This window comes from Neoarius graeffei, chromosome 28 (assembly GCF_027579695.1).
Source record: "Neoarius graeffei isolate fNeoGra1 chromosome 28, fNeoGra1.pri, whole genome shotgun sequence".
In the NCBI taxonomy this organism is placed as follows: domain Eukaryota; kingdom Metazoa; phylum Chordata; class Actinopteri; order Siluriformes; family Ariidae; genus Neoarius; species Neoarius graeffei.
Window position 1 is genome coordinate 48941097 of NC_083596.1, and position 144179 is coordinate 49085275.

The following is a 144179-nucleotide window of genomic DNA, read 5'->3' on the forward strand; positions in this document are numbered from 1 at the left end:
ACCGTAGGCGGGGGGGAGGGGTTAATGACCAGGCGTACACTTTTAAAAAATGAAAATATGATGATCCATCAATGTGCGAATCGGCGGCCGCCATGTTAAAAATTTGGCGCCACATCGGTGTTGCCAGCTAGCTCTACATGCTTTCTTTCTTCAATACAACAATGGCTGACCCAGATTTTGACCGCATTTACAAATTTGTGAATAGCAGAAATACCGCTATTCACAAGACTCCTTCAAACGAGTACGAGCAGTTTTTAAACATTTATTGTTTCCTGCATTCATCTGAGAGGAGGCAGTTAGGGCAGGACAGGCTGCTTGGAAAGAATCAAAAACGAACGTTGCAAAGCCAAAAGGCAACAGCTCCCCTTAAAAAGACAGTCCCTAATTTTAAAAAATGAATCGCCTGCTTTCTATGAAAACCCGTCTTGTCTTCTTTTCTTCTCTTGTGAATCTTTGTATTGTCCTGTCATCCGATTTTAATAAAAAGTAATACAAGACATGGTTTTATTTTGAATTCCTATTCCACGTAGATCCATCATCATTTTTTTGTCCGCTAATGTACACTTTTTTTTTTTGGGGGGGGGGGGGGGGGTGCTCAAAAGTCTACTCTTTGTAGACTCATGATAATGATGAAAATTACGGATGACCCCTTAACATGGTGTTCAAAAAAGAGGTTGCTGTCAAAAATGAGCAGTGAGTGATTTCGGACACAGGGGCCATTTTGGATTTGGATATCATCCAACATGGCGGCGGATGCATACGTCATACGATTTTGTCACGTGCTTGCACACGAAGGAAAAAGGACAGAGAGACAAGAAGCTCTGAATCATCCATTTTGAATTCAGGGTCTTTGTGTGGAACCTGGCAACCCAGAAAAGGGGCGGATATAACCGGTTTCGGTGATCAAAACCCCTTGTGCGTGATTTTTCCAAACCTATCCGCTGAACAGAAACGGTTTTGTGACGCATTAACAGCGCATCGTGTTTCCTTTATAATAAAGAAAAGAAAAACAAAACGTGCGCGTGACCGAGAGACTGAGCGCAGCATCAGCACCAAAGCGCAGCATCCTCTGCGGTCAGTCATCTTTCTGCGTCCTGCTTTAGTGAAATCATCTGATTAGCAGGTGAGACTGTGTGTGTGTGTGTGTGTGTGCGCGCAGACATATGAATGTCACATCCTTGGAAATGTTATTGTTGCAGCCTGTTTGGGCCTTTAGTCAAGTCATGAGAAGCCTCGAACGCAGGATGGAGCTGTAATTTCCGGTTTTCGGGCCCCATATCATCATCATCATCATCATCATCCAAAAAGAGCTTATAGCACTTTGTTTAGATTCAGGGTCGAATTCTAGTGTTTCCTGCTTTGTTTTCATGCATAGTGTCTGAAACGGTTCTTGATTCAGTTGTGATTTCTCCTTATTCCCTACAAACAGCAGGGCACCATGGGTATTCTGCACCCTTTTGGGGCTCCGGACTTTATTACCCCGTATCCTGTTGCAGGTGATCTTCTAGATATTCTTCATCATGGTGACGGAATATGAAAAGACCGTGTCGGTTGTTGTATCTCGCCTAGTTAGTTCATAAATCTCACAGTCAGGTTTCACTTGAAGGTGGCACGGTGGTGTAGTGGTTAGCGCTGTCGCCTCACAGCAAGAAGGTCCGGGTTCGAGCCCCGTGGCCGGCGAGGGCCTTTCTGTGCGGAGTTTGCATGTTCTCCCCGTGTCCGTGTGGGTTTCCTCCGGGTGCTCCGGTTTCCCCCACAGTCCAAAGACATGCAGGTTAGGTTAACTGGTGACTCTAAATTGACCGTAGGTGTGAATGTGAGTGTGAATGGTTGTCTGTGTCTATGTGTCAGCCCTGTGATGATCTGGCAACTTCTCCAGGGTGTACCCCGCCTTTCGCCCATAGTCAGCTGGGATAGGCTCCAGCTTGCCTGCGACCCTGTAGAGCAGGATAAAGTGGCTAGAGATAATGAGATGAGGTGTAGCGGAGGCGTTAAGGCAAATCCCGGACGAGTCCCACAATGCAGCCCGGCTAGTTAGCGACGTAGGAGATGACGAGAAGTTTCGAGTTCAAGTTTTGTCAACTGATCTGTTTGAGATGAGGAGGTGACCAAGCTGGAGGACTAAAGCGCCACTGTATCGCGCAGTCTAGGTAGAATCGATGGCATTGTGGGTGAAAATGGCGACATATCACGGGAAGCACTGGACAATTTCATTCTGAATAAATCTTATTGAGAGGCTGTTAAAGATCATGTGTTGTGTGCTGTCATGATGTGAGAAGTACTTGTTCGTGTTTAGAGAATGAGTGAAGAGGAGAACCCTGCTGCTGAACCCGTACAGGTCCTGGACGTCCAGGGTGACGGACGCTGGATGTCACAGGTGTGTGCGTGTTTGATATTGTGTTGGTCATGATAAGTAGGAAAGGTTTCATGACAAAAATTTAAAGTGTGTGTGTGTGTTGCAGCACAACCGCTTCGTGCAGGAGTGTAAGGATGCAGAACCTGACGTGCTGTTTGTTGGGGACTCCATGGTTCAGCTGATGCAGCAATATGAGGTGTGTGGGTGTGTTGGGGTTAAAAATCACGTTGCGTTGATAAAACCCCAACGTCGACGACATCTTCATCGTGTATCCGTATAGATTTTCAATAATCGCCTGGGTATTTAAGCAGGAAGCTGAGAGTGAAGTGTCATCCCCAGGTCAGTGCCACGCTGCACAATGCCGTATTGTGTTCTGGATGTAAATAAGCTGCTGTGCTGTCAGATTGAGGAGAAAGCGTTTCCTGATTTGTCATTTCAAGTTCCCACAAACCTCACAGGTTCAGTCAGGAATAAAAACTGTAGGGATCAAATGACACCACAGCGTTGCTGAATTCTCAAACCTGATTGGTCGGATTTTACTGGAACAGTGGTGCAGCTTTTCTGCGCACATTCTAATACTTTATCATTTCTGTAGTAACTGTAGCTGGATATGAAACATTTTACTACAGTGTCTTGCAAAAGTATTCATCCCCCTTGGTGTTTGTCCTGTTTTGTTGCATTACAAGCTGGAATTAAAATGGATTTTTGGAGGGTTAGCACCATTTGATTTACACAACGTGCCTACTACTTTAAAGGCACAAATTATTTTTTCTTTTATTATGACACAAACAATAATTAAGATGAAAAAAACAACCACCCAGAAATCTGGAGTGTCACCCCCCCAAAGTCAGTACTTTTGTAGAGCCACCTTTTGCTGCAAGTCTCTTGGGGTATGTCTGTATTAGCTTAGCACATCTAGCCACTGGGATTTTTGCCCATTCCTCAAGGCAAAACTGCTCCAACTCCTTCAAGTTAGTTGGGTTGCGTTGGTGTACAGCAATCGTCAAGGTATGCCACAGATTCTCAATTGGATTGAGGTCTGGGCTTTGACTAGGCCGTTCCAAGACATTTAAATGTTTCCCTTTAAACCACTCCGGTGTAGCTTTAGCAGTATGTTTAGGGTCATTGTCCTGCTGGACCGTGAACCTTCATCCCAGTCTCAAACCTCTGGCCGACTCAAACAGGTTTTCCTCCGGAATTGCCCTGTATTTAGTGCCATCCATCTTTCCTTCAGTCCTGACCAGCTTTCCTGTCCCTGCAGATGAAAAACATCCCCACAGCATGATGTTGCCACCACCATGCTTTACTGTAGGAATGGTGTTCTCGGGGTGTTGGGTTTGCACCACACGTGGTGTTTCCCATGATGGCCAAAAAGATCAGTTTTAGTCTCATCTGACCAGAGAATCTTCTTCCATGTGTTTAGGGAGTCTGTCATATGCTGTTGGGCAAAACCTATGCATATTCCAGATTTCTGTTTTTTCATCTTAATTATTGTTTGTGTCACAGTTTAAAAAAAAAATTGCACCTTTAAAGTGGTAGGCATGTTGTGTAAATCAAATGGTGCTAACCCCCCCAAAACTTATTTTAATTCCATCTTGTAATGCAACAAAACAGGACAAACACCAAGGGGGATGAATACTTTTGCAAGATACTGTAGATACCAACATCACAGAGGTGGACATCAGGATAAACATGTACCAATCAGACACTGTTAATTTTAGGTCGAATGTTAAGATTAGGGTTTTGCGATGCGATTGTGATTGGTGGTTGTGTCCAGGTGTGGCGGGAGCTCTTTTCTCCACTCCACGCGCTCAATTTCGGGATCGGAGGAGACACGACGTGCAACGTTCTGTGGAGGCTGCAGAACAGAGAACTGGAGAACATCAGGCCAAGGGTGAGAGAGCGAGAGACTGATTGTCTTTATCCTGTAGGCGTCTTTCTAGTTAACAGTGTGTTGTGTTTGGGTCCCACCAGGTAGTGGTGCTGTGGGTAGGAACCAATAATCACGAGCACACAGCAGAGCAGGTTGCAGGGGGAATTGTGACCATCGTCCAGCTGCTCATCTCGCGCCTCCCCAAGGCCAAGATCGTTGTCCTGGTGAGGACAGTGTGTGTCTGTGTGAGATGGAACGAAATTGTGTTTATGTAGCTACTTGGTGTTCAGATACTTGTTTATTACTCGCATTTGTCCACTTCCGTTCATATCAGGGAAGCGCATATCATAGAGATATAATGATAACTCGTGATACAAACTTATGATGATTTGAATAGATGAAATAAAAAATAAATCGTGATTATTATCAGGCTGTGTAATCTTACTTTTTCCAAGCTGTAATTGCATTGTTTAGACAGCAGGGGGTGCAAGAACAAACAATAGCGTGGGAATGCAAGTGACTTCACCCAAAGCAGAAGTAACACAGCTCTAATCTAATGCTTCGCAAACAGACCGACAAAAAAACGGATCTAAAATGTGCGAGTTATGTGACTGACTGTACAATTAGATTTAACAAGAAATCAGAGCTCTCTTTTTACCGACTCTTGAAAGGTTAAAAAAAGAAGTAAATTAATGTAGTATAAAAGTTCATAAAAGTCTCATCTCATTATCTCTAGCCACTTTATCCTGTTCTACAGGGTCGCAGGCAAGCTGGAGCCTATCCCAGCTGACTACGGGCGAAAGGCGGGGTACACCCTGGACAAGTCGCCAGGTCATCACAGGGCTGACACATAGACACAGACAACCATTCACACTCACATTCACACCTACGGTCAATTTAGAGTCACCAGTTAACCTAACCTGCATGTCTTTGGACTGTGGGGGAAACCGGAGCACCCGGAGGAAACCCACGCGGACACAGGGAGAACATGCAAACTCCGCACAGAAAGGCCCTCGCCGGCCCCGGGGCTCGAACCCAGGACCTTCTTGCTGTGAGGCGACAGCGCTAACCACTACACCACCGTGCCGCCCGTTCATAAAAGTTAATTAAGAAAATAAATATTTATTGACTTTTTCATTTTTAATAAAAGGAATATTTTCCTTAATAGACTATTAGATTTTACTCCAACCTTTAGAAATGTGGGGAAATAAGTTATTCCATGAAATGGAGTCGTACATGAGCTGATAGCCGACGAGGCGCATTGCACCGAGTTTCTATAAGCCATGTACGACGAGATTGAGTGGAATAACTGTTTTATTCTATCCACAGTCACTGGATTTTGAGAAACAGAGCATTTTTATTTTTTGCAAATTCAAGAAATAAAAACTTTTATACAAAACGTCCGACAAAATCATTTCTGCTTAGAATGTCAACAAACCGACTAAATGACAGCAGCAATTTGTGAAAAATATGATGCTGATAATTCTTGAAAAAGTAAAAAAAAAAAAAAAAGACATGTTCTTACCATCAAATACTTTCATACCATATTTTGTTGCTTTTCTTTTCAAGGAGAGTTTTTAGTTTGTCCTCGGTTGGTTCAAAAACACGCTCCACCATTATTTTGTTGTTCTTCTTTTGGGTTTTTTGGCAGTTGGCAAACCATCTTTAATGTGCATTACTGCCACCAGCTGGGCTGGAGTGTGGAACAGGCCATATTTGGGGGAGGGACTATATTCTTTTAGCTATTTCCGTTTCTTTTAAATACTTGATAACAAAGCCACCTTTTTTTTCCCCTCTACTCATGGTATGTGAGCTGATATCCTAGTAGTAGAGTAGCCAATCAGAACGCACGATTGCTCATATCCCGTGAATGTGGATTGCTGTTCTATTTACATTCACTGGATATGAGAAATTGCGTGCTTAATAATTAATTTCAAGAAAGAGAGAAGAGATTCATGGATGTTCTACAGCATGAAACTGTGACCACTTAACTGCTTAAACCTGATTGGTTGTGTCACTCAGGGTCTGTTACCCAGGGGCGAGTTCCCGAACCCTCTGAGGGAGAAAAACGCCGCGGTAAACACTTTCCTGCGATGCGCCCTGCCTCGTCTCGGACCCGTGCAGTTCCTGGATGTGGGTGGTGGATTTGTGCACTCTGACGGCACCATCTCCTGCCGAGACATGTTCGACTTCCTGCACCTGACGGCCGGTGGGTACAGCGCCATCGCCACACCTCTGCACGAGCTGCTGCTCCAGCTGTTGGAGGAGACGCCACAGGAGAGGCGGGCCTCGCTCGTGTGAAGGGAGACGATTGGACGGCAGCGATGTTCACAGACGCAGGGTTCAGGAATCCGTCTCGTTCTTTAAGTGGAACACGTACATCATTACATAATATATGGGGAAGTGTGTGTGTGTGTGAGAGAGAGAGAGAGAGAGAGAGAGTCATAAATGTGAAAAAATGAGCGTTCTTTGTCTCAGAAATGTGTTTTAATCATTTCTTTATTTCTAATGTGCTTTAATTTATTTAAGTATTTCGAGTCGATGGTAAAGTTCTCACAAATATATATTCACAACACTGAGCATTGTGTGTGTGTGTGTGTGTGTGTGTTAGCCGCCTGAGCAAACTGGACAATAAACAATGGCCCCCTGTGCTGCTTTAATGCTTTCATGTAGCACTGATACTGCCAGTGTCTTACACACATTTCCAGAAGGATCTATTCAATTTATAATGAAGATGAATGCTATATTTCAAATCTCTCACACACACACACACACCATACCTACAAAAAAACCATCTCATTTTTTGTTTATCATCTCGTGCTACAAGGCTAATATTGCTAACAATTAGCGTACACCCAGCTCACTCAAACTCTTTTATCGAAAAAATTTAAATCTTTATGCACTCACTTTACAGAACAGCTTCAAGCGCTGCGATTTCTAAAACTTGAGTTCAAAAAATGAAAAGAGGAGAATTAGTAAAGGTTCAGAGTGGAGGTATGTCAGCATCCAGTACCTTTTTGTTTAGATTTTTGATACTTTTGTGCAAATTGCGCTGGCGCCAAAGTGAAAGAAGTGATTCTGGTTGTCCAAGATGGCCGCCTTGATACTGTTACAGCATTCAGCTACGCGGTCAATTATTTAATCCATGAGAGTAAGCGCCATAGAGTGTGCTAAATCCTGTCAGGAAGAGCTAGGGGCAGAAATACACCCTAAAATTGGGTATTTTTTGAGATCTACATTTATAAAATACACACACACACGATATAAGCTAGTACTTGTTTGCTACATTAGCCCTGTAGCTAATCATAGCTTGACCTCCAAATTTTTTTGTTTTACAGAGTAGTGTAGCATGAAGGAATTTCTCCTGCTGTTTAATGTCATCAGGAAGTATGTCCACGCTCTGTGTGAGTGAGAGAGATACATATCAATACATACAGTTCTATACAGAGACAGAATCCATCTATCTTAAAATATTTTAAAATTCATAAGACTGGACGTGTGAAATGTGCGTGAACTCTACCTGTATATACACCATCAATAAACACCTGCATAGCTGTTTGTGTCTGTGAAAATGTGCCAACGTTTCTTGAGTGTTAGCTTCGCTGCACTGCCACACGCCGAAGATTGTCTGAAACTTTCCATTAAAGAAGGAACCATGTCACCAATTTGAGACTGGAATCGTTCTTTTCTTTTTGGATTTAAAGCTCATTGCACAGCATTGAATAACATCTCGTCAGTGACTGTCCCTGAGATGCGAACCTCTTTCCAGGGACTAAACTCGCTATAAAGATGGCGGCACAGTGTCGTTCAAGACGAGGTTAAAAATGAAAAACGATTGTTTTTTTTCCTTCTCACAAAACAGTTTATACCTAACTGGAAACCCCCCCAAAAAAACAGATCCCCAAAAAATGGACCAGGATTTCAAGCTCTGTTTCAATTTGCGTAGTTTTTCTATCAGTAACACAAAGCCACCAGAAGATGGCGATATTTCTGATTCAGAAAGCAACCAAAATGGTTACCGTTCTTTCTCATCTCATTATCTCTAGCCGCTTTATCCTTCTACAGGGTCGCAGGCAAGCTGGAGCCTATCCCAGCTGACTACGGGCGAAAGGCGGGGTACACCCTGGACAAGTCGCCAGGTCATCACAGGGCTGATACATAGACACAGACAACCATTCACATTCACACCTACGGTTCACACTGCAGGCTGAAGTGACTCAAATCTGATCTTTTCGCCCATATGTGACCTGTATCCGATCTTTTATTGACAATATGAACGACACAGATCCGATTTTTTGAAATCCGACCCAGGCCGTTTGGATATGTGGTCCTAATTCCGATTCCTATCCGATCTTTTCATATGCGACTTCAGTTTGAACCTCCAGGTCACATTCATCCGACTTACACGTCATCAACAAGCCACAAACGTCACTATTCTGCGCTGAAGTAGGCGGCGGGTCTCTCAAAAAAAGTTACAACAACATGGCGCATGACCACGGGCGCAGATAGAGGGTGGGACTCGTCCCACCCAGATTTAAATTCACCTCGTTCGGTACCCCCCACTTATAGGGAGGAAAAAACGTCTATGCTGTCTTTCTTTGCATAAGGCAAACCTCACGGAAAAATCAAAAGACTAATTACCATTCGGTTTATTGAGGTGCACAGCAGTGTATACATAGTTGCAACAACTCACATAAAACAAAACAAAGACTGATATTCGGTTGGTTGAGCTGCGCAGACTGCACAGGTTGCGAGCTCGAGCTTGGTTGCTATGGTTACTAACAACAAGTTTGACAGGCATATCGGGGTTGGGGTTGGTTTGCTGGCAGCTTCGTCCCCCCCAGTTTTTTGTCCCCCCCAGTTCAAAAAACGTATCTGCGCCCCTGCGCATGACATCAATGCGAGGGACACTTCGGGCTGTGAAGGTTCTGAATCTTCTCAATGGAAGGACGCAGAGGTTAGGGAGCTGATTTCCATTTGGGGGGATGCAGCTATTCAAGCTAGATTGGATGGGTCATACCGCAACTGGGCGGTTTTACTTCCGTAAACACTGGCCATGCTCACTGCGTGTGACGTCGTCGTATCCTGCAATGCGCATGCGGAACACTTTTAGGTCGCTTTTCGTTCGTACTGAGGATCACATACAAGTCGCATATATTTGTTAATGTGAACGACCTCACAAAAAAATCGGATTTCACAAAAAAATCGGAATTGAGCATTAAGCCTTGCAGTGTGAACGTAGCGTTAGAGTCACCAGTTAACCTAACCTGCATGTCTTTGGACTGTGGAGGAAACCGGAGCACCCAGAGGAAACACACGTGGACACGGGGAGAACATGCAAACTCCACACAGAAAGGCCCTCGCCGGCCACGGGGCTCGAACCCGGACCTTCTTGCTTTGAGGCAACAGCGCTAACCACTACACCACCGTGCCGCCCGTTCTTTCTCCATATATTGAATTATCTAGAGGATGACACAGTGCTGATGTCCAAATGAAGTATGAAGCTTACAGCGCCCCCTAAGGGTGGGGTTTGGGAGGTTTTTTTGGAGCAACTTTTACGTTTCCTCGAAATACTTTTGTGTGACTTCATAACAAAGGGTTAAAGGTACTGACGGCAAGGTCATCTGAAATAAAAAAAAAAAAGAATTATTGTGCATGGCATTTTCCTCTGTCCCGCAAGAAGAATATCATGCGACGTTTGAGACTTGATCATTTTGATGTCCTGAGGGTCGCTTTTCTCTGTTTTAGGACCATTTCCCTCCCTCTTGAGGTAAACAGTACGGCCCTACGGAAACAGGAAATGGCCAAACACGAGGGGCTTTAACTAATTAGCATAACTTGGTGCATCACACCAAGGTGGTGACATGCGGAAAACATCGTGACTCTGCATCGACCTCGGAGAGTTTTGAGTCGCAGGGATGTAATTTGTGGTCAGCAGTCATGAAAAGATCCATGCAACATTAGGTGTGTAATTCCATACTCGCTACCGTGGAGTCGAACCCATGCATTCTAAGGCTAAGATAGCTAAGCACTAACTAGAATGATTTGGTTATCTGTCCAGAAAAATGACACATCATCTAACCTTGCTCTATCTTACAGTTGCACTCACTAGGCAGGCCTTCGTTTTCTTTTCCGTTGGCTTTTAGCTGGCGAGAGAGCTGAGTCTGCTATGTTTGCCCACGCCAACTTGTTTTGGTTAAAAATAGTTTGGTTCAAACACGCCCCACTGTGGTCATGTGATACTGTTACTCACTTGCTTCAGCGATCTCCGGAATCATAAAATGCAGGACGCTTTTTATCTCGGCTAAACATTTACACACAGGATACACGGCGTGTGTGTGTGGCAGCGTAACATCTCGAAACTCCAACAGCAATAGAGAGAGCATTCATTCATCTCATTATCTCTAGCCGCTTTATCCTGTTCTACAGGGTCACAGGCAAGCTGGAGCCTATCCCAGCTGACTACGGGCGAAAGGCGGGGTACACCCTGGACAGGTCGCCAGGTCATCACAGGGCTGACACATAGACACAGACAACCATTCACACTCACACCTACGGTCAATTTAGAGTCACCAGTTAACCTAACCTGCATGTCTTTGGACTGTGGGGGAAACCGGAGCACCCGGAGGAAACCCACGCGGACACGGGGAGAACATGCAAACTCCGCACAGAAAGGCCCTCGCCGGCCACAGGGCTCGAACCCGGACCTTCTTGCTGTGAGGCGACAGCGCTAACCACTACACCACCGTGGCGCCCTAGAGAGAGCATTTTACCCATAATTAAACTTTGCAGTTAGAATCTTTAAGGTTAATGCTAAAGTATTGCAAAGGAACACAAAAGTAGCTAAAAAACAATTCTGACTACCACCCTTAGGGGGCTCTGTAGAAATCAGCTGGTACATTTATCCAGGCTGGGGGGGGAGGGGGGGAAGGAGTACAGAATTTGCTGCGTTTTGAACGATTGTGTGCTGGATTTTTGTTAGTCACCAGAAAAAAAAAAAGAGAGAGAGAGAGACTGATGACGGAATGGCTGTTTATAGCTGCTATAACACAAATGATAACAGGAACTAACTTGTTTCACCAATGTTCCATCACAATAAATGGATAAAAAAGTATGATGTTTATGAATATAAATAAAAAAAATTAAAAAAAAGGTAACATCATAATCATTTAGAGACAGTGTCTAGCGGAGGGTGAAGAGCTATGAGCTGCTTGTCAATGCAAATATGGAGCACCTTGTTGTTGCTTCTACATGTATTTAATCAGATTTTGTGTCGGGGAATTAAACGAGCACGATTGTAAAACACTGCCATAAGGCACTGCAGATCACACCATGTACTGAAAATTTTTTTTTTTTTTTGCTCTGATCACTTTGAGATAACCGTATCAGCACTGAAAACCAGCCATAATGTACAAGACATTAATGTACCTACTGTATCTAATAATGAAATTCACTGAGCAGAATATAATGTATATAGTAACAGAATGAATGAAGCTGATTTGTGTGTGTGAGGTGTTATAACCTGACGTGGTCAAGATCGCTGATTAATTGCAGAACAACAACTCAAGGCATGTACACATCTGTTAAAAGAGAACTGAAGGCAATTTTTTTATTATCAAAATTCTATTTATCTCATTTTATTAAATATAGGAATGCATTTTTGATCGCTATTTTGTCGCTGCTATAGCAAGTTCTGAGTGTTTGAAATATGCTCTGTAATATATCAGTCCATATGTCAAAGCGATGGCTGTAAACGAGATCCGTTGAGACCTGTGCGTGACATCATAGGACAGAAGTAAAATGTACAGCGGAAATAAAAGTGACCAACATCTGCCAACGTCGTCAAAAAACGCACGCATCTTCCTTCGAATGCTGACGTAATCAAGCCGGAAGTTTTCCCTGTGTCCGAAATCGCTCCCTACTCACTATATAGGGCACGATATAGTAGAGACGCCATTTTGTAGTGCTGTCCGAAACCTTAGTGAGGGTAATGTGGGAAATCTGCTCAGTATAATATGTATTTATTATTTTGAAAACCCACCAGTCGCCTGATCTGGCACGTTTTAATTGTGCGACAGTAATGACGTGCATACTAGCTCGATGGACAAGTACTTATCCTGTCGTCTTTCCAACTCTTCTCTACTCCACGTTGGTTCGAAGTCGTATGGAATAACCTCCATCACTGATGAAGCCGGCGCATCTCGAAATTAATCTAAATTGGAATGATATGCCGATCTGGCCGCTGTGTACCGTATTTTCCGGACTATACGTCGCTCCGGAGTTTAAGTCGCATCAGCCAAAAAATGCATTATGAAGACGAAAAAAACATATATACGTCGCACCGGACTATAAGTCGCACTTTTTTGAAGGGTTATTCTATCCATGGAATCTGTGATTCTGTCTGATAAGCGGCACGTGGTTACTGCGCAACTGCATTGTTTATTTAATAAACGAACAGCTGAGCAGTGATAACGCGCCCTTTGCCCTGTAAGTAGCCTAGTCTGATTATTTTAAATATCTACTACTATCTTTAATACTATCACTATCGTTATTACTAATAGCCTATATTATTATTATTATTATAATAACTAATATTAGTAGCCTATTACTGATGCATTAATCAGTTTGCTTTTAGAATATTTTTACCGGTAGGGCTTATTATCGCCCCATGGCTCTTTCATCTGTGTTATTAAAGCTGTAGTCATCATCGAGGAGTGTCATTCTTCATTTTTGTCGAATTTTATTTCATCAAATCAGAGGCCAAGTAGGCTATAGGTATATCATCTCCAAAGACAGGTACGGTAGTAAAAACAACCGTCTAGTGAAAAAAAAACAACAACAACCGCTTTTAAATCCCCTACTTAAATCCTTAAAATGAGTCATTTAACTCATGTCTTGTGTGATCTGATCTCCAATGGTGAAATAAACCGGTTGTGATGAGTACAGTCTGTTATTTTAGAAGATAAATGTAATATAGAATTTAATCTATAGACTAATAAAAATTAATATTTTATAATATAATATCACGACATATTACTGTCTGTAACTGTTTGTCACTAAAGCGTTTTCTAAGATCATAATGTCTGATATTATTATTATTTTACACACACAATAAGCGCATGTGCGTAAAGTTATAGTAAACCATCCCCCGCCTTATTTTTTTTTTTTGAGTCGCCGGACCCACCCACCTCCTGCGTTCCGGGACCTCCCACTTCACAAATTAAGCACTGCCTAAAATCACTACATAACTTATTTAAATAACTATAGCCCTATCATTAATAATAAAACACAGGTCAATCAAGTTTATCAAGCTGATGATTTCACTCCAAATCAGCAAATCCATTGAATTCCTCATCCTCGGTGTCGCTTCTGAACAACTCTGCCTCCAGCGGCAGATGAAGCGCCGTTTCCTCTTCTTCTGCGTGGCTGTCGTCAGACTCAGCATCAGCTCCAGTTATTCCGCGGTGAAAAAAAAAAAAACATATATACGTCGCACCGGAGTATAAGTCGCATTGCCAGCCGAACCATGAAAAAAAGTGTGACTTATAGTCCGAAAAATACGGTAAATAGTTTTCAAAATGGCGGCGCTGACACTTCATGTTTGAAGTCTCGCACAAGTCTCATGAAGATCGCGTGGATAAGCGACGCCTGCCGTGGACCAAACGAACTACGGTCAACATGGCTAAAAACCGAAAAGGCCGATAAGTGTAATATAATTCGAGTCACGATATAAGGTTAATAAAACCGAAAACGTAATTGAATAACACGTTAATTAAGAAATAAAGCAAGTTTAAAAATGACTTCAGTTCCCCTTTAACTGTACATGCACACCTGTGCATCTGGATATCTTATCTCAGCTAAACTGCTGACTCTCAGTGCACTTTGGCATACGTGTCCATGTGGATGAATCTGCCGGAATTATCCAGCTTTACAATCTGAGAGGACATGCGTGGAAGTGAGAGATGAGATGAGAGGAGATAACGGTGTAGACAGATTTGCATTCACACGAGAATTGTCATGTTCAATAAATGAGGAAGTGATTTTGAAAAGATGATGGAAGTCAGAAATCTAATGATGTGGACAAAATGTTTCTTCGTCAGTAGCCAGTTCTGTTTTAGTGCATTATTATTATCCATCCATCCATTATCTGTAACCGCTTATCCTGTACAGGTTCGCAAGCGAGCTGGATCCTATCCCAGCTGACTACGGGTGAAAGGCGGGGTACACCCTGGACAAGTCGCCAGGTCATCACAGGGCTGACACATAGACACAGACAACCATTCACACTCACATTCACACCTACGGTCAATTTAGAGTCACCAGTTAACCTAACCTGCATGTCTTTGGACTGTGGGGGAAACCGGAGCACCCAGAGGAAACCCACGCGGACACGGGGAGAACATGCAAACTCCACACAGAAAGGCCCTCGTCGGCCACTGGGCTCGAACCTGGACCTTCTTGCTGTGAGGCGACAGCGCTAACCACTACACCACCGTGCTGCCTTATTATTATTATTAATTCCTAAAAAGAGTCACCCTTTAAACCTCATTACAAATCTAATTAGACTGTAATTAAAGTAAATGTAGGAAAATAATGCACAACTAAAATCTCATCTCATTATCTCTAGCCGCTTTATCCTGTTCTACAGGGTCGCAGGCGAGCTGGAGCCTATCCCAGCTGACTACGGGCGAAAGGCGGGGTACACCCTGGACAAGTCGCCAGGTCATCACAGGGCTGACACATACAGTGGTGCTTGAAAGTTTGTGAACCCTTTAGAATTTTCTATATTTATGCAGAAATATGACCTAAAACATCATCAGATTTTCACACAAGTCCTAAAAGTAGATAAAGAGAACCCAGTTAAACAAATGAGACAAAAATATTATACTTGGTCATTTATTTATTGAGGAAAATGATCCAAAATTACATATCTGTGAGTGGCAAAAGTATGTGAACCTCTAGGATTAGCAGTTAATTTGAAGGTGAAATTAGTGTCAGGTGTTTTCAATCAATGGGATGACAATCAGGTGTGAGTGGGCACCCTGTTTTATTTAAAGAACAGGGATCTATCAAAGTCTGATCTTCACAACACATGTTTGTGGAAGTGTATCATGGCACGAACAAAGGAGATTTCTGAGGACCTCAGAAAAAGCATTGTTGATGCTCATCAGGCTGGAAAAGGTTACAAAACCATCTCTAAAGAGTTTGGACTCCACCAATCCACAGTCAGACAACAAATGGAGGAAATTCAAGACCATTGTTACCCTCCCCAGTCGGTGAGGTCATAAAGGACCCCAGGGTAACTTCTAAGCAACTGAAGGCCTCTCTCACATTGGCTAATGTTAATGTTCATGAGTCCACCATCAGGAGAACACTGAACAACAATGGTGTGCATGGCAGGGTTGCAAGGAGAAAGCCACTGCTCTCCAAAAAGAACATTGCTGCTCGTCTGCAGTTTGCTAAAGATCACATGGACAAGCCAGAAGGCTATTGGAAAAATGTTTTGTGGACAGATGAGCCCAAAATAGAACTTTTCAGTTTAAATGAGAAGCATTAAGTTTGGAGAAAGGAAACCACTGCATTCCAGCATAAGAATCTTATCCCATCTGTGAAACATGGTGGTGGTAGTATCATGGTTTGGGCCTGTTTTGCTGCATCTGGGCCAGGACGGCTTGCCATCATTGATGGAACAATGAATTCTGAATTATACCAGTGAATTCTAAAGGAAAATGTCAGGACATCTGTCCATGAACTGAATCTCAAGAGAAGGTGGGTCATGCAGCAAAACAACGACCCTAAGCACACAAGTTGTTCTACCAAAGAATGGTTAAAGAAGAATAAAGTTAATGTTTTGGAATGGCCAAGTCAAAGTCCTGACCTTAATCCAGTCAAAATGTTGTGGAAGGACCTGAAGCGAGCAGTTCATGTGAGGAAACCCACCAACATCCCAGAGTTGAAGCTGTTCTGTACGGAGGAACGGGCTAAAATTCCTCCAAGCCGGTGTGCAGGACTGATCAACAGTTACCGGAAACGTTTAGTTGCAGTTATTGCTGCACAAGGGGGTCACACCAGATACTGAAAGCAAAGGTTCACATACTTTTGCCACTCACGGATATGTGATATTGGATCATTTTCCTCAATAAATAAATGACAAAGTATAAAATTTTTGTCTCATTTGTTTAACTGGGTTCTCTTTATCTACTTTTAGGACTTGTGTGAAAATCTGATGTTGTTTTAGGTCATATTTATGCAGAAATATAGAAAATTCTAAAGGGTTCACAAACTTTCAAGCACCACTGTAGACACAGACAACCATTGTACAGGTTCGCAGGCGAGCTGGAGCCTATCCCAGCTGACTACGGGCGAAAGGCGGGGTACACCCTGGACAAGTCGCCAGGTCATCACAGGGCTGACACATAGACACAGACAACCATTCACACTCACATTCACACTCACGGTCAATTTAGAGTCACCAGTTAACCTAACCTGCATGTCTTTGGACTGTGGGGGAAACCGGAGCACCCGGAGGAAACCCACGCGGACACGGGGAGAACATGCAAACTCCACACAGAAAGGCCCTCGCCGGCCACGGGGCTCGAACCCAGGATCTTCTTGCTGTGAGGCGACAGCGCTAACCACTACACCACCGTGCCGCCACAACTAAAATATTTTTATAAATTAAAAATAAAGTTTTGTAGTATTACTCATTTTGTATGGATTCTGAAAATGTTAATTTTTTAAATTCATGAATAATTGATATATTTATTTAAATATCATAATACAAAGTGTAAAAATCTTTTTGTGAACAAAAACTCCTTGCAGACTTCAGAAATTAAATAAAATGCTTTTAAAATTAAATGAAGTCTTTAAAAGAAAAAAAAAAAGTTACTTGTGCCAAATTCAAGTCGTTGACTCATAGTGAACTTTGAAGCATTGTGCATGTTTTGCGTGTGCGTGTTGGGTGGGATTGATTATTCATCCATACCTTCGCATCTGACGTCTTGCGAGTGTCTACTGAGCTGATTAACTCCCGGCAGATACTATTCAATCAAATGCATGTGACCTTTGAACTTCCCCCTTCCATGCAGGAGGTCTGGAGTCCAACTGCATTCGCACATGTTCAGTTTCAGGTGCAGTCGTATAAAAACCCTCCATCCATGCAGTCGTGGTTCCATCACCAGAGCACCACCTCTAAGGTAAGATCTCATGTCCAGAAATGGAAGGAAGAATTTCAACAAGTTTGATCAATTGTAATACTTTCAGAGAGCAACCTGTATTTTTAAATGTTTAAAATATGGCATAAATCCGACTTCTATCACACCATTATAATGAAACTTTGAAAGATTTTTGCTTGCTTTAAAGAAGTGATTTTGGTGGGAATCCCTACTGGATGGCATGATGTCTTAATATTTATGTAGCTATATCATTAAGAACAAATTAAAATCAGTTCAACATCATCTCAAAAGGTTTTAGTTTGTTTTTATGTTAAGGCTGACCTGTCCCAATCGTCTGGGCAGCGTTCAGGTTTATCACGTCGGCTTTTGACTTATGTTTTTATCTTTTCCGAGGCTTCAACATGAAAGTCGTGGTTCTCGCACTGACCGTCCTCTTGGCTTTGGGTGAGTTGTTTGTCTTCTTTTCTCCATCTTTCCCACTTTGCCTGCCTTTCTTCCTTTGTGTGTTGACGCTGTACCAGTTCACTGGACGTTTACCTCAAATTTTGATTCTCTGTTGAATCCTCTCGGTTCTTGTGGTGCTTATCACACATTCATCCCAACCAATCAACATTTTAATGTCTTCCTTCCATTTTAATGTTTTTAAATAAATACTTAGTGTTTTCCACCCAACATTGGCCAAATGAATCAGCTTAGTGACAAACAGCTAGTTAAAAAAAACCCCACACATCCAGAGCAACACCAGTGCAGGATGTACCTTTGATCTTAATCATTATACGACCAGTTTTAGTTGACTTGCAGACTTTCCTGAGGCTGCTAAGGTCAACAAAATTATTTGTTTATCCCCAGGCTGCAATGGCCAACACGTGCTGCCTGACTATCCCACCCAGAACTATGCCTTGATCTACCTGAACAAAGTGAAGGACCATGCCAACAAGGCCCTGGAGCACCTTGAGGGAACTGACTATGAGCAGTACAAGTAAGCCAAATGTGGTCACACCTACGGTATTTTTCAACCCTACTTGTTTTGCTCAGCTTCCCTGAACATTTGAAGCAACCAAATGCACAATGGAAAAGTTCTTGAACAAGTAATTGGGGCTAGATTTACTTGATGCAGCTAACCTCCATTCTTCTCTTTTTCTTCACTTCCAAAGGCTGAAGGTGACCGAGAGCCTTGACAACCTGCAGACGTATGCTGAATCTACCGCCATCTCCCTGAAACCCTATGCCACCCAGCTGGTTGAGGGAACCCAGACAGTGCGAGAGTACATCCTGAAAGAACTGGATGACCTACACACCAAAGTGGAGCCACACCGTGCTGAGTTGCGCCACACTATCCAGAAGCACCTGAAAGAGTATAGCGAGCGTTTCATCCCCATCTTCCAGGACTACATAGCCAAAAACCAGAAGGAGCTGGACGCTCTTCACCAGAAGCTTCAGCCTGCCCTTGAGAACCTCAAGGCCAAGGTGGAGACCAACTTTGAGGAGACCAAGACCAAGCTGGCCCCCATCGTTGAGACTGTGCGTGGAAAGCTCACCGAGAGGCTGCAGAACCTGAAGGACCTAGCCAGCCCTGTGGCTGAGGAGTACAAGGACCACATACTGAAGGCTGTTGAGGACGTCAAGGAGAAGCTGGCACCCCACACCACCCAGCTACAAGGTCAAATCGAACCCTACGTGGAGACCCTGAGGGCCAAGTTCTTGTCCATCTATGAGTCCATCGCCCAGGCCATTCACACCTAAATACGGCTCCTGCCAGGACTTGCGTTTTCACAAAACACGCACATTCATGTATTTACACGATCGTGTGATTAATGTCATGTGACAATGCAAAATAAAAATATATATACAGAAAAAAAACCCTCAACGTTTCTGTGCAGATCTGGGACCCATTTTGCCACTTCAAAGTGACTTTTAAAAAAAGACTGCTTGTGGCAATGTTTTGTTTTTAAATGAATAATATTTCACCTTTTAGGCATTTCCTGGAAATTGTCACAAATGTCTTTTTTTTTTTTTTCAAATCTCAATTTTCACTCTGCCTTGTGTTCACACATCTTCCTGATTAATTCCCAGGTAATAGTGCATATGTGAACAGGGTTTTTACGGCTACGCTGACAAATCTGCGTGTTTCACCTGAACAGTCACTTGCTAGTGAATCTGGACGCCTTAGTCCCAGACTGCGGAGCTTCTTCTGAACATGATTCGAAAAGTCTGAAACCAGAGCATTAATCAAGACAAGACAATCCAGGCTTATTATCCTGAAAAGCCAGGTCTGTTCAGCTTACTGAAAAAATGACAACAGACGTGTTAAATGATCTTTTATTTAAAAATAGACATAATTTAATTACAGACAGCTCTGCAATGTTTTTCTTGCTTAAAAAGATTTCTAAAAGGAAGAAAAGAATCCCAGCAGGCCTCAGTGTCGATGATGAACCGTATTCTGTAAAATCACCTGATCTTGTACGCATCATGTGACATGGAAGAAAGCACCACATGGGTTTATTTGCTGGGACAGAAAGGACAGGAGTTGTTCTTGCTGGACTGCAGCCACACACTGATGCACTAAAGCATGAAGGGGGGGAACAAAAAAAACAACACAGTACCGCGATTACATTTCTCACACTTTTTGTTTCGAACAATCCGACAGTGAATGGAGCGCTGTACAGGAGTTATACACTCACCTCTTTGTGTAGCACATGCAGGCAGTTTGTGTTGTACTGGGTTCCAGGTTCTACGTGGTACTGACACATTAAACAGAGTTTACGCGCAGATGGAGCTGCCTAAGGGGGAGGGAAAGCGTCAGGGAATCAAACTTAACTCATCATAACTTTATAACGATGAGACTTAGGCAAGTATTTATCAACTGGGATCACAGAGTTGTTACTAAATTCAAAATGTACAGTACATACAATTAACCTTTACAATCTCACGATACAATCTGTGAAATCGCACCATATGTCCAAAATACTGCATTGAGCAAGTCTGGAGAACATACAGTGGTGCTTGAAAGTTTGTGAACCCTTTAGAAGTTTCTATATTCCTGCATAAATAGGACCTAAAACATCATCAGATTTTCACACAAGTCCTAAAAGTGGATAAAGAGAACCCAAGTAAACAAATTAACCAAAAATATTATACTTGGCCATTTATTTATTGAGGAAAATGATCCAATATTACATATCTGTGAGTGACAAAAGTATGTGAACCTCTAGGATTAGCAATTAATCTGAAGGTGAAATTAGAGTCAGGTGTTTTCAATCAATGGGATGACAATCAGATGTGAGTGGGCACCCTGTTTTATTTAAAGAACAGGGATCTATCAAAGTCTGATCTTCACAACACATGTTTGTGGAAGTGTATCATGGCACGAACAAAGGAGATTTCTGAGGACCTCAGAAAAAGCGTTGTTGATGCTCATCAGGCTGGAAAAGGTTACAAAACCCACAGTCAGACAGATTGTGCACCTATAGAGGAAATTCAAGACCATTGTTACCCTCCCCAGGAGTGGTCAACCAGCAGAGATCACTCCAAGAGCAAGGCGTGTAATAGTCGGCGAGGTCACAAAGGGCCCCAGGGTAACTTCTAAGCAACTGAAGGCCTCTCTCACATTGGCTAATGTTAATGCTCATGAGTCCACCATCAGGAGAACACTGAACAACAATGGTGTGCATGGCAGGGCTGCAAGGAGAAAGCCACTGCTCTCAAAAAAAAAAACAAAAAAAAAAAAAAAACACATTGCTGCTCTTCTGCAGTTTGCTAAAGATCACGTGGACAAGCCAGAAGGCTATTGGAAAAATGTTTTGTGGACAGATGAGCCCAAAATAGAACTTTTCAGTTTAAATGAGAAGCATTAAGTTTGGAGAAAGGAAACCACTGCATTCCAGCATAAGAATCTTATCCCATCTGTGAAACACGGTGGTGGTAATATCATGGTTTGGGCCTGTTTTGCTGCATCTGGGCCAGGACAGCTTGCCATCATTGATGGAACAATGAATTCTGAATTATACCAGCGAATTCTAAAGGAAAATGTCAGGACATCTGTCCATGAACTGAATCTCAAGAGAAGGTGGGTCATGCAGCAAGACAACGGCCCTAAGCACACAAGTCGTTCTACCAAAGAATGGCTAATGAGGAATAAAGTGAATGTTTTGGAATGGCCAAGTCAAAGTCCTGACCTTAATCCAATCGAAATGTTGAGGAAGGACCTGAAGCGAGCAGTTCATGTGAGGAAACCCACCAACATCCCAGAGCTGAAGCTGTTCTGTACGGAGGAACGGGCTAAAATTCCTCCAAGCCGGTGTGCAGGACTGATCAACACTTACTGCAAATGTTTAGTTGCAGTTATTGCTGCACAAGGGGGTCACACCAGATACTGAACGCAAAGGTTCACATACTTTTGCCACTCACAGATATGTAACATTGGATCATTTTCCTCAATAAATAAATGACCGAGTATAATATTTTTGTCTCATTTGTTTAACTGGGTTCTCTTTATCTACTTTTAGGACTCGTGTGAAAATCTGATGTTTTAGGTCATATTTATGCAGAAATATAGAACATTCTAAACTTTCAAGCACCACTGTATTACAGTGTGGGAAAATAAGTAATTTTAAGCAGACTGTCACAGAACAGACAAGTCTGAAATGTTGTCTGTCCATCCAAATTTCAGCCTCTCCGAATGATGAGCCAAAGGCCCGGAACAATGCGGCCAGGGAAGGCGGGCCCTGGAAGCCAAAGGGCTTTAGATGCCTAGAGATGGCTTCTCGGCTCTTTCCAGGCTCATTTTTGTGATCTTCAGAGGCCAAATTATACAAGACATTAGTTGCTCATTACTGTACAAATTGAATATAATTTCCAAGAAAAATGGCAGAAGACTCAAGAAAAACATGCTTAAAGTTCTACCCGAGAAAACAGTAGCACACACAGTTCAGTTCCGTGTCTAGAAAAAAGTCTGGGGGGCCAAGGATGTTCCAGTCAGTTACAACTTACTGGTGCTCATATACAGGTACTATAATAACACTCATGAAATGTTATGTCAACAATGATTTTTTATACTAGGTTTATAATAAGTCTATAAGAAATTTAATAATTCACAATACAACTATTCTTACATAGAGTTAAAATTTAAAATAAAAGTACAGGATTCCAAAGGGGTGTTCACACGGCACATCGATGCTGCACCGATGTATTTTGTTGCGATATATCTTACACCGGTGTAAATTTTGTGGAGCGTTCACACGTCACAAACCTGCTTACTAGAGAGAAGCGTGTTAGCACTGGTACAGCCCCACTTGCGGTCACACGGCAGTTTTTGCGACCGTGCTAGACAATAGTAATAATGCGGAAATGAAATATGCGCATGCGTGAAAATGTACTTCCTTTTCCCGGTTGTCATGGCATCACCAAGCGCCGGGAAAACAACGTGGATGAAGACACCAGTGTTGCCAGATACTGCTGACGTTTTCCAGCCCAAAATATGTTCAAATCCGCCAAAATGCACTTGAAACCGCCCAATCTGGCAACACTGGAAGACACGCAGTTCTGTTATTGTTGATATTCGCCATTTTGGAAGCGCAAAATACCAGGATGCAAATTATGCAATGCCTGTATGTAATCAACTCTCCTCACGCGTAGCGAGTCTACCCCTGTAGCGTTCAGACGTCCCATTTTATATCGGTGCTGCCCCGCAAACTAGCATTTACTCTGGAGTAAATTTCTTAAACCACCTCCCGAGCAGGGTTAGATTTGCACCGGTTTAAGCAGCTTTCAGGGGCTACACCGGTATAACTTTGTACTGTGTGAACGCTCTACTGGGGCAGCCCCGGTGCTACACCGGAGTAAAAGTTGCTGTGTGAACACCCCTCAAGTAACTTTCTAACAAATTGACTTAAAATGATTCAAAACTAGACATGGTCATATCATTTGGCATTCAGACTCAAATCTACTGGACTAGAACTTAGAAAATATACACTCCATTCTTATTTTGAAATTAAAAAAAAAAAATTACATACTACTACTACTACTAATAATAATAATAATAATAGTATCATTGATTGTCAGTTTGGTAATTAACATAATACTGTACTGCAAACTGAACTCAATCAACTGACTGGATCAATCAGATCCTGTCAACCCTAAAACACGAGTTCAACTACACCATGCAATAAAAAGTGATATTGAGTGTATTATTTTTATTGTGCCACTCAGGGAGACGGAGGTGCCTATACATTTTGGTGGAGCTAAAACCTTTGGTGGCCGAGTTATGAATTTTTAAATCCCTGCATGCACGAGCAGCTGGAGCCAGGGCTCGTATTAAAAGATGTCGGCGAGCAGCGTTCGCCCGGGGCGTTCGGGGGCGAATAACGGGCTGATGCAAGGTCGTAGCAGGCCCTGGCTGGGCTGGTTTGAAAGGGCTTGGAGAGAGGGAGGTGCCTAAATTTTGGTGGGGCTAGGACCTTTGGTGGCTGAGTTATGAATTTTTAAAGTCGGGCCCACGGGGGCCTCGTTATAACAATGTATTCGCCCAGTGTAACATTTAGAAGAAAATTAGAAGTAGATTAGACCCATATTTTTACAATTTTTTTAAATCGGTCATCTGGTCCGATGCTTTTGAAATACAGATGAACGAATGAGAAAATTACCGGTAAACGTCCACTGGTCCGGCCTTATTTCCCATGCTGTATTAGCGAACCATGAGATGACCAAAAGGGCTGTATACACAGTTTAACGTTATATGATTGAAGGATATAAGGTTTATACCCATTTTGATAAATGACGAACAAGACTTAAAAAATAGATAGATTGATCAATAGATAGATAGATAGAAAGATTAACAGATGCAAATTCAGAAGAGGTTGGCTAGCATGCTTGTTACCCACAGAGAATTAGTTTTTAAATCAACTAATGAGTGCAAACGTGATCGAGGGCTCATAGCTAGCGTACATCAGCTGTTTTGCTACCTAGCAAGGGAAATAAAATAATAAAAGCATCATACAAATAAAAGAATACCAAAAACCATGACCTTAAAATGAAGGAATGCCTTGGCAAGCTCAGCGACACCAAAAGGTCTTAGAAGACCACAGAAAACAACTAAAGCAGATAATCGTAGATTTCTTTCCTTGTCAGATATCCATCATTGTCCAAGTCTACAATCATGAGACACCTTCATGAATGATGCAAGATGCAAACCACTGATAACGTTCAAGAAGAGAAAGATCAGATTAGACTTTGTGAGAAAGCCTGTCCAGTTCTGGAACAAGAGTTTGGACAGATGAAACCCACATTAACTTGTACCAGAGTGATGGGAAGAGAAGAGAAGAGTATGGAGAAGGAAAGGAAGAGCTCATGATCCAAAGCAAACCGCATCATCATCAGTTAAACATGGTGGACGTGTGAACGTGTGGCTGCCAGTGGAACTGGGTCACTGGTGTTGATTGATTGATTCATGTGACTGCTGATAGGAGGAGAAGGATGAACACTGAAGTGTATAGAGATAAATATACTTTCTGCTCAGATTCAGTCAACTGCTGCAAAACAGAAAGGACGGCACTTCGCAGTACAGATGGATAACGACCCAAAACGTACCACGAAAGCAAAACATGAGCTTCTTAAGGCATGCTAGTTAGCCACACAGAGATGGTTTTTAAATGATTTTAAATCAACTAGCTACAGTGCTAACTAGCTAGAGGGCTAACTAGCTAGCGCATATCAGCTGTTTTTCTACCTAGCAATGTAAATAAAAATAATAAACACTATATCAATGAATACCAAAACACAATAAGTTAGTCATAAAATTTTTAAAAAAGCGTTCAATTTAGTAACATTAGTTTTATTCTGCAATGCTCATACTGAATTTCCATCAGCGGTCATTCGAGAGAAGTTTAATTTATTGAGTGCGTTGATCCTTCATGGCTCTAACGGCTCGTCGAGCAAACTTCACTCGACCTCTAACATTATTACACAAGTTTAGCAAACAGGTAAACAGTAAGGAAGGAGGCGACACAGGCAGTACAGTATTGGGACACAACCCGATGCGCATTACATATACACGCGCGCACACACACGGGTCCTCTTTTACTCATATAATTTGAATGCTTTTAGGGAAAAGCAACATACATTCGGTTAAAAAAAAAAAAGATTTTTTTGGAGGAAATGTGTGTTTCGTGGATGTAGCATGGTGTATTTGTGCAAGCAGCTACCTGTGGACCTCGAGACTGAAAGATGTGAGCGCTGGGAGCATGGACAGTGGGACGTGTGGACAGTGCAGGCCGGTGAGGACTTCTGTGTGAGTGTCTGGAACCTGCAGGGGGCGCTATGGGGCCTGGAGGCTGAGACAGCAAGGGGTGTGTTTATAAATGATGGTTATTAATGAATAACATTACTGTACACAAATACAGTTAATAATAAAAACAATTAGGAGTACAAGGAGGTTTAAAAATATGTCTTCATATTAATTTAAAGTGAGACGGCCTTTCGAGTTCAGTGAAATTTAGTTCCCTCTGAAATTTGGTCATTGTGATACAAGTTTCTGTAATAATAAAAAAAAAAAAAATTGTATTTATATATATATATATATATATATATATATATATATATATATATATATATATATATATATATATATATATATATATATATATATGAGAGTGATTCCACACTTATGGGTACTGAAATGGGGACATGAACTTATTTTTAAAAATTCACCTAAAACCATTTCTTTTTTTACCATCAGGTCACAAAACATGTAATCTTTAATGAATGATATGTTAAAAGATAACTTTAATTTTCTGAGATGTAAAAACATATTTATATGCCAAAGTCAAGCCTATGAGTTCCAAAATGATGTCTGTTACATTACTTCTGTTACGACTGTCCATCTCGCGTCTGTTACAAATTAATTACAATCTAGCTATATACCATGTTAATCTTATTGAAAGAATGTGTATGTTTATTCTACTACACATGTTTATTAATTATATTTGCTAAAACATCACCTTCCTATGTTTCAAAAAGTAATTCTACATTGTTAAAATTGAGAATATATATGTCCACAACACTTCTGTTACGTTCTGACTTTGGCATATAAATATGTTTTTATTACATCTCAGAAAATTAAAGTTATCTTTTAACATATCATTCATTAAAGATTACATGTTTTGTGACCTGATGGTAAAAAAAGAAATGGTTTTAGGTGAATTTTTAAAAATAAGTTCATGTCCCCATTTCAGTACCCATAAGCGTGGAATATATTAATTAGTGCTGTCAAGCAATTCAAATATTTAATCGCGATTAATGTCGTGACTGTCATAGTTAACTCGCGATTAATCGCAATTTAATCGCACATTTTTGTCACATGAAAAACCATTGTAATTCTCTTATCAGCATAAAAAAGTGAATGGGTTGCTTTGTACCAATGTTTTTTTTTTATTGCAAAGCATAACACGTCTTAACACAGCCACTGCAAAGTGAAACCTAAGCCGAGCACCGGGGCTAGCAAAAGAACCATGAGTGAAGTGATCTACTTGAGTTAGTCTACAACTCTATTCAGAAAGACAGGTTACACAGTGACGGTAGGCTTGACATGCTTGATTATAATATAAAGTACACTATTTTATTAACTTTAAGTTGTTTGTTGATAAATATTGCATTGAATCTGATCTTTACTGTTTCAGCTCACTTAACACATTTTGTACTTTTACACTTTCTGCCTGTTGATGCGTCGCGCTGTCCAATCAGAGGCAGCCAAATTTGCATATTACAGGAAGGATTTCTGGGATAGCATTGAGTTTACAGTTCAGAGGGATCTGGCTTCTTTAGACGCTGTCTTCTTAAAACTGAATAAATATTTAAAAAGAGCCAAATGAGCCAGTCTTTTGAACGGCTCTTTTCAAAGAACGGATCACAAAGATGCGGATCCCATCAAAGAGCCATAAATCCCATCTCTACTAGCGCGCCCTGCCCGCGCTGGTTCTTTGGGGGAGGAGGGTAGAGGACTCTGGCTGTGCAGGGCGCGGCATTACAGTCTAGCTGCTATCGGTTTTCTAAGCAAAGTCTCTGTTCCAAGTTCCTGGCAGTTTCAAAAGCTTGTGAAAAACCTACATCATGTCACAGAGCGTTAATCTCGCGATAAAAAAATTATCGCTGTTAAAATTGAGTCAAGTTAACGCGTTAATAACGCGACATTTTTGACAGCACTAATATATATATATATATATATATATATATATATATATATATATATATATATATATATATATATATATATATCTCAGGCCATTCTATGGTTGGGAAGTTATTTAATTTGAGGGGATTAAAGCAAATAATGTGCGTGAAATCGATCACTTCGCGCAGTCAAGCAGACAGAGGAAGTCCGTGTGCGCATGCGCAGGTTTCCCTTTGAGCGTGCACTGACAGTTCCATCATTCTGTCGCTAAACGAACAGCTGATCACACCGAGGTGCTCGCTGAGCGCCCATATTTATTAGTTTGGTCCTGCGTTTCCTTTCCTTCGTATATAACATAACGTCTTTTCTTCTCGCTTTCTTTCCGTTACTGTAGTCACTCTTTCACGTTTCATTCGCACACTTGCGTCCGCTGTTTTTCTCTCCTGTTTCAAATCCCACAATGCCTTGCGCGAACGGGGAAAGCCCACCACATGATGCATGACGTAGTATCTTGTATTGAGTCATGGTGAAGCAGGAAAAAAATAGCGGAGAATTTAGGGCCACGTGGCTCTAAATTCATTAATTGTTCTATTTTAAAAAAGCTAATAAAATTGGAAGTCTGTTATTCGAATTCAGCAGCTTTCGGTCCACTAAACGAAAATAATTGGGTGTCGGGAAAATTCTTTTTATGACCTACGCTTGAAAAATCTGACAGGCAGTCTAGCGTTAATATTATCGAATTTCTGCATTTAGTATATATATGATCTTAAATCCAAAAATAAACTAGAAAAGCACTCAGAGAGCACAGACCTTCGCCAAGAACCCTTTAAAAAAATCCGGGATCCAGAAGGTGATCCGGATCACCGCTAAAATTTAATGGATTGTTACTTGTGCCCAGTCACACCTCTAGAAAAAATTTCAGAGCAATCCGTTCATAACTTTTTCCGTAATGTTGCTAACAGACAAACCAACCAACAAACAAACCAACGCTACCGAAAACATAACCTCCTTGGCGGAGGTAATTAATGATCTGTCTGATTTCAGCTCATTTTGCGAGCTTTTAACAAGCAGGACTGAAGTGTGTGTGTTTTGTTTTTAAATAGCAAAAAATGACTTAAGATCACAAAAAAAAAAAAAATCCACTTTTATAGCTAATATTATAACATTTATAAAGGGATTGTGTTCAGTATTTATGCTACATTCAGACACGGTCTATGGACAAATCTAATATATGTTAATGTTTGTTTACCGGACGTTCGTTTTGTGCGAGTCTTTGTTCCACTTGTTGTCTGATGTCCTCTATGGACATTCCAGCCATAGTGCCACGCTCACTCTTCACCTGCTGCAGCACAGCCATTATTTGAGTTCTAACACACACACACAGAGAGAGAAACATAAAGCAATGGGTTAGTGCAGGGTTAAATAAGCGATTCAATCTTTTGAACCTGGAACACAATCATCAGCACCTTGTGCATTGTGGGAACTGTGCGCCCAGGATCTCCAACAGCTTGTCCAGCTTGCCTGCAGGTTGTGGGTTGTGTGGAAGGGCCTGGGAGGCAGGGTTTCGTACTGACGGCATTGGCCCCGCCCCTTGAGACGGACCTCCTACTGCGAGACTAACCGGGATGCTCACCTGGGCTGGAGGGACAGCAGCGTACGGTAATGTGTATGTAGGGTGAGTGTAGGGCAGACCAGGGGCATGGATGGCGGTGGGTACCGCCAGCCTCGGGACGGGCACATTCTGCTCGAGCACGTGTGGCTTGAAGGCTGCTGGGTTTTGTGCAGGAGGCAGAGGGGGAGTGGCTCTATGGGCTGAGTGAAACTGAGGCTGGGTCACTGGAGGGCGAATCGCAGCATACGACGCAAAATTCAGCAAATCGATCTCGAGATACAGAGAGAAAGGAAAGGGATTTATTTTAATATTTTAAATGCCACTGGATTTAAAAAAAGTAGCAACATGCAGAAGACAAGATACAGTCAGGTCCATAAGTATTTGGACAACAACGTAATTTTCCCTTTGTACACCACCACAAGGGATTTGAAACAAAGCCATCAAGATGTGATTCAAGTTTAGAGTTTCAGCTTTAACAAAAATGTTGCATTAACCATTTAGGAATTACAGCCTCTTTTTTCATAGTCCCTCCATTTTCACAAGCTCAAAAGTAATCGGACAGTTCGCTCATAAGCCGTTTCATGGCTAGAAGTGGCCCGCTTCCTCGTTATTTCATAACGAACTAGTAGTGACTGCCCTTGATGATCGAAGCTCTCAGGCGAGTCGGGGGGGAATTCCCCGCCAAGGCTGTACCCACCGTGTTAGCGTGAGCATGTAGCCTATGGGAAACGAATAGTGTGTTGGATTAGCACGAATCTCATGTTTTGGAAAATCAAAAAAAAAGTTGCCTTGGGGCCCTCTGGGGTTTCACCAGTCCATGTGCAAAGTATAGACTATGTGCGTCCAGCTGTGTCGATTTGCATAGGTGAAGAGGCAGAGAGACAGACAGCCTTCCTTCAGCAGTATAGGTTAAAGAGATAAAAGGTCTGGAGATGATCCCAAGTGTTGAATTTGCATTTAGTAGCTGTTCATGAGAAGTTTCACTATGAGCACTGATGCAAGTGAAAGAAGCCATCAACAATTTGTTACACTTTTAAAAAGAGCACTGGAAAACTCAGCAAACACCAAAAGGTCCTGGAAGACCACAGAAGACAATGAAAGTGAATGATTGCAGAATTCTTTCACTGTCAAAGTCTACAATCATGAGGTACCGTCATGAATACCAAGGGTTTCCCCTTCAAGCTGCAAACCACTGATAACGTTCAAGAAGAGAAAGATCAGATTAGACTTTGCGAGAAAGCCTATCCAGTTCTGGAACAAGATTTTGGACAGATGAAACCCACATTAACTTGTACCAGAGTGATGGGAAGAGAAGAGTATGGAGAAGGAAAGGAAGAGCTCATGATCCAAAGCAAACCACATCATCAGTTAAACATGGTGGACGTGTGCATGTGTGGCTGCCAGTGGAACTGGGTCACTATGGAATCAATTTTGTGCCAAAATGTTCATACAATACTTTTGAAATATCAAACAAAAACGACAAATCAAAATACAAAAAAAGTCAATTTTTTAGACTGGCAAATTATTCGTGTAATTGTGCAAAATATCAGTCTATTACTCTTCAGAAACCTTTTATTTTTGTTCCGCGTCTTTCTCGGTTTTGTTTGACGTAATTTATTTTGGTTGCGATTCCAGCTTTCTCGTTTGCGCTCCCTGACTTTTTGCTTGCAGTTTTGGCACAAACTTCACGTGGGGGTGGGCTGTCCAGGAATGCATTCCCATTGGCTAACTTGTGTTTGACTGACAGCTACACTCAGCGATTCCCCCGGAGGCTGTTGCGGCCATTTCCTACTCGGATCCTGGCGGACTGTTTGACGAGTGAGCGATCCATTGATGGTAAACAAGGATCGAGTGGACTTCAGTAGCGACTATGATATTGAATTTACACTTTGTTGAATTAATTCAATATCATAGTCGCCACTGAAGTCCTTGTTTACCGTCAATGGATCGGTCACTCGTCAAACAGTCCGCCAGAATCCGAGTAGGGAATGGCTGAGCGTAGCTGTCAGTCAAACACAAGTTAGCCAGTGGGAATGCGTTCCTGGACAGCCCACCCACATGTGAAGTTTGTGCCAAAACTGCAAGCAAAAAGTCAGGGAGCGCAAACGAGAAAGCTGGAATCGCAACCAAAAAAAAATTACGTCAAACAAAACTGAGAAAGACGCGGAACAAAAATAAAAGGTTTCTGAAGAGTAATAGACTGATATTTTGCACAATTACACGAATAATTTGTTTGCCAGTCTAAAAAAATTGACTTTTTTTTGTTTTTTTTGTATTTTGATTTGTCGTTTTTGTTTGATATTTCAAAAGTATTGTATGAACATTTTGGCACAAAATTGATTCCATAGGTCACTGGTGTTGACTGATGATGTGACTGCTGGTAGAAGGAGAAGGATGAACATTGGGGTGTATAGAGATAAAGATACTTTCTGCTCAGATTCAGTCAAGTGCTGTAAAACTGATAGGACGGCATTTCATGGTACATATGGATAACGACTCAAAACGTACCGTGAAAGCAACACTAGAGCCTCTTAATGCAAAGAAATGGAATGCTACGAAGTGGCCGAGTCAGCCAACCCAACTGAGCTGCTCTTCTCTTACTGAAAAAGAATTGAAACTTCAATCAGATTCATTTCAAATCCATTGTGGTGGTGTACATTTCCAAAAATTGTGTTACCATCCAAATACTTATGGACCCAGCTGTACACACAAAACCTTACCATGGGTATGTGAGGGAGAGGAGGAAGGGGGATTTTCGGCAAACTGTCCAGCTGCTGCCCCTTGTGAAGCTGCTTTAGGTTTTCATTATACAACAACTGAAAGATAAAAATAATAATAAAACTTAAAAATACATAAATAAAAGTTACAGACAAAAAGATGAGCACGTTTAAAAAAATTTTGAAAAAAAATCATTAAAATACTTGATAAAAATAAGCCAAAGCACTGCCTCAAGTCTGCAGTCCAGGTGCATTACCCCCCACCCCTCACCGACAATCCAGGTGCACTAGCCCCGCCCTCACCTGTAGACCAGGTACATTAGCCCCGCCCTCACCTGTATTTTGCTCAAGCTGTTCTGAACCATTACCACATTTCTCTCCCATTCGATTCGATGGCGGCTGCTCTGAGGTGAAGTGTCCGACCTGACCACACAACACATTTTACATGAAAACACACACACACACAGAGCAAGTAATCAATTAAGAACTTTGTCACTCTTGCCTGAGTGTGTTCAGATATCTTTCAGCTTCTGCAATCCAGTCTTCTCTCTGAGAAATTGCCAGCTCTCTCTCAGACTCCAGAGCAGCAATCTACACACACACACACACACACACGATATAACGCATCCTCTAATCATCCAAAGTAGCTAATGCATTACATGACATTGTTTTTATATATCACATGTCGTTCTCATCATTTCTGTTTCATGTTAAAAAAGAAACATCATTTAAAGCAAGTGGGGTTTGTTTTTACTTTTTTTTTTTCTTACCTCATCTTTCCGAGCTGCCCAATTGGATTCTTCAACTTGCTGAGAGAGTCTCTCCAGCTCCTGCTGCAAAGCAGCAATCTCTTGTTCACAAGTAAGCCTGTGGCAGCGCACGCACGCGCGCACACACACACACACACACACACACACTTAGTAAAGCTGCTTTGTTTCACTTTTGAAAACATTTTGTGAAAACCAGTCTTCGTTAAATTACTGCCCATAATTAAAGAAGATTTTAAAAAATAAAGAAAGTGAGGCAATACAAACCTACACTACTGTTCAAAAGTTTGGGGTCACCCAGACAATTTTGTTTTCCATGAAAAGTCACACTTTTATTTACCACCATAAGTTGTAAAATGAATAGAAAATATAGTCAAGACATTTTTCTGGCCATTTTGAGCATTTAATCGACCCCACAAATGTGATGCTCCAGAAACTCAATCTGCTCAAAGGAAGGTCAGTTTTATAGCTTCTCTAAAGAGCTCAACTGTTTTCAGCTGTGCTAACATGATTGTACAAGGGTTTTCTAATCATCCATTAGCCTTCTGAGGCAATGAGCAAACACATTGTACCATTAGAACACTGGAGTGAGAGTTGCTGGAAATGGGCCTCTATACACCTATGGAGATATTGCACCAAAAACCAGACATTTGCAGCTAGAATAGTCATTTACCACATTAGCAATGTATAGAGTGGATTTCTGATTAGTTTAAAGTCATCTTCATTGAAAAGAACAGTGCTTTTCTTTCAAAAATAAGGACATTTCAAAGTGACCCCAAACTTTTGAACGGTAGTGTATAAATTAAAGCAAAGAAAACAAATTCAATTCCGACAAAAGAAATTGTGAGATTTTGACCCTTTTAAGTCCTTTTTTGGCAAAGAAGTGAGTCAAAATAACTTCCACTTCTTCCTTTCTACCTTTATCCTGATTATCCTTCTTATATTCCCTTTTTTTTTTTTTAAATCCTGATACTGAAATTTTTTCATTGTAGTAATAAGTCCCTTTATATTTGCTCACTAACATGATCTTTTGTCTTGTTGGTAACCATCAACTTTTCGCTAATTTCAACTCACAGCCTTCCTAAAAGTCTTACTTTTCAATTCTCTTCTCTTCTCGAAGTATCTTCAGCTTTCCGTCGACCTCCTCCAACTCTTGGGTCAATCTAAAGCACACACACACACTTTCACTGGGGGGACAAAAAACCACAACCACCACAAGATCGACACATTCATCCCCCCCCCCCCCCAAAATCTTCTCACCTTTTTTTCACCTCTAGCTTTTGATCCCTCTCGCTGGTGAGCTCCTCAACTTTGGCGGTGAAGTTTTTCCGCGTCGTCTTGCTGCTGTTGAGATCCAATTTCACCCGCACTGAGTCGATCTTGTCGAGGAGAGCCTGGACAAATCCAAAAAAATATATACTATATAATAATAATAATAATAATAATAATAGGCAGCACGGTGGTGTGGTGGTTAGCGCTGTCGCCTCACAGTAAGAAGGTCCAGGTTCGAGCCCCGTGGCCGGCAAGGGCCTTTCTGTGCGGAGTTTGCATGTTCTCCCCGTGTCCGCGTGGGTTTCCTCCGGGTGCTCCGGTTTCCCCACAGTCCAAAGACATGCAGGTTAGGTTAACTGGTGACTCTAAATTGAGCGTAGGTGTGAATGTGAATGGTTGTCTGTATCTGTGTGTCAGCCCTGTGATGACCTGGCGACTTGTCCAGGGTGTACCCCGCCTTTCGCCCGTAGTCAGCTGGGATAGGCTCCAGCTTGCCTGCGACCCTGTAGAAGGATAAAGCGGCTAAAGAGATAATGAATAATAATAATAATAATAATTTAAAAAAAAAAATCAAATCTTAAAGCCAAACTTAAATAAATTGAGCATGTCAGAAAACAAATGATGATACTTATTTAATAAGATATTCTTTAAAACTGAGACAAAGGCTATTTTTGTATTTTGAATCGTGGAGATTGGAAACCAGACCCGATGTTGCCGCTGCTTGTCATCTTTCATCTTCTCCAAACCTTTGATTTGGCTCTTGGACTCGGTGTCTTCGGCAACAAGCTGTTTCTCCAGAGACTCGTGCTCCGCTGCCAGCTCGGCACTCTGTTCCACCAGGCCGCGCTACAGAGAGAGAGAGAGAGAGAGAGAGAATGAAAGACATTAAAACAATGACACTTACTATTCAAATAATGTGCACTGGAATTAAATAGGAACTATAGAAAGAGAGAGAAATTAATTTTACCATTAAGTGTTCCCAACTTTCATTAGTGTTGACACATTTTTCTTGCGTCCAGTCATCAGTCTGTGTTGGACAGAACAACACGCATAAGACACACCACATCAGTTAACGGTCATCGAGTCCCTGGAGAATTTACAGTGCAGGGTTTGATTCGGTTTGTGTGGAACCGTGTGGTGTGTTCTCCTTCTCGGTGCGGTTCTTTATACAGGTGAGAACCAAAATAAATCGGTCTGAGACCATCTGAGCAAAAAATTTTTTTTTAAATCTGTACTGATGTGAACTCTCACACACTGAGAAAGCAATTCAACTCTGAATCGAATCGAATCCTGGAACACAATCGAACAGGCTGTGTGTTTTGGGTTGCAGGATTTGTTTTGTAAATGTCAGAAGCTAAACTGAGCCAAGAGACAGAGCTATAGTACTATAGAAACGCAGTATGTTCTAAAGATTTGGAGGAAAAAAAAAAAAAAAAAAACATATGGGACATGATACACCATTTACATCATTACCTAATCATTTATTCAACACTGGATCCTTGTTCTCCAAACTCAAACGATTTCTGCGATTTCACTACACACTGTTTACTTTCCATCATCTTTCTGACCAATGAAATGGAGGAGGGGGAAAAAAAAACCCAAAACAAACTGCTTTTCCCCTTTCTGGTTTGTTTAATTATGTGGTGTGTGTCTTTTTTTTAAATTCAAACTTGACAGACAGACTAAAAACGCTGTGATAATCATCATATTTCTGCATCAGCTCCGTGTGCTCTATGTTTTGTTGATTTTGAAGGTGGGTCAAAACTCTGAACAGAGGAATGCTTAGGCAAGAAAAAAATCGTAAGAAATTAAAAAAAAAAAAAAAAAAAAAAAAAAAAAAACACTCCCTGGTGTCGTTCCAGGAAAATAATCAACGACAGGGTCGTGTGATGAAGCAGCGTTTCGGTTAACATTTCGGAATTTATGATTATTTTCCTATAACAGCATGTTCCAAAGTGTTTTCGTCTTCTTATATGGCAGCATAAGGACGTGTACTTTTTATCCATTGATTGTTATGTTTAATCCGTTTATGTTGTGCATCTCTGTTTGAATGTAAATATGCTGAAAGAAATGACAACTTATTTGAACGAGCGCATTAATATTGTAATATGAACCTGTGATCTGCCTTGGAGCTGGAACGACTTTCAGAACTGCTGTTACACAGTGGTGCTTGAAAGTTTAGAATTTTCTATATTTCTGCATAAATATGACCTAAAACATCATCGGATTTTCACACAAGTCCTAAAAGTAGATAAAGACAACCCAGTTAAACAAATGAGAAAAATTTTATACTTTGTCATTTATTTATTGAGGAAAATGATCCAATAGTACATATCTGTGAGTGGCAAAAGTATGTGAACCTTTGCTTTCAGTATCTGGTGTGACCCCCTTGTGCAGCAATAACTGCAGCTAAACGTTTGCGGTAACTGTTGATCAGTCCTGCACACTGGCTTGGAGGAATTTTAGCCCATTCCTCCGTACAGAACAGCTTCAGCTCTGGGATGTTGGTGGGTTTCCTCACATGAACTGCTCGCTTCAGGTCCTTCCACAACATTTCGATTGGATTAAGGTCAGAACTTTGACTTGGCCATTCCCAAACATTCACTTTATTCTTCTTTAACCATTCTTTGGTAGAACGACTTGTGTGCTTAGGGTCGTTGTCTTGCTGCATGACCCACCTTCTCTTGAGATTCAGTTCATGGACAGATGTCCTGACATTTTCCTTTAGAATTTGCTGGTATAATTCAGAATTCATTGTTCCACCAATGATAGCAAGCCATCCTGGCCCAGATGCAGCAAAACAGACCCAAGCCATGATACTACCACCACCATGTTTCACAGATGGGATAAGGTTCTTATGCTGGAATGCAGTGTTTTCCTTTCTCCAAACATAACGCTTCCCATTTAAGCCAAAAAGTTCTATTTTGGTCTCATCCGTCCACAAAACATTTTTCCAATAGCCTTCTGGCTTGTCCACGTGATCTTTAGCAAACTGCAGACAAACAGCAATGTTCTTTTTGGAGAGCAGCGGCTTTCTCCTTGCAACCCTGCCATGCACACCATTGTTGTTCAGTGTTCTCCTGATGGTGGACTCATGAACATTAGTCAATGTGAGAGAGGCCTTCAGTTGCTTAGAAGTTACCCTGGGGTCCTTTGTGACCTCGCCGACTATTACACACCTTGCTCTCAGAGTGATCTTTGTTGGTCGACCACTCCTGGGGAGGGTAACAATGGTCTTGAATTTCCTCTATTTGTACACAATCTGTCTGACTGTGGATTGGTGGAGTCCAAACTCTTTAGAGATGGTTTTGTAACCTTTTCCAGCCTGATGAGCATCAACAACGCTTTTTCTGAGGTCCTCAGAAATCTCCTTTGATACACTTCCACAAACATGTGTTGTGAAGATCGGACTTTGATAGATCCCTGTTCTTTAAATAAAACAGGGTGCCCACTCACACCTGATTGTCATCCCATTGATTGAAAACACCTGATTCTAATTTCACCTTCAAATTAACTGCTAATCCTAGAGGTTCACATACTTTTGCCACTCACAAATGTAATATTGGATCATTTTCCTCAATAAATAAATGACCGAGTATAATATTTTTGTCTCATTTGTTTAACTGGGTTCTACTTTTAGGACTTGTGTGAAAATCTGATGATGTTTTAGGTCATATTTATGCAGAAATATAGAAAATTCTAAAGGGTTCACAAACTTTCAAGCAACACTGTAGAAAACTAATCAACACCTTCTGACCAATCAGAATCGAGAATTCATCAGCATTGTGGCATAACACACATGAAGTGGACATATTGTGTAAAAACTTTGCCAGGTTTCTGTGTACAGCTCTGAGTTGTTGTTTTCCTACCTGAACATCCTGCTCTTTGCTCTCTGTACTGCTCGGCATTGTACTCAATACTTCGTGGTGATCAAACACCACTTCCGGTTCCACTAGATACGGAATGTACGGTCCGTACCAAAACCCAACCACCGGCTCCCAGACTGGTACAACACTGAAAAAAAAAGAAGCAGCTTCCTATTAGCGCTTTATAATTACTTGTATATTTAGTTTGAACAGTTTGCTTACGTCTCCCTCCTTGTAGCGAGAGCCTTTTAGTTTCAAATCTCGCGAGATTCAAGTGTTGCTTGGCATAACAAAAAAAATGACACTAATAATTATTTCACGTATTATTATGTATCGTTTAAACATTGTTTCTGTCTAGTCTGAATTTATAGATTGAAAATTTCAAATGTTAAATCAGAAACTGAATTTCTTGCGTCCAGAATAAAATATCCAATCAGAAAGCGAGACTAGCCAAGTGTGACTGCGCATGCGCGAGATGTTGTTTTCCGACGACACTGACGTGTTTCACGTAGAATGTTGCCAGATCCCGGGATTTTCCTCCTCTGACCTTGTGTCTGAAATCACTCACTATTCACTATGTAGCGGACTGTATAGTCTCATCTCATCTCATTATCTCTAGCCGCTTTATCCTTCTACAGCAGGGGTGTCAAACCTGATCCATAAAGGGCCTTGTGGCTGCAGGTTTTCATTCCAGCCATGCAGCAGCACACCTCATTCAATCAACTGAACTGTCTTCACACAGTCAAATACTTGCAGCCACACCCACCCTTGATTAAAGGGTGGGTGTGTCAGTTGATTGAATAAGCCAAATCAGGGTGCTGCTGCATGGCTGGAATGAAAACCTGCAGCCACACGGCCCTTTATGGATCAGGTTTGACACCCCTGTTCTACAGGGTCGCAGGCAAGCTGGAGCCTATCCCAGCTGACTACGGGCGAAAGGCGGGGTACACCCTGGACAAGTCGCCAGGTCATCACAGGGCTGACACATAGACACAGACAACCATTCACACTCACATTCACACCTACGCTCAATTTAGAGTCACCAGTTAACCTAACCTGCATGTCTTTGGACTGTGGGGGAAACCGGAGCACCCGGAGGAAACCCACGCGGACACGGGGAGAACATGCAAACTCTGCACAGAAAGGCCCTCGCCGGCCACGGGGCTCGAATCCGGACCTTCTTGATGTGAGGCGACAGCGCTAACCACTACATCACCATGCCGCCCCTGTCCGAATGTATAGTGAGAATTATTACACCCTATATAGTGCACTGGTGGTGTAGTGGTTAGCATTGTCACCTCACAGCAAGAAAGTCCTGGGTTTGAGCCCAGGCCTTTCTGTGCGGAGTTTGCATGTTCTCCCCGTGTCTGCATGGGTTTCCCCCACAGTCCAAAGACATGCAGGTTAGGTTAACTGGTGACTCTAAATTGACCGTAAGTGTGAATGGTTGTATGTGTCATCCCTGCGATGACCTGGCGATTTGTCCAGGGTGTACCCGCCTCTCACCCATAGTCTGCTGGGATAGGCTCCAGCTTGCCTGCGACCCTGTAGGACAGGATAAGTGGCTACAGATAATGGATATAGTGCACTCAAAGTATCCCACAATGCATCACGAAAAGTAGTGTACAATTGATGGTCACTAACCAAGCAATTCAAGCCACTGAATCCCCTGGTCCTTTATTACTTGCTTGAGCACCCAGTCAATGGCCAGAGCAAAGAGGATCGGTGACAGCACACATCGCCGGTGGACCCCAGTTACCACCTCGAACCAACTACTATACCCATCTTCAGTCCTAACACAGCACTTAGAATTAGCGTAGATTTGTTCAATGGCTGAGATGACTTTGGGTCAGGGGCGCAGATAGGATTTTTGAACTGGGGGGGACTGAGCTGTCAGCAAATGATTCCATTTTGTATATATGTGTGTGTGTGTATATATATATATATATATACAAACACTACCGTTCAAAAGTTTGGGGTCACTTTGAAATGTCCTTATTTTTGAAAGAAAAGCACTGTTCTTTTCAATGAAGATCACTTTAAACTAATCAGAAATCCACTCTATACATTGCTAATGTGGTAAATGACTATTCTAGCGGCAAATGTCTGGTTTTTGGTGCAATATCTCCATAGGTGTATAGAGGCCCATTTCCAGCAACTCTCACTCCAGTGTTCTAATGGTACAATGTGTTTGCTCATTGCCTCAGAAGGCTAATGGATGATTAGAAAACCCTTGTACAATCATGTTAGCACAGCTGAAAACAGTTGAGCTCTTTAGAGAAGCTATAAAACTGACCTTCCTTTGAGCAGATTGAGTTTCTGGAGCATCACATTTGTGGGGTCGATTAAATGCTCAAAATGGCCAGAAAAATGTCTTTATATTTTCTATTCATTTTACAACTTATGGTGGTAAATAAAAGTGTGACTTTTCATGGAAAACACAAAATTGTCTGGGTGACCCCAAACTTTTGAACGGTAGTGTATATACATGTTATTTCACCTCCCTCACTGCCATCACCAGGAACTACCTGCAGGCCAGGACAATGATAACATTTTAACATAGCCTATGGAAATCCAAAGTTTACACATTATCATCACGCACAGAAATTGCAAAACTAGTTTTAAAACCGCTAAGTTCCAACTGTTAAACATAGTGAGAGGCTGGGCTACGTGTGTGTGTGTAAAGTGTAAACCAGTGCATCCTGACTTTCTAACTATGCCTGTGTGTTGCGTGAGCGGCAGTCAGTCAACAACTCTTCGCAAAGTTTCCTTATGAAACAATATGCTCGCTGAAATTATGGCAGGGAACGCCAGATTAAACATTAAAACTGCCTTCTGAGCACTGTATCTACAGGCTACCACCGAAAGAAGGAGGCTACCAGAAAGGCATCACTAGTCCGTACGATTTTACTTTCACTACGACATTACTTTGAACAGACTATCAAAAAATTGCAAGGTGATATGATAAAGTAATGCACAGTTTACTTACAGTCTTTTTTTTTTTTTGAAAAAACAATGCAATCGTTTTCTGCCTTTTGGCACCCTTCATCATGCCGTGTTGGGGTCCTGAACTAGGAGGAGCTGTCCCCGATATACCTGTCAAACTTGTAACCATAGCAACCAAGCTCGAGCTCGCAACCTGTGCAGTCTGCGCAGTTGCAACTATGTATGTACTGCTGTGCACCTCAATAAACCGAATGGTAATTAGTCTTTTGATTTTTCCGTGAGGTTTGCCTTATGCAAAGAAAAACAGCATAGACGTTTTTTCCTCCCTATAAGTGGGGGAGACCGAACGAGGTGAATTTAAATCTGGGTGGGACGAATCCCCCCCGTCCCCCCCTCTATCTGCACCCGTGCTTTGGGTGGCATGCCAAACATCCACATAATGTTCCATAGTGAGGGTCTGTGAATGCTATCGAAGGCCTTGGTGAAGTCAATGAAACTGATTGCTAGTGGGGTTTGGAATTCATTGCATTTCTCTATGATGCAGTGCAGAGTAAATATCTGCTCAGCACAGGAGCGTTTAGGCTGAAAACCTGCCTGCTGTTCCCGCAGTTCTTGGACCACTGCATCTCGCATGCAGTTTAGGAATACCTGGCAGTACACTTTTCCGGGTATGGAAAGGAGTGTCACTCCCCTCCAGTTGTCACATTCTGCAAGGTTGCCCTTTTTGGAGACACATACCACTACCCCATTACTCCAGTCCTCTAGAACATCCCCTGAGTTCCAGACTTAGTTGCAGAGCTGACACATCCACTTGACAGCACATTTACCTCCGGTCTTGAGCATTTCCACAGTGATGCCATCCATACCAGGTGACTTGTTGCTCTTCAGGTTTTTTATTGCCTTTCTAACTTCCTCTTCTTTAAAGTCACTGGTGTTGATTTGTAAGAGGTGTGCTGGTTCATCTGTGACTGCTGGTGAGATAGGGTCAGGTTGATTGAGGACTTCTTTGCAGTGTTCTACCCATCTGGCAAGCTTGTCCTCTCCTTTGGATAGCAGGGTGCCATCTTTTGCCCTGACAGAGCCTGTGCTAGCTTTAGAACTGCCAAATGTACCAAATGTACCTTTCCGTTTCCGGTTGAGAGTACGCTGTGCGCATTCTGGCTGCTGCTTCTCACCGGAGCTTTTTATTTTATTTTATTTTCCCTTTTGTTTTCTTTTTTGTGTTTGTGTAGTTTGATGTTTGTTTTTTGTTTTTGTTTGAGTGTTTTGTCCACTGGTTGTGGTGTGGCTCTGGACCCAGTTTTCGGTGTCGGTTCCCTCCAAGCCTTGGTTCGCTGTGGGTGATGCCTGTACTCCTTGCTATGGACTGCAGTGAGCTCATTGCTCTTTTAACATCAGGGTTGTCCAACGCTCTGTGCTGCAGTGCTTTTACGCTTGGCGTGGTGTTCCAAGCGATGTTGCCCAGTGGCGTTGCGGTGGCTGCGCAGGTAGTTTGGGACATAACAGCGCTCTGCATGGCAGTGCTTCTGTGCCGGATTTGTGGATCCATGGTGTGGTGTTCTGGGCAGTGTTGCCCAGCAGTGTCACTGCCTGCTGTGCAGGCAGTGTGGGACTTATTTTCATGCGCCTCTTGGTGGGACTGGGGACTGTGGCTGCTACACCATTGGAATGACATCCTGACCTTTATTTGGTGGACTTTTTTTTTTCTTTCTTCCCCTTTCCTTATAATTGTAAAGCGACCTTGGGTATAAGAAAGGCGCTATATAAATTTAAATTATTATTATTATTATTATTATTACTACCAAATGTCCAGCACCATCCCAAATGGACCAAATGTCCAACATATTGATACACTTCCCAAATGTCCAGTACCATCCCAAATGGACCAAATGTCCAACATATTGATATACTTCCCAAATGTCCAACACACATCTCAACATTCCACACATCTAAACTGAACCTTACACATCACAAACATTCCCCCAGCCCTCATCTTTCCAAATGTCCAAAACATCATTTAACTTCATTAAATCATCAAACTCATCATTACACTTTCAAAATGACAATAAATCTCCAAATGGGCCAAATGTTTAACAAATCATTAAACTGCACAAATATCCAACATGGGGGTGGCACGGTGGTGTAGTGGTTAGCGCTGTCGCCTCACAGCAAGAGGGTCCGGATTCGATCCCTGTGGCCAGTAAGGGCCTTTCTGTGTGGAGTTTACATGTTCTCCCCCTGTCCGCGTGGGTTTCCTCCAGGTGCTCCGGTTTCCCCCACAGTCCAAAGACATGCAGGTTAGGTTAACTGGTGACTCTAAATTGACCGTAGGTGTGAATGTAACTGGTGCTGGTAGGCCTGTCAATGTGACAACCGTGAATAACATGGACCTTTTGTTTGATTATGGGTTTGTTTTTGTTGTCTGTATTATTAATTGGTTTTGTTTTTGACTAAGTATATTTTTCTTTTGGGTTGCTTTTTGTTTAACTTTTGTATTGGTTGAATCATGTATGTCACGTGAGTTGAACATGAACTTATGACCTGGAAGCGCTAAGGCCAGGTAAAGGATTTCAATGAGTTGGCGTGCATAGCGGTGGCTACTTGCCACGCTTTATGGACACTTTATGAACTTCTGCCGCTGGTACAAGGCGTACACGGTAATTTATCCTATTTTTATATTGTATTTTTCTTTACTTATGTTTCTGTATGTTTTGGTTAAATATTAATGTGTGGTATGTGTTGTCTGTTTTGTTGGTTGCCAGTTTTCACGGTGCTCATGACGAGCAAGGAAAATAAAGAGACTAGTCATGACATCAGTTTGAAGCGTGGACCCGGGTTTATTAGTACCAGCAGTAGCTACAGTGAATGTGAGTGTGAATGGTTGTCTGTGTCTATGTGTCAGCCCTGTGATGACCTGGCGACTTGTCCAGGGTGTACCCCGCCTTTCGCCTGTAGTCAGCTGGGATAGGCTCCAGCTTGCCTGCGACCCTGTAGAACAGGATAAAGCAGCTAGAGATAATAAGATGAGATATATTTACAATATTTTGCACAAAGCATTAGCTGATATTGCAGCTCATCTCCTTTCCCCCCCAACATAAAATCTGTACATTTAATGTTAAGTAACATGAGGCTGCAGCTACACATTCATACACCAACATTCATCCAGATCTAAACTACAACCCTGATTCCAAAAAAGTTGGGACAAAGTACAAATTGTAAATAAAAACGGAGTGCAATAATTTACAAATCTCAAAAACTGATATTGTATTCACAATAGAACATAGACAACATATCAAATATCGAAAGTGAGGCATTTTGAAATTTCATGCCAAATATTGGCTCATTTGGAATTTCATGACAGCAACACATCTCAAAAAAGTTGGGACGGGGCAATAAGAGGCTGGAAAAGTTAAAGGTACAAAAAAGGAACAGCTGGAGGACCAAATTGCAACTCATTAGGTCAATTGGCAATAGGTCATTAACATGACTGGGTATAAAAAGAGCATCTTGGAGTGGCAGCGGCTCTCAGAAGTAAAGATGGGAAGAGGATCACCAATCCCCCTAATTCTGCACCGACAAATAGTGGAGCAATATCAGAAAGGAGTTCAACAGTGTAAAATTGCAAAGAGTTTGAACATATCATCATCTACAGTGCATAATATCATCAAAAGATTCAGAGAATCTGGAAGAATCTCTGTGCGTAAGGGTCAAGGCCGGAAAACTATACTGGGTGCCCGTGATCTTCGGGCCCTTAGACGGCACTACATCACATACAGGCATGCTTCTGTATTGGAAATCACAAAATGGGCTCAGGAATATTTCCAGAGAACATTATCTGTGAACACAATTCACCGTGCCATCCGCCGTTGCCAGCTAAAACTCTATAGTTCAAAGAAGAAGCCATATCTAAACATGATCCAGAAGCGCAGACGTCTTCTCTGGGCCAAGGCTCATTTAAAATGGGCTGTGGCAAAGTGGAAAACTGTTCTGTGGTCAGACGAATCAAAATTTGCAGTTCTTTATGGAAATCAGGGACGCCGTGTCATTCGGACTAAAGAGGAGAAGAACGACCCAAGTTGTTATCAGCGCTCAGTTCAGAAGCCTGCATCTCTGATGGTATGGGGTTGCATTAGTGCGTGTGGCACGGGCAGCTTACACATCTGGAAAGACACCATCAATGCTGAAAGGTATATCCAGGTTCTAGAGCAACATATGCTCCCATCCAGACGACGTCTCTTTCAGGGAAGACCTTGCATTTTCCAACATGACAATGCCAAACCACATACTGCATCAATTACAGCATTATGGCTGTGTAGAAGAAGGGTCCGGGTACTGAACTGGCCAGCCTGCAGTCCAGATCTTTCACCCATAGAAAACATTTGGCGCATCATAAAACGGAAGATACGACAAAAAAGACCTAAGACAATTGAGCAACTAGAATCCTACATTAGACAAGAATGGGTTAACATTCCTATCCCTAAACTTGAGCAACTTGTCTCCTCAGTCCCCAGACGTTTACAGACTGTTGTAAAGAGAAAAGGGGATGTCTCACAGTGGTAAACATGGCCTTGTCCCAACTTTTTTGAGATGTGTTGTTGTCATGAAATTTAAAATCACCTAATTTTTCTCTTTAAATGATACATTTTCTCAGTTTAAACATTTGATGTGTTATCTATGTTCTATTCTGAATAAAATATGGAATTTTGAAATTTCCACATCATTGCATTCCGTTTTTATTTACAATTTGTACTTTGTCCCAACTTTTTTGGAATCGGGGTTGTATATTTCCTGAAACGTATTTGTACTAAAAGGATTGTCGTCATGGTGAATCACTGGATGAAGCCATTGCTAGCTTTTAAAGTATATATCTCATCTCATTATCTCTAGCCGCTTTATCCTGTTCTACAGGGTCGCAGGCAAGCTGGAGCCTATCCCAGCTGACTACGGGCGAAAGGCGGGGTACACCCTGGACAAGCCACCAGGTCATCACAGGGCTGACACATAGACACAGACAACCATTCACACTCACATTCACACCTACGCTCAATTTAGAGTCACCAGTTAACCTAACCTGCATGTCTTTGGACTGTGGGGGAAACCGGAGCACCCGGAGGAAACCCACGCGGACACGGGGAGAACATGCAAACTCCGCACAGAAAGGCCCTCGCCGGCCACGGGGCTCGAACCTGGACCTTCTTGCTGTGAGGCGACAGCGCTAACCACTACACCACCGTGCCGCCCCCAACACATTCTTAAACTTTCTAAATGTCCAACAATAAAGTTCCCAAATGTGACTTATGTCTCAAAATATTCCAGATGTTTAACACATCCCAAAAGATCCCAAATGTCCAAAGCTGTTGTCTGCACAAATGAGCAGATTTTAGATTTTGGTATTTGATCCTTTATTGACCAGCTGTTAGCACGAAATCTGGCAATCCTGACACAGATTAAAGAATAATCTGAAATTACAGTCTAAATATATACTTAGTAAGGTTTTATTCATTTATTTATCTGTGTATTTTTTCCCTTTGAACTTACCCAGTTAGGTCCTCTTCATAGCTGAGATCAACTCTATCAGCCTCCATGTCTAAAGAATACAGTGATTATATAAATTGATTCATGTAAGCTCTTCTGGTAGTTTATGGTCTTAAATCTAATTACCACTTCAGTTGTTTACATCACAGAAATAGCCATCCTCTAATTTATTAACTTGGCTAGAAAACGAGATAAAACTTTCCTTTCAGTGTGTCAGAAACAAAAGTGAAAGTTAAACTGAAACAAGAAGTAAATGCATAAAAAGATGTTCACCTGTAGAACTGGATAATGTCCCAGGAGCAGTCAAAGTGCCTTCAGGTTAAATGTCTGGTCTGATTTAAAAAAAAAAAAAAAGCCAAAACCTCAGAGAACTGAGAGCTGTTGATGAAGATATGGGCATCAATCCATCACCTGAGGAGAGGCTGACGTTTGTATGTTAATATTAAATTTGCATACCAGGTTAAACGCCTACCTTCTAAAACACGATAAAAGTATCTGTGATATACTGCAGTTCGAAAATCTGAGTGCACAACTACAATAAAAGAATGAAGGGTTTGTCCTCAGAAAGACATAAACAAGGAAATCAGTTTGCAAATAGGAACCAAACCCAAATGTAAAACAGGTTCAGTGACACAATTCAACATAAACAACACCGTGCACTATCACGGTGGATGTTGTTGTAGTATTTTATATTCTAGATATTATAGATTATATAACAAGTGTTGCTGTATCTGGTTATGTTTTTGATGAAATTGTAAATCTCATCTCATCTCATTATCTCTAGCCGCTTTATCCTTCTACAGGGTCGCAGGCAAGCTGGAGCCTATCCCAGCTGACTACGGGCGAAAGGCGGGGTTCACCCTGGACAAGTTGCCAGGTCATCACAGGGCTGACACATAGACACAGACAACCATTCACACTCACATTCACACCTACGGTCAATTTAGAGTCACCAGTTAACCTAACCTGCATGTCTTTGGACTGTGGGGGAAACCGGAGCACCCGGAGGAAACCCACGCGGACACGGGGAGAACATGCAAACTCCACACAGAGGCCCTCGCCGGCCCCGGGGCTCGAACCCAGGACCTTCTTGTTGTGAGGCGACAGTGCTAACCACTACACCACCGTGCCGCCCGAAATTGTAAATGTTAAATTTAAAAAAAAAGAATAAAAAATGTATGTTTAATGTGGAAATGTTCTCAAGCCTTAAGACAGTCCTGTAGTTTTCAGCATGTGGTCCAGGTCCCTGAAACACAGCCAGGGGTCCACAAGAACAATTTGGTCCCACCTACTTAGATGTTGACCTGAACCTCAACTGAATCCCAACAATTATCCAAAAACATTTTTAGATTTATGAGTAAAATGGCCACCATGTGCCAATCAGTTCTTGAGGGGCGGAGCTTGGTTTACACAACCAGCTGTAATGCAGGACTGTTTGCAAGGACATGCTCAAAGTTTGCATGAAAGCCACGAAAGGTGTGGTTATTAATAGTGGGTGGAGTTATGTCCAAAAACCTGATTTTTCTCCTTGGTTGAATTACATATGTGTACATAATTGAAATGATTTCAGCTCAGAAGTTGTGGAGATGTTTAGTGGTTCAGTCGAGTGACTTAAATTTTTATAATATATACATGTTATTTACCAGCTGGGAGGTCCGTATGGTGAAATACCGTGACCGAGGTCTTGAAAGTACTCTGGGCCGAGGTCAGTATTCAAGGCCGAGGTCACGGTATTTCACCATACAGACCAACCTTAAGCTGGTAAATAATATTTTTTTCTTTACCAAATTCTAACAGAAAACGAGAGCGCCCGAAAGGGAAAACCGAGGCGAGCCACCATTTTGAATCCTCATTCACGGCTGTAATGCAAATGGCTTCCTCCTCGGTATACAAGTACACTTCCATGGCAGGAAAACAAACTACATTTTGCTGCCTATATAGTCCCCTATTTATGCAAATGGGTCATTCCATGTCAATTCAACCGGGGCCCGCGCACTTAGGTCTCAAAAAATTCTGAAAAAATCACCAGATGTACCCATGTTACCTAGGAGAAACACGGTAAATTTATTTGAATGTAAGATGTATACTTTCCATGTTACAGCCAGTTTTACTGGGGGAGGGGGGGGTCAATTTTGTTCAGACTCTTTTTTTTTTTTTGTCAAAGTTCACAAGCCCACAGCTCAAGAACTAAACCATGTAGGAGGCTCAAATTTTGCATGCTGGTACATAAATAGGAATAGTATGTAGCAAAACTGTCATTTTGGGTCTGGATGATCCTGCATGGTCATAGCACTCCCTCAAAGATGATCAAAATTTTATTGGAGTTTTTGGCTGTGCTCTGTTTAGGCCTTCAGAAGACGTATTTTTACCCAACCACAGGCGCCCCTAAAATCACTGAATCATTGAAATTGAAAAGGATGCCTCCACCCCTGCACAGGCACTCTCAGGTGATCATGTCAGGGCAAAATTGGCCTTTGGTTATTTACTCTTTACATTAATGTTATAGAAAACATACTGCTCTCAATGGTGCATTTTGCCCATGTTCTCTAACCGCTTTATCCTGTCCTACAGGGTCGCAGGCAAGCTGGAGCCTATCCCAGCTGACTACGGGCGAAAGGCGGGGTTCACCCTGGACAAGTCGCCAGGTCATCACAGGGCTGACACATAGACACAGACAACCATTCACATTCACACCTACGCTCAATTTAGAGTCACCAGTTAACCTAACCTGCATGTCTTTGGACTGTGGGGGAAACCGAAGCACCCGGAGGAAACCCACACGGACATGGGGAGAACATGCAAACTCCACACAGAAAGGCCCTCACCGGCCACGGGGCTTGAACCCGGACCTTCTTGCTGTGAGGCGACAGCGCTAACCACTACACCACCGTGCTGCCCTAGAGTGTTTCTACTTATCTCAATAAGGGGAAAAAAAATCAAGAGCCTATGTTGGGTAAAAATATGTCTTCTGAAGGCCTAAACAGAGCACAGCCAAAAACTCCAATAAAATTTTGATCATCTTTGAGGGAGTGCTATGACCGTGCAGGATCATCCAGACCCAAAATGACAGTTTTGCTACATACTATTCCTATTTATGTACCAGCATGCAAAATTTGAGCCTCCTACATGGTTTAGTTCTTGAGCTATGGACTTGTGAACTTTGACAAAAAAAAAAAAGAGTCTGAACAAAATTGACGCCCCCCTCCCCGAGTAAAACTGGCTGTAACATGGAAAGTATACATCTTACATTCAAATAAATTTAAGCCTAGGTCACAACCGGACGTACGATTTTTTGGCCGTGCGATTTTTGGCATTTCCCAAATTGCTGCGTTTTTTTTTTTATGGAGAAAGACGCACATTGGCTGTAAGTTTGTCTTGCAACCTGAAAAAAACGTAAGTGCCCGTAGAGTTTGTTTGACATGACAAAGAACCTCTGCGGCTGGTCTGCGGCCAGTCTATGGCTCGAAAATCAGCACGTCACACGCGCGCCCTCCGTGCGTTTCTTGTGTTTTTTGCACGTAGACCGGCCGTAGGAGCACGTACAGCCTGTTGTTACCGAGGCTTTACAGTCACTACGTTTACATGCACATAGAGAGAATCGAATTTCTGCCGTTGCTCGACTGAAATCGAAGTTCAAAATGCCATGTATACACCTTAATTCGGCTGAAATTGAACCGAACTTGATTTCTCGGAATCGAGCTACACGACCTAGTTTATGCGATTTCTGCCGAGCTACTTTGCGCATGTAAACCCTATCGAGCTAGTTGTCGAGCTACTTCCGGAAGTGACGAGTGACGAGACCACAAGCGGGAAACAACAGCCTCGGTCGGCATGACAACGAATCATGACAACGGCATGAATCTTTTCTTTTTGTGGCATTGTTTGCACTGTTAAAATTTAGCTCACTTACTGTATCACCAAATACATCTGTACAGCTGTTGCATAGCTGTGAATTGTGTACATAAACAAGTCATTGTATTTGTGTGTGTCCAACATCTGAAGAATGTCAATAAAAACAAAACAATTGAACTTTTTGTGTGTTTATTAAGACATAATTAAATTGTAAGCAAAAAAAAATTTTTGTAAGCAAAAAATGGACTTTAGAAAAATATTATTGTGCAAAATAAGTTGTCTTACAAAACAGTGGTCTGCGCAGGACAGTTTGTAGCCATACAGTCTGTTAGAGCAAGCCTAACAGCTTGAACACGGAACTGCTAGTGTTGCCAGATTGGGGGTTTTAAGTGCATTTTAGCGGATTTGAACATGTTTTGGGCTGGAAAACGTCAGCAGTATCTGGCAACACTATAGCTCTTCTTCATGTCAACAACCGGAAGTGTACCAACACGATGGGGCGTGTAGCGCCACGTGTGGCTCGGGTACACAATGCACCTTGCACAATAGCCCGATTTCACTTGTGCATGTAGGATTGGATTTCTCTGGCACCCCTGCTGGGACCCTTTGCTCGATTACCAACAGCAGCTCGATTTGGACGTGCATGTAAACGTAGTCAGTGTTTCTCCTAGGTAACATGGGTACATCTGGTGATTTTTTCAGAATTTTTTGAGACCTAAGTGTGTGGGCCCCGGTTGAATTGATGTGGAATGACCCAAATAGGAGTCATTCAGGATTCAGCCATGTTTTTGCTCGGCGTTAGCAAGTTACAGGTTTTTAGCTTTCTCCTGAAATGTTTTCTTTTATTTCTTCTTCCTCAGGGTAGTAAAACTCGCTTTCGCTGTGAACACTGTCATTATCGCTATCCATGATGTAAAATTAATGCTCTTCTCCTGAGAAATGCTGGTAAAAATTTATAAGATTTTTGATAATATTATAAAAAAAGATAAATGTTGACAAAAAAAATGCTACTATGTTTGCTGTTGTTGTGAATGAGCGAGTCGCCAGAGGTCCATAACCGGGGTCCGTAACTGGGGTCTGTACCGTAGGATACGGACTCGCTCGCCAGCCAATCAGAGCGCAGGATTTGGACTGCGAAAAAAATAAACAGTATTATTCTATCCACATTCCCTGGATATGAGCAATCGTGCGCTCTGATTGGTTACTCTACTACTAGGCTATCAGCTCATATACCGTGAGTAGACAAAAACAAAGTGGCGGAGCTTGTTGCTGAACCAACCGAGGATGAAAAAAAAAACTCTACTCAAAAACAAAACCCCAAAAATACAAAAAGCAACAAAATATGGAATTAAAGTATTTGATGGTAAGAACATATCTTCTTTTTTGTTTTATTTATTTTTCAAGAATTATTATTAAAGCATTTTTCATAAATTGCTACTGTCATTTCGCCTGTTTGTTTACATTCTAATCAGAAATTATTTTGTCGGATGTTTTTTATCCAGTTTTTATTTATCGAATTTGCAAAAAATAAAAATGCTCTGTTTATCAAAATCCAGTGAACGTGGATAGAACAAAACAGTTATTCCACTCAATCTCGTTGTAAATGGCTTATCGACAACTCAGTGCTACGTGCCTCATCAGCTACCAGCTCATGTATGACTTGATTTTGTAGAATAACTGTTAAATATATTTAAAAGAATCTTTATTCTGGTTTCACAGACTGAACACCAGATGGCAGTCTAACACTGACATTTTTCTTTTTCATTGGCACAGGGGATTCATTCAAATCCATCTTTGCAATTGTTATTATTATTATTACTCCACAGCTTCTTCAAGGCATCAAGGCATCACGATCAAAAATTTATATTCTTTACACTGAAATACAAATGCAGTCGATATTGCGTTCCATTTGTGATAAAATGAGGACAATGCTTCAGGCTGCCATAGGAATGAGGGAACTCTCAAATGTGTTCCTTTATATGGACGGAAATGTGTTCTGGAAAATGATGCTTCTTTTCGACCCTTCTCCAATTACAGCCACACCCCTGAGTACGGCTTAGCACTATGTTTGGACAGTGATTGCATTTCAGCGTGGCACTACTGCAACGCACCAGGGAATTACTGTACATTCAGTTCTGATGCAAAGGCTTGGTGTATTGTTCAAAGAGAAATCACCTGCTGAATGCTGTTGTTTTTTTATACTGAGGAGATAAAACGATATCAGATCAATGCAGTGAAGGTTTTGCTTTTCAGTGTGGCATGTCGTCTTCATGTCACAAATGAAAAGTAATACCAAAACCATCTGTGTGTTTTATTTCACTTTCAGTCTGGCATGGAATCTTCGACAAAGTGTAAGAAGGATTTGGTGAACAAGAAGGTAGTGCTGTGAGACCAACCAATCTGTTGGATAAACATGAATTCCATACCATCTTAAGCTTCAAGCTCAACCATGGTTTAGCAAGACATTACTGGCAAAGCTCTGAGCTGGGTTCTCAGGAGGAATGTCCTGCAAGCAGCCTGTTGGAACACCTGGAAAAAGCTGTGCAAAGGTTCGAGCTACTAAGAATGCCTTGACGAGCATAGTTTTATTGTTTCTTTTTTCAAGCTGTTGAAGGAAGCATATGTGAAGAAGGAAGGAAGATTAATCAGGCTGGAGGAATTCCTGAGGAATCCAAGCATGGTCAAAGATAAGAAAAGTTGATGAGGATGGAAAAGGAAGGCTGGAGTAAAGAAAGGCAGAGCGATGATGTAAACAGATGGAGTTTAATGGAGAAGATGAGGAATCCAGAAGAGCCAACTTCAGCAGTTTTATGACACAGATATCTGTTCTTGTAACATACTGGGACTCCATTAATGCAGATACACTCAAGAACTTATTTACACTAAATACAATGGAAACTTGTTGAGCTGTAACAATGAGCCAGTGTTGTGGTAGAGTCACTAAACCTGGAGTTCAAGTCCAATCTCGAGTCCCCGGTGTTCAAGTCCGAGTCGAGTCCAAGTCACTAAAGAAAATTTCGAGTCGAGTCCACTATTGATCCGAGTCGAGTCCGAGAACAAGACTCCAACGGCACCATTTGGCGGTGGCTGTTGCTGCCTTTATGTGAAACCGTCTCTGCTACAGGCATCTTAGTGCCATTAACGTTAGTTTGAACAGGTGAATGTGCATTCTCTTGCAAGAAATTAGTGTAAAAATTAATGTAGATATAAATATCTTTTATGCCAAATTATTGTGGCATATTACAAAAAAATCAAGAAAAATTCGAGTCCTCATCTCCAATTTATGAGTCTGGATGCAGTTCATGCACGAGTCCAAGTCATCAGTGCTCAAGTCCAAGTCAAGTCACGAGCCCTTAAAATTAGGGCATGAGTCGGACTCGAGTACTACGAGCCTGCAACGAGCACAGATAAGACCGGATTACAGTGATATACACTAGGTGACTTTATTGCTGTTTAGGTTCTCTTTGACTTAACTCAGATCTTCACTGTGGTAAGATTAATTTGTGGATTTGCAATTGAGTGTCATTGGTGTAGTTTGTCTTGTTTATTTTATCGTGCTATACAGCTACAGTTCGCTTGAGGTTAATGTCTGACATGCTAGCAATATGTTATTTGCACGATTTCTAATTAATATGTTGCTGTAAAACGTGTTCGGCCAGTACTGTAGTATTTAGCGGCTAATCTGTAACCTGCTGTTTTCCTGGTTTCCATGTTTATGTCAGTCTTACGGTAGTGTTCAGGTAAAACGTGTCCAAATCCCATAGTGCTATCCGAAGGAAATGATCAGTCAACCATGCTTTAACCTTGAAAATATGTGCTTCTGGTTGGCCAGTGTTTGTTTGTATGTGTCTTAGAACAGCGCTAGCACTTCCTTCCACACCCTGTTGCTATGAGATACAGCTGGGGAAAGATAAGAAAGCAACAAACAAACAGACCATGCAAATATATGCTATGTGCAATATTCTTCCTCTTTGGGTGTTTATTTATAGAAGCTTTCAGCTCTCAGTTGCAAATAAGCTGCGTTACTACTGTAATTCAACGTAGCATTTTTAACATATAAACATATCGAGGCCAAAGTATATATATGTGTAGCAGTAGGTTTCATATTTAAATGTTCAAAAGGAAGTCAAGAAGTATCACGAAAAATGGTTCTTCTGAGAGCCAACATCAATGTGGATCAATATTTAGGTCTATAAATCTCATACCCAAGGGTTCTATTTCTAGAATCTCAGTAGTTATGGAACACACATCAGTCACATTCATACTCCTCAAATCACCCCAAAATCTATTAAAAGCAATCTGTCATATAATACATTGTACCCTATGTTTTAATGTCCAATAAGCTTCTGAAGAAACCTAAAAACTTTTACAACAATTAAAAAAGCCAGCATCAATGAATATGCACGAATATGCAGATTAACCCCTCCTACTTGGCCTTCCTTGTTTGTTGAAACTGTTCACTGCCACTGGACTTTACTGTAGGTATTGTTAGCACATAGCTAATAAGTGACGGTAGGTCACTGGTAAACATCGGTCACCATGCCATCCTGGAGTAATTTGCATATCAGTCTGTGATCAGTTAAGCCCATTTTATGACATCATAAAATGAGCTCTTATGTTGCCAGACCCCCAAGTTATCTATCCATCCATTATCCGTAACCGCTTATCCTGTGCAGGGTTGCAGGCAAGCTGGAGCCTGTCCCAGCTGACTATGGGTGAGAGGCAGGGTTCACCCTGGACAAGTCACCAGATTATCGCAGGGCCGACACATAGAGACAAACAACCATTCGCACCTACGGTCAATTTAGAGCCACCAATTATCCTAACCTGCATGCCTTTGGACTGTGGGGGAAACCGGAGCACCCGGAGGAAACCCACGCAGAAACGGGAAGAACATACAAACTCCACACAGAAAGGCCCTCGCTGGCCACTGGGCTCGAACCCAGAACCTTCTTGCTGTGAGGCAACAGTGCTAACCACTACACCACCGTGCCACTCTCCCCGAAGTTATATTGATACAAAATGTTTCAAATGTTTGTTTTTTAACAAATATGACTTGGGCACCATTAATATATCCACTAACCGGAAACTTTAACAGGAACTTGTTGTTGATTCTAAGATTCCTGTTCTTCACAGGAGTGGAACCCAATGTGCTCTTCTGCTGTTGCCTGCTGAGATGCTTTTCTGCTCACCACAGTTGTAAAGAGTATGAGTTACTATATCCTTCCTCACAAAAAAGCTCGAACCACAAATCTGGCCATTTTCCTCTGACCTCTCTTACCAACAAGGCGTTTGTTTCCACCCACAGAACTGTCGCTCACTCGCTTGAAGATTGTTTCTTGTTTTTGACATTATTCTGTGTAAACTCTAGAGACTGTTGTGTGTGAAAACCCCAGGAGATCAGCAGTTTCTGAAATACTCAAACCACCAACCACCATCTGGCTCAAACCAACACCCAGAAAGAAAGTCACACTTCACTGTGAGATCACAATTTTTCCCATTCTGATGTTTGAACATTGTGAACATTAACTGAAGCTCTTGATTTGTATCTGCGTGATTTGATGCACTGTGCTGCCGTCAAGGGATCGGCTGATTAGAGTACTGTATAAAATAAAAGAGCAGGTGGGTGTATGGATGTTCCTAATAAAGTGGCCGGTTAGCGTATACACACACACACACACACACACATACTTATAAATCCAAATAAAAACAGAATTAGAATAATTATTGCCCTGGAAATAGCAAGATTTATTGATGGTATTAGTCTTGCATGTTGGGTCTAATGGGTTTTCACAGTGGTTTTCTCTGGAAAGCTAAATAAAAGACAAACCCTCTCGCCTCGGTTCTCTTATCCTCTGTCATCATCTATGCAGGTATGTGAAGGGGAGCCAGCAAAAAAACAAAGCAAGATGAAGTGATCGCAGAGGTTCCGCAAGACGGGAGGAAGGAGAGTTTCTTATCTCATCTCTCTCATCCTGGAAATTCCTCATTTCATACGTAACTCTAAACACTACACTCATCCTCATCTGAAAAGAAGAATGTCCAGTGATGCGCAAGACTTCAAATGACTTTAAAGCACAGATTTAAAACAGCAAGGAGATCTGTTCAGTTGAGGTGTACAACGTTTATTTGCAAAATCATCTATTGAAAATCAATATACACTGCACAAAGATGCTGAGATTACGGCTGCATATTAACATGAGGCTAATTTGAGATGAGTTTCTGTTTGCATGGAATGTATCACATGTTCACGTCTTCATGACTGCATTACTGTACGTTTAATATGACGTAAAGTGATAATGCGTGTTTGTCTTTTGGTCCCTGCGACTGTCCACTTTGTTTTCCAATGACTGAGTAGTTATAACTGAGTGCGTGGTAGGTCAGAAATCACGGACTTCAGTTGTTGATGATCTGCCGGGGTCGTCCGTAGCCAGTCATTCCTGCCTGAGATGCTCCTCTGTTGGAGCCCATCTGCAGGCCGATGACGCTCTGACCCTCCTTCATCTGCTCATCCGTGAACTCCCGCTTGTTCTCCTGCGCTTTCCTAAGAAACACACAAACACACGTTCAAACAATCACAAGAGTTCCCAATGAGTCTGTGTCCCGCTACGGACTTTGGTTACCTACTGGGATTACAAAGTGAAAGTTAACCTGCAAGGAAAAGTACATGAAGTGAACATGCTTGTTCTTAGCTTGCTAACAAATGGCACAATTAGTTAGCAAGTTAGCAATCATTATGAATGTAGTGTTTTCCAGACATTAACTGAACAACCAGCGAGCTACAAACACAATTCAAACTCTTATCGTAAGTGATAGTCTACGCAGAACACAATGGCACCATCTTTCTTAAAAAGGAAGACGTGGATGTTGAAATCAAATATCAGAATGTTATCATGGATTTCCAAACATTACAAATTTCCTTCATATTATGCTTTAACTGCAAAAAGTTTTTGAGATGCTTCCACGCTAATAACACTTTTCTTTCTTTAGTTAAACAAACAAACAAACAAACAAACAAAAAAACTTGTTTGCTGACCTCTGATTGGCAGTGTACACACACAAACATCATTACGCATTTATTAATAGGTAAATGCTTTTATCCAAAGCTGTCCAGGTAAACAGTTTAGCATTTAAAGGTTAAAAGTCCTGCTAAATGTGGCAATGTTGAGATTTAAATCAAGGCCTTTGCTTTGCAAAACTTTAACCACTGAGCTTGAGTTTGTATAAATGTGACCTCATGTCATTTACAATCTGTTTTTACCTACGTGATTAATTTGGTTCACGATTCTCTCTCTCTCTCTCTCTCTCTAATGTCTTATTTTTTTTTGAGGACCAGGTGATTGTAAGGACACTTGACACTTCCTGATCATTATGAGGATTTAGACCTTTCGGGTCCTCACAAAAAGCTAAAACACACATACGAGATTAATGTTGCAATTCAGTATAAACTTAAAAAGAGGTCTTAATCTGTGAATCTGTGGTACTGTTCCTTAATTTTGCACAGTGCTGTCCTCTAAAACCGACACAAACGTCTCACACAGCACTGTGTCGCATTCAGGAACTCAAGGACTGATAAGGCTCTGTTTTTCAGGTTTCTATGGAGTTAAAACTTTACCCTTGTGTGAGTGTGTAGGTGTCGATATGTTGTTAAGTTGCCATAGTGATCTCCTTTTTCTGAGTTAAAGTGAAATCAGGAAGAGGAAGTGGTATTACTCACTTATGAAACCACTGAGGGTCACCATGGTAACAGCCGTCGCACTTGGTAACTGCCAAACTTCCCAGTGACATCAGGGTCATTTGAACTGCTGCCAAGTCTTTACCTATAGACACACACACACACACACACACACACACACACACACACACACACAGAGTCACACTCTGTATATGGTAAGTCTCAACATCGTCAACATGTTGTGGGCGTGTTCCAAACCACACCATGTATTCCATCTCGGCCAAATGTGTTCCAAGTACTCACTGTGACAGCAGTGCATTGTGGGACACTGTAGTGGAGTGAATTTGGTGTGTATTGTGACAAAAAAGATAAAAAGCCGATAAATTTGAAGTATTCATTTTATCGAAAACAAATTCGCAAAATTGGAGCAATCTTGATTTCAACTTAGTTTTCTATTCTTCATGATTGATTGAATGAATGAATGATGTGGGTGGGGCTAGGGAGATAAGTAAGCCTCATGATGCTTGCCTCTAACAAGCTAATGATAATCATTTGAGTTCCTTTGCAGATTTCTGGTTTATGCTGTGAGTCCACTGTAACATTTCAAGAAATTCATCAAGGATGAAGTAGAGGAAGGCTCATCGTCCCAGAATATCCCTGGCTCTATGTATATTGGAAGTTTTAAAAAAAATAAAGAAATGGGGAAATGATGGAGGACTCACCCTCCCAGAGGTCCACCGTCTGGAACATGTCGCTTTTGGTGATTCCGTATTTCTCAGCAGCTCCAAGGAACTGTGCGATCAGCTCCATCTGCTTGAAGGCCATGGGGGACTTCTGCACCTTCTTCACTGGTTTTGAGTCCGGACAGAGGCTGTTAATGAGCTCACACAAGACCTGGAGACACGACGGAGGAGGGAGGAAGAATGATGGATGGAGAGAGTGGAGGCAGGAGAGAATTGTTATTATTATTATCTCATCTCATTATCTCTAGCCGCTTTATCCTGTTCTACAGGGTCGCAGGCAAGCTGGAGCCTATCCCAGCTGACTACGGGCGAAAGGCGGGGTACACCCTGGACAAGTCGCCAGGTCATCACAGGGCTGACACATAGACACAGACAACCATTCACACTCACATTCACACCTACGCTCAATTTAGAGTCACCAGTTAACCTAACCTGCATGTCTTTGAACTGTGGGGGAAACCGGAGCACCCGGAGGAAACCCACGCGGACAACATGCAAACTCCGCACAGAAAGGCCCTTGCCAGCCACAGGCCTCGAACCCGGACCTTCTTGCTGTGAGGCGACAGTGCTAACCACTACACCACTGTGCCGCCCTATTATTATTATTATTATTATTAGTGTTTTACTACTGCAAAAAAAGTAGCGATGAAAAAATAGGTGATAAGAAATACTTAAAAAAACATTAAAAATTTTGGATGTTACATTTAAAATACAAATAATCATTAATAAAAAATTTATGATATAATTAATTTTGATGAGGTACATGTCGAAGTGTGTTTTGAATTTGACAACAAAAAATCAACAATAAAATATCAACAAAATAATTTTATTTAAAAAATTATGAAAGTAATATTTTATATCGCATTTAAAAAGTAGGTAAATCAGAAAAAAACATTTTAAACGAATTTAGGTTCATAACTAAAATAGAATGTCATCTCACACACACACACACTTACACATCCATCTTTGAGCCATGTCTGGAAGCCCTGTTTGCCGGGTTCTGGTCTTCCCACCGATGGGCCACACTGAGCCACGATCCACTCAACAAGCCGCTCCTCCAGCTCGGGGTCGTATTTCTTGTCAATCTTACTCTGAACCTCACGGGATAAACCATATGAAGGACCCTTGTTTGCCATCACGCCTGTGAAACACACACACATTCAGGTTGTACTGGTGTTATAAGGACTTAATTCAGGTTATAAAATCAACCCAAATTTAAACTTTGGCAATGAAGTTTGACTTTCATTATTTCTTTAAACATAACCCAGTTGTATAATCAGCAAAATAAATCACATCCACACACAAGTTTGTCTTATTATCCTTATGAGGACCTCCTGCTGATAAACACGCACATTCTGGTTGTATTGTACTTTTGGGGACTTAGTATTTCAGTAGTTCTGTAACAAAAATAACTCTGACCTTCGCCATAACTGTTTATGGAAAGAGCCATTGTTTTGGAACTTTTGGTAATTGTTTAGTTTAACTGTACGTTAACCTTGCTTAGGGAAAACATTGAAAAATTGTTTATTTAAAATAAATCAACACAAGGCTGTGAAAACGAGTCAAAAGGGAGCCTGAGAGACTGTCCTTTACGTGTAGCTGCCTCAGTAATGGCATGTATTCCCCTGTGAGAATGTCACAAGTGCTTGAACACACACACACACACACACACACACACTTGTAGTTCTGTCATTGTGGGGACACTCATTGACATAATACATTCCCTAGACCCTGACTCTAAAGTTAACCATCAGAACTAAATACCAAACTTCACCCCTTACCTTAACCCCACCCTTTACCCAAACCGTAACCTAAACCTCATTCTAACCTGCACCCTAAAACTAAGTTAACCCTCAAACAGCCCTTTGAAGAAGTGAGGACCAGGAAAAATGTCCTCACTTCCCAAAAATTTCCTAATTCAGTTGCTAAAATTTTTTTTCCGGTCCTCAATATGTAGCAAGTACAAGTACACACACACACACACACAAAGAAAGATCAGTTTGTGATTACAGAGTGTGGGCCAATTCTGTGGGTGTGTCCTGTTTGCTTGGTCAAGCGCGAGGCCTCAACTGGGACAGCACACACACACGCAGTCACAAAACTTCTTGTTGTCACAGTTCATTTATTCTCGAATACCTCTCTAAAATGTTACGCAACCTCAGCTGAATATTTTATAACTTCAGTACAACACACAACTCGAGCAGGACTTCCAGCTCAAGCTTCTAAACAAAAACACACAAAGAGCAAAATGCAATGTTCTCACCTTTTTGCATGTCATTTCATTTCCTTTTTTTTTTTAGTTTTTTTGTTGGTTTTACAGTCCATAGTTTGATAGTTGCAGTAGCAGTGATGTGACACAATTCATATATAAATGAAGGCGACATGTACAGCATTCCCGGGTCCCCAGAAGGCACTACCTGAAAGTAAGTGCATGTGTGTGTGTGTGTGCGTGCTTGATGGATATTACTATAAATGCCCCACAATCATCGGAATATGGGAACGTCAGTACTTATAATAATAATAATAATATGTTCAATTTATATAGTGCCTTTACTTGTATGGTATTAGGTTGGGCCTCATAAGGAAAATTGGTTTAATTAAATGGATGGTCCTCATAAGGATAAGGATATATATATATATATATATATATATATATATATATATATATATATATATATATATACTACTGAGGACTCAGTGTCCCCACAAGGTCAAAATGGTCAGATTTTACTATCCTTGTGGGGACATTTGAATGGTGCCCATAAGGAAAGTGGTGTTGTTGTTGTTTTAACAAACATAAAAAAAAAAATAAAAGGGCCAAAAAGTTTCCTTTTCAGTATGGAGGTTAAGGGTAGGGTTAGGTTCAGGTGCACACATGGCATTAATTAACTGCATTAATAATTATGTCAGTGGAAGGTCCTCAGAAGGATAGTAATTGTGTGTGTGTGTGTGTGTGTGTGTGTGTGTGTACTTTCACAGAATTTAGGCCATGACTTCATCAGCTTTCATACCTCGTGTTTAATAATTAAATGCGATCAAGTAACTACATATCATTTGGGATGAAATATGGGTGTGGCTTCTCACACAACACTTCTGTATGCATAGTCGAACGTTCAGCTGACACTGTCATCTCAAGAACGTTGTAAATAAACACTTATAGACTAAAAATTCACAAGACAGTCAACTCCACAAACCAGACAACAACAAGACACACCTTTAAATCAACAGGAGGACACACCAATAACCACTTCCTGCCTCCAGCTAACAATGTGAGAACTGTGATTCTGAAACACGGCCACATCCTTGAGCGAATAGTCACACCTCTTTTCTCAAACATGCAGCTCTGAGACACGTGTGGAAAACGTCTTCACATCTGGTCCGCGTTAGGTTTGCATTCGAGTGAGTCGTGAGCGTGATGAATCAATCGCTGCAGAATTAAAATTGCTGAAGTGAGTCATCACGAGAAAACGATTTGTTCAAATGAAATTTGTCGGCCATGTTTCTTCAGAATTGTGATTAGCAAGGGGGTTATTGCTTCAATCTGACAAAGTGCACTGTTCTAGGAGGTCAAAAAAATAATGGAGGACCCTTGTTCGCTATCACATCCACCACACCCACACACACATATTCAGGTTGTACTGCATTATAAGGACCTCAGGCATGTCATAAAATCGACCCAAAATATGACTAAATTCACCTGTTTGGGTAAATTTGTATAATTTCTTTCAAGATAATTTCTCTCTCTCTCTCTCTCTCTCTCTCACACACACACACACACACACATCTTTACGATATCTTTATGAGGACCTTCCATTGACATCACGATGGTCCAGTGGATGGTGTGACAAAGTGTTGTCACCACTACAAAGTTGATTGTTTTCATATAACAGCACACCCTGAAGTTCATCTTCGACCTCGACAATTTGCCAACAATTACGCTAATGAATGTAAAGTTATGATTGCATCTAATGTTGTGACATTGTTACGTTATAGCAGCGACAAACAACCGTTTCCTCATCATCTCATTTTTTTCTTTCGAGTTAATAAGACAAAAAAGTGCCATTACTGAGAATGTAGCTACAAGGTAAAAACCACTAACAAAGTCATCAATTGTTCAGGCTAATGTTAAGTTTGTGATTTTGACATGTAGTTTGTACAATGCTAAACTTATGACTTGTTATTCACATTAGTATCGCATCTCTAACGGATATCGAAAGGAGCAAACTTCACAAATCAATCATGATGAATGTCTGATTGTCGCTGGTGTGACTTGACATGACATCATTCTACCTGAGAACATTTGTTGTTGCAACGGTATATTCCAGCTGGTCCTGCCTGTGCTTGTGGAAGAAATGTGGTGTGTGTGTGTGTGTGTGTGTGTGTGTGTGTGTGTTAGAAAAAAGGAAAGGGAATGAGAGAATGATGTTGCAATATCCTTTTGCTGGGTCGGTCCCATCCTGTAATAGAGCCAGTGTGTGTGTGTGTGTGTGTGTGTGCAGTCATTTCACATCATGCATTTATTTTATTATTTGTGCAGCCTCATTAGGTGTTCTCACACACACACACACACACACACACACACACACACACACACACAGAACTGTTACACAGTTTTCAGATAAGCCTCTGCTTGTTATTGAGGATGTTGAAATAAAAAGTATCTGTGAATGTTTTGGTGGGTCAGACATATCTCACACACACACACACACACACACACACACACACACACACACACACACACACCAAACGCTTTAGTGCATCTCATTTTAAATCATAAAACTGTCACCGAAGAGACAGACAAAGAGATAGATAGATAGATAGATAGATAGATAGATAGATAGATAGATAGATAGATAGATAGATAGATAGATAGATAGATAGACTACCGTTCAAAAGTTTGGGGTCACCCAGACAATTTTGTGTTTTCCATGAAAAGTCACACTTTTATTTACCACCATAAGTTGTAAAATGAATAGAAAATATAGTCAAGACATTTTTCTGGCCATTTTGAGCATTTAATCGACCCCACAAATGTGATGCTCCAGAAACTCAATCTGCTCAAAGGAAGGTCAGTTTTATAGCTTCTCTAAAGAGCTCAACTGTTTTCAGCTGTGCTAACATGATTGTACAAGGGTTTTCTAATCATCCATTAGCCTTCTGAGGCAATGAGCAAACACATTGTACCATTAGAACACTGGAGTGAGAGTTGCTGGAAATGGGCCTCTATACACCTATGGAGATATTGCACCAAAAACCAGACATTTGCAGCTAGAATAGTCATTTACCACATTAGCAATGTATAGAGTGGATTTCTGATTAGTTTAAAGTGATCTTCATTGAAAAGAACAGTGCTTTTCTTTCAAAAATAAGGACATTTCAAAGTGACCCCAAACTTTTGAATGGAAGTGTAGATAGATAGATAGATAGATAGATAGATAGATAGATAGATAGATAGATAGATAGATAGATAGATAGATAGATAGATAGAAAAAGAGTGCAAAAGAAAGAAAGAGTGAAGGAGATATGTGATATAGGAGAAATCGAGAATGAGAAATTGAAAGATTGAGAAAGAAATTGATAGAATGGTAGTAACACAGAGAGCGAGACTGAGTGTGTGCGAGAGAGAGAGAGAGAGAGAGGAATCTTGTTCTCGTGACATGTCAACTCCCAATAAAACTCTATGCATGAAGCCCCACACACACACACACACACACACACGGTGCATTCTTTTGCTTGTTAGCACGTGTGTGTGTGTGTGTGAGAGAGAGAGAGAGAGAGAGAGAGAGAAACTGCAAGAGTCTATTCAGTCTAACGGTGTCTCTTGTTCATCCCTCTTTCACTGAAGCGTAATTTGAGATTCGAGCTTTAATCCTGATCCTGAACTTAATCCTGAGATCAGGTTTAATCCTCACACACACTTCTTCATCAGTCCAAACTTCAGACAGGGAATAACAACACACACACACACACACACACACACACACACACACACACACATACACAAGGTAACAACATGAACATTATACTCACTGTGTAAGTGGAAAAAAGTTCCTGATGCACAGGCGGGTGCCTCCTCAGCGAGTGTGTGAGTGTGTGTGTGTGTGTGTCAGAGCTGTCTACTTCCTCTTATTGAGAACTCAAAGTCCACTCAGTGAGGTGGGAGTGTTGGGAGGAATGAGTTCAACACACACACACACATACACACACAGGAGGGAGGAGAGAGAAAACAACTATATGACCTTTTATGGTTCTGGTTCCATCCCTCTCTTGCTCTTTCCCCCTCTCTCTCTCTCTCTCTCTCTCTCTCTGTACCCCTCCTTTTTCCTTTCTTTTTTTTCAGATGAAGAGGAGGGAAGGGAGTGCGCCGTCATGGGTCTGAGGCAGACAGATTCTCTGAATGCCTCCTCCACCCCTCTGCCTAGAAGAAGAGATGGAGATGAGAGAGAGAGAGAGAGAGAGGTGTGTGTGTGTGGGGGGGGTATTTTGGGTGGGGTCAGGGCTTCAGTACTGTAATTACAGAGAAAACATTAATAAGAGACCAGGAGTGAAGATGAAGAACTGAGCGAACATAAGCAAAAAAAAAAGGGGGGGGGTTATCTTTCCTGTATTCAATCAACAATGATGGGTAGAACCTTAGATTTGAGGATTGCAGTCATGTTTAAAACAGAAAATGTAGAAAAGTAATAACGGAAAATAAAGGAAAAGTAGAAAATGGACTTATATCATGAAAGACAAGTCAAGACAACAAGAACGATTCAGAAAAGGAAAAGAGGTCACACTGACGATAAACGTGTGCCTCGTTCGCTGACCTTCTCGAACCGTCAACACCTTTCTTTCTTCCTAATCTCTCATGCTAGCAAGCATGATAATCAAATAACTATACAATGCTAATCACTATCACTTCACTATTGCGTTCCAAGCTAACATGAAGAATATTAAGTGTTGAGAGACTCTCACGAGTTTAGATGAATCCTTGAAGCCGTCTGTTGTTGAAAAGTCTTTATATCATTATATGAGGGATATGATGATAGAGAAACGTAGTGATGTTTGAAAATGTTGTGAGTTGGAAGTAGATTTTTCTTTACAAATGTAGGAGCTAGAAGCGTCACGTGTTAAGTATAAAAAAATAATAGTAATTGTAGTTTGTGTGTGTGTTCGCTGAGTTAGCTGCACAACTGGCTTTGACAATAAGTGTTGAGAGAAAAAAACAAGAGGAAGGAAGGAAGGAAGAAAGAAAAACATCTCGTGTTTGAAAACTGTTCTTAAAATGATCCGTGACACAAACCTGTGCACCACCGACGTCACACAAATGGCCATTTGCTCTAAACAACAGGAATGCCCTCATACTTGATAATAAATCAAATACTGTGGGTTTTTTTATATTAAATAATAGTGAATATGAATTCACACTATTTTGTTACATGTCTTTTCAAACGTCATTGAAATGACATCATTATTTCTGAGCAATTTTGGATGAATCACTTTCTCCTCGAACTTGATCAGACAGGAAGACAGACAAAGAGAGAGAGAGAGAGATGAGGAAACTGGTTGGGAGATATAGACAGAGACGGGAGAGGAAGTGAGAGTGGAAAGATGGAGAGACAGATGAGAAAGAGACAGAAGAAGAAGAGAAATGGGGAAAGATGTCAAGAAGAGAACAGGGACAGACAGAGAGAGATAAGGACACAGACAGAGAATCAGAGCGCAAATGACGCAGAGATGTTACAGAAAGCTAAAAACAGATGTGATCGCTCACACACACACACACACACACACACACACACACACACACACACACACACACACACACACACACACACCACTCCTATCAACACCAGATGTCTTTGGGTCTCGTCCTAACATGCACTGTGATGTCATGAACTAGCTACACAAACTCATTGCCTTATTGTCTGACACACACATATTTCACCATCATCTTCATCGTCATCATCGTAAAAACCAGCATCATCAAGTCCACCACAGTGGCTCACTCTTTAACTATTTTCTGACATGCTAGTCATTTTGTCTAATCATCCCAAAGGTGCTACATCTTCTAAAGTTTATGCAAAGGGCAAAGGTACTGCAACAGAAAGGGAAAAAAACACAAGACAAACCAGCATCTCTCTCACATATGTTGTGAAATTAGTCATAAAAGCCAGAGTAGATACAACATTACACTTAGCATAGAACGCTAAGCATGGTTTCAAAGGTTCGGCCATTTTGAAAAATGACATAATATAGGATTTTGAGCTTGCTTCGAAGAGCAAGGTAGAATGGAAACAGACCATAAATGTAAAGAATATCAACATTTCCCTCAGATCTGGAGGTCAAAAAAGTCAGAGTCAGTCCCATATACGTTTTTCGTACGTACGTTGGGGAGTGCCTGTTAGAGAGTACACTCTGTCTGGGCCATCGGCATGGTGGCCAGTTCCTTTCCTCTCCAGCTTTAACTTCCCCAGTGTTTCCACCAGGTCCCCATTCACTGCTGGGTGGACAGGAGGCGAGCCCCAGATCACTGTCCGAGGCAAGGCTCAAATCGGGGACCGTTCGCTTAATGGTCTAGCGCTCTAACCACTTGGCCACTTCGCCTCGATCTGGAGGTAAAATATCAATAAAAGAGAAACTAGAAGGGCACTCGGTAGAATCCATACCTCGGCCAAGCCACATACACATAATATCAACATCACAATCAAATCACTTGAACCGAGGATAATACTAAAGCTGTCGACCAAATTTCATCCAAATCCAGCCATGACTTTTTGAGTTACATTGGGAACAGACAACAAAAATATTGGATCCACATCAGGCTTGTAGTACTCAAGTTCAGGACTCGGACTCGAGTCTGACTCGTGCCCTAATTTTAAGGGCTCATGACTTGACTTGGACTTGAGCACTGATGACTTGGACTTGGACTCGTGCATTAACTGCATTCGGACTCGAAAATTGGAGACGAGGACTCAGATTTTTCTCTTTATTTTTGTAATATGCCATAATAATTTGGTATAACATATTTATATTTATATCTACATTAATTTTTATTCTATTTTTGTGCAAGAGAATGCACATTCACCTGTTCATACGTCATGTTCAGGAACAAACTAACGTTAACGGCGCTAAAATGCCTGGAGAGACGACCCTAGGATTGTCTGCTTTGCTTATACAGACTTCTCGTGCAGTGGGAAAAAATGCACTGCTATGTGTTCCGTATGTAGAAGAACTATTGAGGAGATGACGGGGACAACCTCGAACTGCAATCGTCATTTGGCAAGACTCCACCCAGAAAAGGAAGTGACAAGCTATTTTCATTACTCTGTTGATAGTGGGGCTTGCTTGCTAAGCGATGAACTAGCTAGTATTAACCCTCTCTCATGTTATTTGCCCTGTTGGTAGTGGGGCTTGTGTCGGACTCAACTCGGATCAATAGTGGACTCAACTTGGAATTTTCTTTAATGACTTGGACTCAAGGTTTCATGACTCGACTACAACACTGATCCACATACATATCCGGATTTGCATCAAAATCTAATCAGTTGTTCCTTGGCCCATGGTTCACCTTTTCTCCAAATTTCATCAAAATCCATTCACTACTTTTTGAGTTATGTTGGGAACAGGAAAATAAACAAACAAAAACAAACAAAGGTGAAAACAGCAACAACAACAACAACAATGAAAAATGATAATCAGCCTCTTAGAGATTCCGCCATATTGAAAATGGGCAAATATGAGCAAGAAGCAATGGAAATACACCATAAATATGTTGTGAAACCAGACAAAACCATTAAAAATATAAACATTTTCCTCATATATCTTGGTAAATTACTTGAACTAAGACCCCTTGGACTAAAATCAGATCGTAATTCCACTTTGCTTAGCATATCTAACGTCCTCAGATTTATACACACTTCAGTTTTTCATCAGAGCTCAGAAAGTAAAGTGAGAGACATTGTGATGAAATTTTCTCATAAACACATTGATAGCTCTTTGTTTTAAGCTGGTGGAAAATGTCTGAAGCAAGACATAACCAGTGACATCCTGCTCCAGCTGGCAGTTTGCCTCAGAACATCCGCAATTTATAGCAATAGTTCTGCCAAAAAGTATGTTTACCCCAAGTAGGTTTTCCACTTTTACCCCAAATGTAGTCGATCAGCCAAGACGTGCTTCATGTCAAGCCAGAAACGGTTAGCAAGTCTAAATCATCATCCAGTCGCCTCAAATAGCTTTGCTCAATTTTTAGCATCTCATATAGACTTGTTTATGCGGTTTATGTAGTTTCTGAATGACACCCAGTTATCTATAAACATGGACATTACGGCACCGAGCAGAGTAGTAATAATAGTCATAGCGCCATCTTGTACGTAAGAGTGCATAGTTTCAGGTAGGAGGCATGGCCTAAAGTTTGAAGTTTGCATTCTATGTTAAAACAATTGATTTGTGAGTTTCCACTTCTGTCACCAAACACGTCTTGGCTGATCAACGAGAGTTGGAGATTTTTGGCCTGAGCCAAAGTCTCAAGTAGAAGTATTGTCCACAATGTCAAAACAAACCTCTTGTAAAGTTATTCACTGAAAAAAAATCCAGAAACATCACGGCTAAAATTACTTCGTTAATTATTTATCAAGGATGTTAATTGTTGAGGGACGGCCATTCATCATGTCTTATTTGCAATCAGAATTTAATGTGTGTTTGATCATCATTATTAATCGATAAGATGTCGAACATGTGGAAATTACACATTACATTACATTACAATACATTACACATGGGTGGAGTACATGGGTGCTGCCTCAGCTCCTTCCTCACACACACACTTATGCACAAGAAGATATCTAGCTAATGTTTGTCGTAGCGGATAATTTAATCTAATCTCAAAGGGATCTTATTTCTGTTTATTTTGGGCATCTTTGTATGTGTTTTGGTGTGTGAGGAGACAAATGTGGGTTTACTATCGTCTAAGCCAAGGGTTTTTGTTTTCTTAGTGCTTGAACAGTCTTGTGTGTGTGTGTGTGTGTGTGTGTGTGTGTGTGTGTGTGTGTGTGTGTGTGTGTGTAAAACACAGAAAAGACACTTTTAATATTTATCCATGTCTAGAAGTAACACCAAAAAGACAAAAACTAAATAAGCTTCCCAGACAAAGGAATGTGTCCAAAAAATTGACAGGAACCATCCAAAAACAGTGGTAAAATCTTTACCTGATGGATTCAGCATAAGGAAAGAAATGAAACTGCAGTTCCAAATAATCCCATGAGTTTTCCTTTGGGGAAACAGCGATTTTATTAGTAACTGGATGTTCATTTCTGCAAGGAGATGCTTCAGTTGTTCCAAAATAGATATTGCCATGGGAAATCTTAACATTAACCTTAAATATGGAATGTACTCCAAAACAAAAATAAATAGCACTCCCCTTCCTGTAACTATCGAGTTGAATGAAGTTCTCATCTCATCTCATTATCTCTAGCCGCTTTATCCTGTTCTACAGGGTCGCAGGCAAGCTGGAGCCTATCCCAGCTGACTACGGGCGAAAGGCGGGGTACACCCTGGACAAGTCGCCTAGGTCATCACAGGGCTGACACATAGACACAGACAACCATTCACACTCACACCTATGGTCAATTTAGAGTCACCAGTTAACCTAACCTGCATGTCTTTGGACTGTGGGGGAAACCGAAGCACCCGGAGGAAACCCACGCGGACACGGGGAGAACATGCAAACTCCACACAGAAAGGCCCTCGCCGGCCACGGGGCTCGAACCCGGACCTTCTTGCTGTGAGGCGACAGCGCTAACCACTACACCACTGTGCCATCCTGAATGAAGTTGTATGTATGTCAAATCAAAGTAACAGAGTTTTAGGTTAACAAGACTCAGAGAAAACAACAGAGACACAGATTTACAAACAGCAAAGCAAGAATGCAGCAATAATCCACACACGCTGAGGAGAGAATCAATGAAAATTGAGTGGAAAATCAAATCTAAGTGAACCAAAGTTGAACATTGTGCAAGATGCTCAAAACAGATCAAAGAATATCATCCCAAAAGAATGTTGTGGGGAAAGAAAGAGATCCACTGATACAGAGAACGTCCTACTTTCAGAGGGAACCCAAAGCAAGAACCCATAAGATCAAGAACCCACAAGATTCAAGAACCAGTTCCAAACAATCGACTGGACAGACTGAAGATGAACGTTAAAAAACAAACAAAAAACATTCCAGAGCCTATGCTATCCAAAATCTAAACCTGATATAATCCAGGAGTCACATCACACATTACCCAGGAACGAAAGCCCACGAGTTGACCTCATAATTTCCAAGACATATCCTGAACAACATCAATGCCTAGACCTGGCCTCGCCAACACGGTGCCCGCGGGCACCAGGTAGCCCGCCGGGAGCCTGGGAGGCGCCCGCGATGGATGTTCTAAAAATAGCCAGTGACTACTGCACTGTTCAAATCATATTTGGTAATCTTTAAAAATAAAAAAATATTTTTATTATTTTCATGTTTTAAGACGCCTTGAAGTTTAATCCAGAAATATATTCTAAAAATCCCCCTAACATTTTTTATATTAAAATAGAAGCCTAATGTAGATAATTTTCTTTGCCAGGTCAAAGTTTAGCCTACTATGCCACCACGCCAACTCCCCTTTGCGTTCAGTCCTCAGGCATTAGCCCCCCAATGGATAGTGATCAACACTGCGATAAGTTGTAAATTTTCTGTAAAAGGTAGTTTTGTAAAAAAGTGTTTAAAGGTGATGCTGTAGAGCAAGAAAAAGAAGACTTACCACTTTCAGGATGAATGGGAGAAAGAGTTCTTCTTTACTCAAGTTGGTGAACGTTGTGTGTGTCTGATCTGTGGAGCTGCCGTAGCCTTGGCTAAGAGACACAATGTGGAGAGACAGTTTTCTACATGCCACAGAATGTTTGATGCCAGCTACCCTCCAGGCAGCGCATTACGTGCTCAAAAGACTCATGACCTCGAGGCAGCTTTGGGCAGACAACAGTCTTTTTTCACCAAGCCGGCAAAGCAGTCAAAAGCGGCTACGGAAGCTTCCTTCAGAGCAGCACACTATCTGGCTAAGCACAAAAAGGCATTTTCGGACAGAGAGGTGGTCAAAGGGGTGATGTCAATAGTTGCAGACAATTTGTTTAAAGATCACAAGAATGGGAAGGAGATCCTCACTGCCATTGTGGATGTTCAGCTTAGTGCCAACACCATCGCCAGGAGAGTATCAGCAATGTCCACTAACTTGGTGGAACAGCTGAATGGTGACATGAGTACATGCAGGTACTTTAGCATCCAATGTGACAAGTCGGTGGATAAAACCAGCACGGCGCAGCTGATGGTCTTAGTCAGAATGGTGTTCAGTTATTTCACTGTGAAGGAGGAGATGCTTACTTTGCTGCCCCTGAAAACCACAACAAGGGCTGTTGACATCTACAAGGCCATAAAGCACTATTTTACAGAGAAAAACATCCCGCTTCAAAAGTTGGTATCGGTAACTACCAACGGCGATGACTGGCCATCATTCTGGTCGTATTGCACGCTGCAGAAGCGATCCAGATTTTCCCCGTTTCCTCAGTTACCACTGTATTATCCATCAGCAGGCAATTTGTGCCAAAGTGATGGGTTTTGATCACGTCATGACTCTGGTAGTGAAGATTGTCAACAGTATCCATGCAAATGCCACACAACACCAGGTATTCAAACTTCTTCTGGAGGAGCTGTCAGTTGAGTATGGTGACCTCCTGCTGCACACAGAGACACGATGGCTCAGCAGGGGTCGAGTTCTGCAGCGCTTTTTGTCACTTCTGGACGAAATCAAAGAGTTCATGGAATCCAGAGGGCAGGATGCTACTTTGCTCCAGGACACTGAGTGGGTGCTTGACCTTGCCTTTCTGACAGATATCACAGGGAAACTGAATCACTTGAACTGTGGGTGGTAAAAGAGAGCAACTGGACTTGCTTGAAGATTCTTGAAGACGTTTCACCTCTCGTCCGAAAGGCTTCTTCAGTTCTGTCTGACTGGTAGGGAGCATCAGGTATTTATCCTCTCATGGATGAAAAGCTCATCTAAGGTGTCATTGAGTCATCCTGTTGGTGTGGGTCAACTGGGGGCTGGTTGTGGATGGCCTCGAGAGTCGTTAGGATGATCAATGGATTGCCCGTTAGGATGATCAATGGAATGCTGATTCTCTCTGTCCTCCTGTGAGTCACTGAAAACAGCTGGCTTTTGGTGTGCATTCAGTTGTCTTGGAAGTGTGCCAAGGACTGCATTGTAGGTGGCTGATAAATGATGTCTTAGACCCCCACCTCTGTTCAGTGATGGACATTCCAGGTTGACAAAAATGGATTCTTTAACTCCTCGCTCATACCAACGATCCTCTCTGGCTAAAATGCGTACATTGCAATCCTGAAATGAGTGTCCTTTGTTGTTAAGATGAAGGTAGACAGCAGAGTCCTGGCCTGAGGAATGACACCTTAGATGAGCTCAATGACACCTTAGATGAGCTTTTCATCCATGAGAGGATAAATACCTGATGCTCCCTACCAGTCAGACAGAACTGAAGAAGCCTTTCGGATGAGAGGTGAAATGTCTTCAAGAATCTTCAAGCAAGTCCAGTTGCTCTCTTTTACCACCCACAGCTTACCATGACCTGGATGACTGAGAATCTTCACAGACAAATCATTTGAACTGTGAACTGCAAGGCAAAGGTAAGACTGTATTGGACATGATCAGTGCTGTGAACGCGTTCAGAGCAAAGTTGAACATTTTCTCTGTGCATTTGCAAAGTAAGAAATTCCTGCACTTTCCATCTGTGCAGTCAGTTTTGAATGGAAATGCCCCTGCATCTGTAGCCTTAGACGGGGCTGTAGAAAAGTACGCCCACCCAGTTAATATCTAGGCTTGGGCAGGAGTTTGAAGAAAGATTTCATGACTTTGATAAACTGCAGCCTTGTGTTGCATTCATTGCTAATCCTTTCATGCAATGTGACATCACATACATTTCTGAACAACTCGGTGAAGTATTCAACCTGAACGCTGATGAGAGTGAAATGGAAATCATTATGTTGCAAAATGACATTACTCTCAAAGCCCACCAGGGATCCTCAAACTTCTGGTGTCTTGTGGACTCAGAAAAATACAAAGGTGTGCATACAGTAACCTTGAAAGTTGCGTGTCTGCTTGGTTCGACATATCTCTGTGAGTCAGCTTTTTCTAACATGAATTTCATTAAGAACAAACACAGAACTTACTTAACTGATCTACGGTACACCTTGAAGATTCAATCAGAGTTGCTGTGTCCAGCTACAGCCCTGACTACAGTGCACTGGTGGACTCAATGCAGTGTCCGGCTTCCCACTAGGAACCATTCGCATGCAAAAATCAATGCATGAAATGCATTTTAAAACTTAGAAGAGAAAAGAATATTAAGAGAATGCTAAGAGAATGATTTCTTGAATGCTATGAATCTGCAATAAGGTGAAATCATTTAAGGACGCAGTTAAGAGTTTCAACTTGTATGCTGTGTTAGAAGTGCGAGTGTCATATTACTGTTGCAGCGCAGTTTTCTAACGAATGGATTTTGAATAGTTTTAACTTTCACAGAACTGTTGTTTGTTGAAAAGGGATAATTATAGCCTTTTATTATTGTGCCTTTGGCATTTCCAGACCTGTTTTTATGTAACAGCTATTAATTGCAGTGAGAATATCAGAATGTCTTTTTGTTTGAATAATTCTAAAAAGAGGGCAAATGTACTTTCCCAACATGAGAGTACAAGAAACAACAAAATACAACAGAATATGTTCATTATTATCATTATTAACTTATTAGTATTAGCTAATAAAGGTTAGCATAATTAAACTTTGGAATTTGGAAAAAAAAAAAGTTGGTAATTCCTAACAGTATTGATATGTTGAGATTGATTATTCATAATTAAAATGTTCATGTTAAAATGCCAGTTTCTAGTCCTTGATTGTTGTTAATTAAAAGCACATAATCCTACATAGTCTTTTTTTAAAGGGATGTTAAGCCTTTCGTTTATTTTAAGTAAATTATTTTGAATGACTAGCCCTCCATATAGTTTCCCATCCTTCGGGTAGCCCTCAGTCCCAGAAAAGTTGGAGACCCCTGGCCTAGACCATTCAACATCCAATTTCCAGATCTCACATTGTCCAAGATCTGGACCCCATATGATCCAAGACCCAATACCATACAAGATCCAAGATTCAGACCCCACATTATTCAAGATCTAGACCTCACAAAATCGAAGTCCCAGACCACACATGATCCAAGACCCATACCATACAAGATCCAAGAAGCCTTTATTTGTCACACGTACACTCAAGCACAAACTTCTGCACACAGTGAAATTTAACCTCTGCTTTTAACTCATCTGAAACAGTGAACACACAAGTGAGCAATGAGCACACACACATACCCAGAGCAGTGGGGAGCTATGCTACAGCGCCCAGGGAGCAGTTGTGGGTTAGGTGCCCTTGCTCAAGGGCACTTCAGCCCAACCTCAGGTCATGGCTGTCCCATGGTAACCTAACTGCGTGTCTTTGGACTGTGGGGGAAACCGCAGCACCCAGAGGAAACCCACGCAGACACAGGGAGAACATGCAAACTCCACACAGAAAGGCCCCTGTCGGCCACTGGGCTTGAACCCAGAACCTTCTTGCTGTGAGGTGACAGTGATAACCACTACACCACCATGCCGCCCCCAACATCAATGCACAGACCATTCAAGATCCATTTTCCAGATCTCACATTGTCCAAGATCTAGACCCCACATGATCCAAGACCCAAAATCATACAAGAGCCAAGATCCAGACCCCACATCATCCAAGAACCAGACTTTACAAAAGTAAACACCCAGAAGCCACAAGATCCAAGACTTAAACACAAACATGGACCAAGACCCAGACTCTACATAATGCATGACCTACATTTGATCCATGAACCAAAACCCAGATGCTCATTAACAATGATTTCTTCTGAGCCAGACTGACATGATCCATGATCCAAACCCACATATTCAAAGATTGAAACTTGACATCATCCAATAACCAGCCCCCAAGAAACTCAAAATCTAGAATTCACAACATCCAAGACGAGGTGCAATCAAAGGTCAAGACCCAACAAAGGTCAAAAACCTTTGCCCATGAAATTCATACAAGATCCTGCATGTAGAATCAGACTCCACATGACCAACGACCCAGGAACAAATAAACAAACATGTGAATGCATGTGACATTTCAATTTGACACTAGAAATTATATTGTGTATATACAGTATAGCTAAACAGCCAGATAAATAGTACCAGTCAATATTTGTACACCCCTACTCAACTCATTCATAGCGTTTTCTGTATTTTGTATTTTCTACATTGTAGAACAAGAATGAAGACATCAAAACAATAAAATAACATCTGGAACATATCTGGAATTATGAAGTAAACAAAAAAGTGTTAAAAACAAAAAATTATGTTTCATATTAAGGCTCCAGCTTGCCTGCGACCCTGTAGGACAGGATAAGCGGCTACAGATAATGGATGGATGGATGGATGGATGGATGTTTCATATTATAGATTCTTCAAAGTATCCAGTGTTTCCCTTGATGATGCTTTGCACACTATTGGCATTATCTTAACCAGCTTCATGAAGTAGTCACCTGGAATGTTTTTCAATTAACAGGTGAGCCTCATCAAAAAGTAATTAGTGGAGGAGTTTCTTGCCTTCTTAATGCGCTTGAGATCAAACAGTAGACAGTAAATAATAAAAATACAGTAGATATCCCTATTCCATCCACAACTGTAGTAATCCAGACATATTATGTCAAAAACCGCTCAACAAAGTAAAAAAGAAACAACATCCGTCATTACTTTAAGACATGAAGTAACTTTTAATTAATAAGAAAATGAAGAAAAAACACTGAATTAGAAGGTGTGTACAAACTTTTGACGGGCACTATATACACTCACCAGAAACTTTAATAAGAACTTGTTCTTGATTCTAAGATCCCTGTTCTTGGCTGCAGGAGTGGAACCCAATGTGTTCTTCTTTCTGCTGTTGCATGCTGAGGTGCTTTTACTCACCACGGTTGTAAAGAGTGATTATATGAGTTACTGGCAAAAAAGCTCGAACCAATCTGGCCATTTTCCTCTGACCCTCTCTTATCAACAAGGCGTTTGTTTCCACCCACAGAACTGTTGCTCACTCACTTGATGTTTTCTGTTTTTCGCACCATTCTGTGTAAACTCTAGAGACTGTTGTGTGTGAAAACCCCAGGAGATCAGCAGGTTCGGAAATGCTCAAACCAGTCCATCTGGCACCACCAATGATGCCACGATCAAAGTCAGACAGATCACACTTTTTCTTCATTTTGATGTTTGATGTGAATATTAACTGAAGCTCATAGTGTGTATCATCTTGAAACCTAAAAACACCACATGGTTTGATTTGCGGATGTACTTTATTTGGGAAAATTCAATGTTACGTAACAGATACAGACAGAAAGTAAAATACACAAAGCTGATACAACAGCAGAAATCTTACCAGCAGACAACAGTTATTTTCTCTTCACAGAAAGTGACATATCAGGGGAGGATCGTATCTCACTTAGTTCAGCATTCTTTACCTAAACTTTATCGATTTTCACATCAAAAAAACAACCCTTGCAAATTCTACCACTGAGATAAATACGTCTTAATGTTCTACATGGTTACAGGTTAAACAGTAAATACTGCAAAGAACGCTGCTTAACCGCTTTCTGAATCATCATTGGTTACATTACATTACATTATTAGTTTAAAAATAAACAATGTTGGTCTTACAAGAGGCCAAAAGCTACCAAAGTTTTCACAGAAAGCAAGTGTTTGTGAGCAAAGCTATAAGGCACGAATATTAGGACAGAAGCGAGAGGAAAAGCATTGCTGAAGTGTTAGCTGAGATTAAAATATGCACGAAGGTTCTGTAAAGGCTGTTCAGTTAGTTAGCTTTCAAGTTTTTCCACAGCTATGAAGCAGATATCCAGTGTCTATAATACACAATAATACATGAATCAGGATAATCAGAATCATTGTCCTTCTTTCACTTTGCTGTCGTAAGTGCCCTGGCCCTTGTATGCGCTCACGTAGCCGCTAGTATCGGGGATTTCCTGCCTTCCGGATTTGCCTTTCCCCTTTCCTGAGTCGTCAAAACGCTCCTTATGGGAGCCGGTGTATTTACTGCTGTCTGTCAAACGGTCCACAGCTCCCGCCTTCACCACTTTCTAGACACACAGACACAGAGAGGGAAAAGAGACCATATTGACTCTTGTGTGACTATATGTGTTGGTTTATAACAGAAAATGTGCTCGTGGTTGTCAAATCCTCACCGTGACGCCCAGGTTAGCAGGCTCTTTGCCTGCGATGAGGCTGTAAAGGAGCTGCTGGGCCTCTTCCTGGCTCTTCTCTTTAAAGCGCTTTGGAGCCAACTCCGCCAGTGCCTGGGAAAACTGCTCGAATGTAATCACACGTGCCGACTTAGCTCTAAAACACACACATCCCCAGATAGTTTAATTCCATTTCTATTCTAATCTTCCTCCTAATTTATTTCTTGCCAATTCCTATACGCTGAACCGGAACATCAATGAACACCTAGCAACCTCAGGGATATGAAACATCATACGGGAGCTGAACGTACTTCAGGAGAACATTATCTTCCTAAATCTGTCTACCTGACCTAAAAGATGCTTCCAGTTTGCTAACCTGGCTCTGATCAACAACAGAAACTACAGTATTCAAGTTACAGAGACTAGGACTTGTGGTGCTTCCTTCAAGTTTGGTCAAAACAGAAAAAACAAGGAACCTTTGAAGAAAAGTGTTCCTTCCAGGACAATTCTCTTGCTAAATCTCATGATACAGCAACGTATAAGGATCAACCCCAGTGGAAACACACTTGACTTTGCTGAAGACGATGTCCACATCAGTGCTGGTGACGCCCTTCCCATCGATCACTTTGCAGTCCTTGCACAGCTTGGAAAAGTTCTTCCCGGTCATCTCCTTCCCCGTGGCTTTGGTGTCTCCATGCATCGCAAATTTCTTGAATGCTGTCTCAATCTCCACCAAAGACGCCGAGCCAGAACCTTCTGCCATGCTGCTGGAAAACAGCGGAATGGTATAACGGGTATGAACAATGATGTCAAGGACTTCCACAGAGAAAGAAACAAAAACTAAAGGGTTTAACAAAGAGATTGCCTTCATTGGAAAATAATAATAATAATAATAATAATAATAATAATAATAATAATAATAATAATAGGGTAAAATAGGCCTGTATGGAAAATAATTAGGATAGAAAATGTTCATTTATAGAATATTAATTCAACATTTCCATGTTTTTCTGCTTTACTCTGTGTTATGATAAGATTGGGCGGCACGGTGGTGTAGTGGTTAGCGCTGTCGCCTCACAGCAAGAAAGTCCGGGTTCGAGCCCCATGGCCGGCGAGGGCCTTTCTGTGTGGAGTTTGCATGTTCTCCCCGTGTCTGCGTGGGTTTCCTCCGGGTGCTCCGGTTTCCCCCACAGTCCAAAGACATGCAGGTTAGGTTAACTGGTGACTCTAAATTGAGCGTAGGTGTGAATGTGAGTGTGAATGGTTGTCTGTGTCTATGTTTCAGCCCTGTGATGACCTGGTGACTTGTCCAGGGTGTACCCCGCCTTTCGCCCGTAGTCAGCTGGGATAGGCTCCAGCTTGCCTGCGACCCTGTAGAACAGGATAAAGCGGCTAGAGATAATGAGATGAGATGATAAGATTGAAAAGATTAAGACAAGATAAAGATACATGTTGTATGATTCTTGAGGGTAAAGTTTGAACTACCTCGCATGTATTGATTAAATCTTAAATATGAATAATGTAAAGGGACAATCACACTAGAAATGGCCCAAACATATTGGGAATATGAGCATTTCAGTCATGTTTTTGTAAATTACTGAGAAAAAAAATGAGGTATGACTAAAATTACACTATGACTAAACTTTGCATAGACTGCTAGCCAAACTTGTGTCCTCTACTATAATGGAAAACACTGAAATGATGAATATATGGACAATGTAAAGGTGCAATGACAGTGAAAAAGACACAAACGTATAGAAAATATCAACATTTCTCTCAGATGTGTTGTCAAATTCCCGAAAAAATGCACTGTATTGTGGAAATTACACTGTAAATAGACTTAGCATAGAGCACTGACTGAATTTCTATGACATTGAGAAACACTGATGTTTGTGTCATACCTCATAAACTCTAAGCTAACTGTAAATCTTGACCTTTGAAGAAGTCATGAATACCAGAAGAGTGCATCTGTTCAGATGAAATGTTCTTGTAAACAAGAAGTGAACACACAATACTGTTTAAATGAAGCAAACATTAATCCCTGCCTGCACATAAACTTTTCCTCAGTTACTGCTAATGAAATTGACCAGCTAATAGATGCGCTCACTCATCTCACTCAACAGGCACTCACTCTAAAAGCATTTTAAATCAGCAAACGACTTCAGGGCACATCAGTGAAAGAGCTTTATGGCTTGATATTTGATCCTTGAATAGTGTGGCACTTAGACAAATTACTTGGAGTCTACCGAGTCTCACTCATGAGGATACAATTTAATCAAAATAAACTTGACTGTGTGACTTGATTTTCAAAAAAAGAGAGCACCTGAAAAATAAACAAATAAAGCATCACCTCCTAGCTAACTGTGATAGCTTAGTCATGGTTAGCAAAATCATAACATGTGCTAACAACGTTCCTTCTCCATAAGTAGGGTGACCAGACATCCCGGTTTTACCGGGACAGTCCCGGTTTGGGGTTGTGTGTCCCGAGTCCCGACAAAAGTCTGTCGGGACACGGATATGTCCCGGTTTTCGCCACTCGCGACGTTTGCGACTGAGCAGCGTGGGAATCATTAGCGGAGAAATGTCTGCATTTACTATTTTGATGAATTGACAGGAACCGCAAACTTTCCTGGTTACTGCCCCCTGGCCCTGTGGCATGGGTGTTTATTTAGCCACATTATTCCAGACAACAGAACGTGTTGCCATGCAACAATAAAATAAACATTAACTGGCGTGAATGTTCTTTGTCTAGCAGCTAGCAGCAGTAATGCCGCAGCAATTATGCCGAAAAGAAAATGTACCTTTTCCAAAGATTTACAGGGCACCTACCCCTTCCTCCGAGAGGTGCAGAACAATGCGCACGAAGCCGACTGCACACACTGTAAGTGTTTTGTTCTTGTACTGAGTTGGGTAGCCTATGTTGCAAATGCTGTGTGCTCCTGTGGGGGCTTTCCTCGGGCTGTCGCCCCTCTCCTCCTTTATTGCTGTTTTGTTTGAGTGTATATTTTACAGAAGCCGCGAGAGGCCCTTCATATAATCTTTTTTTATTCACCCTGTTATCCCGAGATAACGACATAATTAATTCAGGATCTCGAGAGATAACGACATAATTAATTCAGGATCTCGAGAAAACAACACAACTAATTCGAGATCTCGAGAAAACAAAACTGTTATTTCATGATCTCAGCTGGATCACTGTATCTCCGTCGGTAGAGACGAAGCCGGGCCAGTCTTCTGCGGAGGTGCCGCGGACTAATTTTGAAATTATCCCTTATTAAAAGACTTAATGCAATCTCTCCCTGTGTCAACCCCTGATCAAAATATTGCCTTATTAGGTGATCGATTATTCCAGACATTCTAATGACCAAAGTTGCATCTATACAGAATGAGAAATAGCCCCAAAGTCAGCATATCACAAGTCTCTTGGCGCACCTGAATGAACCATTTCTCAGCTGTTTACTCGAGATCACGGAATAATTGTTTTGTTTTCTCGAGATCTCGGAATAACGGCTTTGTTTTCTTGAGATCTCGAATTAGTTGTGTTGTTTTCTCAAGATCCTGAATTAATTATGTCGTTATTTCGGGATAACAAGGTGAATAAAAAAAAGGATTATATGAAGGGCTTCTCTCGGCTTCCGTAGTGTATATTCTCAAATCACTTGTCTCTTTTTTGTTTCTGTTTAACATACCATTCTGACAGTTTGGCCATATAGAGATCTTGCAGTCACGTGACCGGAAAGTACACAGCCGCCATCTTGTCGGTAAAAAACACAGCTGAATACTGCTGCACTCGTGTACAGAATGGATCAATTTCAACCGACGGACTACACGGCTCATTTTTCTAATGAACAGATAACTATATATATATGTCTAAAATAAACGACCTACAGATTAGTGACCCTTATCGATTACTGGACGTAGTTTTCACGACCGTGTCAGTGGATGTTGAACTGCCAGCAGAATACCCGGACGTGTATAATTACCTCATGAACTTTCCCTCGCTGTTCAGTGGTGAAGCACTGCATGCTTATAAATCTCTGGACAGTTATCTTTACAGTAATTCAGGATTTGTCAGCCGCGGCATCTTGTAAACAAGAAAATAATCCTCATTGGATGGGTAAGTCACTTAAGTATTGAGTATAGCACTGACCAGCCGATTATAGAATAGAATAAGGTAATTCCAGCTGTAATTCCAAATCGTCCGTCTTGTTTACCATGGATCTGGCGTTGGAGAGGTAGAGGCTTGGCAGTGGAGATTTGAGTAGCTGTTTTCTGAGCTTAGTCAAGAGGCCGGCTCTGCCTGCAGCCTCGCTTTTCCTTCCGCTCCCGACGCCGCCTCCTTCGCTTTGCTTCCGATAACAATCCACGGAGACCCCGCTGGTCTCGCTATCTCGTCCGGAATGATGTGCATGCGATGGAAATTGCTACAAACCGTCATTTTCTGCTGGAAACCAATGTCCAGTAAGTCCATACGGTTGTAGTGGATATTGAAGTCCGGTACAGACGAACAACACGCAAAAATACACACAAAAAACATAAAAAACGTGCACAGGTAGGGAGAGCTTGTAGCCGCAGCTGTTGTAGTAGAATTGTATATAGTAGGGTTTTCCAGAAGAAAAGGGAGAAGTAGAAGCAGAAGTAGAACCAGAAGTAGAAGTAGAAGGCGGAAATATGGCGTTTGACCGACAAGATGGCGTCTGTCACAATCTGGATCGGCTGTGACGTCACATGCAAGTGCTCCATTGCTGTGTTGAACAGCTTGTTGCACCTTCCATTAAAGTGTTCACGTTTGTACACATCTTCTTGCTTTATTCATTCAGTTGTGGGGAATGGTTAGTAAGGTTGATTCTGACCTAGGCTATGTTGAGGTCACATATCTACTTTTTAAGTTCATGCTATAGTGCATACAATTTTAGAGATATAGCCTACATGTGCATATGCATTCTTCTTGGTGTTCTCACAAACAGGTGAAATAAATCAGTTTAAATTTGGCCTATGGACATAGCCTGGCCTATTCTCAGCCATTACAAAATCTGTTGTCTGACCATAATTTAACGAATCTGTATACCACTATGCTACTAGATAACAAAATGACTGTTTTATTTCATGTGAGATGTTGATAAATGTGAGCTTCAACAAAATGATAAGAGCACCTCTCTGAGTGTCACGTTTCCGTAAAAAAAAGGCGTGCATGCATGAGCATGGTCGCGTGCAAAAGTGTCCCGGTTTCAGACTAGGGAAATCTGGTCACCCTATCCATAAGACAAAGTATTAGAGCAACATTTACAATAGTACACCAGGTGAAACATGCAGAGCTAGCTAGCTAACTCGTCGTGAGTCAAGTTTGCCAACCAGTGTGCACGATTAACTACTATAACCTCATGTTGACTCGTGTTAACCAGCCATTCATGAAGTCAGCAAGTTAGCTATGCACCTAGCTCACTAAGTAGGTAGGTCGAACAAAGCATGCAGTTTGTTTTGTTGTTGTCAAGCTATTTTTGCAAATGCTAGCTAGCAGGCATTCCTAGCTAGCATGGTTTTGCTCAACGTTATCAAGGGAAGCGTCATAGGATTCTGCACTTGACAATAGGCCAATTTAAATACGCAGAAGGAGTTGTATCTCACCCAAAAATGTTCTTCTGGAATTATCTGCCTCAAATGACATCCAGTTTGAATGTCACACAGAATTACTGTCATCTATAAAACTCGACAAAACATCACTGCTGCATAATGGAATGTTTTCGAGACAACCAGGATCCGTTTTACCAAAACAATTTGGGATTTCTTTGCCCCAGGACATGAATTTAGTTCTGCTTTGAATGTCTCCACATCTGTGCACGATTGCTCATTCTGCCTCAGCACTGTTACATTCACGATTCTGACTGGTCAGAAGGTGTTGATTAATTGATTAATTAAGTTCTAGCTGCAGATCACAGGTCGGTGTTTATTTCACATTGATGGAAGGAGTCTCCAATGTCAGAGTTTTGTACCAGTCAGAGGTAAAGCTGGTACTTTAAGTTTTCACTCTGGTTTTTGCAGCATCTCCGCAACATGACAAGATGTTGATGTCTTGTAATGTTTTTTAATAAATAATAAGATTGTAAGTGTTGCTGTGATATGAGAGGAGCAAAATGCTTCAGCACGCGATGTTAATTTCCTCAAACAGTATGCCCCAGGCGGCACGGTGGTGTAGTGGTTAGCGCCGTTGCCTCACGGCAAGAAGGTCCGGGTTCGAGCCCTGTGGCCGGCGAGGGCCTTTCTGTGTGGAGTTTGCATGTTCTCCCCGTATCCGCATGGGTTTCCTCCAGGTGCTCCGGTTTCCCCCACAGTCCAAAGACATGCAGGTTAGGTTAACTGGTGACTCTAAACTGACCGTAGGTGTGAATGTGAGTGTGAATGGTTGTCTGTGTCTATGTGTCAGCCCTGTGATGACCTGGCGACTTGTCCAGGGTGTACCCCGCCTTTCGCCCGTAGTCAGCTGGGATAGGCTCCAGCTTGCCTGCGACCCTGTAGAACAGGATAAAGCGGCTAGAGATAATGAGATGAGATGAGCATGCCCCATGATGTTTTATTCCTTACTTAACAAATGAGACGATTCAGCTTAATCTCCACTCACCGGCCACTTTAATGGTAACTTCTTGTTGATTCTGAGATCCCTGTTCTTGGCTGCAGGAGTGGAACCCAATGTGTTCTTCTCTCTCTGTTGCATGCTGAGATGCTTTTCTGCTCACCACAGTTGGAAAGCGTGATTATATGAGCTGCTATATCCTTCCTGGCAAAAAAGCTCGAACTAATCTGGCCATCTTCCTCTGACCTCTCTTATCAACAAGGCGTTTGTTTCCACCCACAGAACTGTCTCTCACTCACTTGATGTTTTCTGTTTTTCGCACCATTCTGTGTAAACTCCAGAGACTGTTTTTGTGAAACCCCCAGGAAATCAACAGTTTCTGAAATACTCAAACCACTCCATCTGGCTCAACTCTCATACCACAGTGAAAGAAAGTCAGACTTTTAGATCACAATTTTTCCCATTCTGATGTTTGAAGTGAACATTAACTGAAGCTCTTGATTTGTATCTGCATGATTTTTTGCTTTGTGCTGCTGTTAAGAGATTGGCTGATTAGAGAACTGCATCAAACAGCATGTGTGTGTGTGTGGGGGGGGGGGGGGAGTGTTTCGTAATAAAGTGGCCGGTGAGTGTAGATGACAGAATCATGTAAATTAAAAATTGAAAGTTATTTACAGAGGAGGTGTCAGGTTGCTTGTTTGCTATATTAGCCTTACAGCTCAAGTGTTGAACTACAGAAGCAAACATCGGACAGCAAGAATGTTTTAGAGCCATTCCACCGAATCGGTGCCATTTCCGTCCCTAGAAAATTATATGTATAAATGCACATGAAAATGTACTTTAAAATACATTTCCTTATTATGCAGAATGTCCTGCACATTGATCTGATTTCAAATTTAAGATATATAATTGTAAGGATTAATAAAAACTACCTAAAACACTGAAAAATAGCATGTGTTACCTGTCCCCGCACTCTAACTTTATACTTAACTATGAAATATTATGATTAAAATCCTTCAGAAACAGTATTTATTTTGCACTGTTGTGTGACTCCATATCCTATCCATGGTTTAAATATATTTTTTCATAAGAAATCTACAATATCTTAGTTAAAATACACATTTTAGTCGTGTCCCTGGGTTTTCACTCAGTCCTGTTACCCAAACATATTACCCCATCTGACAAATTTGGAACATTCCATAAATCACATGCTCAACAGGAAGTTACATCAGTTGTGTCTTCTGAAGGCCATGGGAAGACCAAAAGTTAGTTCTCTCATTTACTTTTCTGTATATTTGATGATTTTTTTTAACTTTGACTGATAAGGTCAATGTCAACATACTGTCCTGTTACTTAAATTATTTCTTAGATGATATTTGTTTATTTTAAAAATACAGATTTTTGGTAAATCACTAGAATGTGCTAAGTGTGGTCATGCTATTAGCGATGACGCCATGTGGCTTAATTCCATGTATTAGCTAATCCTAGGCTAAAAACTCAGTCCTGTTACTTTCAGAGTTTTGGTAACAGGACTGAAAAAAATGCAGCCGTCTTTGACTTCCAAACCTTGTAACGTGGCCTGAGGTTGACCAATACACATTTTAAATACTTAAATATGTGTGTTATTATAATCAGTGTTGAAAAGATATAACAAATTAAGTTTAATTTGGGAATGGTACAACAAGCAAATGGCACCCATTCGGTGGAATGTCCCTTTAGCTGATTGATGACATTTGGTGTTCAGGGGAAATTGTGCAAATTTCATTTGCACGCACAAAAAAGTGTCTTGCATTCTGGATCTATTTGCCAGTGTGTGTGTGTAATAAATAAGACAGCCTACCTGTGAATGAGGTGGGATGCTCCTAATCCTTATGCTTGTGCAAGGATGCTGTGTGTGTGTGTGTGTGTGTGTGTGTGTGTGTGTGTGTGTGTGTGTGTGTGTGTGTGTGTGTGTGTGTGTTTCCTCCCTCATTCCGCTGATCTCTGTGTATGTACCCATCCCATGTCTGTGTGCGCGTTTGCTATGACGTAACCCAGAGAATGAGGAGGAGGAGAGAAGGCACAGCCCAGCACAAAGCATGACATCACTATCACCGTCTCTCTTTCTCTCTCTCTCTCTTTGTCTCCATCATCTTTCTCTCCCTCTGTCTCGCTTCATCCATTATTTTGTACTCATTATCTCGATTTTCTTCTCAGTTTCTTCTTTCTTCTCCTCCTTCCGCCTACGCTATGTTTGCTTGTCTCATTCTCTCTCCATCTTTCTCTCTGCTACCACGCCCTAGTCAGCCATTAAAAACACAGACACACACACAGGGTGTGTGTGTGTGTGTGTGTGTGTGTGTGTGTGAGAGAGAGAGAGAGAGAGAGAGAGAGAGAGAGAGAGAAAACAGAGGTTAGAAGAAAATACAGTGCATGATAAAAGCATAAAGATTAGCATGAAAACATTATTTAATTGTGTGCTACTTTTTATTTCTAGCTGTTCATATTTTGTTTTCATCTCTTTTTTTCTTGCATCGTTTTATATTAAGTTCTGAATGCTCAGTGGTGACCAAGGAGAATTTGCTTCATGTAGCCTGCAATTTCACAATCCTTGGAAGCAGTACTCATCTCATCTCATTATCTGTAGCCGCTTTATCCTGTTCTACAGGGTCGCAGGCAAGCTGGAGCCTATCCCAGCTGACTACGGGCGAAAGGCAGGGTTCACCCTGGACAAGTCGCCAGGTCATCACAGGGCTGACACATAGACACAGACAACCATTCACACTCACATTCACACCTATGGTCAATTTAGAGTCACCAGTTAACCTAACCTGCATGTCTTTGGACTGTGGGGGAAACCGGAGCACCCGGAGGAAACCCACGCGGACACGGGGAGAACATGCAAACTCCGCACAGAAAGGCCCTCGCCGGCCACGGGGCTTGAACCCGGACCTTCTTGCTGTGAGGTGACAGCGCTAACCACTACACCACCGTGCCACTGGAAGCAGTACTCAATTTAAATATATATATATATATATATATATATATATATATATATATATATATATATATATATATATGGTTGCTTCAGTTTATAAAGAAGAAGAAGCTAGTTATTACATCACAATTACATCAAAGTTACTCTTTCCTTCATGTCACTTGTAAAAAACTCGACAAAGACAATCCGGTCTCCTTGCTGGTTAAATAAGAAATCAAACAACCCAATGAGTTTTCAGCAGCAGTATGTCCCAGAAGGTTTTTCAGTGAGTCACATCGTTTGACTCAGCTCTCCAATAAGATTCAACTCTTTCAACTCCTGAAAGTTTTTTAGCCTCGACTGTTATGACTGTGACTTTGCATGGAATTGTTTAATGAAATCTCACTCGACCTTTTAATTGTTGACCTTTTCACGGCACTGCAAATAACCATTGACCAAATTAGTAAGCATCCCTGCATTAACGTTACTGTGCCTTGTTGAGGCCGTGCTTCCATTTATCCTGGTAATTGATCCCAGAAGGCACTTGCCTCATAGACACAGCTGAGAGTCAAACACACACACGCATGTGTTTTACCATTCAAAGAAAACAAACAGCTCAGATTTTGGAAAGAAGCTTCCATGGAAACATTTTTGTGGTTACTGAAGATGAATAAATGGATAGCTGAGTCGAAAGAACAAAACTGGACTTGAAACTCAGACTTGTCTGTGAGCGGCTCGTCACACTTTGACGAATTGGACTTTATGTTCATTTGCCATGGATTATCTTGCTTTGGGACTTTGATTCTGATCCTGATGCTCAGTATTTCATCACATGTTTATGTGGTTGGATGGCAATAAAATGAAACTTGACTTGAAGAACAGCAGTATACACAGCAGTCCAAGAGGTTCTGCTTGCTTCTACCCATCTAGCACAGAACCTTACCCCACATCTTTACCAAGCTACCACATGAATTCAGCTTTTCTCACTGTTTTCTTGAGACTGAGTCACACTTCCTCCATCACTTCAAAAAAATTAAAACCAGATTGGGAATAATTTTATTCAACATCATCTGGCAACAATGATTTGCCCTAGTAAGTTTGCAAGAGGCAGAGCAGAGGCTCAAACTTAAACCAGGGAGGGAAATGAAGTGAAAAATCACTCTATTCTGTTCAGGGTCTGGAGCAAATCCCAACTCACACTCATTCACACCTAGTGACAATTCAGTGTTGTTAAGCCACCGATTGGCGTATTAGGATCTGGGAGGAACCTCAAGAACCTGGAGGAAACTCACACAACCCTGCCTGCTGTACCATCTGTATATTACAATCAATTTCTACATTTCTCTAGAATAAGGGTAGCTCAGTGGTTAATGTTTTTTTTATGCTAGCCCATATGGTTGTGAGTTCATATCCCAGATCCTTGGTAAGATCCTGAAATACTCCGAACTTCCTCAGCTCTTTGCTGTGGTTTGACACCACTTCAGTTGCCAGTGGTGCATTACACCAAGCACATGTTAATGATCGATTTGACTTCATTAAGTGGTTTATTAGTTGCCACTGGTTAGTCCTGGGTATGACCTTTAAACTGTAGCCAGTGGTGAGTCTCAGGTCCAGGAAGACTTGAGTACTGGGGAAAGTGGAGTTACCCAGAATAGTAGCACCTGCCTGGGTTCCAGCTATGGGTTAAATAGTACATCAATAAGGCACTGGCAGCAGGGTGCTTTTCAGTGCATTGTGGCAGATGAACCCAAAAGGGTCAATGGCACACCACCTGATGGCATGCGGAAGAGCCACTCAAATGGCCAAAGGATGTCATCACTCGGCAAGTCAGTTGTCACTGTGGGACAACTTCCATACCCGTCAGGTCTGTGGCACTTTTGTGCACCACTTAGCATCAGGTCTGGAGGTCCAGAGAGACAACACAAAGCAGGCATGACATCATTTGTCTTGCCATACTGTGCAAGGTGCTTCATTCAGAAAGGAGAATTACGCGTGCCCCATCTGCATTTCTGCACATCCTAATGAAGCAGTCATTATCGCTAGCAATGGACAGCCAATGATGACAACAACGACTGGTTACAAAAAGGAAAGAAGGCATTTGTAGACTTGTCCTGTGCCGGAGTAATGTAAGATCTGCTGAAAAACATATGACTAATTTTCTGTTCGCATGCCTCTGTTGTAGAATGCTTAGGTGCAATGTCGCTGAGAGAAATTCCTTGCAATCTGTTATTGATTTGTTTTAATTTTCTGTTCTGGTACTACTGCATCTCATGCTTAAAGATTTAGAGCAGGGTGATTTGAAAGAATAGTTGGACAAACACTGTACCTTCTGTACTTCAGGAATGGAAAAAGTCCAAGCAGAACCAAATATATTTGCAAGAATTCGCCTGTAGTCAGCTGGGATAGGCTCCAGCTTGCCTGCGACCCTGTAGAACAGGATAAAGTGGCTAGAGATGATGAGATGAGATGAGATGAGATGAGATGAGATGAGATAAACAATGGGTGAAATCACAGGATCCAACACAAAACATTGCAGATAGTTAAACTGGATGTTTGCTGGAAGAAGGTTCTGGGTTCGAGCCCAGTGGCTGACAGGGGCCTTTCTGTGTGGAGTCTTCACATTCTCCCCATGTCTGCTTGGGTTTTCTCCAGGTGTTCCGGTTTCCCCCACAGTCCAAAGACATGCAGGTTAGAATAATTGGTGGCTCTAAATTGATCGTAGGTGTGAATGTGAGTGTGAATGGTTGTTTGTCTCTATGTGTCAGCCCTGCGATAACCTGGTGACTTGTCCAGGGTGTACCCCACCTCTCGCCCATAGTCAGCTGGGATAGGCTCCAGCTTTCCTGCGACCCTGCACAAGATAAGCGGTTATGGATAATGGATGGATGGATGGATGGATGGTGTTTGCTGGTGAAATATGTTTCAGTAACATAGTAACAGCTTCAAAAGCATTTGGGCTCATTTCCTGTCAAAAGTAATGGTATGGAAAAGCAACAATGATGTAACAATTTTAATGACCCAAAACTATAATCACAGACATGAATCAAATACAGTAGTCCTGGTATTACAACATAAAATTCTAATCGACAACTTAACTACTGTCTAAATCTGGGAATGTAAGATCTGTAAATCCATATATCGAGGCATAAAGTCTCATCTCATCTCATTATCTTTAGCTGCTTTATCCTGTTCTACAGGGTCGTAGGCAAGCCGGACCCTATCCCAGCTGACTACGGGCGAAAGGCGGGGTACACCCTGGACAAGTCGCCAGGTCATCACAGGGCTGACACATAGACACAGACAACCATTCACACTCACATTCACACCTACGGTCAATTTAGAGCCACCAGTTAACCTAACCTGCATGTTTTTGGACTGTGGGGGAAACCGGAGCACCCGGAGGAAACCCATGCAGACACGGGGAGAACATGCAAACTCCACACAGAAAGGCCCTCGCCGGCCACGGGGCTCGAACCCGGACCTTCTTGCTGTGAGGCGACAGCGCTAACCACTACACCACCGTGCCGCCCTGAGGCATAAAGTACAAGCCTAAAATATAACTAATGATTCCCAATATAACATGAGTGGTGTACATGTGAAATTTGTGTCAAAGGTTCTTTAAATTAGCAGCTCTGAATTTCACCATGTCCTCTTCTGAGTATGACCTCTGTATAAACGAAGCCATATTTAGGGACCTTATGATCGAAGTTAACAAGACTTTCAAAAACATGGGTGCTCATGACAAGAGAAAGTCATTATATTACAAAACTTTTTTGTGTGCAAACTATTTCTAGTGAGAGCCAACATGAAACGTGATCTTTCAACTTCATCCTCGACAAGCTGAGTCCAAAATCCATATAGTGCCCTCTTGTGGCCATTACAGGCACTGCTGAGTAACTCGCTGCTGTCCAAACAGATCAAGAGTGCACTCAAAGTGAAGAGAATGAGGCGTCTTAAATGGTCGCAGTTTTCCTGTTGGTCGTATGTATCTGGAACCTACTGTAAAACTGTAGATTTTTATCTTGAAGTTAAGATATGGGTCTGTCTCAGAAACTGGGTACTGTGGGGGTACCCCACTAAATATACTCACAGTCAATAAACTACAGTATCTGGTTTTGAATGGTGATGTTGGTTTTAATTTGAAATAAAATGATGAAAGAAATAATACAGATAAAACTAAATCTTGGGCGGCACGGTGGTGTAGTGGTTAGCGCTGTCGCCTCACAGCAAGAAGGTCCGGGTTCGAGCCCGGTGGCCGGTGAGGGCCTTTCTGTGTGGAGTTTGCATGTTCTCCCAGTGTCCGCGTGGGTTTCCTCCAGGTGCTCCGGTTTCCCCCACAGTCCAAAGACATGCAGGTTAGGTTAACTGGTGACTCTAAATTGACCGTGAGTGTGAATGGTTGTCTGTGTCTATGTGTCAGCCCTGTGATGGCCTGGCGACTTGTCCAGGGTGTACCCCGCCTTTCGCCCATAGTCAGCTGGGATAGGCTCCAGCTTGCCTGCGACCCTGTAGAACAGGATAAAATGGCTAGAGATAATGAGATGAGATGAAACTAAATCTTTGATGTGAATACTCTATTCAGAATTTGGCAAAAATTCTGCAAATTTGTGGAAAAATGGCGGCTTGATCCGGGACATGATAAATGGTTGACTTCATCGCATTCCCTTATAAAGGTTCTAGTCCACTGAAAAGTCTACAGTTATCACTAATTGTATTTTAAGTTGTAACTTTATCCACCTAAGGATTGGTGCGCTCACAGAATAATCATAACCGTAATAAAACATCATGCAAAATATTTGATCACCGTTGTAACTCCATTTTCCGCAGACCCAAACCCAATACAATCGTGTGTTTTGATCTAAACGGAAAGCCGCAGGGTCAAGGTCACTACCTCACCAAAGGTAGTAACTTAAAATCACTACACCATATAAAAATTTAGTTATAAATCTGCGATTTTTTTTTAAACGAAAGCTGAAAGTTCGGTATAGAATATGTTTCTTGCAGAATATGTTACGATGGTAGCTGGTCTTGTATGAATTTCTGAGCTATAAAATGAGTCATGGTCTATTTTTTACCGTAGCGTGTTATTTGTGTGCGCGGAAGGACACACATTAACAATCTGCATGTGTAGAATGGAATTTTCCACTCCAACAGTTAGAAGTTGATTGTGCTTCCATTTGCGGTCTCTCTGTTACGTGGGTGATCTGTTCTGACGTTTTCACTGAAAAGGTGAGTTTTGACAGTTTTATTTTGTTTTAGTCTTGCAGTATAAGGCAATAGAATGTTTCTTTTTCATCTTACTTTCATATTTCATAGTGTTTGCGTATTTTGGGCCAATATTTTGCAACCATGGTCAATTTAGATCGAACTTTTGATAGAATCTACGGCCGGTCATTTTGCCCCGCCCCATGCTCCATCCGGTGCGGTAGTGATGTCCCATTGCTCGCGCGTCGCAGCAGAGACCCGCGCGACCTTCAGCCGGTACAGTCGCTGTTCTTTTACCGCCGCCGTTATTCTCATCTTTCCAGTGTGTTCTTGATTTTTCCATCGTGTCCTATTTCGCCGTATCAAATGCCCAAAACGTTTCATATTATTCATATTTAAGTGAATAATCAATTCAGTCATCATAACTTGGCATTTTTAACCCAAGCAATCAAAAAGAGGAAATTTATTTCATACTTTCACTCATCTGTGAAGGAGGGGCTTTAATTCTTCATGATGCAGTTATTTTATATGTAAATCAATTTTACAAAAGCATTTGAATTGTAATCAAAAAAAATTTCCCCAGTGGAGGCCAGATAAAGCAAGATGCTATCTTTATTCTTATGACAAAAGAAACATTGAGTGTTGGGTAAATGCAAAAAAAAAATAGTAAAATTAGAAAATTTATTTTTTTACCATAATGTCCCAAATGAGAGACCAGTTTCTGAGACGGACTCTTATACACTCTACAGGCATTTCATAGCTGAAATAACTGTGGACAGCACAACGCCATAATGTTGCTACCTCACAGATCCAGGGTCCAGGGATTGATCCTGAGGTCTTGTTACAGATTCTGTCTCAGATCATGTCAAAAATCTGGCCTTGGGAAGAAAGGTGTTCAGTTTCATTAAACAATGTGCAGCTCTTATTCACATTCAAGCGGTAAAAATGTGAACCAAGGATCAGTTCTTCTCTTTTTCTCCCTCAAACACTTGAACATCAGTTTGCAGACTGAGCATCAAGCTCATTAGTGAGTGGAATCATGTACAAGTCATTAAGCTGTGGCCTCAACTGACAGAGAAGCACAGACATTTTTACGTGTTAACGAAACTAGCAAAGCAGTGACCTTGACCAATATACTCACTGTCTCTCTCAAAGATGCACAACACATGTTATGCCCACGCCTACCTGCATACCTGCTTCTTGTTGACACTATGGTAATCCAGTCCACTGCAATCAAAATGAAACTCAAGCACAGAAACGCTGAAATCTGAGGCAAGGATTTATGGAAACATCTATCCATTGTGTGCAGGAGTCATAAACATGTACAAGCAACTATACTAACGAGGAGCTTGCATCTCATGGTTAATTTACTTAACTGGCTCACTCTGTAATTGAATTTGGTCTTCTGAACTCGAAACTAAAACCAATGAATCTGGATGGAAATGGGGTTGATGTTGGGAAACCATGAGACCTATCAAAAACAGAAGTGAAAGTTCCCATCAACTTTGGGAGGCTCAATCCTTTTTAATGGATACAGATGTCTGTACCTAAAAAGCACCCAAAAGAAGATGACTGCGTTTTTCAGTGGCATAAACGTTAGATGATGCATCAACTGGCAAATTACCTTCTTGTTGGTACAAGGGCTTTTCAAGGGGTTCTTTGGATAGTTAAGGGTACTTCCCTTAATTTAAAAAAATTCTAGTTTGGGAAACACTCCATTGTTGGTTTTTAATATAGAACCTTAAAAGGTTTCTCCAGAAAGACAAGTGAAGAATTGTTTTTTTTTTTCAAACAAGGGTAAATGCATGTTCCTTTGTCCCATCTTATTTCATATTTTGATGGTTTCCATGCTGGTATCTTGCAATGTCTTGGACATGTGATCCATGATTTCCTCTCTCAGCATAAACACACTTATCAAATTACTATCTCTGTTTACATACAAGCAAGGTCTTATATTTACCTCTGGAATTTGTGTTTGGCTAAGCAACCCAAGCTCTTCTCCATAAATACAGGCACTGAGCTTCAAGTCTCCTTCATGCTACCCCTCTTGTTCCTTCCTGTCCCTTCATTGGACTAATTCCTGTAAATCATGGCAGACTCCAATATGTGTTGTCTGTGTGCTGATACACTGCAGGACCCCATCACCATCCCTTGTGGAGATACATTTTGCCTGGAATGTATCAAGATGTATTGGGACCAATCAGACTACCTGGGTGTCTACAATTGCCCAGAGTGTCGGGCAACTTTTACTCCTCGTCCCATCCTGCGCCGCAACGTACCCAGCATTGGTCATCATGAACATCACTCATCTTTAACAGCTTTAACACCCTTTCCAGACCTCAAAAGGGACTCGTTGTGTGATTTCTGCACAGGCCGAAGGAACCGGGCAGTCAAATCATGCCTGGTGTGTCTGGCATACTACTGTGAGACACATGTCAAGCCTCACTATGAGTCAGCCACATTCAAGCGGCACAAGCTGGTCGATGAGATGGGGCACTTAGATCGTAAGATCTGTCCACAGCATGAGAAGAGCCTGGAGCTGTTCTGCAAATCGGATCAGATGTGTATCTGTGTTTTCTGCACGGTGAGGGAGCACCGTGGTCACAACACGGTTAGTGCTGAGGACGAGCGTACCGAAAAGCAAGTAAGACAGCTTTATAAAAACCAACATGTACTGACAGACAAATACACAGCTCTAACTTTTAAATATAGTTTGATCAAAACTTGCTGGTCAGAAGGAAATTGCAGGAACTGCTAATTGCAGAGTTTCATGTGAAAATTATGTGAGATGAAAGTGTTAAATAGAAACATTTTTTATTGCTCAGTGGCTAACTGGCATGTCAAGACATTTGAGTAATGTAGACATTACAAATGCTCTATGGTTGGCGAATTATGTAGGCTTCAAAGAGAACTTATGGGTTTTGCTGATTTGAAGAATGAAGAATGTTGTTGAAGCAGTGTGGCACTGTACAGATTTGTTTCTTTTTCTACCTCATTTGCCCAAATTAACTGACTAGACAAGATTAAAGTAGTGTAACACTTGTTTATTTATCCTTTTTTTTTAAAGTTGGTTCTTGTACGGGTTAAAGTAAGGGCATCACTGCCTATTAGCTTACAGACCCTGGTTCAGTCCTGAGCTCGGGTTACTGTCAGTGTGGAGGTTGGCATGTTTTCCTTAGGTCCACATAGGGTGACCACCTGTCCCGCATAGCGCGTGCGCGTACAGCATTTGAAGCCGAATTTATGCGTCCCGCAAATTCAGAATGTGTCCCGCATAATCGATGCTTGCTGAGGGGGATGTCGCTCTCCCCGGGCCACCCAGGCAGCCAAACGAATATTACTTGACATTTCAGCACACGACCGTCGCCACTATAGACTGTAGAACAAAACCACACACACACCCCTCACAACTGACTGGTTGTTGTCAACTTTTTGTTGTTGCCATGACACCGCACTCACGTGCACAGACAGTGACGAGGGACGCAGGTGCAACGCATGCATTGCTTTCATATTAAAAAATGGAGAAAGGTACCGGGGCGATGGCAGGTGAGGCACCGCCACCTCCAGTTAAAAAGAGAAGGTGTATGTACAGGAAAGAGTGGGAAAATGAATATTTGTGGCTGAAAGGGGTTGAGGGGGATACCGAGAGGGCTTTTTGTGACCTTTGCAAAACATCTTTCTCAATCGGACATGGCGGGGAATACGATGTGAAATGACACAGGCTCGCGGAGACTCACAAGAAACGTGTGCAACAGAAAGAAACGTCTAAATCTATGGATGCTTTCCTCCGACCTAAAAACGACTCTCTAGCTGACAAAGTGACTGCGGCAGAGGTGACGAGTGTGTATCACACTGTCCAACACGCAATATCATATCGGGCAGGACATTTTTTCTACTGTTTCTGTGGTGCTGAGCCACTACAATTCCTGTTAATCCACTGAAAACTAAATGGAGACTTGTCTCTATTCCTGCTGTACTGATGCACTGTTAGGACTAGGACTGTTTTGGCCTCTAGAGGCCGCTGTTATTTCCTTTTCATGTCGTGTTTATTTTGGCCTCTAGAGGCCGCCACTGTTCCTGTGTCTTGTGTTTGTGTTAGTCCTAATTATCTTCACCTGTGTCCTTAATTAGTTTGTGTATTTATACCCCCTTAGTTCAGTCCTCTTGTCACGGAGTCTTTGTGCTGTTATGTTTATCTCCAGTTTCCTTTGTACTGTGTTTTTTGATCTTCTTAGCTTTTGAATTTTTGCACTTTGCTTTTCTTTTGGATTATACTCTTTGGTTTTTTTTGTCTTTTGTTTTGCCCTGTATATAGTGTATATAGTTTAAATAAACCTTTTGATTCTTTTTCTACTTCCGCCTCACGCCTCTGCATTTGAGTCATCCCCCTGGTGGCCTAGTGGGGGTTTGCTGGATTATCACACCAACGAACCAGGTTCGAATCCCAGCAAAACCCTAACAGAAAGACTCCGTCATGACCGACTCAGCAGAGGCTGCTTCAACTGTCTACCCGGCCAACCTTCAGGGAATTATGGCAGCTTTGACACGCTTCGGAGCGACCATGGACGCTCATGGACGTACGCTCACCAGCCAACGTGAGGCCCTCGCTCGCCACGAGGAACTGCTTCAGCAAATTGGGAAAACCCTGGCACAGCTGACATCTCTGCCTGCATCTCCTGCTCCTGATCCAGTTCCTGCTCCTGATCCAGTTCCTGCTCCTGATCCAGCTCCCACTCCTGCTCCAGTGCCTCCTGCAATGCTGCCTTCTTCACCTCGCGAACCCAGCCTTCCTGCACCACAGAGGTATGACGGCAAGCACAGTGAGTGCCGAGAGTTCCTTACCCAGTGTCAACTCACCTTTGAGCTTCAGCCTACCACCTACACTACGGATCGCCGCAAGATTGCCTTTGTGATCACCTTATTAGCTGGTAAGGCGCAAGCCTGGGCTACTGCTATCTGGCAAAGACAGGGACCTGAGTGCTTTGATTTCCAGCTGTTTTCTGAAGAGATGCTTCGGGTCTTCGATCAGGCAGACATCAGTACCGACGCAGCCCGAAAGCTCATGTCCATCCGGCAAGGAGGAAGCGTCGCAGATTACGCCATCTCGTTCCGAACACTCGCAGCAGTAAGTGGATGGAACGAGACTGCCCTGGTGTCAGCCTTCCACCATGGTCTGTCTGACCCCATCAAGGACGGTCTGGCCTCTACTGGATGCCCAAGTGACCTCGAAACCCTCATCTCACATGCTATTCGTCTGGACAACAGGATGAGAGAACGCCACCAAGCCTTGAGCCCCCCCAGCCTCCCTACCTCTACCTGGAGACCGTCTACCTCCTTCAGTGACTGTCCAGAACCCATGCAAGTGGGTCGTACTCGCCTCTCCGCATCTGAGAGGGAGCGCAGAAGGAGGGACAAGTGCTGCATCTACTGTGGCAAGCCTGGTCACTTCCGAGCATCATGTCCCGAACTCTTGGGAAAAGGACCGCCCCGTCCAGCCGAGGGAGGGTTGTGACGGGGCCTACCCTCTCTCCCGGACTCCCTGGCCAAGGAATCTACATCCCGGTCTCCATCTCCTGGGGTGAGTCTGTCCACTCTTGTCAAGCTTTGATAGACTCAGGGGCGGCTGGGAACTTTATGGATATTCACTTCGCCCAAAGCATCAATATACCTACTGCACCTCTTGAAGTCCCTCTGTCTGTGTCTGCCCTCGATGGCCAAGCGTTAGGTGATGGAAGAGTCACTCAAGTTACTTCTCCAGTCTTCCTCCAGTCTCAAGGTCACAAGGAAGAAATATTCCTTCACCTGAGTTCCCAGTTATTCTAGGCCTTCCTTGGCTTACTCGCCACAACCCTCGCATAGACTGGGTAACAAGCCAGGTTGTGGAATGGGGCCCTGCATGCCATGCCTCTTGTCTGCTCTCTAGCTCTCCTGTGTCTCCTGCCGAGCCCCCTGATCTCACCGAGTTATCTCAAGTTCCCACAGAGTACTGGGATCTCAAGGAGGTATTCAGCAAGAGCAGGGCCGCCGTTCTTCCTCCGCACCGGGCCTACGACTGTGCCATCGACTTGCTCCCTGGGACTACCCCTCCTCGTGGCAGACTGTTTTCACTCTCTCAGCCAGAACGCAAGGCCATGGAGGAATACCTCAAAGATGCCCTGGTCTCTGGGTTTATTCGACCCTCCACTTCACCTGCTGGAGCCGGCTTCTTCTTTGTCGGCAAGAAGGATGGGGGGCTCCGACCATGTATTGATTACAGGGGCCTGAATAAGATCACTGTGCGCAACCGATATCCCCTTCCGCTGATGTCCACAGCTTTCGACCTGCTCCAAGGCGCCACCGTCTTCACCAAGTTGGACCTACGGAACGCATACCACCTCATCCGTATCCGACAGGGAGACGAGTGGAAGACTGCCTTTAACACCCCGTCTGGGCACTACGAATACCAGGTGATGCCCTTCGGACTCACCAACGCACCAGCTGTTTTTCAGGCCCTAATCAACGACGTCTTAAGGGACATGATTAACCTATACGTTTTTGTCTACCTCGACGACATCCTTATCTTTTCCAAGACCGTGCAGGAGCACCGCCACCATGTCCGCCAGGTTCTCCAGAGGCTGCTACAGAACAATCTGTTCGCCAAGGCCCAGAAATGCGAATTTCATGTTCCCGAGGTCTCCTTTCTGGGATTTATTGTACGGACAGGCCAACTCCAAATGGACCCTGCCAAGACCCTGGCCGTCCGGGATTGGCCTACTCCCAAGTCCGTTAAGGAGGTTCAGCGGTTCTTAGGATTCGCTAACTTCTACCGCAAGTTCATCAGGAACTTCAGTTCTGTGGCAGCACCCATGTCAGACCTCACCAAAGGGACAGGTGGATCTTATGGCTGGTCTCCTCAGGCAGAAAAGGCGTTCAAAGACCTCAAGGACCGCTTCTGCACGGCACCCATTCTGGTTCTCCCGGACACCTCCCAACCATTCATCGTGGAGGTGGACGCCTCGGACAGTGGTGTCGGCGCGGTGCTCTCTCAACGTTCGGAAGGAAAGCTGCACCCCTGCGCTTACTTCTCCCACCGCCTGAGTCCTGCTGAGTCCCGGTACGATGTGGGGGATCGAGAACTGCTAGCGGTCAAACTGGCCCTTGAGGAGTGGAGGCACTGGCTGGAGGGAGCACAACATCCATTCCTGGTTTGGACTGACCACAAGAACCTGGAGTACCTCCAGCAAGCCAAGAGACTGAACCCTCGACAGGCTAGGTGGGCCCTGTTTTTCAGTCGGTTTGACTTCACCCTCTCATACCGCCCCGGCTCCAAGAACACCAAACCTGACGCACTGTCCAGACTGTTCTCTGCCACTAACAGGGAGAATGAAGTCGGGCCTATTATCCCTGTGTCCCGGATTGTGGCCCCTGTCCGCTGGGGTATTGAGGAGGCTGTCCGACGAGCCCAACGCCAGGACCCCGGTCCTGGGACGGGGCCACCAGGCCTCTTGTACGTCCCACATCAAGCCCGGGCCAAGGTTCTCCAGTGGGGTCACTCTTCCCCTCTCACCGCCCACCCGGGAGCTCGGAGGACCCTGGACTTCCTGAAAAGACGCTTCTGGTGGCCTAACATGGAGAAGGAAGTAAGGTCATTTGTCCTGTCCTGTGAGGTTTGCACCAGAACCAAGAACCCACGACAGCGTCCCCAGGGTCTCCTGCATCCTCTGACCATTCCCCGGCGTCCCTGGTCCCACGTGGCAGTCGACTTTATCACGGGTCTCCCTGAGTCACAAGGTAACACGGTCATTTTGGTCTTAGTTGACAGATTCTCCAAGGCCTGCCGCTTCATACCACTGTGCAAACTCCCCTCTGCTCTTGAAACTGCGAAACTTTTGTTTAATCATGTCTTCCGAGTCTTTGGTCTTCCACAGGACATCGTCTCAGACCGAGGGCCCCAGTTCTCCTCCCGAGTGTGGCACGGGTTCTGCAAGGTCATCGGAGCCACTGCCAGCCTCTCCTCTGGGTTTCACCCACAGTCCAATGGTCAGACGGAGAGGCTCAACCAGGACCTGGAAACCACCCTGCGAGGCCTGGCTATGGATAACCCGACATCGTGGAGCACCTGGCTGCCATGGGCGGAGTACGCCCACAACACCCTGCAGTCATCGGCCACCAAGCTGTCGCCATTCCAGTGCCAATTCGGGTTCCAGCCACCTCTGTTCCCGGACCAGGAGGAGGACGCGGGGGTGCCCTCGGTCAACCAATATGTGAGACGGTGTCGCAAGACCTGGAGCAAGGTCAGGAAGACCCTCATACAGACCTCCAGAACCAACCAGACTCAGGCCAACCGCCATAGAAGACCTGCACACGCTTTCCGCCCTGGGCAGCGTGTTTGGCTGTCCACTAAGGACCTTCCACTGCGGGTGGAGAACCGCAAGCTTGCTCCTCGCTACATTGGCCCCTTCAAGGTGGTGCGCAGGGTGAACCCTGTCTCCTACCGGCTCCAGTTGCCCCGGACTCTGAGGATCAACCCCACTTTCCATGTTTCCCTGTTACGGCCCGTACTGACGTCTACGTATGCCCCTGCCCCTAGGAACCCCCCACCCCCCCGCATCTTCCAGGGGCAGACTGTGTTCACTGTGAATCGCCTGCTTGACTCCCGCCGGGTCCGCGGCGGGTTGCAATATCTGGTGGACTGGGAGGGCTATGGTCCTGAGGAGCGCTGCTGGGTTCCTGCTCGGGATGTCCTTGATAAAGAACTATGTCGGGACTTCCATTCGGCCCATCCGGATCGCCCTGGGAACGTCAGGAGACGCTCCTAGAGGGGGGGGTCCTGTTAGGACTAGGACTGTTTTGGCCTCTAGAGGCCGCTGTTATTTCCTTTTCATGTCGTGTTTATTTTGGCCTCTAGAGGCCGCCACTGTTCCTGTGTCTTGTGTTTGTGTTAGTCCTAATTATCTTCACCTGTGTCCTTAATTAGTTTGTGTATTTATACCCCCTTAGTTCAGTCCTCTTGTCACAGAGTCTTTGTGCTGTTATGTTTATCTCCAGTTTCCTTTGTACTGTGTTTTTTGATCTTCTTAGCTTTTGAATTTTTGCACTTTGCTTTTCTTTTGGATTATACTCTTTGGTTTTTTTTTGTCTTTTGTTTTGCCCTGTATATAGTGTATATAGTTTAAATAAACCTTTTGATTCTTTTTCTACTTCCGCCTCACGCCTCTGCATTTGAGTCATCCCCCTGGTGGCCTAGTGGGGGTTTGCTGGATTATCACACCAACGAACCAGGTTCAAATCCCAGCAAAACCCTAACATGCACTGCAAAGCCTCAGACTCAATATTATATTATGATTGATTTAAAGTGAATAAATTGTAATGGAAAATAAATAAAATTGAGTAGCTTCAGTAAATCATAAGTGGAAATGTGTCTGTCAAGTCATAATTGAATGGTCAAGATATTATGAATGTTTATTTTAAAAAAACACACATTTGGTGGCCTGTTCATGACCATACATCACCAATAACAGCAGAATAGGGTATTATTGATATACCATGTAAGGTAGTATGTGCTAGAAATGGGTAAACCACTATCTGTGAGTCTTCCAGCAGCCGGCGCGGCGCAGTGGGGGCGGCGTCCCACATTGTCCCTCAAAAACATAACCCTTGTCCCCCCTTGGGCTTATGAGCAGGTAGTCACCCTAGGTCCACATGGGTTTTCTTCCACATACAATAAACTACCCTTGGTGTGAATGAGTATGTGAATGTATGTATATGATCTGTGATGGACTGCCATCTCATCCAGGGTGTATTCCCATATTGGGCCAAGTGTTCCTGTAATAGGTTCCAGATTCACCATGATCCTGGCAAGGATAAATCCATATCCTTTAGAAGAGCAAAATACATTCTCACAGGTGCAAATGTTCTTTAGAAATTGCTGGTGGTGACCCAGTCCAAAGTCCAGCATATTATCCAGGAGCGCATGAAGGAACTACAGGACCTCAGACACAATGTGGATGTTCTCAAGGTGAGTTCAGTGACTACAGTACTTTCAAGTACTGATTTATCCATTGCAGCCATCTATTGGTAGGCATGCATTGTTCAGCCACTTTGCTGTCTAATGCCACCAAAAGCAATTAGGTAATCAGATTCCAGGACTATAACCAATAGAATAATCTCTTTACAGTTGTCTCTGGTTGGCAATGTATTATCTACATTTCTAGTCAGTCATGGTTCTTAAATCATGGGTTGAGACCCTAAAGTGATTTGTGGAAAGCAATTTTTCAGTTGGTGGGGTCTGAATTATATTTGAAATGCTTGAATTGCTTTTAAGCTTGGTTGCAATTTTATTCATAAACCAATGTTGGGTTGCAAATTAATAATAAACAACAAATGTGTGCTCTGTGTCCTGAGGATAGACCAGTAAAGAATTAACAGGAACTCATGCTTTCTGTTGCCTCCTGGCTATAGGGTAATGCTCACCGAGCCCAAGTGGCCAGCGATAAGCTCTTCAGCGAGATGCTGCAGTCTGTGGAGCGCTGGCATGCTGAGATTTGCCAACTCATTCAAGCTAACCTGCAGGCTGCCATGGCACAGGCAAGTCATCTGACAATAGACCTTCCCAGCTCAGTCGTCATTTTTGTTTTGTTATTTGTTCTACACCTAAACACACTGAATTATTGTTCCGGTCTTGCCTGATGGAACAGACCTCTTGAAAAGCTTTAAATGCTAACACACTAGGTAGAATGAGAGTCTTATCAAACTGTCTGACTGATTTTACTCTTGCACTCTTATAAAAAAAAATTCCTGGAAGAAACCAATTTGGGTGGGTTTCCTCCAGGTGCTATGGTTTCCGCCACAGTTCAAAGACATGCAGATTTGGTAAAATACCCAGCCACTGGGGTTGTACAAGCAAGTGCATACTTGGTGCCGGTCCCAAGGCCGGATAGATTGGGGAGGGCTGCGTCAAGAAGGGTATCCACCTGGATACCCTTCTTGACGCAGCCCTCCCCAATCTATCCGGCCTTGGGACCGGCACCAAGTATGCACTTGCTTGTACACCTAAATTTCTGGAAACTCCCCAGGTCACCCTCTCAGATTTTGCTGAAAAAATTCTTACATGTAGATCTATATGTTTCTGCAACCCCTGCAAATTATTAGCTTTCAATTCCTTATAGTTTCCGAAAAACAGGCCTTTGAAATTTGACCCCCAAAAAGCTAAATTTGCAAAACGTGCTTTCTTCCAACTTCAGGAGCTTATAATTTTAAAATGGATTAAACCTGGAAGCCAATATTGCAGATATTTACTAAATGGCATCCAAATTTTTCAATTATGCCATCAGTTAGCCTCTGGGATGCTTATTTATCACTCTATAGGAAGCCAAAAATGGCTTTTCGGCCAAAATGAGCTAAAATAGGGTGTAACTATAGGAGCCATTCTGGAAAAATGGATCAACTCAGACTTTTCTCCTTATAACACAGTAATTATATGGTCATTATCTGTTCATAGGTACGTTTTTTCCAGGATAACACTGTTAGGTGATGAATTACAAAAGTTTTAACATAAGCCCATCTCTCTGAGGGCCCAAAAATAGCCCATTTTTGCCCCCCCAGTTTGACCATGTGGCTAGGGGTTCAGGATCTTCTAATTTTTTCTTGATATTGTCTCCTATGAGATGTATCAACTGACCAAGTTATTTTAGCGAACACCTATGGCTTCACATTTAAATAAATTTTTATGTAAATGAACGTTTTTTTCATAAATCACTGTTTTGTCATATTCAGGACCTTATGAATCTGAAACATAACTATATAGAAAAGTGATACTGCACAAATCTATAAACTGGCATACACATTTTCATATTCTGGAATGAGAATGCCTGAAGAATGCTTAGTTTTCTATCTATGGGAAACTGAAAATGGTAATTTGGCCCAAACTGGTCATTATTTATGAAGAGGTCCTTAAGTGAGGTTATGTGACAATATTGATTATTCTACTCATAAAGTACTGGTAATAATGTTAGGTACTTTTGCCATTCATAAATATATTGTTTCAATCATGATCCATACATGTTTGGAGTTTTATTTAAAAACCTGTCTAACAGTACTTTAACAGTTTACTGAAGTCATGTTAGTTATGGCATACACCACCAGATGGAGTGACAGTCTAGGGACAGCAGAGTCAGCCTGTCTGTCTGCACATTCTTTGTGTGGTTGAGGCCCCCGACATAAAATCTGGAGGACGTCAGTATCAACTGTCACAGCATGACTTTAAGCATGTTCAAGATCTGTTTTCTAAGATGTAACATTATGCACCTTTTAATACTACATATTAAGTGTCATGACAGATGAAAATGGCATTAAGGAGTTTTCTAAAAGTGGTAAAAATGACTCTTTGTCTTTGTATACATGCATATTATATAGAGTGTACATGTGTGTATCTGTATGTAGTAAAGAAATGAGATGCTACTCAAATAAACATTTTCTAGAGGTATTCTGATACAACAATCTAAACTGTTTTATGGCAGCTTATAAAACTCTGTAGTACCTCTGTCCAGGATAGTTCCATTTCAGGCCTACAGGTATAAGCTGATAAATATGAGAAAAATGGAATAATCATAAAAAAAAAAGTTTGTGTACATAAAAATTGATTTAAATATGAAGCCATGGGTGTTCGTTAAAATAATTTGGTCAGTAGATACATCCTATAAGAGACAATATTTAGAAAAAAAAAATGAATATCCTGAACCCCTAGCCACATGGTCAAACTGGGGGGCAAAAAATGGGCTATTTTGGGGCCCTCAGAGAGATGGGGTTATGTTAAAACTTTTGTAATTCATCACCTAACAGTGTTATCCTGGAAAAAATGTACCTATGAACAGATAATGACCATATAATTACTGTGTTATAAGGAGAAAAGTCTGAGTTGATCCATTTTTCCAGAATGGCTCCTACACTGTAAAAAAAAACCTTGTCAAATTTACAGTGAAAAACTGGCAGCTGTGGTTGCCATTTTTTCACCATAAAAAATACAGTGACAGTGTATATGGCTTTACGGTAAGGTATATCAACACTTGTAAAAACAACAGTTTGAAAATGTTCAATTTTACAGGTATTCAATGTACAATAATCAGTACATAACTGTTAATTTTACGGATATTCATTGTACAATAAACAATGATTCAAAATGATGGTTACAAGCAATGATCTACTAGACAGATATATATATATTTTTGGGCTTTTTTCACCTTTATTGAATAGGACAGTGCAGAGACAGGAAATGAGCTGGAAAGAGAGACGGGGAGGGATCGGGAAATGACCTCAGGTCAGAATTGAACCCAGGTCCCCAGATTCATTGTATGACACCTTAGTTGACTGAGCCACAATGGTGGGCATGTTTTTGTTTTTTTAACAGGGCAATGATGTAATTTTAACCATCACATTCTGTTTTAGTCTTACAGTTTGTCTGTGTTTAAACTACAACAATTTGTAAATTATACAAAAAAATATGATCAATTCAACATATTCTTACTGTTAAATTAACAGTGGCATTTGGTTAGGAGTTTTACAGTATATTGATGTAAATTACACACTGCTTCATTGTTTTTGTATTTACAGTTTTTTTATGTCATGATTTTACATAAATTCACTGTTAATTCTACGGACATTTTTTACAGTGTATAGTTACACCCTATTTTAGCTCATTTTGGCCAAAAAGCCATTTTTGGCTTCCTATAGAGTGATAAATAAGCATCCCAGAGGCTAACTGATGGCATAATTGAAAGATTTGGATGCCATTTAGTAAATATCTGCAATATTGGCTTCCAGGTTTAATCCATTTTAAAATTATAAGCTCCTGAAGTTGGAAGAAAGCACGTTTTGCAAATTTAGCTTTTTGGGGGTCAAATTTCAAAGGCCTGTTTTTCAGAAACTATGAGGAATTGAAAGCTAATACTTTGCAGAGAGTGTAGAAACATATAGATCTACATTTAGGAATTTTTCCAGCAAAATCTGAGAGGGTGACCTGGGGACCCCTAGGTGAGTTGGCACGGAATGACCCCAGGGTAAAACCTATGCCAAATCAAGTATTCGGAACAGGTCCGCTGTGACAACCCCTACCAGGCACAGCCGAAAGAAGTCGATAACTCTTACAAGAAGAGGTCATCTGTTTATTTCCCAAAATGCATTTATCTATATAAATCTAAATGTATAAATTAAGTCTGATCGTATCGGCAGGCTGATAACTATGTGGAGCAGCTGGAGCAGGAGATCATGGAGCTACAGCGGCGAAATGCAGAGTTGCGGCATATACTTGAAACTGAGGACAACATACATTTTCTCCAGGTACACCACCACGTTTCGTAACTATCTAAAGGTATCTCTTCAAATTCAGAAGCTCATGCATAAGAACTGGAACTCACTCTTGGATACGTTTAGAGACACACCACAGAAATGCATGAGATTAAAAGCATCTCCTCATAGCAAAAGAAGGCTTGGGTACTGTTAGTAAAAATGTCTTTATGTACATTGCAGTTGCTCAGATTTATAGCTCTTGCCTTAACTGCACATGGTAGCAATTGGTAACAACTAATTTCCACTGGATTGAGACATGGACACCAATTGGTAATTAATTATAACAAATTCATTATTGGCACAATCAACACTTTTGCAGAATTTTCCAGTGCTGTGTATTGCCCCAGAGCCAATGGTACCCAAAGTCCTGATCAACCAAGAGTTCTCCTTTAGTGAGGTTACCAAAACTGTGACTGATATGAAGGAACACCTGGATGACATCTGCAAAAAAGAGCTGGACAACTTGTCCAAAAAAGGTGACTGATGATCCATCATACAACACACTAACACTGATTAATGTCAGGGTTTTCTAACCCCCCAAACATTTTGCTGTCTTTCTGCTCGCAAATGCAACAACTGCTCCTCTACTATTCAAGGTTTGTGATTTTTTTTTTGTTGGAGGACAGGAAATATATGTCTAATCAAGGGTTCCTAGAGGACTGATTTGGGAAACACTGGTTTATGTGACCTAGCTTTAGCAAGTATTCTTGGCCAGTGATCAAAAATAAATGACATTTTTATCCTCCACCTATAGTGAGTGACATCCCAGTCTATGTGTTAATCCCCAGGACTGGTGGTCGGTTTAAAGGTAAGAGGACACCAATGTCCCTTTTTAAACATTCCCTTTAGAAGTCTTACAAATATTAGTCTACAAAGATGAACCTTTTATGGGAAGAATTCCTTTAATTTCAACTTTTAATAAATATTTTTAGATAGTGTTTCCTCCACACCAACAAAAACTGATCTTCATGAGCCCAAAACTCGAGCAGACTTCCTCAGATGTAAGTTGTGATGATGTGATTCATCATGTTAGAATTAAGGTTGTAAATGGTAGTTATAAGTGTTGGATTGGATGCATCAAATCTAACAAAACAAGATGGTTCATGATAGATTTAAATTTTTTTTAATTGCCCCAATAAGACCATGATGCAGTTTATGAAGACCTGATCTTAGAACCTGTATAAATGAATACTCCTTGATCTCTGAAATGTTCTCTTGGCGAACAGATACAGTGAGACTTACATTTGACCCCAATACAGCCTACAAGGAGTTGGTCGTGTCTGACGGGAAGCGCAGGGTGGTTCGAAAGCGCATGGCCCAGTTTTACCCAGAGCATCCAGACCGCTTTGATGGTTTTTGCCAGGTATTTCTTGTGGATTTTGGCGATAATCATCTTCTTTTTTCTGTATGTAGTCAACTGTGGTTGGTGGTCTGATGTTTACTTTTTTGGTTTTACACTGGAGCTACGTAATGGAAGTCTCCCTCACCAATCATCTTGTCGCCCCAAACCAGTTTTGTTCTTTGTCTCTGGTGATTAGGATATGGTGGGAATACGGTCTTCTGTAAACACGAATGAAACTTCACAGCGTGTAAATACTGGATCAGGATCGTTTCCAGGCAGCCATCTTAAATGATAGGAATCATGTTTTATTACATACAGATTAAAGGATAGTTAAAGTGACACAAATACAAAGTCTAAGTTCGAACTTTTGTTCTGTTTCTCAAGCTTAAGTTTGAACGTTTTGATTAAATTAGGTTTGAATATCCTGCTTTGTAACTCTGGAACGTGTCCGGTTTGTCCCAGGTCTTGTGCTCTGAGCCCTTTAGTGGCTTCCGTCATTACTGGGAGGTGGAGTGGAGTGGCGAGTTCTCCGTTGGTGTCACCTACAAAAGCATCAGCCGCAAAGGCAAGAACTCGCACAGCCTCCTTGGCTACAACGACCAATCCTGGAGCCTCCTGTGTTCCGAATCTGGATACTCGGCCTGGCACAACAAGATGGACAAAGAAATCCCAAGTATGCCTACAGCCTCACGGATTGGCGTGTATCTCGATTATGCTGGTAATTCTTTGTCCTTCTATGCAGTCTCAGAAAACATGGAGCTCATCCACAGGTTCCAAGCCAAGTTCTCCGAGCCGCTATATGCCGGGTTTGGAGTCGGAGCCTCTGTATGGCTGTGCTCACCGGAGATCACCACGCAGCTGTACACTTGAGGACAACATCAAGCTGAAACATAATATTTCCTGGGCCAATACTAGGACAAGTCAATGTAATTTGAATATTTATGAGTTCTTACCGTAGCTGTCCAGTTGGGTCTTACTTGGAACCTTTTCAAAAATGGCTGCCCTGTTACAAGGTCCTTAAAACCAAGAAGCCTTAACAAATTGTTTCATTGTCTTTTTACCAATTCATATTAGCATGCTAATGAACTAGCATGCCAACAAGTCAGCTGTCATGTATAAGGAGGGGTGGAAAAGTACTGAAAATTTTTACTTTAGACAGAATCTTCCTTGAAAACACATTCTACAGGAGTGTTAAAAAGTAAAACATCAATCACATTGTTTGCTCATGAACTAATTGGAAGCAAAATACTTTGTAAATATCAAACATCTACCATTAGCTAGAATTTGACTTGCTGCCTATCCAGTGACTGGAATTGATGATGGAATTGAAGATAACAGGCTCATGGTTAAACAGAAGCAGTTAACATTAGGAAATTAGCAAAACTTACCTTGTTAAATTTATCTCGACTTCATGCCTGTGAGGGATGTAAAGGAGATGCCTCATTTTATACGAGTCTTTGTTGACTCCAGCAGATTGAAACATTTTACTGAAGTAGGGACAGGGGCACTTGTACTCAAGTTTAATGCTGCAGTCCAGCGAAGCATTCACTACCAGACACATGGATAACTATCGAGCTAACGACGCTGTGTAGTAGTGTTGTAGAACTCTCAAGACCACTTTTTGACAGTCTTTGTCTTGTCTCGATCTCAGACATAGAGGATTCTGGATTTTATTTCAAGACCCGTCAAGACCACAACTGTGGGGATCTCATGAAACTCCCTGTGCATTGTTCGATTTATTTGTTAACATCGCTACTGTACTTGGACGTGAAATTTCCTAGTTCAAATGCAACCAATAATGTGACTCATTGCCAACTCAAATTTTACTTCTTGTTAATGGCTATCACCCCTCCCCCACCCCCTTTCACACACACTGGTCTGGTCCTGGTCTTGACTTGGTCTCACCCTGCCTTGGTCTTGACTTGATCTCAACCCCTCAAAGTCTTGGTCTTGTCTTGGTCTCAATACTCTTCGGTCCTGGTCATGACTTGTTCTCGGTTTAGGTGGTCTCGACTACAACACTACTGTGTAGCCTGAAAAGATTACAGCAGATTTTGATAATACAATAATACTTCAGTGAAATATGAACGCAACAGAAGTAGTTTCCATCCCATGTATAAACAGTGTAATCTAGTTATTCATATATTTGTGCTGTTTTGTAACTTTTTTGTATTTTGAACAAATATGTTCAGTCTAGGGTGGCATGGTGGTGTAGTGGTTAGCGCTGTCGCCTCACAGCAAGAAGGTCCGGGTTCGAGCCCCGTGGCCGGTGAGGGCCTTTCTGTGCGGAGTTTGCATGTTCTCCCCGTGTCCGCGTGGGTTTCCTCCGGGTGCTCCGGTTTCCCCCACAGTCCAAAGACATGCAGGTTAGGTTAACTGGTGACTCTAAATTGACCGTAGGTGTGAATGTGAGTGTGAATGGTTGTCTGTGTCTATGTGTCAGCCCTGTGATGACCTGGCGACTTGTCCAGGGTGTACCCCGCCTTTCGCCCGTAGTCAGCTGGGATAGGATCCAGCTTGCCTGCGACCCTGTAGAACAGGATAAAGTGGCTACAGATAATGAGATGAGTATGTTCAGTCTGGAACAATTAAATAACATCTCCAACCAATATACAGTTGATATTTCAAATGACAAAGCACTCATGTCATCTGTCCTAATGTTATACATTAAACAAACATTTCCCCGAACCTTTGTTGAGCTTAAGTTGCTAATAGCATGAACGTAAAGCCTGCTAATGAACATCAAGTGTATGTAATGCCTTTTTGTAATGCTTTAAAATGAATATATATCATTAGTAACGACCAAAATTAATTAATAAAGCAGGGGGAAACATAATTATTATTTGTTATTTTATTATCAAGCACAAAACTATAGATAAATCGCAGCGTCCGGATCCCGGAAAAAGGCAGCCTTGCCCGGGGGCCTAATCTCTCATGACATCACACGTGGAACCCCGGTTATCCGGGTCATTTCGATTCATCTGACCCCGTGCTTGTTTACTCACTGAAATTGCATATTGTTGTTGAAATCTTGCAAAAATAATGATGTGAAAGCGCTGCGTTGTGTTTGGATGTTCAAATCTATATACAACAGGACATTCAGTTCACAAATTTCCAAGAAAACACACAAATCTAAAGCGACAGTGGGTGAAGTTTGTGCAAACGAAGCAGGCAGATTTCGTGTCACCTACTAATAATAAATCTGCAGGGGTGAAAGTAACTTTTATTTCTTGCCAGTACTATTATTTTGAGTCATAGTGCGCGCATAGTGCATGCCGAAAAATACACCTGATTATTTATTATTGTCTACTTATCAAGCATTCACTAGGACTTCTTATCACTCAGTAGTACTAGTATAGTACTTTTTTTATCACACTAGGAATAATGAAACACTTCCACGGTGCTCCCCAGCCAGCAGCTCCAATCCTGGATCCAGCTTAATGAAGTCATCAGGAGCAACCATGGCAGCCAGTTTCGGCCCCTACTCCTCAACTGCCTTCTGCCATGGCGGGGCCCCTCCCTAAGGAGGCTTCAGAAGAGCTGGTGCTGACTGGGACATCATGAGCTAAACATATTACAGATAATACTAGCCTAGCCACACTTTGTCATCACGCTTCAGCCAGATGAAATACAAAGCTTTCTCCGCTGCCTGTTGCAACGCAGCTACCAACGTTCTCAATTCCCTAGTAGTAAATCCTAACCGACCACGCATTACCTTTACCAGTTCTCTGCTAACATAACCATGGCAACCAACAGCAAGGTGATAATACTCTGGATTCCAGCCAGCCTCTCTACAAGCCTCAATCAATTCCTCATACCGCCTGTACTTCCGGTCTTCTGCATCTCCAAAGTTCTCTTCCCACGGCACTGTTAATTCAAGCAGGATCACTTGCTTGGCATCGACACTCCACACCACTAAGTCTGGACGCTGACTAGTTGTTACAACCGGAAAGACAAGGGAACTGCCCAGGTCTGCCTCCACTTTCCATGTTCCCTGCCACCTCTCGTCCACTACTTGTTTCTTTGGGGATGGTTTTGTTGCTCCCTTCTTCCCTTCTTGGTGAAACACAACTTTTCTTTGGCACCCCTTCATCGGCAACTTCCCTTGAATAATATCCACCTTCATTTCAATAGCTTCTACAATGACCCTTAATACCTGATTGTGCCGCCAGGTATACTGATCTTTCAAACCCATAGGGCAGGCGGACAAGATGTGACGCAGTGTGCCATACTGTCCACACTGGCACTTGCTGTCTTCAGACACTTTCCAACGTACAAGGTTAGCTGGAGATGGAAGCATGTCATAAGTCGACCTCACCAAGAAGCTCAGTCGCGCCGGTTCCCATGCCCACAACCCTTTCCAGGACAACTTCCTTCCAATCACAAGCTCTTCCCACCTTAGACACTGCCCTTGCTGACTACACTGCACCAGGTGTACGTACCTTCTCTCCCGTTCCATCCACTTCACCTCATTCACAACCGCATCTCTTCTCTCCTTGTCATTACTCTGGCAAAATGGTTTGAAGTTATGCGTACCTAGTCCCCTCCTATCCCTTTGAACTGCTCCTACAATGTCTAAATACCTCAAACTACTCATCGCTTTATCCACCTCTCCCTCGGCATTCCACTTCTTACCAGTGCGTACCTCTGGAGGGTCCTTTCGAAAGGCCTGGTCCTTTGAATACCTCAACATCATTACTGTTCTCACCTTACCCACCTTATACTCCTCAAAAATGGATGCAAGAGGTAATTCTAGTTGACCACCCTTCCCATACAGTGCTGTGTTATTAAGCTGTCTTGGAAGTCCGAGCCATTTCCATATATAAACACTGCATCTCTGCTCAATCCGCTCAACCCTTGAAGCTGCAACCTCATACATCATAATGGGCCACATCAGTCTCGGGTACAGTCTAAACTGAAGACACCACACCTTGAACTTTCCCGGTAGTTTAGTCTTATCAATACTCCTAAGGCCTTCCTCTGCCTGGTTCAGGATCTCTACTCCTTGGTGACGGTCACTCAGTGTGCCTTGTACCACCTGCCTAGACTCTTCACCGGTTGTTCTCTCACAGTGGGAATAATGTCTCCAGCTACTGAGAAGCGAATCTCTTTCTGTTTTACTCATCTCATCTCATCTCATTATCTCTAGCCACTTTATCCTGTTCTACAGGGTCGCAGGCAAGCTGGAGCCTATCCCAGCTGACTACGGGCGAAAGGCGGGGTACACCCTGGACAAGTCGCCAGGTCATCACAGGGCTGACACATAGACACAGACAACCATTCACACTCACATTCACACCTACACTCAATTTAGAGTCACCAGTTAACCTAACCTGCATGTCTTTGGACTGTGGGGGAAACCGGAGCACCCGGAGGAAACCCACGCGGACACGGGGAGAACATGCAAACTCCACACAGAAAGGCCCTCGCCGGCCACGGGGCTCGAACCCAGGACCTTCTTGCTGTGAGGCGACAGCGCTAACCACTACACCACCGTGCCGCCAACTGTTTTACTCAGTAGTACTAATATAGTACTTTTTTATCACACTATCACTCTTTCATCCACCTGTATCAGTTTTTGATTATAATTGGGAGACTTTGCAACAAACGTCTGTCTACTAAAACACTTTGGATACCAGCTGCGCACGTTCGCGCAAGATGGTTAAGCAGTGGGCTATGCGCACTATCTCGCACGTTGTCTGTCGAGTGAAACACAGAAGGAATTCACTTCAGACATAATTCAGAGACAGGTCAGAATGAGTTACGGTATATGCAATGTATATTGAGGAAAACGTGTTGCTTTTGGTAAATTGACGTTAGTAGGTGTGTTGTTATGCTGAAAGTGCTTTTTTTTTTCAGAGACAGTATATTTTTCTTTCCGGTACGGCCAAATCTTTTAGTGGTATGCCGAACCGGCCAGGACCGGCTTACTTTCACCCCTGTAAATCTGATTCATCAAGTCTTCATCACCACCAGAATGACCACATGGGAATTATTGGAGCAAAAAAGAACCCCATTTATTTAATAAATGACATTTGATCTGGGGGCGGCACGGTGGTGTAGTGGTTAGCGCTGTCACCTCACAGCAAGAAGGTCTGGGTTCGAGCCCCGTGGCCAGTGAGGGCCTTTCTGTGTGGAGTTTGCATGTTCTCCCCGTGTCCGCGTGGGTTTCCTCCGGGTGCTCCGGTTTCCCCCACAGTCCAAAGACATGCAGGTTAGGTTAACTGGTGACTCTAAATTGAGCGTAGGTGTGAATGTGAGTGTGAATGGTTGTCTGTGTCTATGTGTCAGCCCTGTGATGACCTGGCGACTTGTCCAGGGTGTACCCTGCCTTTCGCCCGTAGTCAGCTGGGATAGGCTCCAGCTTGCCTGCGACCCTGTAGAACAGGATAAAGCGGCTAGAGATAATGAGATGAGATGAGACATTTGATCTGGGGGCGGCACGGTGGTCTAGTGGTTAGCGCTGTCACCTCACAGCAAGAAGGTCCGGGTTCGAGCCCCGTGGCCGGCGAGGGCCTTTCTGTGTGGAGTTTGCATGTTCTCCCTGTGTCCGCGTGGGTTTCCTCTGGGTGCTCCGGTTTCCCCCACAGTCCAAAGACATGCAGGTTAGGTTAACTGGTGACTCTAAATTGAGCGTAGGTGTGAATGTGAGTGTGAATGGTTGTCTGTGTCTATGTGTCAGCCCTGTGATGACCTGGCGACTTGTCCAGGGTGTACCCTGCCTTTCGCCCGTAGTCAGTTGGGATAGGCTCCAGCTTGCCTGCGACCCTGTAGAACAGGATAAAGCGGCTAGAGATAATGAGATGAGATGAGGCATTTGATCTGACATTTGGACAGTTTGTCGATTCCCCTATTATCTCTCTCTCTCTCTCTCTCTCTCTCACACACACACAGTGCACCAGACGCAGGATTATGAGCAACATTTACATGCTTGCGACATCCGATCTTATCATATCTGATGCACTTTAACGGGAAGAAAAGTGTGCGTACACAATCATTATTAACTGAAACGTGTTAAATGCTCTCAAATTGCAATATTGCAAGACTCGATTTGTTTTTAGTTTTGTTCAGGAAAACACGATGAAAGGTAACAACCATGTTCTGCACATATCTATCTATCTATCTATCTATCTATCTATCTATCTATCTATCTCACGCTTGCTACAGAGGAAGACGGTCGTGAACTGATTGAACTGGCATGTGTTTTTCGTCTTGGGGCTCAAAACAGATAACCATTTACTCCGGAATATCCTTGATAATCATCTGCCCCTTCATCCGACATATAAGAATCCCAATCACTATCAGAATTCTCTCCAAAACGTGATTCCATATTGAGACTGGTCTAACCACTGCTACGCACAGGAATGAAATTGATACCTGGATTGTTACAGTGTGATGTCACACACCCCTTCGGGATCTTCCGGTTCAGCCTCGGCAGAGTCCATGAAAAATCGGTAGATCTTATTGATTTTCCATTAATTTATTGCTTTCTGGATCAGCTATGGTTTGAAAACACATGGTCAATCTGCGTAATGATTGTTACTTTGTACAAGGAAAAAAGTGGGGTTTGGAGGCATTACATACACTTTAACACACCCTGTGGCATTGCAATATTGAAAATAATCGCCAAATTAATATGCCAGTGCAGGAAAGCCTGATGTTGATGTATTATCCGGCTCAGATAGCCATTACTGCAAGATCATTAATAAAGAAGTAAAAATCTCATCTCATCTCATTATCTCTAGCCGCTTTATCCTTCTACAGGGTCGCAGGCAAGCTGGAGCCTATCCCAGCTGACTACGGGCGAAAGGCGGGGTACACCCTGGACAAGTCGCCAGGTCATCACAGGGCTGACACATAGACACAGACAACCATTCACACTCACATTCACACCTACGCTCAATTTAGAGTCACCAGTTAACCTAACCTGCATGTCTTTGGACTGTGGGGGAAACCGGAGCACCCGGAGGAAACCCACGCGGACACGGGGAGAACATGCAAACTCCACACAGAAAGGCCCTCGCCGGCCCCGGGGCTCGAACCCGGACCTTCTTGCTGTGAGGCGACAGCGCTAACCACTACACCACCGTGCCTAATAAATTCTTTTTTTTTTTTAAATAATATAGGACAACAATGCAAAAAAAGAGAAAAATCCAACCTTTACTTCAAGTGCATTTATTCAGTGGGGAAAAAAAATCCCACATTAAGAAATAATTATGTGTGCCACAATTATTGGCACCCCTGATGTTAATACTTTGTACAACTCCATTTTGCCAACAAGACAGCACTTAATATTCTGCTATAACATTTCACAAAATGGGAGAATACAGAGAGAGGGATATTCGACCATTCCTCTTTGCACAATCTCTCTAAATCATCCAGAGTCCTGGGTCCTCTCCTATGCACTCTCCTCTTCAGCTCACCCCACAGGTTTTCAATTGGGTTGAGGTCTGGGGACTGAGATGGCCATGGGAGGAGCTTGATTTTGTGTCTGGTGAACCATCTTTGTGTAGATTTGGCCACATGTTTAGGGTCATTATCTTGCTGAAAGACCCAGTGATGACCCATCTTCAGCTTTCGGGCAGAGCACCAGATTTTGATTTAAAACGTCCTCGTATTTCAAAAACTTCATGATGCCATGCACCCTAACAAGGTTCCTGGGGCCTTTGGAAGAGAAACAGGCCCACAGCATCACCGATCCTCCCCCATACTTCACAGTGGGTATGAGGTGCTTTTCCGCATACTCATCTTTTGTAATGTATTAGAGTGTTTGCTGCCAAAAAGCTCTATCTTGGTCTCATCTGACCAAAGCACACGGTCCCAGTTGAAGTCCCAGTACCGCTTCGCAAACTCCAGACGTTTATGCTTATGCTTGTAAGTGAGAAAAGGCTTTTTCCGTGCATGCCTCCTAAACAGCTTGTTGGTATGTAGATAGCACCTGATGGTTGTTATGGAGACTTTGTGACCCCAAGATGCTACTCTTTGATACAATTCTCTAACAGTGAGCTTTGGAGAACTTTTTACTTCTCTTACCATCCTCCTCACTGTGCCTGGTGGCAAAATAAACTTGCATCCTCATCCAGGCTTGTTTGCCACTGTTCCAGTTGTTTTAAACTTCTTGATGATTCCTCTGACTGTAGATATGGGCAGGTGTAGGCGAGCGGCTATTTTCTTGTAGCCATTGCCTGACTTATGAAGGTCAACACACATCTGCCTTACTTGAACGGTGTGTTCTCTTGTCTTTCCCATGTTGAAGAGTGGATAAGAGAAATAGGCCTCTGTGTCACATCATATTTATACCCCAGGGAAACAGGATGTGATGAATTATTAATTTAAAGTTCCTAGATACTCTGATCAACTTTATAAACTACAGTAGAAATGACAGAAATGCTTCAATTACATTTATTTTCCAGGAATTGTTATGGGTGCCAATTATTGTGGAACAGGCGATTTTTTTTTTTTATTTTAATTCACTTGAGTTAAGGGTTACATTTTTCTACAATTTTCAGTGTGAGATTACACTTCTGCAATAAAAACTGAATTTATTTTAAGGCTTTTCACACATCTTAACCAGGGATGCCAATAATTGTGGAGGGTGATATATATATATATATATATATATATATATATATATATATATATATATATACACACAACCCCGATTCCAAAAAAGTTGGGACAAAGTACAAATTGTAAATAAAAACGGAATGCAATGATGTGGAAGTTTCAAAATTCCATATTTTATTCAGAATAGAACATAGATGACATATCAAATGTTTAAACTGAGAAAATGTATCATTTAAAGAGAAAAATTAGGTGATTTTAAATTTCATGACAACAACACATCTCAAAAAAGTTGGGACAAGGCCATGTTTACCACTGTGAGACATCCCCTTTTCTCTTTACAACAGTCTGTAAACGTCTGGGGACTGAGGAGACAAGTTGCTCAGGTTTAGGGATAGGAATGTTAACCCATTCTTGTCTAATGTAGGATTCTAGTTGCTCAACTGTCTTCGGTCTTTTTTGTCGTATCTTCCATTTTATGATGCGCCAAATGTTTTCTATGGGTGAAAGATCTGGACTGCAGGCTGGCCAGTTCAGTACCCGGACCCTTCTTCTACGCAGCCATGATGCTGTAATTGATGCAGTATGTGGTTTGGCATTGTCATGTTGGAAAATGCAAGGTCTTCCCTGAAAGAGACGTCGTCTGGATGGGAGCATATGTTGCTCTAGAACCTGGATATACCTTTCAGCATTGATGGTGTCTTTCCAGATGTGTAAGCTGCCCATGCCACACGCACTAATGCAACCCCATACCATCAGAGACGCAGGCTTCTGAACTGAGCGCTGATGACAACTTGGGTCGTCCTTCTCCTCTTTAGTCCGAATGACACGGCGTCCCTGATTTCCATAAAGAAGTTCAAATTTTGATTCGTCTGACCACAGAACAGTTTTCCACTTTGCCACAGTCCATTTTAAATGAGCCTTGGCCCAGAGAAGACGTCTGCGCTTCTGGATCGTATTTAGATGCGGCTTCTTCTTTGAACTATAGAGTTTTAGCTGGCAACAGCGGATGGCACGGTGAATTGTGTTCACAGATAATGTTCTCTGGAAATATTCCTGAGCCCATTTTGTGATTTCCAATACAGAAGGATGCCTGTATGTGATGCAGTGCCATCTAAGGGCCCGAAGATCACGGGCACCCAGTATGGTTTTCCGGCCTTGACCCTTACGCACAGAGATTCTTCCAGATTCTCTGAATCTTTTGATGATATTATGCACTGTAGATGATGATATGTTCAAACTCTTTGCAATTTTACACTGTTGAACTCCTTTTTGATATTGCTCCACTATTTGTCGGTGCAGAATTAGGGGGATTGGTGATCCTCTTCCCATCTTTACTTCTGAGAGCCGCTGCCACTCCAAGATGCTCTTTTTATACCTAGTCATGTTAATGACCTATTGCCAATTGACCTAATGAGTTGCAATTTGGTCCTCCAGCTGTTCCTTTTTTGTACCTTTAACTTTTCCAGCCTCTTATTGCCCCTGTCCCAACTTTTTTGAGATGTGTTGCTGTCATGAAATTTCAAATGAGCCAATATTTGGCATGAAATTTCAAAATGCCTCACTTTCGACATTTGATATGTTGTCTATGTTCTATTGTGAATACAATATCAGTTTTTGAGATTTGTAAATTATTGCATTCCATTTTTATTTACAATTTGTACTTTGTCCCAACTTTTTTGGAATCGGGGTTGTATATTTTATAAATAAAAATATATAAAAATGAGTGAGAGAGAGAATGAATGAAACAACTCAATTTTTTGTCATCATTTTTATTTTCCATTTAAAGCATTAAACATTACAATATTCAACCTTCACCCATTTCAACCCAAGAGGAGAAAAATAAAATAACACAAAAAACCTGAACTAAAAGATGACAGAGCTGAGTTCAGAAGCCTTATGTGGAAGAGGTCATTGGATTACGCAAAATGTACCAACATTTTTGTTATATTCCAATCCCAGAATCATCTTTTTATCCCATGGTTTTTGTGCAAAAGTGCTGCCTACGTTACCAGAAACTCATGACTCACAACTAGTTTGTGTTGTTTATTCCATTTATCGTATCACTACATAATCGACTTACAGGTTCCCATCTGTTTCATACACACACACCTCATCCATCAGGCCTACTCGTGACTTTCTTGTCCCAATTCCAACACAGTATGAAAGAATCTCAGATCTTGGTTTGTAGCAAAGTGACTGAGAGTTAAACGAATAACTTGATGGAGAAAAAAAAAAAAGTGTCTTGGGTTTGTTTAAGTTTCTAACTTAAACTCTGATATCTGTGCTACAGTGAAACATGAATTTTTACTGCTACGTTTATTGATTTATGGGTGAACAACTTCTGGAAACGACCTCATGTCCTCAAGTAAACAACATAGATCTTCGGCCAAATCCTCATCGCAAACTCAACTCTCTTTTAATTATGGCATTTCCCCCACCATAAAAAGTCCAAATCTATGTGCTCACTTCAAATTACATTGTATTGACGTAGTACTTAATGAAAGAGCTTTGTGAGATTAACAGGGAAATCAGCATTGACAAAAATTCAGCTCAAAGTGAAAACCATTTCATTTTGAAGTCAAACACAGTTTCTGGTTTTCTTAAAGAGGCGGAGTTGTTTTGTGGGGGGTGGGGGAAATGTTACAATAGTAAGTTGTGCAAAGAGAAAATCTAAATGGGCAGCGTTAAAGCTTTCAGGGTCATGTGGACAGTTTTGGAGTTTGTTCTGGAACACGGTTTGGTTTTGGGAACGCTTGTGAATTAATGCAAACTACTATTGTTGGGTTTTAATTTATGGATGAACAACTGGGAGGAAAATGGACAGAAAATTCTGATGCCGGACTTTAATTTTTATTCATTCTGCTACTTTTATTCTTCTTCCCCACCAGAAAAAACAAACAAAAAACACAACTCCTATATCTATGTTGAAAAACTTGTTAGAAATCGAACACTCACCATCAAAGCTGTGACAAACACTATAAATATCGTTATATATAAATTCCACTTGCTTCATTTATTGCAAGGCATCATCTATACATCAATGAAGCTTAAGCATAAACGCTACTACTTAAATTTCCTTTTCATGGCAAAACTGCTATATCAAGTAGCTATGAGCTAAGATTAATTCGTAACTCACTCGACCTTAACTCGAGACCGACAGCCAGAAAAATTCTGTTTTCAACTCAGCAGCTAAACAACAAGTCTAAAGTAATTAATCTGTGATTAATCCGTTAAGTCACTTAAAAAGAAAAGTTATTTAAAGCTCTTACAGCTTTGAACTCAAAGTTCAACGAAAGATCAAATGCATTTATTGTTCAAAGTCCTAAAAATCTAGTGTCTTTTGTTCTGCAGCTACCAGGCTAATGAGGAGTTTATACGGCCCACACGCACACCTACCTCACCTCCTGACATACTGTTATCTGTTTTTAAAAAAAAAATTAAAAATTAAAATGATGCTGGAGAGTTCAGAGTCGTTGCTGCATCCTGAAGCTGTGTGGCCTGGAGTGAGAAGTGGTTCAGATGGTCAGAAAGCTCCAATTTCAGTTGCATAATTATTTTCTTTCCAAAGATCTTTCCAAAAACAAGTCAAACATATTCAGTGAAATAATCTGAAACATAAAAATGTTGAAAATTAAAACCCCAGTTAACGCAAGGGCTCTCTCTCTCTCTCCCCCGCCCCACTAACTGAAAGCATGATTTTCATGTATAATTATTTACTATCTGAATTTCTTTTGTTTTAGTTATCATGGTCAGTTTGGTCGATCTTCGTCCGATTAAAAAGGACAAACCTTTCGATAATAACAGTGATTCTTTTTGTCATGTTGTAGCTTTTAAAAGTGACTGAAAAATCAATCTTTTGTTTTATGCAACCATCCAAAAAAAACCAAATAAATAGTATAATTTAAATTGATTAAATCTACTGATTAACTTATTTTACAAGAATTAATATGTCAAAGATTTAACTTAAAGGGTCGATAATAAGTATTTTTCTCTCTTGTACTTTTATGAATTATTAGGGACTTTTTTTTTTAATTGCATTTCAATCAATTTTTTTTTAAATTAACATTAACTCTATAGAAAGTAATTGGTCGTTTTCATGAATGCTTTTGTTTTATGCAACAGTACAAGATTTCTATTATTATTATTATTATTAGTAGTAGTAGTAGTAGTACTGTTCCCTCCGTTTCCATAGCCCTCAGCCTCTCACCTATTACATAGCTAGGGTTACAGTGGGGGGCGGGTCCTCTGGTAACCGCGAGAGTTTGACTCCCCACTCGCATCTGTATTGCAGCGTGCCTTGCCAGACGACAGTAGGTACCATTTTTACGATGGTCTTTTGTATGACCCGACCGTGAGCAGAACTCGCTATCTCCTGATCGAGAGGCGGACACGCTAACCGCTAGGCCAACTCATGGAGGGCTACGGAAACAGAGCTCGGCGCTGCCCTATGTGCCATATGGCATGGGAAGGACTTTAGACTGAGAGTACTGTTTCGTGTTGTTCCCCCCCCCCAGTTTCTTTTTTAAATATCAAACATCCTGAATTTTAGTTTCTGGTGTTTGACGAATTCACTATTGATCCAAATGATGCTTTTAAGTGAGGCATGCAGGATGGTGCTGATCACGCTTTAAGCTTCCTGTACTCATGACTCATCAGCAGCTTCAGTGCAAATCTAAACTGTCCGTGTCCTGCTCACTAGTTCCATCCTGAACACTCCGGTTTCGGCCGCGCTGCTCCTTGAAGAACTTTTTCGAATATTCACAACACACCTGCCATACGGAACACACACCACCTCCAAGTGTTTGAGCAGAACTGAAGGCTAGGAAGTGTAAAGAACACACAGAGAGAGAGAGAGAGAGAGAGAGAGAGAGAGAATGATGAAGCTCAGAGCTGCCACTGCTTTGTCTTTAGCTTAAAAACCCCCACCTCTGATGTGTGAGGGATTGAAAAGTGTGAAACAGTAAAACAGAAACAGGCGCTGCTGATTTTGGTGGTCTGAAGTGTAAAGTACGATCCCGAGGGTGAGTGAAATGCTGAAGCGCTGCCTCATGCAGTCTTAACTGTCTGAGCTTCAGCCATTTTACTGCTTCAAAAACAACACGCATCCAACTGTACAGCACAGCGAGGTCTAACCTGTACCGCTAATCTCACACTCACACACACACACACACTTGCAGCTGATACTAGTCGCCCCGGTCACATGCATCTCAGCAGCTACAGCACTCGCTGTCCATTGATGATGACATCATCAAACTCCTCCTGTGTGAGAGAGAGAGAGAGGGGGGGGGGGGGACCCCATTGAGGCATGAGCCTGTAATGTTTCTGCAGATTATGTTCACAATCATATAATTTCTAAGACATTATCAAAAATATTTCACAGCTTTTCTGGCCCTGAAACTAGCTCTGCCCCTATCCAGAACAGAGGTGTGTTTTTCCCCCCCTCAGATTGGGAATATATACACATTGTTTTTCAACAATAATTATTTAAAAAACAAACAAATAAATAAATAAATAAAATTCCTCCTGTCAGTCATGTTCTAGACACGCCCACAAAAACTCTTAACTCCACCTGTACCTTGATAGTACAAAAAAGGAAACAGGTGAAACTGAAAGAAGAAAAAATAAATAAATAAAGTTTGGAACACAACTGGATGAGTTGGGACACCAGTTAACGAGATCTCAGGTTAACCCAGCTGTGTGAGACAGCTGAAATTTACTTCCCTCTGAAATGTGGTCATTGACACTCGTTTATTTCTGTAATATCTCAAAAATGTCAGGCCATTCTGTGGCTGGGAAGTTCTTTAATTTGAGGGGATTAAAGCAAATAATGTGCATGAAATTGCGCAGTCGAGCAGACAGAGGCAGTCCGTGTGCGCAGGTTTCCCTTTGAGCGTGCACTGACAGTTCCATCATTCTGTCGCTAAACGAACAGCTGATCACACCGAGGTGCTCGCTGAGCGCCCATATTTATTAGTTTGGTCCTGCGTTTCCTTTCCTTCATATAGAACATAACGTCTTTTCTTCTCGCTTTCTTTCCGTTACTGTAGTCGCTCTTTCACGTTTCATTCGCACACTCACGTCCTCCGTTTTTCTCTCCTGTTTCAAATTTGTATCCCACAATGCCTTGCGCGAACGGGGAAAGCCCACCACGTCATGCATGGCGCATCTTGAATTGGGTCATGATGAAGCAGGAAAATATAGCCGAGAATTTAGGGACACTAAACTCATTAATTGTTCTATTGAGGAGAAAAAAAAAACAATAAAACTGCAAGCCTGTAATTCGAATTGAGTAGCTTTCGGTCGACTAAACAAAAATAATTGGATGTCAGGGAAAATCCTTTTCATAACCTACACTTGAAAAATCTGAAAGGCAGTCTAGCTTTAAAAGAGTGAAGTTAAAGCTAGCTCACTCACCTCATCGCTCTCTCTGTCCTCTTCCTCCTCCTCCTCTTCATCTTCATCGCTGTAATCGTCAGACGCCCCGGCGCTCCGGAGCAGCTCCCTCAGACATGCGTCAGGCCTGTAGAGGGCGCAGTAGAGAGGCGTGTGTCCGGAGTAAGAGCGCTGATCCACACTCGCGCCACACTGCAGCAGCAGCTCCACAGCAGAAATGTTCTGACACTCCACAGCCCAGTGCAGCGGTGAGCGACCCGAACCCTGATCCTGCACACAGGAGGACGCAGAAACATTCATACATCATCATCATCATCAATACAGAGTTAAAGTGCTGCTTGGGTTCATTTCTCACCATCAGGTTCACATCGGCACCAGCCTCCAGCAACGTGGTGATGATGTCACAGCTCCCCTTCTGTACAGCCACATGCAGAGCGCTCACTCCTAGAGAGAGGAACATTTTTGATTGAAACTTAGTCCAGTCTACAACCCCGATTCCAAAGTTGGGACGAAGTACAAATTGTAAATAAAAACGGAATGCAATAATTTACAAATCTCAAAAACTGATATTGTATTCACAATAGAACATAGACAACATATCAAATGTCGAAAGTGAGACATTTTGAAATTTCATGCCAAATATTGGCTCATTTGAAATTTCATGACAGCAACACATCTCAAAAAAGTTGGGACAGGGGCAATAAGAGGCTGGAAAAGTTAAAGGGACAAAAAAGGAACAGCTGGAGGACCAAATTGCAACTCATTAGGTCAATTGGCAATAGGTCATTAACATGACTGGGTATAAAAAGAGCATCCTGGAGTGGCAGCGGCTCTCAGAAGTAAAGATGGGAAGAGGATCACCAATCCCCCTAATTCTACATCGACAAATAGTGGAGCAATATCAGAAAGGAGTTCGACAGTGTAAAACTGCAAAGAGTTTGAACATATCATCATCTACAGTGCATAATATCATCAAAAGATTCAGAGAATCTGGAAGAATCTCTGTGCGTAAGGGTCAAGGCTGGAAAACCATACTGGGTGCCCGTGATCTTCGGGCCCTTAGACGGCACTGCATCACATACAGGCATGCTTCTGTATTGGAAATCACAAAATGGGCTCAGGAATATTTCCAGAGAACATTATCTATGAACACAATTCACCGTGCCATCCGCCGTTGCCAGCTAAAACGCTATAGTTCAAAGAAGAAGCCATATCTAAACATGATCCAGAAGCGCAGACGTCTTCTCTGGGCCAAGGCTCATTTAAAATGGACTGTGGCAAAGTGGAAAACTGTTCTGTGGTCAGACGAATCAAAATTTGAAGTTCTTTATGGAAATCAGGGACGCCGTGTCATTCGGACTAAAGAGGAGAAGGACGACCCGAGTTGTCATCAGAGCTCAGTTCAGAAGCCTGCATCTCTGATGGTATGGGGTTGCATTAGTGCGTGTGGCATGGGCAGCTTACACATCTGGAAAGACACTATCAATGCTGAAAGGTATATCCAGGTTCTAGAGCAACATATGCTCCCATCCAGACGACGTCTCTTTCAGGGAAGACCTTGCATTTTCCAACATGACAATGCCAAACCACATACTGCATCAATTACAGCATCATGGCTGCGTAGAAGAAGGGTCCGGGTACTGAACTGGCCAGCCTGCAGTCCAGATCTTTCACCCATAGAAAACACTTGGCGCATCATAAAACGGAAGATACAACAAAAAAGACCAACTAGAATCCTACATTAGACAAGAATGGGTTAACATTCCTATCCCTAAACTTGAGCAACTTGTCTCCTCAGTCCCCAGACGTTTACAGACTGTTGTAAAGAGAAAAGGGGATGTCTCACAATGGGAAACATGGCCTTGTCCCAACTTTTTTGAGATGTGTTGTTGTCATGAAATTTAAAATCACCTAATTTTTCTCTTTAAATTATACATTTTCTCAGTTTAAACATTTGATATGTCATCTATGTTCTATTCTGAATAAAATATGGAATTTTGAAACTTGCACATCATTGCATTCCGTTTTTATTTACAATTTGTACTTTGTCCCAACTTTTTGGGAATCGGGGTTGTAATGTATGTGTACTGATAACTGTGTGTGTGTGTGTGTGTGTGTACCTGCGTAGTTGTAGATGTTGAGATGTTGGGGCAGAGTGCGTCTCGAGCTCGTCAGCTCTCTCACACACTCGGTGTGTAGCTCACACACAGCCAGGTGCAGTGCAGTGTTTCCTCCTCTCTCCTGCAGCTCCACACTCGCTCCGGCTCTCAGCAGCGCACACACACACTCGCTGTGGCCCACGATCACGGCCATATGCAGCGCCGTCTGACACACACACAGTAAAAAAATAAAGAAGAGTGAAAGAAAGAAAGAAAGAAGGCAAACGAGAGAGAGAGAGAGCAAGGAGGAAAAGATACTGACTACTAAATCTAAGCAGTCTTGTGTGACCGTGTGTGTGTGGGGTCACCTGTCCCAGGTCGTTCTGGATATCCAGGTAAGGTGTCCAGGTGGGGTTGAGGGTGATGAGCTCCAGCAGGTGATGAAAAAAATCCCACTGCTCATGGATGAGTGCCAGGTGCAGCACCCTGCGCAGTGGGAGGGGAAAAAAAAAGAACCCCCACACAGCAGGTTAGAAAGTAGAGAGAGTAATATTATATCTCTGTTAGTTTTAACCCGATAGACAGCTTTCATCTCAAATAAGTATGCATTTTATTTCCATTTATTACTGCAACGAATATTTACTTGCGACATGCAACAACAGAGCTTTTGCATTCATGTTTTTCTTCTAAGGTACATGTAGAGAGCTGCTTAATGCTGATAAAAGTAAAAAAATAAAAAAAAAACAAGAGAAACAAACTAAAAAACTAATTAAAAAAAATAAAAATACAGCCTTCAAGTAGTGTAAACAACGCTCCCCATGACCTCAGAGGAGGGAAAGGAAGAGATTGTTGCCAGGTAGAAAGAAAAGAGACAGAGAAGGAAATAAACAAATAAATAATGGATGTGTGGCCCAGGCTGGATAGAAATCAGCTCCAGCCTCACCATCCTGTGTGTTGGGAGCAAGATTGCTGGTAGTGTTGGTGTTAATGTTGGCTGTTTTGGCGGAAGTGTTGGTATTAATGATGGTCATTTTGGTAGTAGTGGTCATGCCGGTTGGAATCTTGGTGTTGGTAACGTTCGTTGGAATCTTGGTGTTGGTAATGTTGGTTGTAGTGGTGGTGTTGGCGGTAATGTTTTCTGTAAAACTGCTTTGCGACAGTGTTGTTCAAAGCACTATACAAATAAAATTGACTTAATGTTGGTTGTAGTGGTGTTAGTAGTAATGTTGGTCATGGTGTTCGCGGTGAGGCGGCATGGTGGTGTAGTGGTTAGCGCTGTCGCCTCACAGCAAGAAGGTCCGGGTTCGAGCCCCACGGCTGGCGAGGGCCTTTCTGTGCGGAGTTTGCACGTTCTCCCCGTGTCCGCGTGGGTTTCCTCCGGGTGCTCCGGTTTCCCCCACAGTCCAAAGACATGCAGGTTAGGTTAACTGGTGACTCTAAATTGACCGTAGGTGTGAATGTGAGTGTGAATGGTTGTCTGTGTCTATTGGCCCTTTTCCACTACCCTTTTTCAGCTCACTTCAGCCCGACACGGCTCGCGTTTCGACTACCAAAGAACAGCACGACTCGGCTCGCTTCAGCCCTGCTTAGCCCCTAAAACTCGCACCGTTTTGGAGTGGGGCTGAAGCGAGCCGAGTGAGGCTGGGAGCGTGAGCAGACACTCCCCTGTGCACTGATTGGTGAGGAGTGTCCTCACATGCCCACACGCCCCGCGAGCACGCTGGGATCTGTAAACACTGTAAACCTGGAAGAAGAAGAATTATGAATTACGGGAATTTCTGAAGCCTTATGCGCCTCGCCTCATCTATACGCTCTTGCCAGTATCTGTTGGCGTTGTCGGTGACAAGCCACAGCACCAAGACCAGCAACACTAACGACTACATGTTTATTGTTTACTATCCGGGTCGTGAGACTACCGCTTAAAAGATCACTGATGTCACTGTTTGCGCTGCTTAACGACATCACGTGACGTCCACCCACTTTCGCTAACTCCACCCAATGTGTCCACCCACTTCCAGCCAGCACGGTTCAGCGCGGTTGTAGTCGAAATGCAACTTCAACAGCCCCACTCAGCTCGACTCAGCCCAACTCAGCACGGCACGGCTCAGCCGCGTTTGTAGTGGAAAAGCGGCATATGTGTCAGCCCTGTGATGACCTGGCAACTTGTCCAGGGTGTACCCCGCCTTTCACCCATAGTCAGCTGGGATAGGCTCCAGCTTGCCTGCGACCCTGTAGAAGGATAAAGCGGCTACAGATAATGAGATGAGATATGAGATGAGTGTTCGTGGTAGTGATAATGTTGGTTGTAGTGGTAGTGGTGTTAGTAGTAATGTTGGTCGTAGTGTTTGCGGTAGTGATAATGTTGGTTGTAGTGGTAGTGATATGTTGGTGTTGGTGGGAACAATGGTCATATTAATGGTGTTAGAGCTAACGTTAGTTGTGTTGGGGTTGTTGGTGGTAATGTTGGTCACACTGGTGTAGGTGGTGTTGAGGGTAGTGTTCGTATGTTGGTGCTGGAGTTCTGCTCGCTTCCACAAAATCCAAAATAATCCGATTTAATCCATTTATGAGCAGCAAATAATCTGATCTTGATTACACCAAAAATGAACCTTTATACTGATGTGTGTGGATTTTTTTTAATTTCAGAAACGAAAAAAGGTACAAAACCTGGACCAGATTGTTTCTGTTAAATCTCTGAAAATAATTCCCCTGGTTCGGCTCAGGATCAGCTGAGATCCACCGGGATTTCCGGTACTCACGTGTCTCCGTCCTCGGAGATGAAGCTGAGCGTGCTGAAGATCTCCTCTCTCCGCCGATCCTGCACTTCCGGGCCGGGCTGATGGGTCAGCGTACCGCTTGGTTCGCTCAGGATCACGGTACCGATGCGCTCAGACAGGTTCCTCACTGCCTCGTCGTCGTTGATCGAGTCCCCGATGGCGGAGTCCAGCCTGTCGGTCTCGGTCCCGTCCAGAGTCACACCGCAGCGGACCGAGCTCCAGGAATCCGGGTGCTCGGCGGTGATCGGTACCGGCTCGGAGCCGTCGACGCTGATAAACTCGGCGCTGATGAGTGAATCCAGGCCGCTGTCGCACCAGTCCTCCGCCAGCTTATCCGAGCCCAACCCGGAGGAACCGTATTTCGGTCCAACGCCCAGTCCCGACCCAGAGCTCCGTTTCCCAGCATCGCTTTTGAGATTTTGGGACAGATCCTGATGGACCCACTCCATTTACAGATCAGGTTTATTAAAAGCAGCTAATCTACACAGCTCTCCTCACGTTAGCTAGCTACCATCACAAGCTAGCTAAAGTCAAGAAGTAAACTTAGCTCTCGCTGCTCATTTTAGGAGCTTCTTTCGAAACATATTCCGTCTCAAATCATCTCCAGCTGCTCCTACAACACCACCCTCCATGTCTGGGTCATTTTTCAAACCCCGAAACCCGAATTTACACCCGGAGAAACCGGACTGCTGGCGTCCACTCCAGTACTTTTCCAGAAAAGGCCACTTTAGATTTAGCTGGCTGCGCTCACTTTTTTTTCCCCAACCACATTGCGCTAAACCCCGCCTCGCTGCCTGTGATTGGCTGATACAGCCTCGCCTTTTCCGACAGACACAACACTGTCTCGCAATCCTTCTTGTTAGACAGTGAGCTGAGCCAATCGCAGGACAAGAGGGCGCGGCTTGAATGAATACGGGTGCGGAATATAATCAGACTGCTGCCAGTGTAGGGGATTTCCTGGGAAATTCCCAAAGCCACCAATAATAATGGGAGAACATCCCGAGGGCGGTGTGTGACGCGCATGCGCAGTGTGGACAGTGCCAGACTGGTTTGTTTGGGGATTTATTTTTTCAAAAGTACATCTAGATCTTCAAATAGAAAACAGGTTAATGTTAGATATATTAGGATTACTGAAGGTTTGGGGCATTCAATGAATTGTTCCTTTGTCCAAACAAACAAACAATAAATATAGAAATAAATAAATCCAAATAAAATGTACTTATTTGATTATTATTAATGTTATTCATGTAACTTGTGGGCGGCACGGTGATGTAGTGATTAGCGCTGTCGCCTCACAGCAAGAAGGTCCTGGGTTCGAGCCCCGTGGCCGGCGAGGGCCTTTCTGTGTGGAGTTTGCATGTTCTCCCCGTGTCCGCGTGGGTTTCCTCCGGGTGCTCCGGTTTCCCCCACAGTCCAAAGACATGCAGGTTAGGTTAACTGGTGACTCTAAATTGACCGTAGGTGTGAATGGTTGTCTGTGTCTATGTGTCAGCCCTGTGATGACCTGGCAACTTGTCCAGGGTGTACCCCACCTTTCGCCCATAGTCAGCTGGGATAGGCTCCAGCTTGCCTGCGACCCTGTAGAACAGGATAAAGTGGCTACAGATAATGATATGAGATGAGATAATGTTATTCATGTAACTTGCGGGCGGCATGGTGGTGTAGCGGTTCGCACTGTCGCCTCACAGCAAGAAGGTCTTGGGTTCAAGCCCAGCAGCTGGCGAGGGCCTCTCTGTGTGGAGTTTGCATGTTCTCCCCATGTCTGCGTGAGTTTCCTCCAGGTGCTCTGGTTTCCTCCACAGTCCAAAGACATCAGGTTAGGCTAATTGGTGGCTCTAAATTGACCGTAGATGTGAATGGTTATTTGTTTCTCGCCCATCGTCAGCTGGGATAGGCTCCAGCTTGCCTGCGACCGTGTAGAACAGGATAAGCGGCTACAGATGATGGATGGATGTAACTTCCAACCATTTGATTTATTTATTGTTTATTTGTTTGCTTTTCTAACTGCAGTTAACCACAGAATTATTGGCATCCTTGAATTCCAATAAGAGAGCTTTTGAGCTCAAACATTCAGTATGTGAATTGTGCATAAGTCCTCGTATTTCGAATAATAGATTGGACTGGTTTGACCAGAAGCGTTGTGCTTGCACAGGCAATAAAAGAAACATCCTGCTTCTCTGGAAAGGTGGAGTTATATTTGATATGTATTTATAGCTTTCGAGAGCAAGAGGATGCTTTCTTCATAGATAATGTTGTAATGTGAGGTGTTGTGAGACATTTTAATAGTTTCAACAACAACATCATTGGTGTTCTGCTTTAAAGTGCATATCCTGGACCAATTTAGTGTTTTTTTTTTTTTTTATATGAAAGTATGTCCCTTTACACACTCATCCAGAAGGGTAATTTTGCACAAGGCCATCTGTCTACAGCAGAAAAAATAAAATAACAAAACACGTCTGGAAAAATCCCAAGGGAGTCTGGAGCCAGATTCGTGACCTCATGTGCAGATCCGCCAGCAGGCTGCAAGAGCTTGCATGGGTTCAGTGCACAGCCTGTGTAGACCAAGTTTAGCAGCGAGCGATTTTGCATTGAAATATGGAATTGTCGCCTGAGCTTCTAACCCATGGATTCATGTATCAATGCTCATCTATCTATTGTTACATAAATCATATTTTTTCTAATTACTATTATGTATTTATATATGTCTTCATTTAGAAGAGTACTGGCTACTGTAGGAGAAAGATTTCATAAGCTACACACATGGAATCGGCTAAGCAGGGTTGTTTATACATTTAATGTGTTTGACGGGTCCCAAGATCTCAAGCCCTGACACACAGATCCCTTGATACATGTGAAGTAAGTGTATTATCACCCAGCGCTTTCGTGTTGTTTACTTTCGTGTGTGTCAATAAATAACATTATCCGTGTACCACACAAACACAGGAACACCTAATTTAGAGTATAGTCTCTCTTATTTCTTACCCTGGCAAGAGTCAACTTGTGAATCGCCGATTTTTCTTGGTCTTTTTCTCGGCTCTGCTTTGGTCCTCAGCTTCCGGGTGCCTTGCACGAAGCGCTCCCATTTCTCTTTCATTGTTCGGTCTTTTGGAAAATGATGAGTACTAACCCCATCATGATTGGTGTTGCTACACCCTCCTACAATATGTTAACCATTTTAATAATTACGCGATAACTTTGAAGAAATTTGCAGAAAACCACCAGGTCGTTTTCTCATAAACAAACCAACGCTGACATGGGATTCAGAAGGAGGCGTCCCGCACACGACTTCATGAATGTTTGCCGGGAAATCTAAATGCCAAGTTTTTTCAGAGGCGGACGAATTCGCCTCAAATGGCTTGATTTCAACTGAATTTTTCTGGTATTACGCAAGGTAAAAAAAATTGCACAAAATGCAATATGTAACAGATATTTGACCAAAGTTTAATATAAAATAAGAGAATTACATTGATCTTGCTCCTAAATATACCCAAGATGTGCACTTTAACATACAAATCCCTGAACCATGACTGTAAATCCTGGGCATGGTTCTTCAGGTCATTGACGGTCAGATAAGTCCAGTATATCTGCTCCAGATTCTACTCACAGAAGATTTAAAAGGTATCATTGTTAACCAGGAAGTGGTTAAAGCCAGCGGTTCTGACTGATGAGTCAGTGCTGAAGGGAATTGTTTTAAATGGAGGAAATAACACACAATTTAAGACTGCGGTAAGAGGAATCTGTTCAACAATGGAATTCCAGCCATGTCAACAAAGCTGTATTTGAATACAAATCTGGACCATGCCGTCTCACATTCCCCTGTAGTATAAAATTACAGTGTGTAGTGTTAGAGAGTGTGGAAGGGCGGAGGTATAGTGTCTATAGGGGTATCCTCCAGTAACACACACAGTACATAAGGAAGGATGTGAACAATTACATTCACAATGCAGCTGGTTGTCTCCATGAACGTGGTTAAAAAGCCACTATATCTCTGCCCTAAGAGTATATTGTGTAGTTTAGGAATGTAGTATGTGGTGAAAGAGTATAGTGTGCAGTGTACGAGTATGGTATGTGGCGACAGAGTATAGTGTGTGATGTAATAGTATAGCGTGCAGTGTACGAGCATGGTCCGTGGGGATAGAGTATAGTGTGTGATGTAATAATATAGTGTGCAGTGTACGGGTATGGTGTGTGGCGATGGAGTATAGCATGTGATGTAATAGTATAGTGTGCAGTGTACGAGTATGGTCTGTGGCAATAGAGTATAGCATGTGATGCAATTGTATAGTGTGCAGTGCACGAGTATGGTCTGTGGCGATAGAGTATGGTGTGTGATGCAATAGTATAGCATGCAGTGAACGAGTGTGGTGCTCATGATACTCGTATGCAGTGCACGAGTATGGTACTCGTGGTACAGTGTATGAGTGTGGTGTGTGGTGACAGAGTATAGTGTGAGATGTAATAGTATAGTGTGTGGTGTACAAGTATGGCATGGAGTGATAGAGTATAGCGTGTGATGTAACAGTATAGTGTGCAGTGTACGAGTATGGTCTGTGGCAATAGAGTATAGCATGTGATGTAATAGTATAGTGTGCAGTGTATGAGTATGGTGTGAGGCGATAGAGTATAGCATGTGATGCAATAGTATAGTGTGCAGTGCACGAGTATGGTCTGTGGCGGTAGAGTATGGTGTGTGATGCAATAGTATAGCGTGCAGTGTACGAGTGTGGCGCTCGTGGTACTCGCATGCAGTGCACGAGTATGGTACTCATGGTACAGTGTATGAGTGTGGTGTGTGGCGACAGAGTATAGTGTGAGATGTAATAGTATAGTGTGCAGTGTATGAGTAGGGTCTGTGGCTATAAAGTATAGTGTGTGATGTAATAGTATAGTGTGCAGTGAACGAGTATGGTTTGTAGTGATGTATAGTGTGCAGTGTACAAGCATGGTCTGTGGCAATAGAGTATAGTGTGCGATGTAATAGTATAGTGTGTAGCAGGGCCGTCGACAGGGGGGGGACAACCGGGTATTTTGTCCCGGGCCCAGGCATGAGGGGGGGCCCAGAACTGGTCCCTCATGAAGATGCCATTAATCATTCTGTTTCATTTCAAAATGTGTTGATTTGGGGGAGAAAAATGTGCTATATTTGCATTCAATGAATGATTTCTGGTTCTTTTGCCTTTATTGTCTTCGAAAATAGATTCAAGAACCCACCTACCACCCCTAATGCAGAAATGGTTTGGTCTTTGATTAAGGCGCCAAATAACACGGCACTATTCCATCATAACGCTTCGACAATAAGCGTGTGAGCCCGTTTGCCAACATGCACAAGTCAGGAGTAAAGAAAAGAGAAAAAGAGATGAAGAAGCCAAGAGCCTCAGGGGCTCACTGCATAGATATTTTAGAAAAGATTCAGATGATGCAGTAGGTGGTGAAGGCAGTGGGGCAGCTGAGCCAGGTAAGACACAGATAACTTTTTTCCAGCCCCGTAATGTAACCCCAGCACGCGCGACGCCTCATCTCGTCTCGTCTCGTCTTCTTCCGCTTATCCGGGACCGGGTCGCGGAGGCAGCAGTCTAAGCATGGAAGCCCAAACTTCCCTTTCCCCAGACACCTCGGCCAGCTCCTCGGGAAGAACACCGAGGCGTTCCCAGGCCAGCCGAGAGACATAGTCCCTCCAGCGTGTCCTGGGTCTTCCCCGGGGCCTCCTCCCGGGGGGACATGCCTGGAACACCTCCCCAGGGAGGCGTCCAGGAGGCATCCAAAAAAGATGCCCGAGCCACCTCAGCTGGTTCCTCTCGATTTGGAGGAGCAGCGGCTCTACTCCGAGCTCCTCCCGAGTGACTGTGCTTCTCACCCTATCTCTAAGGGAGCGCCCAGCCACCCTGCGAAGGAAACTCATTTCAGCCGCTTGTATCCGCGATCTTGTTCTTTCTGTCATTACCCAAAGCTCATGACCATAGGTGAGAGTCGGAACGTAGATCGACCGGTAAATTGAGAGCTTCGCCTTTTGGCTCAGCTCCTTCTTCACCACGACGGACCGGTAAAGTGACCGCATCACTGCGGAGGCTGCACCGATCCGCCTGTCGACCTCACACTCCATCCTTCCCTCACTCGTGAACAAGATCCCGAGATACTTAAACTCCTCCACTTGAGGCAGGACTTCTCCACCAACCTGGAGAGGGCAAGCCACCCTTTTCCGGTCGAGAACCATGGCCTCGGACTTAGAGGTGCTGATTCTCATCCCAGCCACTTCACACTCGACTGCAAACCGCCCCAGTGCATGCTGAAGGTCCTGGTTTGAAGAAGCCAACAGGACAACATCATCCGCAAAAAGCAGAGATGAAATCCTGTGGTTCCCAAACAGGATTCCTTCTGGCCCCTGGCTGCGTCTAGAAATTCTGTCCATAAAAATTATGAACAGAACCGGTGACAAAGGGCAGCCCTGCCGGAGTCCAACATGCACTGGGAACAGGTCTGACTTACTGCCGGCAATGCGAACCAGACTCCTGCTCCGTTCGTACAGGGACCGGACAGCCCTTAGCAAAGAGCCCCGAACCCCATACTCCCGAAGCACCCCCCACAGAATACCATGGGGGACATGGTCGAATGCCTTCTCCAGATCCACAAAGCACATGTGGACTGGTTGGGCAAACTCCCATGAACCCTCGAGCACCCTATGAAGGGTATAGAGCTGGTCCAGTGTTCCGCGACCAGGACGAAAACCGCATTGTTCCTCCTGGATCCGAGGTTCGACTATTGGTCGAATTCTCCTCTCCAGTACCCTGGAGTAAACTTTCCCTGGGAGGCTGAGAAGTGTGATTCCCCTATAATTGGAGCACACTCTCCGGTCCCCTTTCTTAAAAAGAGGGACCACCACCCCAGTCTGCCACTCCAGAGGCACTGTCCCCGACCACCACGCGATGTTGCAGAGGCGTGTCAACCAAGACAGCCCCACAACATCCAGAGACTTGAGATACTCAGGGCGGATCTCATCCACCCCCGGTGCCTTGCCACCGAGGAGCTTGCAAACCACCTCAGTGACTTCGGCTTGGGTAATGGACGAGTCCACCTCTGAGTCATCAGCCTCAGTCTCCTCAGTGGAAGACATGACGGTGGGATTGAGGAGATCCTCAAAGTATTCCTTCCACCGCCCGACAATGTCCCCAGTCGAGGTCAACAGCTCCCCACCCGCACTGTAAACAGTGTTGGCAGAGTACTGCTTCCCCCTCCTGAGGCGCCGGACGGTTTGCTAGAATTTCTTCGAGGCCGACCGATAGTCCTTCTCCATGGCCTCCCCGAACTCCTCCCAGTTCCGAGTTTTTGCCTCCGCAACTGCCCGAGCTGCAGCACGCCTGGCCCGCCGATACCCGTCGGCTGCCTCAGGAGTCCCGGAGGTCAACATGGCCCGATAGGACTCCTTCTTCAGCTTGACGGCATCCCTTACTTCCGGTGTCCACCACCGGGTTCGGGGATTGCCGCCACGACAGGCACCGGAGACCTTGCAGCCACAGCTCCGAACAGCTGCGTCCACAATGGAGGTAGAGAACATGGTCCACTCAGACTCAATGTCCCCCGCCTCCCTCGGAAGCTGGGAAAAGCTCTCCCGGAGGTGGGAGTTAAAGACCTCCCCAACAGAGTGCTCGGCCAGACGTTCCCAGCAGACCCTCACCATACGTTTAGGCCTGCCAGGTCTGTCCAGCTTCCTCCTCCGCCAGCGGATCCAACTCACCACCAGGTGGTGATCAGTTGACAGCTCAGCCCCTCTCTTCACCCGAGTGTCCAAGACATAGGGCCGGAGATCAGATGAAACGACTACAAAGTCGATCATCGACCTCCGACCTAAGGTGTCCTGGTGCCACGTGCACTTATGGACACCCCTATGCTCGAACATGGTGTTCGTTATGGACAAACCGTGACTAGCACAGAAGTCCAATAACAAAACACCACTCGGGTTCAGATCGGGGAGGCCGTTCCTCCCAACCACGCCCCTCCAGGTGTCACTGTCGTCGCCCACGTGAGCATTGAAGTCCCCCAGTAGCACAATGGAGTCCCCAGTCTGAGCACCCCTCAGTACCTCTCCCAGGGACTCCAAGAAGGCCGGATACTCTATACTGCTATTTGGCCCGTAGGCACAAACAACAGCAAGAGCCCTCTCCCCAATCCGAAGGCGCAGAGAGGCGACCCTCTCGTTCACTGGGGTAAACTCCAACACATGGCGGCTGAGCTGGGGAGCTATAAGCAAGCCCACACCAGCCCGCCGCCGCTCACCATGGGCGACTCCAGAGAAGTGGAAAGTCCAGCCCCTCTCGAGGAGCTGGGTTCCAGAGCCCAAGCTATGCGTGGAGGTGAGCCCGACTATCTCTAGCCGGTACCTCTCAACCTCCCGCACAAGCTCAGGCTCCTCCCCCCCCCAGCGAAGTGACATTCCATGCCCCAACAGCCAGCCGCTGTGTCCGGGGATCAGGTCGTCGAGGCCCCTGCCTTCGACTGCCACCCAATCCACATTGCACCAAACCCCTACTGCTACCTCTGTGGGTGGTGAACCCACAGGAGGTCGGGCCCACGTCACCTCTTCGGGCTGAGCCCGGCCGGGCCCCATGGGCAAAGGCCCGGCCACCAAGTGCTCGCATACGAGCCCCAACCCCGGGCCTGGCTCCAGGGTGGGGCCCCGGCTGCGTCCTACCGGGCGACGTCACGGTCCTGGATTTTTTCTCCATAGGGTTTTTTTTGGTGAACTGCTCTTGGTCTGGCCTGTCACCTAGGACCTGTCTGCCTTGGGAAACCCTACCAGGGGCATAATGCCCCCAACAACATAGCTCCTAGGATCATTCAAGCACACAAACCCCTCCACCACAATAAGGTGGCAGTTCTAGGAGGGGCACGTGCGACGCGCCATTCATAATTATAAAGTAGGGGATAGCAGGGTACACTGAGTGAACACTGAAATGCACAGGGCATTGAATTATTTCATAAACATATCGGTTTAATAACACTGTGTTGCATATATCTCAATGAAGCAAAGAATTGCACATTGGCCCGCAATCATATCCAAATGTTTTAGGCACGCTTGCTGAGCTGCGCTGAGCTGGACTCCGGTTAGCTGAAAGCCCGTGGAACGCTGCCTCTTGTTAATTAAACCTTATTTTGTTGGAACTCATCCTGTGTAGATACGACGGCATGTGAAATTGCCAGCTAGATAGAGTTTAATGTAACGAATGGGCTATAAATGGGGTGTTTTGAGGTTAGTCTGTTGCAAAACATTAAACTTTCGCTTAGACTGGATACTCTTCAAACAATTCCCTTGCTCAAGTGAAAAATGATAGGCCTGTATGAAAAGCGCAATTAATGAAAGTAGCCTAATAAGCCCTAAATGAATAAAACAACCTCTGTTTTATTGTTGTTGCTTACAAGTTCAGATTTTGAAATCTTCTCGGTCCAGTTCTATATCCAGGGAACGTTGTAATCCTTTTGGTTTATCCGTAATAAACGTGTCAGCCCCCAGGTCAGATAGGCTAATGTTACGTGGTTGGGAGGGTGTCAATTTTTTTGTAACATTCTAAATCGAGTACGGAAAGGACGTTTATGAAAAACAAGACAAAAAAATACACTGAAAAACTCACTGTACACATCACTAGTGGTGATGCTTCTATGTTCAGATTTTGGGAAAGCCATAACTCCGTTCTCATTGAGGCCCAGTTCCATCCCGTAAACAATCATTTTGGTTTATCAACTACCTGTGCTCAAACATGTCACAGGCGAGGCTCAATGGGCTGGCTATGCTCTCTATAGAGCGCGAACTTGCAAAGAAGCTGGACTTCAATGACCTTATTGACGACTTTGCCACAGCAAAAGTCCGGCGCATTGCATTTCGCACCTGAATAGTTGCAGACTAAGGAAATGTTCAAACTGTAAATATGTTGAAATGTTGAAATAAAATGGTTGACTGTTATAATGGGCTTGGAATACCTGTTATTTAAGGGTTGGAGTGAATGGAGACTGTGAAAAGAGGGGTTGGGTGTGGGTGGTTGCTGTGTGGCGATGTGTGTGCGCGCGTATGTGTGTGTGTGTGTGGTGGGGGGGGGCCCACTCAGATTATTTTGTCCCGGGCCCAGCCAAAGCTGTCAACGGCCCTGGTGTGTAGTGTACGAGTATGGCATGTGGCGATGGAGTATGATGTGTGATGTGATAGTATAGTGTGCAGTGTGCGGGTATGCTTTGCAGTGATAGAGTATAGCGTGAGATGTAATAGTATAGTGTGTAGTGTACGAGTATGGTCTGTGGCAATAGAGTATAGCGTGCAGTGTATGAGTATGGTATGTGGCGATAGAGTATGATGTGTGATGTAATAGTATAGTGTGCAGTGTACGAGTATGGTATGTTTCTCTGTTCAGTACTTCTTTAAAGTGTTCTGTCCATCTTTCCTGTATGTCTTCTCTCTTGCTGAGAAGGTTTCTATTTTTATCCATTACTGTTGCACTTTGCTTAGGTCTTTCATTGCACATGGACTTTGTGAGTCCATACAGTGTCTTCATGTGTTGACTTCGTGCAGCCTCTTCAGCTTGGCTTGCAATTTTGTCCAACCATCTCCTCTTATCCGCCTTAATGCTCCTTTTCACCTCTCTGTTCTCTTCTACATATTTTGCCCTTAGTTGCCTCTTCACTCTTTCTGAACGAGTACTTAAGATCTTCTTATTAGTAGCTTCCTGTTGGTCAACTAGCCGCCATGATGACTCGCTAATCCACGGTTTCTTCTTTCTTCGGGGCCTGCCTTGTACAGCATCTGCGACTTCTGTGTATGCTTTTCTCAAAACTTCAAAATCCCTTTCTACTTCGCATTGGTCTTCTCGCTCCTCCTCTTCTTGTTGTAAGGCTTGGTATCTGTTCTTCAAGGTAATGTTAAATTCCTTAAGTACGTCTTTATTGCTCAGTTTGGATGTATCGTACTTTACTCTGCTGATGGTCTTTTGCCTCAGAGGTCTTCTTAATCTACAGTGGTGCTTGAAAGTTTGTGAACCCTTTAGAATTTTCTATATTTCTGTATAAATATGACCTAAAACATCATCAGATTTTCACACAAGTCCTAAAAGTAGATAAAGAGAACCTAGGTAAACAAATGAGACAAAAATATTATACTTGGTCATTTATTTATTGAGGAAAATGATCCAATAGTACATATCTGTGAGTGGCAAAAGTATGTGAACCCTTGCTTTCGGTATCTGGTGTGCCTCCCTTGTGCAGCAATAACTGCAGCTAAACGTTTCCGGTAACTGTTGATCAGTCCTGCACACCGGCTTGGAGGAATTTTAGCCCATTCCTCCGTACAGAACAGCTTCAACTCTGGGATGTTGGTGGGTTTCCTCACATGAACTGCTTGCTTCAGGTCCTTCCACAACATTTTGATTGGATTAAAGTCAGGACTTTGACTTGGCCATTCCAAAACATTAACTTTATTCTTCTTTAACCATTCTTTGGTAGAACGACTTGTGTGCTTAAGGTCGTTGTCTTACTGCATGACCCACCTTCTCTTGACATTCAGTTCAAGGACAGATGTCCTGATATTTTCCTTTAGAATTTGCTGGTATAATTCAGAATTCATTGTTCCATCAATGAAGGCAAGCTGTCCTGGCCCAGATGCAGCAAAACAGGCCCAAACCATGAAACTACCACCACCATGTTTCACAGATGGGATAAGATTCTTATGCTAGAATGCAGTGTTTTTCCTTTCTCCAAACATAACACTTCTCATTTAAACCAGAAAGTTCTATTTTCGTCTCATCCATCCACAAAACATTTTTCCAATAGCCTTCTAGCTTGTCCACATGATCTTTAGCAAACTGCAGATGAGTAGCAATGTTCTTTTTGGAGAGCAGTGACTTTCTCCTTGCAACCCTGCCATGCACACCATTTGTTGTTCAGTGTTCTCCTGATGGTGGACTCATGAACATTAACATTAGCCAATGTGAGAGAAGCCTTCAGTTGCTTAGAAGTTACCCTGGGGTCCTTTGTGACCTCGCCGACTATTACATGCCTTGCTCTTTGAGTGATCTTTGTTGGTCGACCACTCCTGGGGAGGGTAACAATAGTCTTCAAATTCCTCCGTTTGTACACAATCTGTCTGACTGTGGATTGGTGGAGTCCAAACTCTTTAGAGGTGGTTTTGTAACCTTTTCCAGCCTGATGAGCATCAACAATGCTTTTTCTGAGGTCCTCAGAAATCTCCTTTGTTCATGCCATGATACACTTCCACAAACATGTGTTGTGAAGATCAGACTTTGATAGATCCCTGTTCTTTAAATAAAACAGGGTGCCCACTCACACCTGATTGTCATCCCATTGATTGAAAACACCTGACTCTAATTTCACCTTCAAATTAACTGCTAATCCTAGAGGTTCACATACTTTTGCCACTCACAGATATGTAATATTGGATCATTTTCCTCAATAAATAAATGACCAAGTATAATATTTTTGTCTCATTTGTTTACCTAGGTTCTCTTTATCTACTTTTAGGACTTGTGTGAAAATCTGATGATGTTTTTGGTCATATTTATGCAGAAATATAGAAAATTCTAAAGGGTTCACAAACTTTCAAGCACCACTGTAAGCTTGACCGTTGTACATAACAAGATAGTGATCACTTCCCAAGTCTGCAGACCTGTAAACCCTTGTATCTTTTACTGAGTTCCTAAATCGCTTACTAATTAGAACATGGTCAATTTGGTTTTTGGTCATTCTATCTGGCGAAATCCATGTTGCTTTGTGGATGGATTTATGTTGCAATAATGTTCCAGTAATAGTAAGAGTATAGCATGTGATGTAATATTGTAGTGTACGAGTATAGCGTGTGATGTAATAGTATAGTGTGCAGTGTACGAGTATGGTATGCGGTGATAGAATATAGAATGTGATGTAATATTGTAGTGTACAAGTATAGTGTGTGATGTAATAGTACAGTGTATAGTATGTTGTGAAAGAGTATATTGTGTAGTGTAATAGTGTAGTGTCCAGGTATAGTATGTTGTGAAATAGTGTATCGTGCAGTGTGTAGTGAAAGAGTATAGTGCGTAGTGCTAGAGTGTGTAGGGTATGAGTATAGTATGTGGTGAAAGAGTATATTGTGGAGTGTAACAGCACCGTGTGTACTACTAGAGTGTGTTATGTACGAGTACAGTATATAGTGTAATAGTATATAGTGTAATAGTATATCATGTAGTGTAATAGTATATTGTGTGTTGCGAGAGTGTATAGTGGACAAGTATAGTATGTAGTGATAGAGTGTGTAGTGTAGTTGTATAGTTTGTAGTGGAAGATTATATTGTGTAGTGTAAAAGTGTTGTATGTAGTGAAAGAGTATAGTGCGTAGTGTAATTCACGGGCGATTGCTCTAAGACAACGAGGGAGGCTCAGCCTCCTCTAAAAATGACGAACATCGTGTAGGATGAATTGCACTAGGCTTATGTTATAGCCGACCTTATAACATTGCTATTTCAGATCCAGAATCATAGAAATATATGTGCTCAACCCAACTACAGTGCGAAATCATTCCGTTATAACTTTCCCCAGTTCGCCTAATGTGTGCATGAGTTTTTCCCCCTCGTGACAGCGCAATGCAGCCCAGTCTCAGTGGACTTCAATGGCATTTGGGAGCTATGCGCTTTTCAATCTCAAAATGCAAGACGGTTATTGGACAAATACTGCGAAAACGCCCGCCCACCGGACTCCCAGCCTCAGTGGACTTCAATGGCATTTGGGAGCTATGCGCTTTTCAATCTCAAAATGCAAGACGGTTATTGGACAAATGCTGCGAAAACGCCTGCCCCACGGACTCCCAGCCTCACAGTGGGAGGGACATGGCAGTTTCCGCAAGGAGACTGGTGATTGGTGAAAGCGGCCAAATATTTTCTTTGATTGACAGCTCGTTTCAAATATAGACAGGCAGCGGTGAATTTCAGTTCAGTCCCATGCGGATTCGCAAGTGCTGTGGTGTATTGTAAGAGATCAGCTTACATTTCGATTTCATTCATTACATACGGTTTCTACCAGCTTTTTTAGTTTGCATATATTTTCATTGTAAATAAAGTGTAAATATAGTGTTGTCAAGTTTGCTATCTTAGTTCCAGAAATGTCGTTTATTTGAGTGACTGAACTTGAACTTGATGGGGCTAGTCAGCTAGCAAGAAAGCTGCGCACGGATGCCAAGCATTGCTGATTTAATTTTGGCGAAGCCATTTTCCAGTCTTCCTTTCGAGGAAAAAATTAAAATTAAAGAGCAGGGTAGACCAACGCCTCAAATTGACTTGGTGAAAAAGGTAGGGAATAATACTCGTTCCTTTCAGCTCTCCTGGTACGAGAAAGTGAATTGGCTAACAGCAAGTGACCCACATCAACAACAGTAAATAGGCTACTTTAGTAATATGTCATGGATGGACCAAAAATATAGAATCTATTTAAAATGTTTATGCTGAGTATATTATATTGGAATATATATTTTTCTGGATATGAATTAAACACAGCTACGATTTGGAAAACATTTTTAAACAAAAACACAGCCGAGAACATTTCACACTACAGACCTGGATTAAAAGTGAAGGGTTATCAAAATTGTCAATAAAACATTTCTCAGTCAAAATAAGTAAAATATAGGAAACGTGTCATTGAATGAAATGTGTGGCACCCAACTCTGTTTGGCTCCCCAAGGTCAGTGCTTGTGCCTATTCCAGAACACTCTGCTGTTACTGCTGAGGTTCCTGACAAAGAGCTGCTTTCAATAATGATCAATTTTTAAACAACATGCCACAATTTTAAAATATAAAATGTTAAAATATACACCCCCCCCAACACCACCATCATGTATATTGGACAGTAGGCTAATGGGCCAAAAGAACCTGTTATTGCACAGTTTGTGACCCTGCCAACAATCAGCCAGATCAGAGGCAAGAGTATGGGCAAAATTGATGTTTTTTCTTTTAAAATCTGGAAATATCGTAACCGACCAGCCTCCCCTGTTTGAAAGACTACCAGCCACCAC

The 144179-nt window shown here is 42.6% G+C and overlaps 7 protein-coding genes across 12 annotated transcripts; 3 read left to right on the forward strand and 4 right to left on the reverse strand.

The window, feature by feature from the left end:
• The first annotated feature begins 893 nt into the window (after window positions 1-893).
• Window positions 894-7801, forward strand: pafah1b2 (platelet-activating factor acetylhydrolase 1b, catalytic subunit 2). Its single transcript, XM_060913308.1, has 6 exons — window positions 894-1123; window positions 2297-2377; window positions 2463-2552; window positions 4134-4250; window positions 4331-4453; window positions 6252-7801. The coding sequence occupies exons 2-6, from the start codon at window positions 2300-2302 to the stop codon at window positions 6528-6530; spliced, it is 687 nt and encodes a 228-aa protein (XP_060769291.1). The 5' UTR covers window positions 894-1123; window positions 2297-2299; the 3' UTR covers window positions 6531-7801.
• Window positions 7802-17311: 9510 nt separating this feature from the next.
• On the forward strand, window positions 17312-19147 carry apoa1a (apolipoprotein A-Ia). Its single transcript, XM_060912633.1, has 4 exons — window positions 17312-17430; window positions 17802-17848; window positions 18254-18383; window positions 18559-19147. Exons 1-4 carry the CDS (start codon window positions 17312-17314, stop codon window positions 19145-19147), a joined length of 885 nt encoding a protein of 294 aa, XP_060768616.1.
• Window positions 19148-19709: 562 nt separating this feature from the next.
• Window positions 19710-38232, reverse strand: rnf214 (ring finger protein 214). 3 transcript variants are annotated; one of them, XM_060913364.1, is made up of 15 exons: window positions 38023-38229; window positions 37804-37948; window positions 34902-34961; window positions 34640-34780; window positions 33923-34056; window positions 33757-33825; window positions 32666-32762; window positions 32398-32486; window positions 32231-32318; window positions 31899-31994; window positions 29033-29448; window positions 28816-28933; window positions 25603-25731; window positions 20086-20184; window positions 19710-19966 (listed from the first exon to the last, which is right to left on the reverse strand). In XM_060913364.1, exons 2-15 carry the CDS (start codon window positions 37840-37842, stop codon window positions 19904-19906), a joined length of 1638 nt encoding a protein of 545 aa, XP_060769347.1. In that variant the 5' UTR covers window positions 37843-37948; window positions 38023-38229; the 3' UTR covers window positions 19710-19903. The 3 variants fall into 3 exon arrangements, with proteins under 3 accessions (XP_060769347.1, XP_060769346.1, XP_060769348.1); XM_060913363.1 differs by having other exon boundaries at window positions 37804-38229; XM_060913365.1 differs by lacking the exon at window positions 25603-25731 and having other exon boundaries at window positions 37804-38232.
• An 18010-nt stretch (window positions 38233-56242) lies between these two features.
• On the reverse strand, window positions 56243-64719 carry tagln2 (transgelin 2). The gene is made up of 5 exons (XM_060913046.1): window positions 64582-64719; window positions 59508-59692; window positions 58531-58702; window positions 57851-57953; window positions 56243-56677 (listed from the first exon to the last, which is right to left on the reverse strand). Exons 2-5 carry the CDS (start codon window positions 59685-59687, stop codon window positions 56530-56532), a joined length of 603 nt encoding a protein of 200 aa, XP_060769029.1. The 5' UTR covers window positions 59688-59692; window positions 64582-64719; the 3' UTR covers window positions 56243-56529.
• A 12866-nt stretch (window positions 64720-77585) lies between these two features.
• tppp2 (tubulin polymerization-promoting protein family member 2) lies at window positions 77586-86379 on the reverse strand. Its single transcript, XM_060913047.1, has 4 exons — window positions 86331-86379; window positions 78489-78686; window positions 77926-78079; window positions 77586-77820 (listed from the first exon to the last, which is right to left on the reverse strand). The coding sequence occupies exons 2-4, from the start codon at window positions 78683-78685 to the stop codon at window positions 77626-77628; spliced, it is 546 nt and encodes a 181-aa protein (XP_060769030.1). The 5' UTR covers window position 78686; window positions 86331-86379; the 3' UTR covers window positions 77586-77625.
• Window positions 86380-94732: 8353 nt separating this feature from the next.
• On the forward strand, window positions 94733-109352 carry ftr84 (finTRIM family, member 84). Of its 4 annotated transcripts, XM_060913042.1 has the most exons (10): window positions 94733-95295; window positions 102553-102648; window positions 103092-103217; window positions 106857-106964; window positions 107293-107449; window positions 107728-107781; window positions 107906-107974; window positions 108200-108336; window positions 108778-108988; window positions 109058-109352. In XM_060913042.1, the coding sequence occupies exons 1-10, from the start codon at window positions 94741-94743 to the stop codon at window positions 109183-109185; spliced, it is 1641 nt and encodes a 546-aa protein (XP_060769025.1). In that variant the 5' UTR covers window positions 94733-94740; the 3' UTR covers window positions 109186-109352. The 4 variants fall into 4 exon arrangements, with proteins under 4 accessions (XP_060769025.1, XP_060769023.1, XP_060769024.1 ...); XM_060913040.1 differs by having other exon boundaries at window positions 108778-109352; XM_060913041.1 differs by having other exon boundaries at window positions 108233-108336; window positions 108778-109352.
• Window positions 109353-119912: 10560 nt separating this feature from the next.
• nfkbib (nuclear factor of kappa light polypeptide gene enhancer in B-cells inhibitor, beta) lies at window positions 119913-129921 on the reverse strand. Its single transcript, XM_060913044.1, has 6 exons — window positions 129134-129921; window positions 126743-126860; window positions 126396-126600; window positions 124631-124719; window positions 124297-124545; window positions 119913-123141 (listed from the first exon to the last, which is right to left on the reverse strand). Exons 1-6 carry the CDS (start codon window positions 129598-129600, stop codon window positions 123097-123099), a joined length of 1173 nt encoding a protein of 390 aa, XP_060769027.1. The 5' UTR covers window positions 129601-129921; the 3' UTR covers window positions 119913-123096.
• Between the last annotated feature and the right edge of the window lie 14258 nt (window positions 129922-144179).

Bases quoted from the DNA above. Each gene is read 5' to 3' on its own strand.
- ftr84 (XM_060913040.1), top strand. From the start codon at position 94,741: ATGGCAGACTCCAATATGTGTTGTCTGTGTGCTGATACACTGCAGGAC. The intron at 95,296-102,552 runs GTAAGACAGCTT...AATGTTCTTTAG, and splicing joins ACGAGCGTACCGAAAAGCAA to AAATTGCTGGTGGTGACCCA. The intron at 108,337-108,777 runs GTATTTCTTGTG...GGTTTGTCCCAG, and splicing joins GCTTTGATGGTTTTTGCCAG to GTCTTGTGCTCTGAGCCCTT.
- nfkbib (XM_060913044.1), bottom strand. From the start codon at position 129,600: ATGGAGTGGGTCCATCAGGATCTGTCCCAAAATCTCAAAAGCGATGCT. The intron at 126,861-129,133 runs GTGAGTACCGGA...CCCACTGCGCAG, and splicing joins ATCTCCGAGGACGGAGACAC to GGTGCTGCACCTGGCACTCA. The intron at 126,601-126,742 runs GTGACCCCACAC...TGTGTGTGTCAG, and splicing joins TCCAGAACGACCTGGGACAG to ACGGCGCTGCATATGGCCGT.
- tppp2 (XM_060913047.1), bottom strand. From the start codon at position 78,685: ATGGCAGAAGGTTCTGGCTCGGCGTCTTTGGTGGAGATTGAGACAGCA. The intron at 78,080-78,488 runs GTGTGTTTCCAC...TGTGTGTTTTAG, and splicing joins ATCGTCTTCAGCAAAGTCAA to AGCTAAGTCGGCACGTGTGA. The intron at 77,821-77,925 runs GTGAGGATTTGA...CTGTGTGTCTAG, and splicing joins CTGCTAACCTGGGCGTCACG to AAAGTGGTGAAGGCGGGAGC.
- apoa1a (XM_060912633.1), top strand. From the start codon at position 17,312: ATGCAGGAGGTCTGGAGTCCAACTGCATTCGCACATGTTCAGTTTCAG. The intron at 17,431-17,801 runs ATCTCATGTCCA...TTTCCGAGGCTT, and splicing joins AGCACCACCTCTAAGGTAAG to CAACATGAAAGTCGTGGTTC. The intron at 17,849-18,253 runs GTGAGTTGTTTG...GTTTATCCCCAG, and splicing joins GACCGTCCTCTTGGCTTTGG to GCTGCAATGGCCAACACGTG.
- rnf214 (XM_060913364.1), bottom strand. From the start codon at position 37,842: ATGCCGAGCAGTACAGAGAGCAAAGAGCAGGATGTTCAG. The intron at 34,781-34,901 runs GTAAAATTAATT...CTCTCTCTGTAG, and splicing joins AAAGTTGGGAACACTTAATG to CGCGGCCTGGTGGAACAGAG. The intron at 32,763-33,756 runs GTAAGACTTTTA...GCGCTGCCACAG, and splicing joins GAAGAGAAGAGAATTGAAAA to GCTTACTTGTGAACAAGAGA.
- pafah1b2 (XM_060913308.1), top strand. From the start codon at position 2,300: ATGAGTGAAGAGGAGAACCCTGCTGCTGAACCCGTACAGGTCCTGGAC. The intron at 2,378-2,462 runs GTGTGTGCGTGT...TGTGTGTTGCAG, and splicing joins ACGGACGCTGGATGTCACAG to CACAACCGCTTCGTGCAGGA. The intron at 4,454-6,251 runs GTGAGGACAGTG...TGTGTCACTCAG, and splicing joins AGGCCAAGATCGTTGTCCTG to GGTCTGTTACCCAGGGGCGA.
- tagln2 (XM_060913046.1), bottom strand. From the start codon at position 59,687: ATGGCAAACAAGGGTCCTTCATATGGTTTATCCCGTGAGGTTCAGAGT. The intron at 58,703-59,507 runs GTAAGTGTGTGT...TCGTGTCTCCAG, and splicing joins CATGGCTCAAAGATGGATGT to GTCTTGTGTGAGCTCATTAA. The intron at 56,678-57,850 runs GTGAGTAATACC...TGTGTTTCTTAG, and splicing joins GACCCTCAGTGGTTTCATAA to GAAAGCGCAGGAGAACAAGC.